General features: G+C 35.9%; 7 protein-coding genes and 1 pseudogene across 9 annotated transcripts in view; 4 read left to right on the forward strand and 4 right to left on the reverse strand.

The window, feature by feature from the left end:
- The window catches only part of LOC121426480 (C-X-C chemokine receptor type 2-like), a 17,580-nt gene extending 4,294 nt beyond the window's left edge, over window positions 1–13,286 (reverse strand). The window contains exon 1 of the mRNA XM_041622800.1: window positions 12,970–13,286. Coding sequence (XP_041478734.1) covers window positions 12,970–13,191 — 222 coding nt within the window. The 5' untranslated portion in view covers window positions 13,192–13,286. The remainder of the gene's footprint in view (window positions 1–12,969) is intronic.
- A 6,659-nt stretch (window positions 13,287–19,945) lies between these two features.
- Window positions 19,946–21,806, forward strand: LOC121426506. 2 transcript variants are annotated; one of them, XR_005971607.1, is made up of 3 exons: window positions 19,946–19,978; window positions 20,554–20,701; window positions 21,319–21,806. XR_005971607.1 is itself a non-coding variant. In XM_041622838.1 (2 exons), the coding sequence occupies exons 1-2, from the start codon at window positions 20,599–20,601 to the stop codon at window positions 21,540–21,542; spliced, it is 327 nt and encodes a 108-aa protein (XP_041478772.1). In that variant the 5' UTR covers window positions 20,130–20,598; the 3' UTR covers window positions 21,543–21,806. The 2 variants fall into 2 exon arrangements, 1 of the variants encoding a protein (XP_041478772.1); XM_041622838.1 differs by lacking the exon at window positions 19,946–19,978 and having other exon boundaries at window positions 20,130–20,701.
- Window positions 21,807–32,763: 10,957 nt separating this feature from the next.
- LOC121426141 (tRNA-dihydrouridine(47) synthase [NAD(P)(+)]-like) lies at window positions 32,764–52,606 on the reverse strand. 2 transcript variants are annotated; one of them, XM_041622315.1, is made up of 12 exons: window positions 52,569–52,606; window positions 44,386–44,550; window positions 43,133–43,961; window positions 41,846–41,998; window positions 40,782–40,898; window positions 39,502–39,567; window positions 38,696–38,806; window positions 37,999–38,095; window positions 36,564–36,690; window positions 34,987–35,074; window positions 34,021–34,202; window positions 32,764–32,897 (listed from the first exon to the last, which is right to left on the reverse strand). In XM_041622315.1, exons 2-12 carry the CDS (start codon window positions 44,547–44,549, stop codon window positions 32,825–32,827), a joined length of 2,007 nt encoding a protein of 668 aa, XP_041478249.1. In that variant the 5' UTR covers window position 44,550; window positions 52,569–52,606; the 3' UTR covers window positions 32,764–32,824. The 2 variants fall into 2 exon arrangements, with proteins under 2 accessions (XP_041478249.1, XP_041478247.1); XM_041622313.1 differs by having other exon boundaries at window positions 44,386–44,556; window positions 52,569–52,605.
- Window positions 52,607–59,513: 6,907 nt separating this feature from the next.
- LOC121426912 lies at window positions 59,514–66,008 on the forward strand (annotated as a pseudogene).
- A 1,783-nt stretch (window positions 66,009–67,791) lies between these two features.
- LOC121426843 lies at window positions 67,792–90,137 on the forward strand. The gene is made up of 8 exons (XM_041623239.1): window positions 67,792–68,061; window positions 76,060–76,153; window positions 76,694–76,821; window positions 80,603–80,690; window positions 81,930–82,042; window positions 84,751–84,877; window positions 89,331–89,423; window positions 89,939–90,137. The coding sequence occupies exons 1-7, from the start codon at window positions 67,865–67,867 to the stop codon at window positions 89,385–89,387; spliced, it is 804 nt and encodes a 267-aa protein (XP_041479173.1). The 5' UTR covers window positions 67,792–67,864; the 3' UTR covers window positions 89,388–89,423; window positions 89,939–90,137.
- Window positions 90,138–94,428: 4,291 nt separating this feature from the next.
- Window positions 94,429–99,274, forward strand: LOC121425855 (toll-like receptor 6). Its single transcript, XM_041621935.1, has one exon. The coding sequence runs from the start codon at window positions 95,306–95,308 to the stop codon at window positions 97,991–97,993; it is 2,688 nt and encodes an 895-aa protein (XP_041477869.1). The 5' UTR covers window positions 94,429–95,305; the 3' UTR covers window positions 97,994–99,274.
- A 7,042-nt stretch (window positions 99,275–106,316) lies between these two features.
- LOC121426570 (toll-like receptor Tollo) lies at window positions 106,317–108,885 on the reverse strand. Its single transcript, XM_041622922.1, has one exon. The coding sequence runs from the start codon at window positions 108,883–108,885 to the stop codon at window positions 107,068–107,070; it is 1,818 nt and encodes a 605-aa protein (XP_041478856.1). The 3' UTR covers window positions 106,317–107,067.
- Window positions 108,886–120,707: 11,822 nt separating this feature from the next.
- Window positions 120,708–121,724, reverse strand: LOC121426571 (trissin receptor-like). Its single transcript, XM_041622923.1, has one exon. It carries the CDS (start codon window positions 121,722–121,724, stop codon window positions 120,708–120,710), a length of 1,017 nt encoding a protein of 338 aa, XP_041478857.1.
- Between the last annotated feature and the right edge of the window lie 22,455 nt (window positions 121,725–144,179).

The raw sequence follows: 144,179 nt of genomic DNA on the forward strand, positions 1-144,179 counted from the left end.
AACGATTCAGAATACCAATATATTTGAAAAAATTCTCCATATGTTATCAATATGTTCATTCCAATCTAAAAATTCATCAAGAATTACTAAGAGAAATCTCAAAACTACAACGTTTGATTATTACAACGAGAAATTTCAAAGAATTACAACGTTTAATTATTTTATCAATAATTTTCAACTCACACATGTCATTTTTCTTAAAACTATTCTTTCAAAATTGAATATAATTTGTTTTATCTGCATTTAAAAATAATTTATTGCACTTAAACCATATTGCGACTTTTGAGATATTAAACTTCACATTTGCACATAGTTCATTAAAGTTAGTATTGGAGGCAAGAAGAGTAGTGTCATCAGCGTACAAAATAAAATAGCAATAGTGGCAAGAATTGACAATATCACTGATGTAAATTAAAAACAATAAGGGCCCTAAAATTGATCCCTGGGGTACACCAGTATTGATTGATTTAAAATCAGATAGGAATAAATCAAAAATAGTACACTGCTTTCTATTACAAAGATAAGACCTAAACCATTCAAAATACCTGTGATACCATAGTACTGTATTTTCTTTAAAAGAATGACACGAGAAAGTGAATCAAACGCCTTAGAAAGATCCATAAAGATCCCTATTACACTTTTATTTTCATTTATTTCAGAAATTATTCTATCCTGTATTTCAACAACTGCCATCTCAGTGGAGAAGGTTTTAAGGAATCCATATTGTCCCTGATACAACGCATCATTTACTAAAAAAAATGGTAAAAACGATTATACACTAATTTGTCTAGAATTTTGGAAAAACGTGGTAAAATTGACACTGGTCTATAGTTATTGAAATACTGAGGATTTCTCTGTTTAAATATTGGCACAACTTCGGCAATTTTCATCTGGGATGGCACTATACCACTGGCAAGAGATAGGTTAAATATATTGTATTGGTCCAACAATCAAGTATAAATTAATTTATTTTCTTCCATTTGACACATTTATATTTTTTTCGAACAATACAATACAGTAAACAATGCAAAGTATATAAGGACGAAAGGGCCAGAAAAGGGCAGAGAAAAGAAGACAAGAGGTGACCGAAAGAGGGAGACGTGAGCGGGGAGGCGTGCAAGAATTACTAGGAAAAATATGCATTTATAGATCAGAAGGCTGCCAAATCTGTCTCCATGTGAATTAAACGGTTGGTATGGCAGGTATAAAAGAACAATAAGAAAATAGAAATAAAGAGATCGAGTCAGTTATTGAGGTGGGTGAGAGAGAAAGACCTAGAGACAGAAAGACAGAGGGGTGGGGGCAGGGAGAGAGAGAGAAAGAGGGGGGGGGGGGTGAATGGGAGGGAGAGAAGGGAGGGAGAAAGGGGAGAGAGAAGGTTGGATGCGTAATACAAATTATCACTTCTAGTTACTTTTTATGAAGGCTTCAAAGGAAAATGGCGAGGTAAGAAACTAAATAAATTAAAGGTCACAGAAACTCGAGATAGAGTTCTATCTGAATCAACGTAGTCACATTCATTCCATCGACTCAATAGTAATACAATCTTGACACTTTGCTGTCATCGAATAAAAAATATACTTACACGAACAATGTTGAAATACCTGTAGGTTGTTTTCATCATTTGCATTAAGAAAAATTCATTGAAATAACAAATTCGAAAGCCGGGTTTATATTTTCTTTTTTTTGTTGACAATAAGAGCTAGAGGACGGGAGATTCAATTAAGCTGGTCTAGTATTCGAGGTCTCGCATCTCGGTAGAGGTCAATAAGGATCACATCACATAACGACAGGCTTCACAGAATATGGAAAAATAATATTAAGTTTCACCCTGGTTTGTAGACGCATTCCAACAAACAGTTGATTTGAATGATGAGAAAAAAAATCAGCATCATGCACAGAATTTCATCTAAATCGGATGTAGAATAAGTAAGTCCCTAATTTCAAAGTTTCGCTCATTTTCATCAAAAGAAAATGTTATAGACTCAAGGGAGTAATATATATATACGAATGAGGGGGTTGATGTAACTCTCTCATTATCGCTTTTGATTTTTTGTAAAATATGTAATATATTATAATATTTTTGCAGATCTTCCGAAAGTTAACAATATGTTGCTTATATAGTTACCTGACATATTCAATGAGGAATAAACCTTGTTACATAATATAATAAGGAAAATTATATATTTTACATTTTACATGAAAGAAGCATTCAGTGGTTAACGTTATTGGTTTCCTCAGCTTGTGTCATCTGAATCACTAGCGTACCTACGGGAGGGGGGGGGGAGGGGGCAGACTGCCTCCCCCCGACGAGTCACAACCCAAATTCAAATTCAAAAGTTTATTAATATAAAATCCTGACATTTAAGGATCATCATCAAAAACAAAGAAACATAAAAAATAATACAACATAAACATAACATAGTGACAACGAGGTATAAAAAAGGGACCTATCCCTGCCCCCCCCCCCTGACAAGATTTTTTTTCTTCTCAATTTTTTTTCTGCTGTGAAATGTCCTTTATATCCTTTTTAGGACTTTCATTTTTTTTGGCGTGTCAATATTTTTTCTTTTTGGTTGAATACCCTTTTCTTGGTCAATTTTTTTTTGCGGACGATCCCCCCCCCCTGTGGAAAATCCTAGGTACGCAACTGATTTGGAAGCTAATCACACAGAATAGTTTAAAGTATAGTTTAAGGGTGAACTGGGCCAACTAATCTAGTCATCTTACAATACCCTATATTGTAGGAAATGTTTTTGTTCTTGTCAAAACGAAAAGCTGTACGCAAATTAGTCATTCGTTCTGTCATTCTTATCTAGTTTGGTTCAAAACTTGTTTCCAAAAAATATTATCTATTTAGCAATTTCATTCATTCATTCCTTCATTCATCTATTCATTCATTCAATCAATCATCCATCCATCCATTCATTCATCTTTTCATCCATCTTTCTATCCATCCATTAATCAAATAATTAATTACTTAATTTAGACTTTCATTCAATCAATTATTTATTCATTCTTTCACTCATCTATCCATTAATTCATTCATTCTTTCATCGATTCATGTAATCAATCTTTCCGTCCATCCATCCATCCATTAAGCAATCAATTTAGTCACATTCACTCATTCATTTACTTTTCATTCGTTAATCCATCCATCCATCAATCCATCATTAATTCACCATTCATTCATTCATTTATTCATCTATACATGAATTAATTGATTAATGCAATTGATAAAAAGGAGTATACCGGTGCGGTGTTTGTCGATCTCAAAAAGGCCTTCGACACCGTAGACTGCATGGGGAATTCTTTTAACGAAGCTTATTGATATTGGGATACAGGGTACCAGGCGCGTACGCAAGGGGGGGGGTTTCGGGGGTTCAACCCCCCCCCCTTTCGTTTTTTTTTTTTTTTTTTTTTTTTTTTGCTTGTCTCCCCAGAGGTCGGTCTGGTCAAGGAGTTATCGGGCAAGAGCCTGATAACTCCTTGGTCTGGTTACGGACAATTCCCCTACCCAATAATGTATATGATAGCAATAATGAACAGAAGCTCATGTTTCCGACGAAAAACACAGAACATTTTATTATATCTTTTATTTCCGCATGTCGCCGACATGATCACGGTATCGCCATTAACAAGGCCATACATGATTATCATGATGTATACTTATGAATACAAGTGAACCAAGACAAAGACATACGTTTTCTTACAAAATATGTTTTACCAATATAAAAAAAAATAACGGAAAACGCTAAAATGTCGGTTAGCTCGCTCCGCTCGCTCGTAATAATTTATGAAATTCCATAAGTATCTAGTCTCCTTTTCAAGGCCGTATTATGAGGGTTACGAATAGAAGGACATGTAGCATCGACTAATACTTGATTTACTAACAAACTACTGACAAGAAATGTATGTTTTGACGGGAAAACGCGAAAATTTCGGCTCGCTCACTCCGCTCGCTCGTAATCATTTATGAAATTTCTTAAGTTTCTAGTCTCTTGATCAAGGCCATATCATGAGACTTACGAGCAGAAGGACATGTATCATCAACTAATATGTAATCATTACCAACAAGCTATTGAGAAGAATTGTATGTTTTGACGAAAAACGCAAACATTTCGGCTCGCTTGCTCCGCTCGCTCGTAATTATTCATGACATTTCTCAAGTTTCTAGTGTTCTGATCAAGGCCATATCCAGGCGCGTAGCCAGGGGGGGCGGTCGCCCCCCCAAACGTCCCCAAAAAGAAAAAAAAGAAGGGAAAAAAGGAGAGGAGAAAAGGAAAAGGGAAGGAAGGAAAGGGAAGAAAGGTAGCTTTGTGTTTTTCTATTTATTCTTTAATTTTTTCTCAAAAGAGAAACTCCTTCACTCTTCTTGCTTTAAATTCATATATGAATTTTGCTTCCGCGCTGCGCGCAGTTAAATGACAATATTGAAGTTCTCCATTGTTCCCCCACCTTTTCTCTAACCCTGTTTTTCCACCTCAGCTATGTGCATCTTGCCAGTTAAAGTTAAAATTGTATACATTAGGGCATGAATTTGAGTAAGGTTAGGCCGAAGTAAATGTATGAAGTTATCTTTTTTTTTTCAATTGATCGCGCAACTTCTGGTCTGGTCGGCTCCGAGCGGGTAAAATCTTTATATCAGTTTCTGCCGTCACCTCCATAAAGTCAGCTTCTCACGCTTTTCAGCTCATTACTTTAAACAACCATAATTTGGGGGCAAACAGGTTCCTAATTTAAAAAGAGGAAGGTATGGAATTCGTGTCGTATTAAATAAAAAAGTACAATATTTTTTTATCAAATTGTATTAAACTTCATGTCATTTCCCTGTATACATTCATCTCCTGTCCTGTTTTGCGCCCTCAGTTTGAAATTTTGAATGACACTTAAGTTTCTTTATATTCAAAATGAAGCGCTTCAGGATAAGTCAAAAAAATTAATCATCCTTTATTATATAGATAGATAATTTCAATAAATCACAGAAGTTTCAACTTTATGCGCACTATTTTCCTTGTAATGAAGTTCAATAATCTTAGAAAATCAACTGAATTAGAGACGATTGGGTATTAGAGATATCTACATTTGATGAAACGTCCGCCCTTTGAAATTTCAGAGTTTCATTGCTCATCGCGGGGAGGAATATCTTCCTCTACCAATCTTCTCTGTTTTGCGAGTTAAAAATATGCACTGATGCTAAATTGTTTGTAATCAAATCTGATCTTTCCAAAAAAGTTTCAATATATCTTTGAGAATACTCTTTTCTCGGGACCCTTTTTATGGCAAGAAAAATTGATAAATCACTTTAGCTTCCGCGCTTCGCGCGGAGTTATTATCATTTTAATTTCCTCCATTGTATACCTCTTTTGTGCGTTTACAATCACTTTTGAAAACAAGGTTCAAAATCGCAATATAGTCAACCGAATTGGAGGTACTAGAGACAAGAGAAACGGCTCCTTTTCATTTTAATTTATGAAACACTATTAAGCTCCGCGCTTTGCGCGGGAGGGGGAACTTCCCCTCCCTGCACCCACCCCCTAGGGAGCGCGCTTCGCGTGCATTTACCGCCCCCTCCAAAATGAAATCCTGGCTACGCGGTTGGCCATATCATGAGTGCTACGATCCGAAGGACATGTAGCATCGACTATGATACCAACAAACTATTGACAAAAGGTTATGTTTTCAACGCAAAAACGAGAACATTTCTGCTCGCTCGCGGGTCATGACCGCACTGTTACATACCCATCGCCACTTAAATGTTATTGTCTTATTTGCAGCGCTGAAAAAAAAGAAAAAAATCATCACCTCCCCCCGCTCATCACTTTTTAGAGACTGGGCGGGATATTTAAAAAAAAAAATCAGCTCGAAACCCCCCTTTCAAAAATCCTGCGTACGCGCCTGCAGGGTACTCTATCGCTATGGATGGAAAGTTACTTGACCGACAGAATTTGTAGGACGCTTGTCAACTCTGAGCTTTCTGCAGAATCTACCATTACCTGCGGAGTCCCGCAAGGTTCACTGCTAGGACCACTATTTTTCATCAAGTACATAAATGATCTCAAGGACTGTGTGAAACAATGTCAGGTTCAATTGTACGCCGATGACACGGTTCTTTACTTTTCTCACCCATCGATCCAAAACGTAGAGTCAGCTCTTAACTCCGACCTCGAGAATGTTCATAAGTGGATGAATAATAACAAACTGAGTGTCAATTGTAACAAAAACAGAATGCATCCTAATCGGAAGTAAACATATGCTTGCTAAACACAATGTCTTGAATGTAACATTAAACAACAACCGTATAAACCAAGTGCGTGAATTTAAGTACTTAGGACTGATTTGTGATGAAACTTTGACTTGGAATAAACATATCGAAAAACTAATCCAGAAAGTAAGTAAGATGGTTGGTTTTTTAGGACGATTAAGACGCTCGTTAAATGAATCAGTTGTAAACTCCATTCATAAGTCATTTTCTACTCCCATACTTTGATTATGGTGACGTAATATACAGCTGTAATAAATATAATAATAAATATATCGACCAACTTCATAAGGTACAGAACAGAGCAGCTCGTATCATATTAAGAGTAAAACCAGAATCACACATATCCGTCGCTGAGCTGCATAATTCTCTGGGCTGGCAATTTCTTAACAAAAGGAGTAATCAGCATTCTATTGTCTTTATGTACAAAGTAATGCACGAACTAACTCCTCAGTATTTACGTAAAGAATTCAAGGTCGCACCTCAATATTACTCTCCTCGCTATGGCGAAAAACTACTTTAAACTACGGACAGAATCCCTTAAGAAATCCTTTAAATATAAAGGTGCCAAGGTACTATATGCCCTACCTTTGGATTTAAAATTGTCTCCTACTGTAAACAATTTCAAAACTACATTATCATCTCACTCCGGTGACCTGCTTAACTTGTCATAAAGTCAATATCGTAGGTTTTTTTTCTTTCTACCCATTGTTTTTTTTTTTTTGTTTTTTTCCTTTTTTTTTTCTTTCTTCCCCATTTCCCCATTGTTCTCTTAAAAAACTTAAAATTAAAAACTGATTTTGAGCTTATCCGACTAAATAGTTCCACAAAGTGCATTCTCCTTTTACTTTTTATTTCTTACTTCTCATTTAAATCCAATCAGTGTATGTACATGTTTTATAATTTAGATGTTGTCTCAATGCAATCTGTACTTTTATCCTGAATTCCTTTCAATATTTTTACGCTCTGATATTGTAGTCCTCTTAAAAATCGTATGCGTGAACCAGAATTTTGTGTTAGTATGACAGTTTACAATCATTACATATTCATTTTTATTCATTGTACCATCATATTATTCATTTAATTATTCCTAGCTCCTTGTGAAAACCTTTTTTTTAATAACTTGACAGCAGCCTTATTCATTCATTTTATAAGATATTCAGTGTAAATTCTTGCCAAACTTTAATTTTATGACCTTTTCTTATAACAACATATATCATGTCACTTTTGTTATTCTGTTTGATTTACCGTATATGATATGCTCTTTCGTATGTGTTTACTTTTTACTTTGTATTTTATATAGACCCTATAGAAGAACAGTTTAGTCATGTCGACTAAACTGAAAATGGGCAATCCATCCGTTTTGCTTTCTTTTTGTTTTTTATGTGGAAAATAAATACTATACTATGCTATTAATTAATTAATTAACTAACTAATTCTTTCATTCACTCATTCTTTCTTTCATCCATCCATTCTTTTATCCATCCATTTTTTGTATCAGTCTTTTTCTTATGTTAAACTGAAACAGTTAAAAATTAATTGGCAAATGAGTCCTTCCCACCTGATCAACTTTTACACTTACTTGTTTGGCTTTGTCCTGCATGTTTCGTTGTGTTTTGCGTTCAATTTGTTGTCCAAGAGTGCGTGGTTGCCTATTGATTTTTCAGAACTTGTTAAAATCAATCAATCAGCATTAAACCCTTTACAATGTGACATTCTATTTAAAATCACCTGTTATGACAAGTCCATTTGTCACATAACAAAGTTTCCATGGCAACCAATTTGAAAGGGTACACGAGAAGGAGGACGAAGTGATAAGGAGTGCATTCCTTTACGGAAATAGATCAGAGATGGTGCTGCAATTTCACGCGCCAATTCTCTAATTTAAACAGTAAGTTGTGTAATTTGTTTTCACAGCTGAACCTTTAATACACAATTTCATGAAATCACAACAGCGGATTTTATGAAACGTTAATTCTTAATATATTTGTGTAGCTTCATTAAATTGTTGAATAAATAATCGATCAACCAATTAATTCGTGAGGACAAGTTGAAAATCGATAAAATTTCTTTATTCAATAGTTTAATGGACGGAAAAACGTATAAACAATTGATCTTCAAACTTCACCTGAAAGCAAAAATAACGAGTAGACCTAGGTGCACAGGAACATGTAGTACACCCTATCATCAGCTATTAAAGGGGGGGGATATAGCTACCCCTCGAGTGGGCTTGTCAGGATAACGTGCTTTATAGGGCAGGAGAGGTAGTCTTGCACGATTTCCTGTGAACTTTCCTTCCTTCTTTCCTCTTACTTTTCCTAACTGATGTTTAGACACAGTTTCAACAAAGACATCATCATGTTTTTGTAAAAAAAGGAAAGCAAATTAACAAGTCAACAATAGTCAAAAGTGACTAGTTTGCCTATTCAAAATAACAACAACAACATCACTCCAACTAATAATTCAAAATCATTTTAAGCAAATACTTGAATCCACTATAAATACCAATTTGGATCAGTTTTTCGAACTCAGATTAGGTGTTTGAACTAGAAGATGTAATCTCGATTGTGCTCCCAACACGAGCGTGAACCGCAACACCTAACTTGAAATACAAATATTATTTGGATAAATTTTGTAAATTCAGATTCTAGGTTTTTGAACGAGAGGTAATCTAAATTGCGTTTCTAGGCCCGACACTAGCACTAACATTAAGAAAAAAAGTTGAGTGACAATATATGTATACATGAATGAATATGATTTCTCTAATGGCGTTTATTTTTCTTGATTGAACAAATCTTCAAGCGTCTTATAAACCATTTATATTTGAGATGACAAAATGCTATTTACATAAACTATAATGTTTTTTTAAGGGACAGACAAAATATAGCCCTTCTTTCCAAATGTCAGGCAATTCCTGTGGTGGGGTTACCATTTATCTTCCTTTGATTTAATTGGAATTAAATCTATTAGGAAACATTGTGAACGTATTCAATTCTGGCTAAGAATGAATATGTACACTCAGCAAAAAAAGTTCTTGGACACTTAAAAAATTTAAAATATTCCATATAGATATTTGATTAAAGGCAAATTATTGTATGTCAACATGACCAGACAATATTCCTCTTCCAGTATGACATGACATTTTCACGTGAACAGTCATGCATGAGTGGTTAAATGCTTTAAACAATAGCAATGTCAGTAAAAGGAAATTGCAAGAAATGGACCATTCAAATGCTAATGATCATGACCATCCTGTAGGCATACATTCAGCCATTTCAACATGCGTTTATCATTTGAATTGAATGCTTAGGGATGCATCATGAGATGCATAATGAGATGGATCATTTGGACACTCACTTTCAAGATGAAGCTTTCCAACCAAGAGCATGCAAGAGCAATAGGAATGTTGCAGTCTGGGCAGTCATTTAGACAAGTGGCTCGATATTTCAAAGTTTCACCAACAACAATTTTAAAGTTGAACCAGTGGTCTTTGGCTACTAATGAAGTTAGAGATCGTCCTAGGAGTGGTCGACTTAGGGCCACCACCCCTGCAGTAGATAGGAGGATAAGGATAATTTTCCTTTAGCTTATGCCAAGATACTGAAATTTGACATTTTGTTCATCGACTAACTTTGACTTAAAATTCCAGTGGAATAGTGATGCATCCAAGGTGGATAACTTTCTCTTCACTATTAGAGTGGTATTTGACTTTAAGTTTGCTTTTATTGTTTAATGGATATTTATGCCACACAAACTTTCACAACTGAAAGAATGACTGATCGTTTGCAAGCAATTTTCTTTTACTGACATTGCTATTGTTAAATGCCTGTAACCAGCCATGCACTGACTGATCCATATCTTGCAATTTTCTTTTACTGACATTGCTATTGTGTAAAGCATTTAACCACCCATGCATGACTGTTCACATGAAAATGTCATGTCATACTGGAAGAGGAATATTGTCTGGTCATGTTGACATACAATAATTTGCCTTTAATCAAATATCTATATGGAATATTTTAACTTTTTTAAGTGTCCAAGAACTTTTTTTGCTGAGTGTATATGAATAGATCGATATTCACCCTCAACTTCTCCTGAAACTGACCAAGAAAAAATGAATGAAATTATTTATAAGTTACCAGGGTAACGGGATTCTGTGAATAAGTCCACTTTTTCGAGGAGAAAAATAAAAACGCTGAGTACAACCGTAAAATACTATTAGTACCCAGGTATCAGTATCATTTTCAAAGGTTTGCTTCGATTTTACAATATTGACTCTTAAATTACGATATCCATTCAGGGCTTTTACTATTGCTCGTGTGATGATGAACAGAAGATACATAAATAAAAATCAACAACAAAATACATTGTACAAAGTATTAAGATCAAATATATAAACACTTAAAAAGATACGGATGGATCACTCTATTCGGGGGTATTCCTGGACTCATTTTATCTTTATATTTACCAAAAATTGCATGCTTATCACACGATATCAAATGAAATGTTGATAAAGTGACCTGAAAAAGTGCATTTTAACTGTTTGTGTGAAATTATCAAGCGTATTTGTATCTCATTTATTCAATACAAGCGGTGAGAGCGAAGTGCTAAAAATATCTATTTTTAAGAGGGTAGTAATTTTACTTCTACATTTTATGTACTATCTCATATGACATAAATGAATTGTAGACATCCTGACTTGAGAAATGGCATTTCAAAAACCATTTGTACATGTTGTAAGAACTCAGTGAGATGATATTTATCACTACAATGCACGCCTGAAAAGTGAGTGGAAAGTACTACGAGATATTCAGACCTGAAAACGATAAATTTAAACATTTCTTTGTAATCACATGGCCCCGGGAAGCAGGCGTGCTGAAGCAAAATTTTCCTTGGGGGTGCTATGGCAGGCAGGGCAGCACTCCCATGTTTTCTGAAAAATGTCTAAAAATTGAAAAACATAAAAAGATTTGACCTTCATTTTAAAGATGAACATTTTCTTTCCTTTTCAAATTTGTCGAAACCAATTCCAATTTTGATCTTCATTTTAATGTTCTTTTTTCTTGATCTCTCAGGAGCAATTCAATCTCAATTTTGTAGTAAAATAATAATAATAATTAACAACATTTATATAGCGCTTATCACAAAGAATGTCTCTAAGCGCTTAAGGAAAATAAATAGGAAGACAAGAAATTTCAGCTAAAATTAAATTATACATGTTGACAGTTGAAAGTAGACAGTTGAAGCAGCAAATGCTAAGGACGATCTATTTAACAAAAAGGTGAGTTTTTAACATAGATTTGAATTTGTCAGTTGAGTCTGCTTGTTTTATGCTCTGAGGTAGGTTGTTCCAAAGTTGAGGGGATGCTGAACAAAAAGATCGGGAACCATAAGACTGGGTGTTGATTTCAGGAACTGCTAAGAGTGATTTTTTTTGCATGAGCGCAAATTGCGGGAGGGCGAGTATTCTGATATTAACTGTAATGAAGATAGACTGTAGCTTATTTTATCAACCATTGGAAAGTAAGCAAGAGGATCTTAAAATCAATTCGTTCACGAACCCTTAGCATATATGAAGCTCCCTTAGCAGTGGAGTGACAGACTTACGTGAATGACGTTTAGCAATAAGCCTAGCTGCTGAATTTTGTATTCTCTGCAGTTTGTTAATCTGTGTATCAGGTAGACCATACAGAAGACTGTTGCAGAAGTCAATGCGAGACATGACCAGTGCCTGAACAAGCCTCTGGTGGTCTTTTTTGTAAGAAATTGACGGATGCTACCAATTTTATGCAATGCAAACGAGGCAGATCTGCATACGTTGTTCACATGGGTCTTTAGAGACATATTATTATCAAACATGAACCCTATGTTTCTAGCAGCCGCAGAGCATTCTATATCAGTACCTTTTGCTTTTCAAATTTACATCAGCATCCCCAGTAAAAAAAAAAATCATCTGCCCAGAGCCCTGTGTAATCATGTACAGGATATACGCATCTCACTGAATAATTAACTAATCCGAGTGTGAAGCGCAATCAGAAATTGACATTCTAACCTCAAAAGTTCCGATTTAAGAATAGCTTGTATAAATTATAAAAGAAGGTAAGGCTCTTACTTTTTCTTTCATATTGACTTAACAGTTTTTTTTTTATTCCTTTTCAGTTATCTTCCCTTTCCCCATAACTAATTGAATAATGCGAGCACAAAGATCGAGCCGATTGTTTTTTAAATACCTTCTTTTTTGGCATATTTAGACCTGAAAGGGAACATTCATTTTTTCATCATGAGCACATAAAAAAATACCAGCGCGAAGTGCGAGCGGCAATGTCGAATCTTGAAGACATTTTACAGAAAATAGGTATTTGGTGTATGAAACCTTACACATTTCCTGTAATAAAACTTGTTTTTCCTTTTTTTTAACAGACATGCTCTCTTAAATGACAGGATTTTATGGGAGTATTGCAACTTACAAAATGAGTCTTTTTTTTATATAATACCCTCTGTTCTTTTTCCTGAAAAAACTTCTGTTTCCCAAATTTGTACATATAAATCTTTGCTTTAAACGAAAAAAAGAATTGCACATGCATATTAAGCAAGTCTGGATTTCACATTGCATAATAAGGGAGGGTAACATGAGAAAAAAAATGAAAGGCTACATGCAGTTGGTTGCCCTTTTACCATGGAGGTATAAACTGGAAATTCATACTTACCAGAGTTGCACGCAATATCTCGCAAGTGGCTGCCACAAAGTCAGCCAAAGCGAGATTGAATGTGAAAATGTTGCGCTGGTGTCGTAGCTTGGCGTTGTAGATGATGATGAACAGCGTAAAGGCGTTGACAGCAACACCTACAATAAGGGCAACGAGTCGCACATAAACATAACACAAGTATGCCGACATTTTTGAAAAATTGAGAAATTCTTTTCTGAGCATAAACAGATGAATGTCAAAAGCACTTGATGTTTGTCAAACCACAGATGAAAATTGATGAAGATAGAAATGTGTGTTGCTCAGATACCACTGACTCGTTCTCTGTGAGCAACGTTCGCCCATCGTCATGATTTTAAAGGAAATTCCTAACAAGTCACTGCGCCTTATTTTTTTTTATTACAACACGTTATGACGTATTGAATTTCTATTTTAATATTCATGCGATGCATTTATTTTTGTGAATTTGCGTTGTGAAAAGAGGAGAAGTTCGATATCCTGCTCTCTTGAAGTTAAGGGGATGCGTCAGGCTGAATATGTTTATATCTCAATGAATAGAGTAAAATACACAGAGCAAAGTACTAAAAATTTGATCAAAATTGGATGACAAATAACGAATGTTTTTGAATTTTAAATTCATTAGGTGGGCTGATGATCCCATATCCACACTTGTTCTTTTGTATTTTATTACATGAAAAAATGTTTGTTTTTTTAATTTTAATTTTTTTTCAGCGCGGTGCATCCCTTTAGAGTTTCCCATAATCAAAACTTGATAGCTTGCCAAAGGTTTGACTGGTATGGCAACATATAATGTAGCAGTATGACGTCATGCTGACGATGTCTAGATGTCGCACGCTTAAAAAAATTTAGTAGGCAAAACCCAGGGTATTGGTGAATAAGTCTATTCTACAGACAATAAATGGTCAAAATTAATTTATTGCTTAGAATTTACTAGAATTTGGTTGATGCTAACCAATTCTATTAGTCGGACACAATATATTCACCAACCGATTGGTTACTTTGACCAAGTCATTTTAAGAGTATAAGCGTACTTACATTTTCTCCTCGTTGTGATAAGATCTTTTAAAAGGGAGAAACAATTAGTTAAATTTCCTCATGATAATGATAATTATGATATTAATATAACAAAAAATAATAATAATAACAATGATGATGATGATAATGTTATTAATAATAGTAGTAATAAAAACAATAATAACAATACCCTATATTTCATACATTTTATGAGGATATTTTCTCAAATAGCACAAAAACCTTTCTATTTTAGTTTACTTAATTCTTACAAAACAAATACAGAATAAATTGAAGGCATGTTGCCTAGAACAATTAAAGTCTTTGGGGACGTCATACTTCATTTGAAATGTTTTAGGAGTTTGCCTTTCCCTCAACAAATTGAATAAATGGAATAAGATCTTCTTTGTGGAAAAATAAGACACGATGAAGAATAGAGGGGAGAAAGAAGGAATAAAGTACTGAAGGGGAGCGAGCGAGGAAGGGAGTGAGAGGGCAAAGATAGGTAGGGAGAGAGACTTAATTTTTTATCTATTTTTTTTAAAACAGGTGCATATAGTATAGCATTTTGATTTATTTGAATGCAGGATAAAAGAGGATTGCCTTGTTCACCATGCTCACGGGCATAGGGTGCCGCGGCCGGGGATCGAACCCCGGACTTTTCATGTACAGTCAGACGCCTTTGACCACTCGGCCACGGCACCTCCTTAGACGATACTAAAATATGCAAACTAATTAATTACTTTGGTAAGACAGAAACAGGATGGAGGGGGCCAGTTGAATATCTTAATGGAGGGAATTCCAAAATATTGGGCTGGTGAAAATAAGAGTATTTTGAGCAAAACGAGCCCTTAGCATAGGGAAATGGAAGTTATCGGCTTGTCTGGTAGGATACCTACCAGACAAGCTCTGTCTCTTGCGGTGTTCCGCAAGGGAGCTTATTAGGTCCACTTCTTTTCCTCATATATATTAATGACATTCGAAACTCTTCTAATTTCTTGGAATTCATCCTCTTCGCCGACGACTCTAATATTTTTTTCCCACCCTGATCCCACTGAATTGATCGACAAAGTAAATGAAGAACTTTCTCATGTTTTAGAGTGGATAAAGCCAATAAGCCATCCTTAAATTTGCAAAAAACAAAAAGTATGCTCTTTAGTAATACCCTGAATAATTTTCCCAAAACCTGTTATATTTGATGGTATTGTTATTGAAGAGGTTACATCGACCAAATTTCTTGGAGTTACAATAGATAACAAACTTTCCTGGAATATACATATTGATAATGTATGTAAAACAACTGCCCGTAACATAGGTGTTATTATGCAACTTAAACATGTCCTTCCACAAACCAATTTACTAATGCTCTATTTCACACTAATTTCACCTTACATCAATTACGGAATACTTGCTTGGGGCAACGCCTGCTCTTCGTTACTTAACAGATTATATTTACTTCAAAAAAAGATACTTAAAATAATATTTAATGCTGAACCCCGATCTCACACGAGTGACTTATTTCGAGGAAACAAACTCTTAAAGATATATGAGTTATATCAGTTACAACTAGGCCTCTTCATGTATAATTTACATACGAACAACCTTCCGTCCATATTTTCTCCTATGTTTGTTTCGAATAACTCGATCCATTCATATCCTACCCGACAGGCTAGCTGCATTCACTTGCCATTAAAGCGTACTCTTTTTGCTCAAAAGACATTTGTTTATACAGGACCCAAACTGTGGAACTCGCTACCGAACGAAATTAAAAAATCTCTCAGTGTTCTCTCATTTAAATGTAAATTGAAAAAGTTCTTACTTCAAAGATATTAAACTACTCACACATGCACAAGCTTACATGACAATTCTGATAATATACTGTCATCTCAAATGCTGTTGCTACTGTCAATAGATACACTGTATGCTGACCTCTTATTTCTTGTCTTATTTTACTAGCCCAATATGTGATTATATGTATTTGTATAGTTGTGTTTTTGTCTTCATGTTATGTCATGTCTGTTCTACTTGTCCCTCTCTCATGTATATCTCGTCTGTCTGTCTGTCTTTCTCTCTCTTCCTCCTTCTGTTCTGTTCTTAGTATCAGGTGCACTATTATCATTCTATTGCTATATAAGCAGATAAGTAGTAATATATATATTGTTTACTTTTTCCTTTTTCAAACTGTATACGTATTTCCTATAGCAAGAATGTCCGTTCTTATTGATTTATTTCCTGTTTAAGGATAACTTATGATTATTACATACTGTTATTTTAGGGAACTTGCCTTGTAACAAGCTTTGCTTTTTTGCATGTTCCCCCCATATCCAAATTTGTTCATTATTATTATATGCTTTATTGTTCAGTAATAACATAAATTGTGTAATTTGTATGTCTGAGTTATATTATATACTTTGTGTGATATCATGGATATGGAAATAAATGAAATGATATGCAATAATGTATTTTGAAAAAAAAACACATGACGTGCAGAAGCAACCAAATTGTTCTTACATGTACATAAACTGTCCTAGCTGAAATTGATATACAGTGTCAGTCTCGATTTCTTTTTTATAAGCAAGGAAAAGCTGACCAGTGGCAGAGCGAGAACGGGGATATGAGAATGAAACAATACGAAGGACTTTCTTTTGTATTAATATTTTGGTGTGTATTGCCCCAAACAAGCTTGCATATATGGTAATATAAGAGAAGAAAGCAGAAAATAACAATATAAAGTGTTTATAACCTAATGCTGCTGATAAATTATCAATTAACCTACAAAAAAATAAATACATCATTAAGTATATAGATTCGTTTACTGTAAAAAAAATATTTGGTAATATTTTAACCAGCACGAGGGTAATTATGTGTCCAACTAATTTAGGGCAGTATTTTACCCAATGCGGGAAGCATATTGTCCAGTAAGGTTAAAAACTGGATTGTGACATTTCATGAAAATATAAAAGAGATACGTTTTCCCAGATTTTTAAAGATATTGGTTGTTCCAAAGATGATAAAGAGGCACCTTTTATAAATATATCTCCTTTATTATAGAGTGTAATATTGATATACACCGTTAAAGTCAAGTCGACTTTAACGGGTGCTATCATTGAGACAACATCTGATTAATGCTATTTCAGCTAAACACAAAAATAGTAAATTTTAATTTTTATCTTAAAACGGCCTGCCTGGATATTATGATTCAAGTAATCAAATAATGTTTTGTGTGCTTCTGATTGCACGCATGCATTCGTAATTCCGAAGGTTCGGGTATATAGTCCGAAGGTTCGTTATTCCGAAGGTTCGTACTTCCGAAAGTTCGTATTTCCGATTGTTCGTTAGCCCCAAAACGAAATGAGGTTCATAATTCCGAAGGTTCGTTAGTCCGAAAACAAAGTGAGGTTCGTAATTCCGAAGGTTCATTAATCCGAAAACGAAATTTGGTACGTAATTCCGAAGGTTCGTTAACCCGAAAACTTAATGATTGACGAACCTAATTTCGTTTCGGATTAACGAACCTTCGGAACAACGAACCTTATTTCGTTTTCGGATTATCGAACCTTCGGAACAACGAACCTCATTTCGTTTTCGGAATTACGCCACAAATGTTCGGATTAACGAACCCTTTTACGTTTTCGGGTTAACGAACATCGAGGTATAGGCAATTTACGTGTTTCGGAATTACGAACCTTCGGAATTATGAACCTTCGGAATTACGAAGTGTAACCCTGATTTCATTGTATCAAAATGAAATAGAACGAAAGAATGAAATAAAGAAGGAAATAAAGATACTCATAAAAAGAATGATAATGATAATAATAACTCAATATTTATAGCGCCTATATTCTCTAACCGCTTTTCATCACAAAACCTTACTACTTAACTTAATAAACTAAACTCACTTAAGGCCCGTTTACATAGCATCCGGTACGGCGACCGTGCACGGCACTTCGGCAATCCGGCACGGCAAAAAAAATCGATCACCACTAAATCCTATGAAACTGTTTCCACTTCAACGGTGCCGTGCCGTGTTGTACAACACGGCGTAATTTGCCGGATTTGCAGATCGATCAGCAAGCCATTTTCAGAGCACGGCACACGGTTTTTTCACTTCTGGCCAATCACCGTCCAGATAAATTACGTCATTGCCCACATATTTTCTGATCAAGCGACAAATGGCCTGCGGTGAGAGTCTATGGGAGTTTACGTGTTAAATGCAAAATCGCACGTACACGTAGGTCTACGTGTATAACCTGCTGAAGAGAGGTGAAGGAAAACTTGATCTTGCCATTCTTGGTCTGGTAAGCAACTAATTAAGAACAAGTGTCATTTCGCATACTGTATAACTGAGCCCCAGAAAGTAGAGCACAAGAAAATAAGGCCAAATAATATAAGACCGGAAATAATAATGTGGGATAGGGCCTAACGACAACGTTAGAACTTAGATGTAGGCCTAGGCCCCTAATACTAGGCCTAAGTTAAATCTAATTGTAAGAAGATAGACTCGGTCTAACGTTAATTAGATCTACTAAGCCTACGGTACGTCTCTAACGTTAGAAATGTTAAAAGTCAGGCCTACCTTAACATCTAACTTAGGCTAGATATTTATCCTATAGCCTAAGTCACATCTAGAGTCTAGGTCTAACGTTATGCTTTAGCCTATGTTACTGTTTTGTGTTAGTCTTAGACTCGATAATCCAGGTGACTGGCCTAACTTCGTTAGATTAGATCTAGGCCTACTAAAGAAAGTAAGACTTAGATTAGACTAGAGCAGGGGACTAGTGACTAGTAGTCGAGTCTAACTAACGTTAGGCTTAACTAGATCCTAACGTTAGTTAGATCTAAAAGTAAAAGTAAAATTCTAACGTTAGACCAATAACGTCCACAAAACTGGCCTAGCCTAGTACTAGGCCCTATAGTATAGGGTCTATTTGAGAGAGGCACTGGGTCGTTTTTTGTCAGCAGCAAGAGTGGCACTGCAGATAGGAGGGTGGCAATGAATTAATAATAAGACAAAGAGGGGATCAGGAGTGGTGAAAGTAAAATGATCGCCCTTTCCTTTAATTTATCCAGGGGCCGCTCAATCGGGGGCGATGGATCATGGGAAGGGGTTTGGGTTGGCACTGCACTGTAAAAAACGAGCACTACGAGTGCTAATTTTCTAGTTTAAATTTGAACTAAAATATCAGCACTAGTGCAGTCACTATTAGTGACTATACAAGCACTGTATTCTGTAAGTGCTAAATTAGCACTTCATTTTTTAAAGTGTGGCTTGCCGAAAAAATCCCCAGAACAAAAGTGACCCTTTTTCAATATGAAATATATCCTTTGTGTGCTGGCATAACTTATTAATCTGCACATTTCTGTCCCCAAATTTGATTGCTTTATTTGTGTAATTTCTTTTGTTTTTTCATTGGTTTATTTTTTATTTAGTATTTTTTTTTTGGGGGGGGGTGGGGCTGAAGTGATTGGGTATGTATACCGTACAGAGAAGACATAATTTGTTGACATTTTATTCAATAAACATTATATGCCAAAAAAAATCATTATATTGCTTAGAATATAGGGCAATATAGGGGCAAAATCTTTTTTTTCTTAGCATGACCCTATGTTTTACATGTACTTTTCAAATGATAAAATGTATTATTTCAACCTCTTAAAAAAAATTCTAGACGATCACTTTTCTCTACAACAAATGAAATCATTTTGTTTAGGAGAATTTCTATTTGTGCATTAAAAATGCTGATTGGACACTGGCCTTTCCCGAAACGCTTTTGCAATTCTTCCTTAAAACCTTTGTTATTATTTGCTAATAACATTTATATGGAATGTGTTGCATGACAGATAACCGACATGGAGGAAGCCCTTATCCTAGAAGTGTGGGAAAATCCAAACCTGTATGACAAGAGATTGGAGATGATTAAGGACACAGAAGTAAAAAGCGATGCATGACATGACATTGGGCGTCAGCTTGTAATCTCAGGTTGGTATTGTTTAACGTCATATTATTTTTTTCAAACTTTACGATTTTTTTCACTATCAATATGAAGAAATATATTCAATATACATCTTTAGAAAAGAGTATGTGGATGTTTGAAAGCAAATCAAGTTCACAATCTTACAACTGCAGCTACCTCCCAGTTATAATTCAATGAATATCAATGGTAAGTTTTGGTCTTTATGGCCATTTTAAAAATTGTTTCCACATGTGTAAAATAGTCTATAGTGTTTTGAATTTAAAAAATAACGGAAAGTAAATAAGAAATAAGAGCAAGGGTATGTAAATGTAGAAAGAGACCTTGCTTTGTGATGTGGACCAGAAACTTTATACCAACCCCTCACAAATACGTAATATAAATATCACGTCACTTTTACAAGCTAAAAAAATGAAGGAGGCAAAATTCTTTACTTTCAAAAGCACATTGTTAATTTTCGCATTTAAATATTTCGGGGGTAGGCGGGTTGGGTAGGGGTAGGACTTGAGATGAGTCATAAACAGAAATGAAAATTTTCAGAGGTTACAGGAATTAGATTTTGTGTTTTTTTTATCATCTTAAGGTGACGTAGCGAGGTGAGGGACAACTACCTAAAAAAAGACAGAAAATGGAGTGGAAGATTGGTGACGGAGTTCTCTCAAACAAAGCACGTAAATACAAGTACAGAGAGGCAATGGAATTCCTAGTTCTCTATACATACATAGTCGAGAGTAAGTTATTCATTATTTTGTTTTTTGTCCCAGGGATGAGAGAATATGTATACCAATTTGAATTCATGCGAAGAAATTTATTTTGTAGATATGAATTCTGATATTATGCTGCACTTGACCCAGGTTTAGTTTTGGGGTTCTGACAGGAATTCCTTGCACCAGGAAACGGTCAGGCAACAGCTATGGTATTAATTTGCACTTTGTGCACTCTGCAGGGTGGATATGAGAGCTCTCGTACAAACTATACGAATCAATTTAGATTATACATTGATGGTTGGCTCATTCTCTCATGTTTACATCAACCCGTTTCCTGTAATTATTATATACATCCACATTTTCATTTAATATGATTGATCATATTTGTACCTGACTACCTGTGCAAAGTAGTACAGGTTATTAGGTGTTCCATTTCCTTGAAGTGAAAGCCATTTGCCTTCTGAAAAGTAACCCGCCCCTTAAAAAAGTAATATAAAATAAAACTACAGACGATAAGAATATTAATGAATTGAAGAAAAGAAGACTGTATCGACTTGGTACCTGAGAGTCGATTTTTAGTATTCAGTATTCTGTGTAAAACATATGAAGTAAATTTGAACATATGATTTTTTTGTCAACAGAAGAAGTTCAATCTTGGATCCTGTTTTTGATGTGGACACACCAGGAGAAGCCTGTACCAAGCAGGAAGAAACTGAGCAGGAGAATGGTGACATATGTCCACAACGTGGGTCAGACTTCCTCGTCATCATCCTCAGGCACGTCCGCAACATCAGTCCAGTCTTCGAGTCCCAACTTCACTTCAAATCGAGGACACAATGTTGCAGTAATTTCAAAGCACCGATAGTCATGGTGACAACATAACTGTAGATCAATTTTTCTCCAGTTTGTCCCCCATTGTCCCACACTGTAAAAGTTACCTCAATGCCAGCTCCATTGCCATGATTGCTATGAGATTAATTTCGGTCTTCTGAACATTGAACATACTACTATAGGAATTAAAGGTTTCGTGTCATCTAAATCCAAGTCGATTCCTATTGATGTGATAAACATCTCACAATTTAAGAATCCAAATATGTTTCGTAGATTTAAAAAAAGGTAACGGAAAATATTCAAACTTGATATGCTTCACCGCTAAAAAGAGAGCTGATATCTTATTCCCTCTGACATTACTCAATACTCATCCAATTGTTAGCTAACAAAGTGACAGTGGTTTGTAGTTTGCCAGAGCTAACAACCTGTCAATAGTCTCACAATAAAAGATGCAATGTCAGACATGCAGCATCACCAACAAATGAAAAGCAGTGTATATATGATTACATCTGAATGACTTATGATAAATCCATATGAAATAAATCATTTGCAGGAAATCTACAACTTTAATGACTGATATCGTATTATAAACAACTACACCATAAAATGTGTTATTCTAATTTCCACTTGAATTTTTCACTTTATTATCTCCCATTGTTGCAGTTGCAAGTCAGTCTCAATTTACAGAAATTACGATTTTGAAGGATAATGATCTTTCTCTTTTGTAGATCTGGAAAATATCGTCTGAGCATGTTCACCATTTATTAACAAAAAAAATATTTATTTCTTAAATTGTACTTGAAGTTAAAATCAGGATTTGTTCACAGATAAGAGAAGTTGCACATCACAGAAATTTGGTTCATGCAAATATTAACATGATAACTAGTAATGTACTATCAAATATCAACACATGAAACCAGTTACTGTGAAAATAAAAATGATGGGTACTGGACGGAACGTTTCTGGACTAATGTTTTATTTTGGAATCAGAGATCTAGGATTGTTTGAAATATGTTAAAATGTTAGAAACAAAATTTCATCTCTAAACAGAATGGCAATGACACTCCTGGGGCCTGCTTCATAGAGAGGTACAACTATCATAACTTTGTCTTTAATGGTGATATGGCGCAACATCCAATTATAATTGTGGTTTCCATGGAAGTTGCCATAATGTTAAAGTACTTTTGAAATGGGCCCTTGGACATGAAAAATACTGACAAAAGAAAGTTGATGGTGAAATAAAAAGAATACATTCATCCTTAAGAAAATTGTTGACGCCCCAGGCATTTTTTTTGTTTATATATCTCTTATGATTATTTTCTGTAATAAATTAATGAGCATCACTTTTGTTTCAACAACAAATATAATGTAGATTGCTGAAGAACCTAAAATATATTTGGAGCTGAACTAAACTAAAATTAAAGATGTCGACAAAATGAAGTCCAGTGTTGCTCTTATTTATTGGGCCAGACCTCACTTGGCATTGCTTTTAAAGAACAAGTCCATCCCAACAAAAAAAGTTGATTTGAATAAAAGAGAAATATTCAACAAGCACAACACTGAAAATATCAAAGTCGGATGTAAAATAAGAGAGTTATGACATTTCAAAGTTATGCTTAATTTTCACAAAACAGTTGTACATACACATCCTGATCGGTATGCAAATTAGGAGACTGATGACATCATTCGCTCACTATTTCTTTTGTATTTTATTATGTGAAATATGAAATGTAATTTTCTTCTCATTGTCAAGAGAACAACGATCAATTCCTCCCTAAACATGTAGAATTAGCATTGGTTCAGTCAAGTTGGTCCTTGTTGTCAAATGAAATATTGTATTTTTCCAAAAATAAAAACAAAGAAATAGTAAGGGACATCAACTGTTTCATTTGCATGTCACTGATGTGTGCATATCACTCTTTTGTGAAAATAAGCAAAACTTTAAAATTTCATAACTTTCTTATTTTACATCCGATTCTGCATGAATTATGCTAGTTTGATTTTTTTTAATTTATTCAAATCAACAGTTTTCTTGGGTAGAATTGACCTTTAACAAATAATATACCGTATTCAAATACGTTCAGAAATTATTTGGTATAACCAATTTAACTAATAGAAACAGAGAGAATATAGTAGAAGAGTCGAGAAAAGTGAAGAACTAAGGGTGAAAGGTGAACTAATGAGCACGATCGAGGTCATGAATGAAGAAGAATGTTCTGAATATAAACATGATAAATGAGAAAACAATAGAAACAAGTGAAGTTGGAATGGCAATAAAATGTGATGTAACTAAGAAATGAGATGAACAGGTGACAATGGCATAGAAATGGGAAGTGAAGTATGGAAAGCAAAGTGTAAAATAAAAAGATTAATCATGACAAAATTCAATTACATTTAAATAGAACGATCTAATCCCGTATAGATGAGTGAATAACAGAAATAATATTGTGTCTGTCAAATGAGCAGTCCATCAGATTGAGGCTTCTTGGTGGAATTTAATACAAGATTTATGTATACATAGATACACGAAACCATTAAAAATTACTTCTTGCCACGCCTGAAGCAGGCTTCTTTGCCTTGGGTTTTCATGGGTACATCGGACGGTTTTTGCCTGCCGGACGGGATCCGAGCACGGCTTTTTTGCCGTGCCGTGGGGCAGTGGAAACTGGAAATCGGCACGACTAGCCGTATGCCGTGCCGGAATGCCGTGCACGGTCGCCGTACCGGATGCTGTGTAAACGGGCCTTTACAGTGGCGGACCGTGACCCGGTGATGGAGACAAAGCAAAATGGGGGGGGGGGGGGGGGGGGCACAGCATTGTTCACAAACAATGCAGTGCCCCCCATGCTTTGTCTCCGCCGGGTCACGGTCCGCTACTGCTCACTTATCAACTTACATAACTTAAGAAAAGGTAATTGCAATAAGAATCTCTTTTAATTTTAAGAAGTAATTCTGTGACAAACCCGACATTTTTTGTTTCGTAATTATCTTTATCATTCATTTACTTCACATAAAATTCATACATAAATATCATATAAAACGGAAAATATCATACAAAATAATAATAATTGCAGGTGTGAATACTTAAATCAAATGACACTGTAGACAGTTGGAAATAAACATAGCAGATAAAATGTATCGGGACAGAGACAAAGTCCAAAATCCTGCATTTCCAACTACTAAAGTATGCAGCTAAAGAAATAAAATAAGAAGACATAATGTAACAGCTACACAAACTGACTAAATAAATGTATTAATCACATGAAATTGGAGATACCGAGTACCATAATTTTGTCATAGTTAGAAATAAGAAAAAAGTTATTTCTTTTATAAAGGCCAAGCGCCTGACCGTTTTTCTTTCCATGTTATTCTGTTTTGTATGTTAGACATGTTATTTAATATGTCTGCGTCATTTTAATCTTACTGATGTTTTATTATGCATGCTTACTATGAATGAAAAGGATCAATAAAACCTGAATTTAAAAAAATCTCAAAATACCATGACAACGCCCCATTACGCGCAGGTTTATTGATCGTAATTGCCTCAATTATATAAGTTTTCTATCATTAAGCCTAATCAACATATCTGAACAAGAAGTAATTATGTTATGTAACTCAATGTGATGATATACAAATAATGCACAATTATGAGTGTGTTATGACGATGCAGCACACTCGAGGGTATTTACAATTATGCGAAAGCAAGAGGCGCTTGCGCCGAGTGCTTTTGCATAATATTGTGAATGCCCGAGAGTTGCTCGCATCGTCACTAACATCACGAATCTTAAAATGTGCATTAATTGTTTTATAAAACGGGTCGGCAAAATGAATTTTTCATGGAAATCTTGTTCAAATCCCTCCAACTTGTGTACGATCGCACAGACGAAGAGATCACAAGACTGTCAATTATGACATCACAGGCGTATCTACTATGCGCGCCTAAGTAAGCGCATCAAAATCCTAGCCAGCCTCTTTTACTGAACACGTATCAGTTTATTTTATGCTGCACAAAAATTGCACAGTGCTGCACAAAAAATGCACAGTGCTGCACGAAAAATGCACGACTGGAAGGTTGCGCATAATTAAAGCATGAACACGTGACTTGAATACGCACTCACCATTGGCTACATCCTTGAACCCGTTTTATAATAAATCTTAATCCGTGTACAATTTATATAACCCATTTTCATATTTTTTATCCGTTCCGCCAAGATATTTACTTAACGTCATTAGCAATTTTCTCTTTCAGTATGTCATATTGACCTCAGAATGTCCTTTGTTGCCTTTAAATACGGAAATCGTGTTCGGATGTTCTTTAAGTGTTACTTAATGCTAAATTTCGAGATGAAATTAACTTCTTAACCTCAACTAAAGACAAAATAACTAAAAAACATATACAGGTGATATTTTTACATAAAGTAACTTCTTTCAAATGCGGACTGAACGAGACATTCAGTCTAAGATTATTAGTGTTCTCGGCATATTCAATTCAATTCAATTCATTTTATTTCCACAATTCAATAAAAAATTACATCAAAATTGCACAAAGTGATTCAAAAAACAATGAATAATACAATACATAGACTTACTTGGTACAAAAACAAAAGGATAAACAAGTACGGAACATTAACAGAATATTAAAAAGTGGAGGGACAAACAAAGGCCTGGGGCCTATCAAAGGCTTGTCCCCAACATATAAAGATAACATATGACTGATCATAAACAAACATAAAAAGCAATAAAGTTATTCAAAAATTAAAAATAGAAGTAAAATCAGGGAGTATAAGAATTAATTAGATTATTTATGTACATCTTCTTAAACCTAGACAATGTAGGGCAACTCTTCATATCAGAATCTAAACAGTTCCATAGCTTTGGACCAGTGAAAATGATTGTGGACCGAGAAAACTCATATTTTGAACACGGATGTGATATTTTGTAAATATGTATATTGAACTATCATTGTAAATGTAAAAAGATTGAAAGAGAACATAAACGAATTGAATTGAATTGAATTGAGGACCACACCCAATCAATCATCTAGACTTCAACTTTCTACACAGCATAAACTGTGGTGTTAACCGGTGTACATAGAGGACTTCACCAGCTATTTTACACCGATGTAAAATCGACGGTGTTAGTTTAGCATATACAGGTGTTATTACAACACCTTTGGTTGCTACATGTATACTCTTTGGCATTATGTACATTCAATCTCTAGGGTGTAATTTTAACACCTCTGGGTGTGGTCCTCTATTCACTCAATTAGATTCAATTCAATTCATTTATTTTCTCTTTCAATCTTTTTACATTTACAATGATAGTTCAATATACATATTTACAAAATATAAAACATATAGATCCTTTCTATAAAAAAATAATACTATTAAATCGAAAGAGGAGACCAACTAAAAAGCAGAGCTTGTAGTGTGAAGGCCCCCTTTCATAAGTACATTTTATGAATAAAAAATAAAATAAAATAAAGAAATAAACAATAATATAATGAATTAAAAATAAACAAAAAAATAAAAATAAATATTACATGAACTGGTGTAAGTTTTAACACCACAGTTTTTACAGTGTATCTTGACATTTCTGATTGTCTTCTTCTCTCCCTCCCTCTCCTTCTCACATTCTGTCTCTCAGTGACTCTCTCCCTCTCTCGTTTGTATTGCCCTTCTGAATCGGCGCCCATACCCTTTCATGGGGGGGGGGGGTAACTTTCCATGCACTGTATTTTGGTAACGGTGACAGCATCACAGCATCAAACCAAACTAACACAATTCGGTCAATTTCAAGAGCAATTTATTTTTCTTGACCACGTAATTTTTCAAAACTACTACAGTAGTACATCGAGAAAACTATTTTTGTACCTATTTTCATTCAAAATGATAACTTTACAAAAAACGATACATTTATGTATTTACCGTGAGCAGGTAAAGTCCTTGACCTACAATATGCCTGCTTCATTACATATATTGCAGTTTCAATTCTATGCTTTGATGTAAGCTTTGAACTAAGATGATATCTACAAATACAGTGCGTCCCAGAAAGAACGAAACCGAGATTAAGCGATGATTTATCATCACTTAATCACAAATAGAATAGACTGACCCACCATTGTAAAGCGTAGAATCTCCTCTTTCGTCTGATATTACTTAGATGTTTCCCCATTCACGCATGAGTAAGCAAAACAATTTGAAGAAAGGATATCAAAAACTCATTTGGCGGGGGTATCTGAATTTCAAAAGAAAATCACACGCCTAAAAAGTTTAATATCTGCTCTTTTATTTGATACCTTAATAAAAAAAAATGGTCAAGACGTAATGAAGTTATGCTCCCTCGAAACGATGCTTGTATTTCCATAATTTCATTAAATAAACGTATTTTTACCGGTTTCCAACAGAAGCTATCTCACGGTAACAAAAGACATAATGCATGGCTGATCGTCGATAAAACGGAGTGTCAAGTGAGCTTGAACGCTAGCCTGTAGAACCTCTTAATTTTATGAAATTATTGCAATTCAAGCCTTATTTCAAATAACCAATACTTTGTTATTTCTTGACTATTTTCTGTAATTGAGGTATCAAATTAAAGAGCAGATATTGAACTTTTTGAAAATATGTTTTTCGTTTTGAATCCCAGATACAGCCCGCCAAATGACTATTGGTATCCCCTCGTCAAATTGTTTTTGCTCACTCATGCATGAATGAGAAATGATCTAAGTAATTTCAGATGAAAGAAGAGATTCTAAGCTTTACAGTGGTAGGTCAAATTTCTATTGTATTTGTGATTAAGTTATTATAAATCATCGATAAATCTCGGTTTCGTTTTTTCTGGGACGCACTGTAGATTAACTTATTGTAGAGCGACAAAGGGTGATGGTTCGGTAAAAAGTGTGATTTTCCTATTCCATATAGGACTTAAATAAAATTGCTAATATAATCAAGTGCTGTTAACGTGGGCATCAACGGGGGACAAACGCTATATCTGCATCAGCGATTAAAAAAAAGGGTTCTTTTTTTAACTGATTATTTTCGACGTGTAATAAATAAAATTTCTGTTATTAAAAAAGGATGGGTACTACAATGGAAAATGAGTCCTCCCCCTCCCCAAAATTACGTTGATGCACAACATGGTACTTGTGTGGCCAGGGGCGGATCCAGGAATTTCCAAGGGGGGGGGGCACATTTCCTAGAGGAAATTTGACAAGCAAAAAAAAAAAGGTTTTCATTCCAAATGTACGGTCATTTTGTCCACGAAAAAAATGACAAGCCCCCCCCCCCCACAAAAAGAAAGGTCCTCGCTTTCAAAGGGGATGGGTACACTTTGGTTATAACGACATATTTACATTACAATATTTGATTGTGCCTCTCAAGGGGGGGGGGGGCGGTCACGGGTCGGCTGTGCCCCCCCCCTGGATCCGCCAGTGCTTGTGGAAAAATTCGTAAGTTCGGAGTGAGCGAACCTAGCAAGCCAAAATTGTTACCCTTTTAAAAATGAAAATCAAACTTCAGGGTTGATTTCGATATGGTATTTAGAGCACAACGTCATATCATACCCTTTTTCATTTTCTTTTCTTTTTCTCCTGTTTCTTTTTCATGGGACCTTCATTTAAAGGGGGACATGTACTCCAAGCTCAATCTGTCCGTCAGTGACGTACTTTGATTAGTACTAAAATTGTCTTGATATTAACTTCATGTATTTTTCCATAAAGCAAAAAAAATCATTGAGAACACTCAGAATGGATATTTAACTATTTCAAACGGAGCCCATCAGTTGTGAATAGCTGGTGTAGAACGTTTTTAATCCATTCATCTATCCATTTAGTCTGTCATTATTCATTTATTTCATTTTCATTCATGTATCCATATCATATTCCAGTTATTGATTCCTGGATTCATTCATTCATCTAGTCCTTCATCAGTTAAGTGATTGATTCATTAGACCATCCGTTCGATTCATTCAATCATACATGTATCATTGATCGACCGATTCTTTCATACATTCATTCATCCATCCATCCATTTATTCATTCATCCATCCATCAATTCATTCGCTCATTCACTCATTCATTCATTCATTCGTTCGTTCACTCACTCATTCATTCACTCATTCATTCATTCATTCACTCATTCATTCACTCATTCATTCATTCGTTCGTTCATTCATTCACTCATTCATTAATTCACTCACTCACTCACTCATTCATTCACTCATTCATTCATTCATTCATTCATTCATTCATTCATCCATTCATTCTAGCAGAAATGCAGATGCCATTACCTTTGAACAATATCACACAACTACACATTGTTTATCATAATTATATAAATTTCCTTTTACTACACTAGTTCACGATTCTAAAGGATGTCTCATGAAAGTAATCAATGCAAATATTGACGTTGTATGAAGGAAAAATGCACATACAGTATATTTTAGTACTTTAAAACAACGTTGCTTCAGGGAATAGTACAAAAGCTTGCCCAAGCAACTAATAACAAAAAATTAACATTTGTATAGTGCTCATCAAAAAGAATGTCTCTTAGCACGATGATTAGGACAATGCATGATGCTGATGACTAACATATCAAATACTACTCCAAAAATGATGTAATAAAAATTGCATAAAAGTATTAATATTTTACCCTAGCTTCAGAACAAGTAAAGGATAATAAGTTATAGATTAGGATTTAATCTGAAAGAGGTTAGAAAGGAAGAGTATTAATTCTCTTCCCCCTGTCTACTTACACCTTTCAGTAACAATAATACGTAGGACATATTTTTCTTTGGATTTACATCACAAGTGTCCCCTCCAGTCATAAATCCTGTCTAGCAAAAATTTTTGTTTGATCCTATCAATCTCTGCTAAGAAAATCCCATAATGTCAAAATGAGAAGTAAATTTATTCAGGGCCCTTAACACAAATGCTTGTGATTAAGCACTAAATGGAATAGCCTTTCAAGACCAACATTCCATACATATTTTGTTCAGTAGACTGACAAAGAATTTTGCTTCATATTAGAGATTATTCATTAGTGATTGATCACTAGCCTTTGTGTAATGGCAATTGTATGAATAATTTCTAACATATTGGGGAGCTGGCACTTTTGAATGTTTTACAGATGACACCATACAAATGCCTTTCATCATCATCATCACCCTTTAGAAAGAAAATTTACACATGTCCCTTTAAAAAATGAAGAGGAAGTGCTACGATTTTTGTCATGAGAATGACGCATACATTATCTGAGAAAAGTCTGTGAATGGAGGTATACATTCTACACGTTGGCGTTACTTGCTAATTGATTTACAACTCATGAAATAACTTTTTGAAAATATCAATGCTTCATCAAAATTGTGTTAAAAGTAAGATAATCAATAATAGTAACAAAGGAAAAAGACTGGGGTTTACATTTGCAAGAGCTCTAGATTTCTGAAAATTAAGAACCCTTTTTTCTAAATATTGCATTCACTCACTATGAAAAAGAAGAATAAATATATAAAAGTGTTTTCATTACATAAAAGTATTTGAAATTCCTCTGAACAATAAACATAAATCTAAAAATTCAAATATTTTGATGTAAAAATATACTAAAAAACTCCTGTATATAACTTGGAATTAGAGTCAGAATCTATGCCAATTAAAATAACAAGAATAAAATTGGAGATAAATAAAGTAGCCATGATTATACATCTGTTCGGAATAAAAAAAAAATCATCAGGCCTTAGATTAATTGCGAAGTTTAGATACCCCCTCGCTGTGTTGAAAGACATTCTAAAAAGTAATGAATGACCCTCAATATCAGAGAGTTTCATAGTAAAATAATGGCAATTAAAGGTGACTGTGGATCTTCACAGATTTTCGCTACAATAAATGCACAATGTATTGTCTTCTCACAATTATGCCACTAGCAATAAGGGGGAAAACATGCCCCTGGCAATGACAAAACTTGCGCTATTCTTGTTCTGAACCATAGGGTTGTTTCACCAAGAGACAAGTGTGTCTTATTAAGCCATGCTCACACACCAATGATATTTGAAATGTAATCTCACTGTTGAATTCAATAGCACATTCACTTGGAGAATGATCTGACCTACATGACAATACATTGCATACTGCACGGAACAGGAAATATAAGTTTGATTTAAGCTTATTTTAGCTCTTTGTGAAACATCCTCTCAGGACAGTTTCACTTTCAGGAGCTGGCTTTGTGCACAGAAAAAGATGTAAGTTTCATTAAGTCCATCTTAGCTTTTTAACCCTAAATAGACTGGGCTATTTCCACGCCTAAGAAGACGGGGGGGGGGGGCTGATTCAGCCCCCCCTTATGATCTCGGCCGTCGATCGCGCGATCGCGACGAAAATTGGCACACGCGTTACCCATGGCATTATCTACAAAACTATAACATCAAATTCTGCAAAAAATCTCATGTTTCATTAATTATGCTAATTTATGCGTAAAATCATAAGTTTGCTCTAATTAATAAAATAATGCCCCTGAAATGCTGATTTTTGTTTCACATACTCTAGATAGGCACCTGATCAAATTTATTTAAAAAAAATTTAAACATATTTATTTTCTTATGTATTCTATTGTTTTCTAAATTTCTTATGTATTTCTTTGTTTTTTATTGTTTTTTCAATGGAAATTGTCGGGGACTTCATTTTGACCATAAAAAAGATAAAATTAATTGAATTTAAGCAGTAAAAGGAAAAATAATGATACATTTATGAATTTTGGCTAAAAACACTATTTGCATTGGATTTGTACACAAATTCACATTTTTGAGTAATTTTGGGTCTGCATGCACTTACGAAATGTTGCGTAATTTCCGAACCGCGTACCCGGGGGTCACAATTTTGGTCTCAAAAGTTGCGCGAGACTTGAAAGTGAAAAGTCAGCGAGCGACGCGGTCAAAAAAATTTGCGCGGCAGATTTATTGCGAAAAATGTTGAGGGGGGGTGAATCAGCCCCCCCAGTCTTTCTAGGGTTAAGAAACACCCCCTGTCAGGACAGTTTCCCTTGTAGGAGCTGGTCTTGTGCACAGAACAAGACATGCAAGTTTGACTTAAGTCTAACTTAGCTCTTTGTGAAATTCCCCCCTTCTCAGGATATTTTCATTTGTAGGAGCTGGCTTTGTGCACAGAACTAAACATGTAAGTTTTATTGAGGTATAACTGAACTCTACATGAAACAAAGCCCTCTTGAGACAGTTTCACCTAAAGGAGCTGGATTTTTGAACAGAACTGGAACTGAACTCTTTAGTAAGTGCGACTTTACTCTTTGTTTAAACATCTCTCTCAGGACAGTTTCACTTGTAGGAGCTGGCTTTGTGTTTTGGTAAGAACAGGAAGTCATCAGGTACAGGACCAAGGAACATTTCACTGAAAATAAAGAGAAGAGATCCCCACATAATTTTTAGTTTTCATTACAATGCACAATGAAATATACTCCCAAAATTTGGAGGAGAGACAATCAAAACCTTCCATTTACTTCAATTGAAAGAATGATATAACGCAAACTTAATAAAGATCATCAAGCCCTTTTTAAGAGGATAACACCTCCTCTGACCTTGACGTTCTCATCAGACCCGTATGGATCAAATGGGTGCGTTATCACGGACAATCTGGCCCATATTCTGAAGTCGGGTTTAACTTAAACTCAGGTTTAAAGTTGTGGTTTAAGTATAGACAGCCAATTGTTACATTAATCACTAATGGTAGAGATATCATATTTCAGCTCATTTGGCTCTCAAATCATTAATAATTGTCCAGGAAGTATATATAGATTATTGTCTTCACCATCTATGAATCAAGAAAGAGCACAGTAAACATATTAAGAAACGTACAACTTAATTTAAAAATTTGATACTTTTGGCTTCCCATACTTGAACCACAACTTTAAACCCGAGTTCAGAACACGGGCCTCTGTGATTTGATATCATCCTGACCCCCAAAGTGTGGAAGTCTTTTAGAGACTTACTTGAGGATAGATTAAGAACAAACACATTCATCATTGGACAATCCTGCCACATCCTTGAAGAGTTAATACCTGATTTTCACCAAGATAGCACAGTAAGCACTGGCCATCAAGGTTTTAAAAACCATCCCAACCAACAGAGTATTGAGGTCTTCGTTAGCACCAGTCATCAATGTTTCCTGATCATTCCGAACAAGACAAGGAGGTCTTTGAACGAGAGTGCCTTCATGCTTCATGCTACAATTGCTCTTTAGCCTTTGATGTAGAGCTTTGAAGGATTCTTACTTGAGGGATGATTGAAGATTGCAAGACAACCACAATCACATTGTCAAATTATACGCCAATCCTTCACCTGGGGCCTGTTGCAAAAAGAGTTGTGTTTAAACACAAGTCAAATTATCAATCGCAAGTCCCGAATACGGGTGCTTCAATGGCTGAAAATCAAGTCACGCAAGATTTTTTGAGCTGCCTTTGATTGCAACTCTTTCTGCAACGGGCCCACGAGCTTTGATTTTGATCTAATCTCACCTGATCTTAACCCAGTCGGCGCAGTTAGCACTCGCCATCAGGGTTTCCAGGTCATTCCGACCGACAAAGTAAGGAGGTCTTTCGTTGATCTTCTGAGGTGGTCTTTCCAAGACTCCTACCGGGATGTATCGATGGAGGAACGAGAGCCACTCTAACAGGAATCTCCTTGTCTTCCGCACTCCCTGCATCAAGGAAATCACAAATTCAATCTTAAAGCTTTCTTCGAGTTCTAGTATAGAAATGTCATTTTGAGAGGAAATGGTTGGAAGCAATCCTAAAGTGTTTATCATACACTACAATGCCTATTTTGAAATAATTCAGGCATGCTGGCATTTTTTCAGTAATTTTTCTGTTCATCATTTGCTCAGTACTCTATTATCATATATTTTCTTGAAAACTTGTCAGTCAGATTTCAGTTTTGTTTCTGTTTATATTTTGTTCAGTTCCAAGAGCATTGTATTTCCTATTTTTACCGATACCAGAGTTTATCATTAAGGGGGTGAGCAAATCAACACAGGTGGTTTGGGAATGTTTTTACCCCTGATCATGTTAAAATTAATTTTGCAGTAATTTCTTTTTCTATTCAAGAAAAAATTGTGTGTCTTCTGTACTCCCTCCATCAAGGAAACCACAAACTCAATCTTAAGCGGTTAACATTTTTATTTGGTGATGTTTTCTCAAACTTCTCTTCATGCTAACTGAACTGCTTAGCTAGCCAGCTGCGTTCTGAAGGCAGCAGTATTTCTATGATCAGATATTTAGACATATATTTTAACATTAGATTTGTACATACAAAAATGACTGTAATTACTTGGGCCTGATGGAAAAATTCACAATGATAATAAGATTGTATATCCATACAAGCAACATTCATGAATAATAAACATTTATTTTCATCTCGTAAGATACAATTTTGGTTAATTCGCCAATGCTTGTATGGAACAAATTGACTATTTAGTGACTTACCGGAGTGTCTGAACCCCAATGTAAGAGCCCTAAGTTGACATAATCCTGTAGTATGTCAAAGCGTTCACTGGATGAGATATCCCAATGTCTATAAGATAAAGAGAAGAGAGAAGAAATGATAGGTTGAAGGGATATGGGTTTTGAGGAATGTGCCCAAAATAATGGTGTCTTGCAAATAATAATAATAATAATAGTGTATATTTGTAGAGCGCACACACCGTCAGCAGACGCTCATGGCGCTAGCCGAGCAACAGTTCTCTTTTACAATGTAAAAATTATATTTTATGGAAATTTATATAAATACTACACAAGAACAATTAACAAGTACGATAAAGAATAATAATAATAATAATTTCACATCTGGTTCATTCACCCCAACCCATCCATCAGCCAATCATCATGCGGAACCCAGTGCCCTCTAGCTGCCCCGTTCACTGACAATTTAAGGGGTAAACCCAGTCAGTACATAACTCACAGGAGCTCTAGCAATCTGAGGACACCGGGTCCCACATGAACAGCCAGCGAACGGGAAGGGATGAATTATCTTTCTTTTAATCATAAATGGAATACAACAAAATACAATATACATTTAAAATCAATTACAATTGAAATAGGTATGTCTTAAGGTGATCTTTGAAAGTAGTATATGTCTTGATGGAGCGAAGTGAGAGAGGAAGCATATTCCATAACCTGGCTGCTGCATTCGAGAAAGCATGGTCTCCCCAGGAATGATAGGTACGGGGAGTTTGAAGCAGCTTACAATCTGTAGATCGTAAAGTGCGGATAGGATTGTATGGCCTAAGGGAATCCTGGATATATTGCGGTGACAATCCATTGAGGGCTCGATATACAAATAATAAAAGTTTAAACTGAACTCGTTTGTGGACAGGAAGCCAATGTAGAGAATGTAAAACTGGTGTGATTGGGGCCATTCTCGGTGTAAAGGTGAGGAGTCTGGCACTTGAATTTTGAAGAGATTGCAGTCTATTAAGTTGTTGTTTTGTGAGTCCATAGAAAAGAGAATTACAAAAATTAAGCCGAGATGTGATTAAAGCATGAATTAATTGTTCACATGCTTGTTTGTTTAAGAATTTTCGAATATTAGAAGTAGTGAATAGATGATGATAACAAAATCAAAAGATTCTATGAAATGATGATGCACCGGTAATAAAAATGATGATGATGGTGAATAATAATAATATGCAACATTTATATAGTGCTTAATACAAATGTTTTTAAGTGCTGCATACTATCACCACAGCTTTAGCATGGCTATCCTGATTGGACGCTCCAGCATTCAAGGAATTCCTTCCTATCGGGTTGCCCATGGAATTGACAATGATCCTATAAGGTAACTATTAAACACCTGGATGGAGAGTAGCAAACATGCAAATTGACATTTTTTTTAATGGATGCTGGTGCCTCTGTGGGATGAACACACATTCCTCAGATTCAAGACAAATGTCAGAACAACAGCTACACTGCAGCACTTCCATAACATAACCCGTATCAACTTCTAAGGTTGAAAAGCTTCATAGTATAGAAAACACAAAACTTTGAGAAAATCTGAGTCCCACCTCTGTTCTTTGATCTCAGTGAATATCCATGGTTTGATGAGGGCACCTCTGGCTATCATCTGACCTGCCGATCCACTCTTCTCACGGAAGAAGTTTGCATCTTCAAACGACAGGATGTCTCCGTTTCCTGTGTAGAACAAGGAGTATATATATAATGCACATCATATGTTCATAGAGTTCATTTTCTATATTCATACATAAAACATGTCTTTGAACTAAGTGAAACTCTTAAAAGAATCTCATCATGAATTAAAAGAGACGATCAAAAAAAAAAAAGAATGTATGCAAAGGAAGCAACAAAGGTCAAAGACCTATCAAGGCTTCTCCCAGAGCAATATGGTTGCAAATTAGATATAAAAATAACAAAACAATCACAAATATGTACATTAACATGGAACCCCTCCCCTAACCCCTGAATTGTCGAGGGAATGAGTAAGATTTACAGACACACGGTACCTTTGGAACAGTTCAATTCAAATGATAGTGATGTGGATCCTTGTCAAACCAGTTTCAACCCAAAACCACGACCTGTCACTAGGCACCAGTAATTCGCACATTTTCCTGTTAGCTCAAATACATGACTGGTCATGTGACAGATTTCAGCCAACCATTTGATAAAGGTCTCTATCACGTGAAACCAACATTTTATTCAGTTGCAGTTAATTTGCCAAGGCGACTCTAATCCAATCTTTAAACATGTAAGCCAGGTGAGAATTTCATGAAGCTGTTTGTAAAGCATGTTTGCTTTGTTGCAAGTTTTTTTTGGCATGTTTGCAAAGCACTTAAAAACTGTATTGTATTAAGCGCTATAAGCTCCATATTATTATTGTTATAATTATTATTGTAAGTTGTGAGTGACTTTACGAAAACTGGTGATCTTTCCTTGGGAACTAAATCCAAACCAATGAAAATTTAGCATGCATAATAAGAAAGGATTACCAGTAGTTTGTAAAGTTGATTGTTACAAACAGCTTTATCATACACCCACCAGGGGGGGGGGGGATTTGTAAAGCTGTTCCTAAGTTAAGAGTGACTTTAAGAAGGCCTGGTGATCCTTCCTTGTGGTTTTCTTATGATTCATTGGTGATTATTTAGCACGTATTCACCAGTTGCTCTTGAACTTACGAACAGCTTTATGAAACACCCACCAGGGGCCATCTTACAAAGAGTTATGATTGATAAATCAACCACAACTAGAGAAAGCCAGCAACATCAACATCTAATATACATGTTAGTTTGAAATATTTTCTAGATATGATGTCTATTCATACATTCATATTTTTCTTGAAAATTCAGTGTGCTTCTCTTTGTTTACAAAGGACATTGTACAAATTTCATGAAGAAAAAATTATGACATTAATGGATTTCCAAATGCTTGAGGTTGATCGAATCAATCATAACTCTTTGTAAGATGGGGCCCCAGTTTCGAACTCACCAATGAATGGATAGGGGTCCGCAGCCTCTGTACACTGCCTCAGATAATCCCAATCGGCAAGCTTAGAATAACGCTGCTCTCTCGTACGTCCATGAACCTAGCACAGAAAAATAAATCAATTTTAGGAATACCACTGGCAATCGATCAAAATGGGTCTGTAAATCATTTAGAATGACCTCTTTCCTCCATAAAAGAGCCATGTTCTGTCACTTCTGTGGGTAAAATATTTTAATAAGGGTCTGAATTCAGAGTCAAGTCTGAAAAGTGGCATCTCTGAGAAATGTATATGAAATGAAATATTTATATATTATGTAGAGTTGGGGATCCAATGTCTAAACACCAATGATCATATAAAAATATAATCTTTTGCTCCGAATTATCTCTACCTGTTTTCTTGCACATATTCAGTTCCTGAAGATGATCTAAATTAAAGATCAAAAATTTAAAAAACATGGCTCTACCGTGAGTTTTATTTATATCATTTTATTCAAAATCATGTGGTGATAATGAATTAGGTACAGATTATTATGAAGGTTTGTGCTTTTGTTATATTGTCTGATATTACTTTCAAACAATTTACAAAATATCACTTTCAACATTATTTTCATTGTGCATAGCTGTAAAAATTACCAAGAGTTTGCCAGGACAGCTTTATAGAAATATAACAAAACTTTCAAAAATTACAGGTTATAATTACCGTGACGACGGAGGCTCCCCATTCATAGACGCGAGGTATGATCTTGTGTGCAATTCGACTTTCGTTATGGACGCCAGTTCTCATTTTTACGGTTAAAGGAACATCTAGGACCTGTATTGATTACAAAAATAATAATAATAAATAAATACATCATTTATAATGAGCAATTACTGAAATGATGGAGACAGATAGAAAAAAATAGTTATAGGAGTAAAAGCTCCCACAATAAGAAACAAGTGGAACATTTCTGGACGTCTCGCCTGCATAATGCGATTCAACATAGCAGCCGTACTGACTTTGAAAACAACTATGAAATGATCATTCACAAAAAAAACCACCATTCCTATAATAATATAATACAATGATCATTGACCTTAAATGACATCTGGCCTTGATCAAGTGACCTAAGACTTCTGTAAGATGAGCAATGATACTGGATTACCCCTATGTCCACATTTCATTAACTCTATTCATAACTTTCAAAGTTATGATGGTAATTTAATAAATAACCGTAACATGGCCAAAGTTAATTGACCCTACTTGATGACATTATGCATGTGCATGTGTACATGCAGTTATCTCACAATATTTAGTTTAAGTAATATGACAACAAAAAGAATTTTAGACACTTTTTTAAATGCTTTAAGAGATTCTGCTAATCAGATTCTTAGAGGAGTGTTCAAGAAAAGTAAAAATATTTTAAATACATAAAGGAAACAATGACTTATGGATTAGCTGATGTAAATGCACAATTTTCAACATTACAAACAAAACACACCCAACACCGAGAAGTGCATCATTCTTACCGAACTCATCCCCCTGACAATTTCTTGGAACTTGCCCATCCTGTTCATCAAACCAGACCCAGCTCCCTGTAAATAATAATATTTAAAAAATATGAATAATGGATCAGAATGTTTCCCTTTTCTAAATACTGTTTGAATTTATTCATATCACACACAATGGTCTCATCAAATTAATCAGTTTTACAACACACAAAATAGCTACATGAAATAAATATTTAAAGGTTTTGTGGAGGTCAACTATTTTTCTTTCAATATTACCTTCTTATCACACTTTACATGTAAGTGACTTGATAACGGTATTGTATAACCATGGAGCTATTAACACAAGGAGATCTGGCTCACTAGAACGCTTTGCCCCATACGCGGCACCGCTAATCCCCTCACAGCGGGGTGGTCCATCATGGCACTTTATACAGGCACAGGCCGCTCGTAAATCAGCCCTAAATCAGATAAGGAAAGTTGATCGAATGCAATTTAAAATGGCAAGGCATTTATCTACATTTGCCACTCTCCACCCAGGTGTAGTAAATGGGCATCCAGTAGGAAGAAATTCCTTGAATGCTTGAGCGCCCGATAAGAGTGGATGTGCTGAAGCCGGGTAATAGCAAGCAGTGCTTAGAAACATTGTATGAAGCCAGAGCTGCCAACCTGAACAAGAACATTTCAGTATTTTTAAAGCTGAAAATCAGTATTTTGGCGAGGAAATCAGTATTTTCAAAGAAATACCATAGGAAAATACATAAAACTGAAACTTGAAAAATCAGTATTTTGCATGAAACCATCAGTATTCTTATCATTTTTCAGTACTAAATACTGAAAATCTGTACTACTTGGCAGCTCTGTGAAGCGCTTTATACATGTAAATGTTGCATATTTTTATCATTATTTGGAACATAAATGTCCAATGTTATTTTGAGAAAACAAAGATATAAAAACATTTTTTTTTGTTCTTTACGTTGTTTTGAAATTTCCTTTGGAAGAATTTTGCATATATCCGATGTGTAAAAAGATAATTTTCTGACATGTAATACACTCAATCACAATTAATACCATATTTTATTCATTCAGTTACAATAAATCATATTGATTGTGTCTCTTATGGTATCCTGCAAAGGTACCCAATATGAAAACAATAAAAAACAATTCCATGATATGCAAGAACATTGCATGTCCACACATTACAGCAAAATAAGATGAATTCTTAAATTAAGATATTTGGAAAAAAAAACACCTAACTATAAATATTAAAATAAACTGGAATAAAGAGTCTGAGAACATACCTTGTGGTACACCATATCAATTGGACAGCCAACATTGACATCAATGAAATCAATGTCTATTGTATTGTTCAACAACTCAGCACACTTGGTCATTGTGTCTGGGAAAGCGCCACAAAGCTGGAATAAGAGATCAACAAAAGGGTACATAAATGTAAAGCCACCAAATATGAATTACAATAGAACTTGATTAATTTTTCATAAATGGAGTTGTAACTTTGATTGTAACGGATTCCCATGATTTTCCTATTACTCAACTTTTATCATACCTCTGTCAATCCTGTCACCAAATAATACAAACTTTTTATACAGAAATGCGATAGCCCAGTAAACGTTGTTAGAGCAGTGATCTTGTAATTAGGTGACCCTCGTCCAATACCAAGTTGATGTAGTAGTGCCCTTTGGTAAGGCATTCATCTTTATTACCAGGTCCTTCGGATAAGACCTTAAGCCATCGTTCCTCAAGTTCTAAGTTTGAATTAAACTACATTTTGCGAAACAGTGAAATCTCAAGGAATAGTGAGTCGGCTGAAAGTTCCCAACACAGATAAGGAAAATGAAACAATGTTACTTGGAAAAGGACCCATTTACTGACATGCATGTTTTGCTTTTACAGAGTAATTTACACTCATTTTCATTTTATTTTAATATTGAATTCTGTTTGAATAAATTTCATGATTCCTACAACAGATGGAAGTTATCATTCCTTTGGGTTTTTATTTTCAAGCCTTATTTCAAGTGAACATGTAATAAACAAAATCATTCACTCCAAGGATGCATGCTTTTTCGAGAGAATATAGGGAAAATATAACCACATGAAAATGTAATTCAATCATATGGAATAACATAGGCATATGAAATGGCAGCATACAAAAGAAATCAAAGTACATTGTATATCATTGTCATAAAAATCTTTTATTTATAGGAGCATTCATTCTTCATCTGACAACCTTAGTTAATCTAGTTTGGCTGAGAAGCACTGTTACTATGGCAACTGTCGGGAAAAACGTCTGACAAGACCTTTCATGAAACACTCCCCTGATGTGATCACGGGAGATGATACTTACTTGGACACCAAAGACATCTTCAGAAGGATGTCGCTTCAGTAGCGCCCATTCAGACGTCTGACCTTGGAGTAAGTTAGTACACATTGCCATCTCACCGCAGGTGATGTCTGCACCAAGCTTCTTACATACAGCCCGGAATGGAAGGTTACCAACCTGTATTGATGATAAGCATAATTATAATATATGTAAAATGGAATAAAAGTTTGCGGGAGGCATGATAGCTCAGTCGTTAGAGCGGGTTTCAGATTCTGGTGACCTGGGTTCGATTCCCACTTGGTGCGGTAGTGCACTTTTGTAAGGCATTAATCTTCATTACCAAATGACCTTAAGTCGATAGAGTCCTCTGGTTGCTTGCTAACAAGCATTCTTGTTTAGCAATCACGTTAAAAATCACCAACACCACCAATTCTTGTTCAGGTACAAGTAAGCATCTTTATATTTATAAAATTTAAGAATTTAATGAATTTCAAAGAATACCTCATTCCTAGTATTCAACCACTCTATGCAATAAACATTATTTGTTGGTTCAATCGGTAGTTGTTTGGTTGCATTTTGTATGACCGAGTATTAAGGCTGCACGATATGGATGTGCAATTTTAGTAGGCAAGCACCTTTTCAATTTCATAACTTTCAAAGATCTGATCAAACAACTTGGGATAACAAATATCTTGGTATGAAATACATGTATGCATTGAGAAAATACGCTTTGAACCACAAAATGTGAGCAAAGAGAGTAGTGTAAATTACTACATCGAATACCATGTTGACGAAAACTCAGGCTGGGATCAATGGAAAATGGGTATTACTGGCAATTCCAGAAAATTATCAATTTTATTTTGTACCCTTCAACCCTTTCTTTTACCCTACGATATGACATTACGTAGTCTTTGGTCCAGTTTTGAGTTTTCCTCGGTTGTTGTGGAAGAACTTGACATGTGAGTATATTCCTTCGGTTTCTCAATTTTTACTTCACTTCACTAAATTTACAAGCTAAAATTTTAGACCATTACACTTTTTCAAATGAAGCGTGAAGCAAAGATAAACCATTTCCGGAAAGTCCTAAATATACATTGGAAAGGGTAGGAAGTTTTTTGGAGTTGAAAAATATTGAAATATTGAATCAAATCATCTGTAACAGATTAAGCATTTAAATTTCAAAGCAATAGGGTACAATTGAATAGAAGCCAAACATAATCAAAGGAAGTACAGAAGCTTCCTTGGAACAAAATGCATAATGCTATTTTTTCCTATCTTGTTTATTCTTGCTTTGAATGCAGTTGCACTTACTGTTGTCAGGGGCGCAAGAAGGAGTTTATCCTTAACATCTAGCTTCCTCTTCTCCTCTGGTCTAAGCCTGATGACATCACTATCCGTTACAGTCCCTGCTGCATGGCTGCCAACATCTTCACTGGTTGGCACTGCAGCAGAAGGGCTCTGAGTTCCGTTGCCATCTTGAATTGCATCCCCACCAACCTTGGTTGATCCTTCAAGAGTCCCATTCTCACCGGTGCTTGCAGTACTTGTGGTATTGCTTGCGATATTGTCCTTTCCGGCAGGTCCTCCATGCTTTTTAAACCCCTTCTTTTTGCCTCCCAAAGTTCTCAAGTACTGATCAGATTTGCTGAAACCAAAGTTCCTCTTCCTCAACTTACTCTGCAAGTCTTTGCTCATAATATTCCTGACGTCAAACTTACCACCCGTTTCCTTGACCTTCTCGTCATTGACAACGCTCTTTAGGTTATCGTCTATGTGGGCACCTCCAAAGCGGCAGAGAAGACCATACGGACAGGTACCGAATCTCTCAAAACTGATACATCTCGGACCGATGTCGGGTGCCTTACTCTCCATCAGCTTTTGGATCTCATGACTGAATTTGCAATTTTCCCCGAACCTGCAGGTTTTGCCGCTCAAGAAATCGAGACAAGGACGCTCTGCATGCGGCATAAATTGGTGGTCCCTGGGTCGGTTCTTGTTCATACCCTTGATCTTTTTCTGCTTTTTGCCTCCAGGTTGAGGGTCTTCAGGTTCTTTGCGCTTCTCCTTGGTCACTTCGGAGGCATCCTTGCGATCTTGTTTACTAGTGATTCCTTCTGCAACACGTGCAAAATCAATGTATCTAGACAGAGATTAGAGAATGACATTTATGGTAGTATATTAGAGGTGGGTACACCATATGTTATGAAGCACAGTAAAATGAAAGTGAATGTTATCAAATGAATCACATTCTCACATAACAGTATGAAAAAAAAATCAATATTCAATTAATGTGAAATAACTGCACAATAGGGGCAGCCCAGGGTATTTTGGTAGAGGGGGGGGGGTGAGATGCCCCAGACATAACGTCATCTTCTTTCCACAATTCGATAATGGGGGATTACAGAAGATAAATATACAAATGATTGTAACAGAAGTAATACGAATTCAATTTTATTAATATTTTTTACAATCCTTTCACCAGACAGTTTGTGACTAAACTCTTGACATAGGCCAGCATCATTTAATTCACCCCCCCTCGTAATTAGAAAACTGAAATTCCTTACTTTGCTTTCACCAGTGCAGTTCCAGGCTGAGCTCTGACGTGGGCCAGCATCTCTTCCTCAGAAGGTCCTTGGACCTTGTCCTGGGCCAGGTCTTCATTACTTTCTGTGCCTTTAGTCTCTGAATCCACAGCTGGAATTCCAGCTTCTGCTTGGACATCAGCCATGCTGGTTCTATATGTTATTATAAAGAAAGCAAAAGAACAGAGGAAAATGATACTAATATTGCGTTTTAAGTCTTTTGGGATTAGCATGGAGATTGACAGGTGAGAGGGGGGGATAAAATGGGCATTATTACGAAATTAGGAACCAGTTCCAATATTCTACATTTAGAGCTTTTGATCATGTCGATTGATTGATAGAAAAATCAGTCTATTTTAGTCAGGATATACTGTGCCGAGACTTTGTGGCATCCCCTCCCATCCATAGATCATTTGAAGTAACCCATACGCAACGCAGTCGCAGTAATAGTAGGGATCATACAATGGCACAAGAATGTTTTCCCTGATTGGATGGCGCATTTGTATGTTCTATCTTAGCTGCATTAAAAACATGATGATAAAGCGAAATCTGCCAGTTTAGAAATCAGAATTTTGTGTTTTAAATCTCATCTGTCGAGAAAATGGTGAGATGATAAAAGTTACTATTCATTCACATGCTTTGTTTCCCGCATCAACATTGTGATTTAAGCAGCAATCAAATAGGGTGAAGCAACATTATATTGGTTGTTCTGCTGAACTCCGTTGGCTCCATTCACAAATTGCAGAGACCGAAGTTCTAACTCGATCCTCCTTGGGTAGTTCCTGATATGGGACATTGAGGAGTAAAGTCAAGAAGATCTGTACAGGGACTCAATGGCCATATGCTTATAAATTTGGATGAACGCGGGAAACAAAGCTTGGCGACAGCACGCAAATCGCGCGATTTGCGTTTTGTCGCCAAGCGGAAGACAAAGCAGTAGAGGCGCACAGCCAATATTGGAGACTGTCTCCCATGAAAGAGATTATCTCCAATATCAGAGACTTTTATAAAGAATTTGGGTATCCAATTTTAGAGACAGTCTCCAGTTTGGGAGACCAATTTTCTTTGTTTACATTTGCTTAACCCTAATTCTCACGGGGGGGGGGGGGGGGTGGCCATAATGGCCCCCCCTCAACAATTTTCGCGATATATCTGCTGCGCGAATTTTTTTTCACCTCGCAGCTCACTGACTTTTTACATTCAAGTCTCGCGCAAATTTTGAGACCAAAGTTGTGACGCCCGGGTACGCGGTTACGACATTACGCAACATTATGCAAGTGCATGTCAGACCCAAAATTGCTCATAAACGTGATTTCATGTACAAATCCAATGCAAATTGCGTATTTAGCCAAAATTCATAAATGTATCATTATTTCTACTTTTACTGATTAAACTTAATTAATTTTGCCTTGTTTATGATCAGAATTATGTCTGGAACAATTTCTATTGAAAAAACAATAAAAAACAAAAAGTAAAAAAACAAAGAAATACATAAGAAATTCATAAAACAATAAAATACATAAGAAATTTATTTCCAAACCAAAGTTTTTTTGAATTAAGATTGTTAAGAATGCTACAAAGAAAATTTTTACCAAAAATTAGCATTCTAGGAGCTTTATTTAGTGAATTAGAGCAAAAAGTATGATTTATGCATAAATTAGCATAATTAATTCATATAAAATAAAATCTCATTATTTTGGAAAGTTTTACCATACAGCCTTGTAGATTACATCGCACACTACCAGCGTGCAAATTTTTGCCCCCCCCCCCCGGGAATGACAAGAATCAAAATACCCCAGGAGATTTAGGGTTAAAAAGGATTACCTTGGCGGCAAATAAAAATGTGATAAGCAGATTCCTCATGAAATATTACGCCTTTTCACCGTCTACTTTAAAAATTCACTGTCTACTTTTGTTTTTAAGGTAAGTAAAGTAAGGCCATGTCTCATTGAATGGGTGATCAGCTTCTTAGAATCTCGAAAACAATGTGTGAAATACCAGTCTATCCTATCCGAATATATGACCAGTAATGCCGGGGTACCCCAAGGTACTAAACTCGGACCAATTTTATTCCTTGTCATGGCAAATGATGCCTGTATGAATGTAGCGTTACCATATTTTAAGTATGTGGATGACCTAACCTTGTTGGATTGCCGTAAACATTCAGATCCTTCATTGTTGCAAGTTGTACTGGATGATCTTCAGAACTGGTCAACTCAAAACCACATGAGTCTAAATCCAACAAAATGTCTCACCATGGATGTTCAGTTCCTCAAAACTCCCAATCCTTCTACAATTCTCTCTATCAATGACTCAGTCCTTAAGAATGTCCAGTCAATGAAGATCCTTGGTGTTACAATACAATCTAGTCTTAAGTGGGATTTGCATATATCAGAAATTCTCAAAAAGTGTAACCAGAAATTGTACATGTTTAGGATGGTAAAACAATATGGCCTTTGTTTATCTGATATGAAAACAGTTTATGTGGGGTATATTCGCCCAATCATGGAATACTGTGTACCCGTTTTTAATGGATCTCTCACTAAAAAACAAGTCACTGACCTCGAACGAATTCAAAAACGAGTCTGTAGAATTATGCTTGGATCATTGTATACTACATATGCCGATGCTTGCCGAATTTGTAACCTTGATACCTTGGAATCTAGAAGAAAAAAATTATGCGCCGAATTTGCCAAATCTCTGGTAGAAAACCCCCATTGTCGCACTTGGTTACCACCTAAAAAGAAAGTTTACATGATGTTAAGAAACACCCCCAAAGTCCAACAATTTAAATGCAAAACAAACCGCTATCGTAATAGTTCCCTGCCCTATCTTATCGATCTACTAAATGAAACTTAAGCAAAACATTTTTTAAATATAATAAAGTAATAATGTACTTCAATTTTAGCTTACCATATGCCGAGATAAAAACACAATATCAATATATGGTTTGTTACTTTTGTTTTGTATGATACTGTATTTAATTTCCTTCCCTGGAATTAAATGATTTTTTTTTTCTTCCTTGACCGAATCAATTTACTAGACTTAGTTTTATACTTCTCATGATCCTTTTACCTTACAATCTTATGTTTGCATGATTTACAATATTTATTTGTGTACCTTCATATGTTTTCCAGTTAGACGAGCAGGCCATTAAATTCCAAGTCCACTTTTGTTTCTTGATTTATAATTGTATTCTTATGCTTTGTCCTTTTCTCTCTCTGTCTCTCCCCCCTCTCTCTCTCTCAATCTCTTTATCTTTACACTCATTTTTTATCTGTAACTGTTCTCCATTATATTATCTGTGCTTCTAATGTTACTTTGCGAGACATTATGTTATTTCGATATTGTGAATTCGAATTATAACGCAAACGTTTTACATATATGAATTGCAATTATTACATTTTTCGGTATATTTCGTTTTCCTACATATACACATGTATGATTCAGTTTCTTCTTCGTTTCTTTCTTTCATTTCCCTTACCTTCTGCCAACTCATTCAAGCCTTTTCATTCCCACTTCTCCACCCCATGATTTATCCTTTTCTAAACATCTCTCCCTCTCTCCCAATTTTCCTTTCTCTTATCCCATATGTCATCCTCTCCTTCCTTTCTATGTTTCTTTCTCTCTTGTTCTCTTTCTCTATGCCATCCTTTTAAACTTTAGTCTGTTAAAAGTTGTATTTAGTCTTAAGATGTAGTTATTTCATATTATTATGTAATTGAATTGTGAAAATGATGTGTAATCAAATTTTTTAACATTACAATTGTAAACTTCATGTAATTCAGCCTTTGGGCTGCGATATGTTGTTTTTGCCAATAAATACCATTTTACTACTACTATTACTACTACTTTTGTTTTTATAAGGATTTTTGTTGTCATCCACACACAAAAGAAATAGGCTTCTGACCTCAGTGGGACAAAAGTTTGGGTGGAAAAAATCATGCTTTTGTTGGTGTTGTTTCTTTTGTTCTTTGCAAAGCAAGTCGCCAAGATGGGAGATTGTCTCCCTTATTGGAGAGTCTCCCATATTGGCCATGCGCCTCTACTGCAAAGAAATCAAGATGGCGACGTAAACACGGCCGTAAGCTCTTCCCATCTTTTCATAATAAATTTCTTGTTTTTTTCAATGAATTCTTCTTTAAAAATAAAATCAATATCGCAGCAATGTTGGAAATGAAGTTGGACCCCATGGCATGAGTCATACCCATTAGGGCTAGATCTTTTAGAGGGAAAGTAGAATTCTCGGGGGCGAAAGTTTCTGGTTTTGTACCGGTACGTGGGTGAATAGGTTGTGATCCCAGGCGTCAGTGGGGAGTGACCATACGTAGAGTATATGACTTTTTAGACAAAAAGCTTCAGTCTCTGTATTTTGGTTGTTCCGCTGAACTATGTTGGCTCCACTCACCATACATAGAATGAAAAGCTCAGGGGCCCGTGGATACAGACAATGTATAGTGAACTAGCGTTTTATAGATCGCGATTTAAAATTTTTTTTTGGAGCGAAATTTACAGTTTCATGGTTTCCATTATCAGGGAAATATAAATAACTTAAAGTAATTGCATACCTTGGACCGGAGTTATTGGAAAAAAATCCACTGGATGATTGAGAAATCTGTCATCTAAGACATTTTCTCCTGACCTGACGGTTTTTCTTGCAAGTTGCCATCTTGAATGACATCATTATCGTTATTAACTTAATGTCTCGATATATTGCGATTATAACTGGTATCGTTTGTCTTCGTGTAGTGTATCGTATCGTATTATTGTATTCGTATATTGCCTTGTAGGTGTGCTGGTGGAATGCAATATCGTTATCACATTCGTAAATTGTTGACGCCCTCTCCGTTCGTTTGTAAATATTTCATAGTTTGGCTGCCATTTTGATCGTTTTTGCTGTGTTCTTCCCAACTAAACATCGGTAAAGACAAAGTATAATTTTCATGCATTTTCATCTATATCATTTAAAGTATTTTAAAAATGAATAATTAAATATTTTTAGTTTGTAGTTTATATTAGTAGCTATGTGCGAGTACGGGGCATCGCGAGCGCTGGTTTTGGTGGCACGGTTTTCGCGCGGTTTCGCTACGAGTGGCATCGCCTCTGTCTGGGCGGCTCATTGAAAATGGGGTTTAATGCGCATGCGCACATAGTAGGTGCAATCTCGTGCCTTTTAACAGACAGCTGAAGATGTGCTCTTTCTGTACATACGGTATAAGTTTCAATGTGGATACTCGCCTGTAAAGTGTGGATATCGGAGCTTGAAAGTTCATCAAATTTTTGGACGCGTAAATGTTCGAAATTTTTTTATGGTAAGTAAAACAAGAATCCGATTAGGTATACAATTTGACTGGAAATATATTTGAATTATCAAAAAATCCAAACTTACGCGATTCTGACGTTGCGCAGTCCAGGGGAGCGTTTCATGAAAGGACTTGTCAGACGTTTTATCCGACAAGCCCCATTTTATCCGACAGTTACTATAGTAACAGTGCCTCTCAGCCAATCAGAATCAAGGAAAGATGTCAGATCTGACAACTTGTCAGACAGAAATGTTGATGAAACGGTCCCCAGATATAAGAGATGCCAGCTACCCTTGTCACAGCCGGTCTCTCGGCAGTCGAGCTGCCCGATGCGCCTGCGGTTGGCAGGGCGATGCTACCCTTGTCACAGCCGGTCTCTCGGCAGTCGAGCTGCCCGATGCGCCTGCGGTTGGCAGGGTGATGGGAGCGGTCGATAGTGAGTCGTTCATGCTGGATTGAACTAGATCGTAAATTGCTTACTTGATGATTATGTTGTGCCTTTTTTGGGAAATCTCTGTCATTATACCGTAGATAATTATTCTGATATTGATTTTAATACATACATTTGTCACAGAAAGATTTTATCATCCCAAGGTTATGTGACTCAAGAGTCTAGGTGGTTGATTATCGTTTCATTTGGAAACTGGATTTGCTTTTGACAGTGGAATATCAATGTTGACTTTTCTAAAATTAAATTCATGGGTGGAAATCCCAGGGGGACACGTCCCCCTACCCAAAATAATAGGGGGACATGTAACAATAATACATTTTTTTTCTTTCTTTTTTTCTTTTTTGGTCAAACTTTTGGGGTGAAAATGACCTTACAACAGTTTGGGGATAAACTTTTTTTTTAACTTGTCAGAGTTGCCAGCATCCATAGGCGGCGAAAGCTGGGGGAAGTATACCCCCCCGCCCTTAATTTTTTTTTTTTTCTTTTCTTTTTTTTTTGCTTGTCAAATTTAGTTTTCTGCGTCCCCCTATAATTTTTGGTTGATAACCTTTGGTGTATTTTTTTGATTATCAAAATAATTTGGTGGTCCCCCCTAAAACTGTTGGCTTTCGCCGCCGATGCCAGCGTCCCCCTACCTTTGGGGCCAATTTCCGCCCATGATTAAAATGCAAAAAATTTGTTGTTTAATTTTTCACTCTCAGAGGAAATATTTCACTTCCACATGGCTCTATTGTCTATTTTTTTTCTATGTTATTCATTTTTTTTCTATTTTATTAGAATTTTTTTTTTTTTCAAGAAGGGTGCGGGGAGGGGGGGGGGGGGAGGGTTGTGTTCATAAGTTGAAATGGGAATGGGATTTGTATAAGTTTTTGTGTCACTTTTGTTCTCTTGTTTTGAGTGTTGGAGCTTTGATGCCTGTTTTTGTTGCTGTTCAGAGCTTTATTTATGTGCAGTGATTTCACGCTAGAATATGAACTTATTTTTCATTAAAAAAGGAGTGCTCAAACATGGCCTTTGTTGTAATCATACATATCCAAGAAATGCATATATTAAAGCTTAATTTTCATGTTTCCTTCTTGATACTTGAATTACATGCAATGCTACATATTTACACCCTCAGACTCTGCTGCTCATCCTTCCTAAAAAAAATTGTAATCGAATGCCCACGGTCTCCAAAATGAAAGCTACATTATCCATCTATAAACAAATTGTTGAAACAATAAAATACATAAAGAATTGGTGAAACAATCAAATACATCAGAAAAGCACACTTGTATTTTTATACCATACAAAGTACATGTACAAAAGGAATGATATTTTTCATTTGTAAAAAAAAGACCCCATACATACATGTACACAATACTAAAGTTGAAAAAGAGCTAATTGTAATTTATATCAGAAAAAACAAAGAAATACATTAGAAATTACAAAAACAATACTTTAAACAAATTCATTTAGGAAATTATCTACATGATGCTGTTTTGATGCCAACTAAATTATATACAAATTATCTCTCATTATCACCTTCATTTGGCAAAAAAAAAGAGGCGAGTAATTGTAATTTGCATAATTAATTAGAATTAATTAAAAGAAATTATTTTACACATAATAAGAAGAAAAATTACCAAGTGAAATGATTACACATCAATTGAGTTTTCTTTCACCTTTCTATTGATACCTAAATTACTTCAAAGGGCTCAAAAACAAAGAAGTTAGAGCCCGTTGAAGACTTGGGTTCAAAATGGTCACAAAATGGTCACAAAAATCGGTTATGCACTCCATTGACTTTACATTAAGACAATGACCACAAATTTGGATAAATATGCGCGACTTAAACTGGAATAACTTTATAATTTCTTGATGAAAATTTGAGTTCTTGGTATCATTTGAAAGCCCTTAAAAAGACCTTTCAAATGATACCAAATTCATTGAGATTTGAGGATTTTCATTTTTTTTGTCACATACCTAATATTAGTCCAAAGTTTGGACTCTGAATTGACAAAAGTGCGGGTGTTATAACAAATGCGAGCCCACACGGACACTTTACCGTCGGTGAATGGAGATTACAGTAAAATGTCAGAAATTGTTGAATTTATATCCCCAGAAACGACGGTTATTCCTGTCTAATGACTTTTACTCCCCAGACGCCTCCGGCCAGGCTAGCCGGCGCGTGAACTTCGAGTCGCACACCGAATGCTTGCAACCATCACAATATGTAGCATGTGGGACTACATTACGAACTCTGTTGTTCTCTCATTCTCAAAATATACACATAATTTTAGTAAATTTCATGAATAGAACAGTCAGTAATTCCGCACACAATCATGGACAACATATCTTATCATTAAACTGGACAATTAATGTTCGACTTAAGATGATTACAAACTACTAAAGCGAAGGATTATACTCACGTGTCAATTATCCCAGAATGACGTAACGTAAAGTAAAATGAAGAAAAGAAAAAGAAAATATGGTTGGAAGAAGAGGAGGCCGAGGGGCAGGGGTTTTAGGAGCAAGAGGAGCCATGAAGAAGAAGAATGATGTTAATTCCAATCAATAAATGGAATATCTGGAAAGTTTATAGGCCCCGTTTCATAAAATTTTCTTTTCCGCATTACTTTCATGATCAAAATCAACATATAACTCATGAATATAATATGGCACTACAAAAAAAAAACATTACAGGGTGACAAATTTATACTAGATCGATACAGACTCAAGGCATAACATGAAGAGTTTTGTTGCAAAAGGGGTTAGGTTCACTTTAAACCATTCCGAGAAAAATAAATCATGTTTTTTATTCTCACTTATTGTAATATTCATATATGAGAAGCGTCTTACCTCATCATGTGAACAGGAATCTACATGTCTTCATTTTTTCCTATATATTTTGTTCAAAAATTATCATTGTGGACCTAACCCCTTTGCAAGCAAACTGAAATGAATCCAATCTCTTTTGAATAAAACAGTGATTTTTCTTTGCCACTTATACACGTCAGTTTTAATGTGAATTTCAAATTTTATTTGGTAACATCAAAGCAAATAAAAATCTATAGGTTTTGAGACAGAAAACAATAAAATTTATGAAAAAACTGATCTAACCCTTTTTGACAAATGAGCTCTTCAGAAGAGTTTGGTTGCAAAAGGGGTTAGGTCAACTCTAAGAAAACAATTTTTTAAATTCGCCCATATTGAAATATTTTTATGCGAAACTAAATTTAATACCTTTCCATGTGAACATAACTTTTTGGGTAACTGTCTTCGCATTTTTTTTTAAATATTCTTTTCCAAAAAAAAACCTTTAACCCCTTTTGCAACCAAACTGAAATGGACCCAACCCCTTTTTGAAAAAAAGTGTGTTTTCTTTGCCACTTCCAACTTTTAATTGGAAATTCAACTTTTCTTTGGTATCATCTTCTAGAGCTACTAAAAGTCTATACAGGCCCCCAATAATCAGATTTGATGAAAATGGATCTATTACCCCATTTGCAACTGAGCTCTCCATATGTGATATTTTAAGTACAAGTTATAGAAATCAAGTACAACTAATATTGCAGAGGGTAAAGGAGAGTACTTGAATCGAAGTCAGCCAAAAAAAGTTATCGGGCGGTTGCAACGGTGAATTTCACAGAAGGATATCTCTCGAATTCATTTTCTTTGACACCTAGATAAAGGAAAATGAAAGAGGAATATTAAAGGTTTGTTGCTAATTTCATTACTTCATAAAAAGACCTCCGCTTTGACTTGTTTTTTTTTGCCTTTATCATGCTTATATATAGGCCAATGTACGTTAGCATCAAACATATCAAACATAGTTGCGAAAGCATGGAAAGTGACTTACATAATGGCTGACTGAAAGGAATGGCTAAATGGTGACCGAAAATGATATCTTACCTTTGTTTTTATGGCAGGCTCCCAGACCGTTAACACGCCTTGTTAATTCTAAGTGTAGAATTTGAAATACATTATTGGCCCAGTGGATAAGTCTTCTGACTTTGAAACAGAGGGTCGTGGGTTCGAATCCCAGCCATGGCGTAATTTCCTTCAGCAAAAGCAAGCAACTTATCCACATTGTGCTGCACTCGACCCAGGTGAGGTGACTGGGTACCCGGCAGGATTAATTCCTTGAATGCACGAGCGCTGAAAGGCAGCTCGAGCTAAAGCCGGGGTAATAATAATAACAATGCGCCTCGGAATAGAATATTTTTAGATAGATGGCGCTATACAAATGCCTATTATTATTATTACACGCTGTATTATACGTCCTCTTTTTCGGAGGGTAGTATGAACATATGGTCTAAGGTAAACTATGAGTGAATAAATTCAGAAACAACCTGCCAAATCACATTTTTTACTGCTCTTTCATATCTGTTTTCATTTTTTTTTGCATCATCTCAGTTCTGTGAGCTGTATTGCTATCAAGAAAGTTTTAACAAAAATAAGGGGAGGGGAGAGAAAAATGGTATATGCATGAGGCCAACGCACTTTGTGCTTCATGCGCGTGCGCAACTCTACCACCCGTTACTGAATTGTTGCGTCACAAACGTAACGAAGCACTATATTGGGAACGCACAACGCGTTTCATTTCAAGTCATATACTGGAAAACCTGCCAAAATAAGAAAAATGATGTTGGAAATTGTAACATTTCGATAGCCCTTGTTGAACATGTTGAATAACCACTAGCCGTAATAAAAATAAGGGTAAGTTGATACTCACTTGTTATATTTTGATGCACAAACACTAATATCTGATGTTTCCGAGGGGGTTGGGAAGTTCCCCTCCCCGGTTCCGCGGTTGAAATACAACAATTTGTTATTATTATGTCCTTTTTTTCGTGGGGTAGTATAATCATGGTATAAGGTAAACTTATGAGTGAATAAATTCAGAAACATCTGCCAAATCACAATTTTACTACTCTTTTATATATGTTTTCATTTTTTTTTTGCATCACTTCAGTTCTATCTATGAGCTGTAATTACTATCAAACAAAAATAAGGTGGGGGGGGGGGTGAAAGAGAGAAAATGGTATTTATATATGCGCGAGGCCAACGCACTTTGTGCTTCAAGCGCGTGCGCATGCACCTCTGAGAACCTATTGTTGCGTCACAAACGCTTGTAAACGTAACGAAGCGCTAGACTGTCGTCATGCACCCAATGCATGCCAAGCGAATGATGTTTACAATATTTCCCAATGACACTTAACTTTGGGACGGGTTTATTTCAGGTCACTTTGCTAGAAACCTGTGAAAATAAACAAAATTATGTTGGGAATTCTTCCAACATTTCCATAAGCTTCGTTGAATAACAACGGGCCGTAATAAAAAAAGGGTAAGTTACATAATATTCTTATATTCACTATCTGAAGTAAATAAAATGGGCGATTTGCTTTAATATCTAAGTTATTGCATTGATTCCTATATTTCAAATAGCTCATTTTTCACTGATTAAAACAAAATGAGAATAGATAGTGCAATTAATATTATTCTTCAATGTTTAAAATAATGGTACCGGTACTCATAATCATGTCATTAAGCAAATGAGCCGCGGAAACCGGGGGTGTGGGTAGGGCCTAGGGGTGCCCCCCATTATTTTCGGTATAGCTATCCATGTATATAAATAAACATAGACATTTTGATTTTCATGTTCAACACCCACCCTCTTTTCATATTTGTACCGATCTTATAGCCTATGATTACATGCCTCGTTTCGTACGTACTGCATGGAACCTAATGCGGATACAGGCCTATAATATTTAGCGTTTCATACTGCATTTTTATTTCTAAATTACATTTCTAAATTGCAGCTGGATTCATTCAAGTAACTTGCAATAGGGAAATCGGCAATATAAAACAAAAAATTGACACAATGGACCAATCAAATGCAAGAGCCACTGTTTCACAGGCCATCGGGTCGCTGGAAGAGCAAGACGAAAACTTCGAGCTACTTCGCAACAGCGACAAACTTTCGGCCAATCAGAGCGCAGCTGAGGAGCGGCGCTTGTTGAGAGGGGGAAGAAAGTGCAATTCCCTCGATAGGGCCGCAGCGGGTGCGAAGCAGCACGGTGTTTGGTGTCGGGTGAAGGCATTCTCCCTGACGAGATCCTCTGGGCGGGGCAGAGAGACGGTGTTAGAGGACCAGGTAGGTAACCATTGTCGTAATTCACACGAGGTGGAAATACATTACTCGGTATTGTCACTTTTTCACCTTTCATCATGGGGTACAGATGGGGAGAGGGCTGGGGGGGGGGGGGCTCTTGCCCCGTCCTTTCCACATTTTTCACGACCAAGAAAAAATGAGAAAAGAAAATAAAAGGAAATGGATTAGGGTGGAATATGATAGTATTTTCCAAATATTTTGTCACAATCTATCACAAACTTGGATTTTTGTTAATAAAAATGTCGAAAATTTTCCTCGCTTGCTCGCTCGCAACGCGATGCGCCATGTCGAGCCCCCTCAATTTTTTGGGCTCATTACGCCACTGCCTTTCATCAACATACTGGCCATGCTGGCTATATAAGTTTCTATACAGATGACGTAACATCTATTACCTTTTCGGAAAATGGTTGTAACATATGCCATGGTATTGTGCTGAAAACCGTGCTAATATTAGTCTTCGACTGCGACCCAGCATGCATTGATCAACGTCTTGAACAATGATCTCTGGTTTTAAGCTATAAATAAAAAAGAGATAATATATGCATGATATTTTTTGTTATCTCTCAAATAGAAGTTATTAAAGAAACAGTAAACACTGCCTGAAGTCCCGCATCCAAGTACCAACTAAATGGCGTATTAATGATCGCAAAAATTCAAATAACAACAACAAATAACTGAAATAATGGCCACAGAAACTAAAATCGTAGATGTAGAGTAAAGCGCAGTCACTCGAGTTTCACCATGATCACATATCAATTTTCTCTAGAATGGCGAGGATACAGTAGAAAATTCAAGATTATCAAGATTACAAAGATTTCGGAAGGGGAATAAGGAACGAGATGTGTGAGTATATATGTTACCATGGTTACTAATCGTTAAGATTGATTGCCATTTTAATTGTTACAATGAGTTGTCATTTTTCCGAATTTGCTAGCGATTTTTACGACTTTTTTGCGATCCTCTGGTCACAGCGTTAAATTTACGACCAAAGTCGCTGATCACCGAGCGACAAAGCATTGTCCAGCGGGGGGGGGGGGGGTGAAAGTTTTCAGCTCCGACAGTTTCAGTATATCCTTGGTTTTTATTGGTTGATAAGAACTCGCCTTTGATTGTAAATGTTTAGTAATGTCAGAAAATGATAAATTGTTAATGCTGACAATTTTCGTGAAAGGGCGCCTTTTCTATATGCCAGTGTAATCGAGCACACTTCAGGACCATCATACATGCTTATAGTCAGATGCCAATTAATGATTATGGATACAAACAAAATATCATTCAAACATGAAAATAAACAATATTCCAGCGATTAAAAACAATGCCTATAAAGCGCTTTATAAATGTTTATTATTATTATACATTTAGGAAAACGGAATTTGTTTTCATAAAATTCAATCCATTGGGGATATGTAATTCTATATTCATTCTAAAAATATATACTTATTAACTCTTTTTGCATGAGCAGTGTAGGCCTTATCCACAAACTAGGATATGAGTCTGAAACGAAATTCTATTTGAACAGTAATTTTTTTTTTTGAACAGGGATTTCGGTCCCCTTTGTATATCGACACGGCATGAAGTTATTTTCCCATATCTTATAGGAGAGGAATGCACTTCATGAAAGCTGAGGAGGAGTTTAGGAAAGAAACCTCTGAGTTGGAGAATCAAATCGATCGTCTCAACGTGATCAACCAGCAACTAACGGAATATGCAAGAAAACAAGAAACAGATGCTGAAGATCTCCAAAGAAAACTAAGTAAATACACTCTAAAACGGATAGTTGACGAAATATTTACCCAGTATTGGTTAAAAAAAGGCGCATACTTATTTATTTGGTGCATGAAATGAAAAAAACATGTTTCGAAGCCGGGAAAACATGATAAATTTTCAAATATTTTGTAAAATCTACACATTTTTGTCATACTCAACAAAAATGTAGGCCCTGCTCTAGCCCTTATCCCAAATCTGACCGGACCTTTCTTTTCTTAGGCATGTTAGGTTACACTTCGTAATTCTGAAGGTTGGTAATTCCGAAACACGTAAATTGCCAATACCTCGATGTTCGTTAATCCGAAAACGAAAAAGGGTTCGTTAATCCGAATATTTGTGGCGTAATTCCGAAGGTTCGTAAGTCCGAAAACGAAAGGAAGAACGAACCTCATTTCGTTTTCGGATTAACGAACCTCATTTCGATTTCGGATTGTCGAGCCTTCGGAACAACGAACCTTATTTCGCCCTCGGATTAACGAACCTTCGGAATTACGAATGTATACGCTTTTGGTTATAGTAGCCTTGCATTTTCTGACCAATAGCGGACCCAAAATCTCTTGGGATGGGTGCAAAAAGGGGTTAATTTTGTTTCCATAAATAATGTTTTGACAAAAAAAAACAATAGTTGACCACATTTTCGATTTTCTCGTCGTTATGTTTTTTGACAACCCTAAAAAAGAGGGGAAAAATAAATGGGATGGGTGTCATCATTAATATCACCTTCATCACTCACCTTCTTTGCCCTGCCCCCTCTTTTCAAAGAAATCAATCGCCCATGGATATATCCCCTCTTCAACCACGAACCACCTCCTCTAAATATATTTTCTTCTTAATATATTATAGACATTGCTGAGAGAAGACTGATTTCCAGCCAACGAGAGTCCGCCAAATTGAAGGGAATCTTGGAACTAGCAAAACTCCAAGGAAACGCCCAGCAGCAGGTGCTTGATGTAAAACAGGATGACGTCATTAAACTGGCCGTCAAACAAGCCGAGCTCTACGACCAGATCCGAAAGTTGAAACTGACGATCGAAACATTAAGAAACAAGGTGAAATCGTAGATTTGGATAGAAAAGTAAAATTAATCTATATTCTATTCGTTAAGACCACGATCATGCACCAAAAGCTCTTTTTTAGTTTGATATTGTTGAAGAAAAAATATCTTAAAACGTGTCTTAAAAGTCACCTTTAATATCTGGAAATATATTAATTTGATTATGAAGGGTGGGCTCATTATTTCAATTTTGCCAATTGCCAAGACAGTTTTATGATAATAATGCTAAAAAAAACTATTAAAGGAGTCTCTCGGAGTTCCCATCGGGATACGTTTATTACATTTCTCATTATGGTTAAGATATAGGTCATAACGTTGGATTATTATACATCATAACAAAATGCAAAATGTCAACGATTTAATAACACAGCTTGAAAAGTATGAAGCTGAACGAGGCGGTAGCGACCACCATCCCGGGGACGAAGGCGCTGAGCACCCCTCAAACATGCCTCTACCGACATCAGCATCCCAAACAACCAATCCAAGACAGAATCAAGCCAACGTTCGCCGGTCGGTGGATAGAAGCGATGGAAACAGTGAAAGAGCGCCTGTAAGTTTGCCAAACATTTTTTGGTTTATTAAACATTATACCCAAACCTGTGCAGAACATATTGCGAGCGAATCAACACTATTAACACAAAATGTCTGTTCTGTATATACTGTAAATTCAAGGCGCGCCTCACTAAGCAGAGAAAACACATTTGAACATTTTCACCTTTTCAACAAAAGTGAATCTTCTTAGTTCTCCCAAATGAACCCCTTCTATATAAAAAATAAAAATATAAAAAATATAAATATATAAGTCATGATGGTCGTGCGGATTATTCTGTGAATGATTTATCAAGACACTCAATGATACACAAAACAGACAGTACCCGTTTTTTCTTTTTCTTCTATAGGAAGATGTATTGGACCATCAAGACATCACCATCAGAGAATCAATGGAAGAAAGCAGACGAAGCCCCCGGAGGACTTACAAATTGCTGCTCGCCAGGAGAACCATCGCCCGAGCTAACCTTCGCATCAAATACCATCGCGCAATTAATAACTCATTGAAAGTGAAAGCAAAACACAAGGACAATAGGTAAGGCAAAATACTGTGATGATTAAATGTGTCATCGGATCAGAGTTACTGAATTGACAGAAAGAAATAAATATTATACGCTTATTGTCCCATTAACTTACATTTCAAATAAATTTACTTGCTTAATAATTCTTTGCAGAATTCGAAATCTACTTCTCGACAAGGACCGTATCCTTAAAGTTCTGGAACGAGTGAGGCAGCTGGCCCAGGCCAAGATGGAAGTCATCTACAAGAACCTCCTGTCCCTCCCTGATGACATAGCCACGATGACATCACCTTTGAATGCCAGAGAGACGGTGAGGGCTTACCTGAAAGAGGTGGATAGCTCGGCATCGGCGGAGGAAGCCGAGAGGATCATTCTAAGGCTGAGGGAGTTTGGCCGCTTCCTGGGCAGCGACGAGTCTTTCGATGACTTCATGAAGGTATACGGTGACTCTTGTAATGATTGTCTGAATGGGTTTATATTAATCTTTTTTGGTCTATTAGCATGGTAACCATTGACCATGTTTGGAAAAAATGGCTTGCATAATCCTACCAGACGACATTATCGATAATCACTTCGGTCTTTGTCATTAAACGACACTATAATTACCGTTATATATCGAAATTAAAAGAAATACAGTAATACTAATAACGATCGTTTTCAAACGAATTTGTTTTAGTCTCAGTTTCATTCTGGCAGGCTTATTAAACAAGTTGTCAAATTTTCTTTTCAGAACCGGGGGAAGCAGCTTGTTGAGGTACCTACACCGACCAAAGAGATTGGAAAACAAAGTTCTGAGGAGCAGTTGCAACGACCTGACAACGTCACGCGTCGTCGAACACCGAGGCGACAGAAGATGAACAAAGCCTGTCTGGATGCTAGACGTCGAGCAACAGATGCGAGGAAGATGACCTGCAGGAAGGATCACTTCCAGGTGAAAGATTGTAGGAACCTGGGAAGAGGCGGGAAGCACTGCAGATCTTGTTGCCATGATGCCCAGATGCAGAAGATGACCTCTCTAGCTCTGCAAGCAGTGGCTGGTTGGGACGAGGGCATGCCATCTGCTTCAGCGACGAATGAGGGCTCAAACGAAATCCCGGTGTCGGGATTAAGCCAAGGAAAGGTGATAGAGATGGTTGATGGTTCCTGTCAAGTTCTACCGGAAGATATCGATACCAAATCCGAAATAGATGACGTCAGTGGTGCCCATGTATCAAACCAGCATCCCGATCATTCATTGGAAAAAAGCCAAAATGAAAATTCAGAAGATCCAGCTCAACAGATTATTCCAGCAAAAGGGGAGGACTTAGATAGACAGGACGAGCTCCTCGAGGAAAGAGGGAACATTCAATCTGGACAGAGTGCAACTTTTGAAGAAAACGCCTCTGAGGTGTCTGCATCCGGTGTCAATCTGAACGAAAAATTGTGCTCCGAAGACAATCTTGAGAAGCAAAAGGAACTAATGAATAGGGTATCCGACCTACTGGTAGATAAATGGTGCTTGGAAGGACAAGTTAAGGTAAAAGTTAACCCATTGTACAGTCAGCAATCCTCAGTTATTTTTGTTAAAGACATATTCTATCATACGATTCAGGTTTGATGCGTCAAATTTAATTTCAATTCATAAAAAGTTGCATCAACATGTATCCGAGTACATTGTTTATATCGGAGGCTGGGGGATTGCCGATGTCCTGCTTTTGGTAGGCTCCTTTAAAATGTAATTATCTATTCCTGTACTTTTCAGTCACAGAAACCAAGACTTCAACCCTCTTCATTTTTATGCAGTGTTACCAGGTGCTTATACCTGCATGTTTTTTTTTTCTTATTCGAATAACAAAGAATGTCTAACAGCAACGAAGTATACTCTAGATCAGTATGGTTTTAATATCATCGATTTCCATCATAAAAGTTTACGGAGTCTCGTTTCTATCTATAGTGCATCAGACATTTTCATGCAAAGTGAACAGCGCGAACAATTTGTATATAGTTACATAAAGCTTAAATGTGCCACGTTCACACTGCCAGGCCCTAGAAGACAACGAGCGGGTCCTGACTGAAGCCAAGAGCGAGATGTCCATACAGCTGGATGCTGCCCATCGTCAGCTAGCTAGATCCTGCAGTGATACAGGGCGCCCTCACCCCAGTCACAACGTGTTGGCTCTACAAGAGAGGCTCGACGCGATGCAGAGGCGAATGAAGGAGATGGATGATGAGAGAGTCTTCGAGAAGAAAGTGACAACTGCACTGAAGGTTTAAAAAATATTCCCTTTCCTTGTCTTTCTTCATAGTGATAGCCTATATGTTGCAAGATCATTCAGCAATTGCTTGGTTGGTATCCAATTTGTCTGCGTTGACTAGTTGGGTCGTTTCAAAACACCAAAGGTCATTTTCCCAATCGTTACACCAAAAACACTTAGTTGCCATAATAGCAGAATTTCAACAATTGTAAATTTTTATGAACAGGCCTCAAATCTTTCTCAAAATTTGTAATAATCTGAATATATGCAGCCTATTATAGCGCTTAACATGCTTGTTTCTCCTGCGAGCTATTACCCCGGCTTTAGTACCTACTCTGTTCAGGTACTCGAGCATTCTAGTAATTTCGAATTTAATAGACATGGTTGGAGAGCGGCAAATGAAGATCAACGCCTTGCCATAAGACCTGGGATTTGAACCACAGACCCTGTCGCTCAAAGTCCGAAGACTTATCCATTGATCCATTTTTCATATGTTCCTTAATAGTCTGAGCTCGAAGACAGTAAGAAGAAGGTAACTGACCTAGAGGCAGTGAAGAAGAGATTGGAAGGCGAGGGTGGAAGGATGGATGGAGACAGTGATGGAGGTGAGAAAGGGCCGAATCAGTCTACTCAACCATATGGATAACATCGCACACAAGGTATGCTTATCATTATTCAAACTATTTTTCAGTTTGGTTCCGTTTCAGTTGGTTTATTTTCATATCTCATTAAATATCAATGCAATGTAACGTCCATCGAAAATACATCACCATTAAATAAGACAAAATAAGTTCAGATTGAAGACAGATATATCTATAAGATGAAGATATGAAGGGCAAACTATTAAAAAACAGAGCTTGAAATTCATAGTTTCCCTATTCATAAAATTATAAATAATTGTCAACTTGTTTTGATATCAATATGTTGCAAGAAAGGAAAGAGAAAGCGAAAAAATATTTCCTAAAAAACGAGAGAAAGAAGGAGAAAATAAAAACAGAGAGAGGTGGACTTACAAGAGTTATGAGACTTCAACATGAAACAATCATTTCCGAGATGATTGTTAGTTCTGTTACAGTTTTCTAAAATTAACTATATTTTAATTTAATAAAGTTATATAGCCACGTGAACCTTTTTTTGGATTGAGTGATATCCATGAGGGTGTATAAGTCAGTGCTAGAAGACCATATAGGATATTCAAGTCTATCGGTCGCATACTCACTGTCGAGGGCTTTAGACTCCATATTCAGACAAGTTTCCTCGAGTGAAGGGCTTGCATTTTCAAAAAAATAAAATAAAAAAATAAAAACAAGAGGTAGAGAACGAAGGAGGTCTTGGCCCTTGTTTCTAAAGGCACTTATCAAAATGTAAAAGGAACAAAGAAATTTGCCCCCCTCCCCACAACAAAAAACAATGCCATGAGAAAGAAGCAGAAGATGAGATTGTCGAGAGTCGAAATTGAGAAAAGGTTAGACTGCCTTCATTTGATTCAACATATTCCAAAGTTCTATTGAAATAAAAACAGTCTGAAATAGCACATAACATATGCATAATTGTTAAGAACACGATAGTTCTCTATAATTTAGTAAAAGTTAAAATAATCAATTAAATTTCAATAATCACACCATCACGTTTTCATTTATCGCTTGTAACTACAGGTCGGGAGGATAAACACAAGTGAACGATTTGTCAAATGCAATGACGGAGATCCCGCCAGAAAATCATTGGTAATTTTGTTTATAACCAGCCCTTGCCTGATAATCTTTGAATAGATCAATATTTAGGCTACTTTAAAGCTTAAAAAGAAAATTAAGTTTTATCCTTTGCCGATAATTAGCTTTCGTTTTCCCCTTTCATGTAACAGTTGTTGTGATTATAACATATCCTGTATTAATGCCATGTACAACTAGTAACCCGAAATTAGACCCTATTCATTGTAGCCATTCTGGAATAAAATTTTTGGAAATGGTTTTTCAATTGTTTGAGTAGGTATGGGTGTCAACATTAAGAAAAAAAACCCAGACTTTAGTGATCTATGAGGTAATTACGAATTGCTGATATTTCGTCATGTATATTCATTTATCGTAAGGTAATTGCAACTTTCATCACCATGGATGCGTTACCTCTTAAGTTTAAGAAATATTTTCCTGTTCTTACTTATATATTTGTTTCTGCTTATAATTGTCCGGAAATATATTTGAGAATTCGGCAACCCAAGTTTGGAACCTCGTCGGCGCGCTCATATACCAGGTGCCTTTGAGAGGACCATGAAGTCGTTGGCCCTCTGGTCAGGTCTATTATTCTTTATTAGCAGTCAGGTAAAGATCCTCATCACTGTAAAATGTCTTTAAAATATTTTATTTTCAGGATGAAGAGGGTAATCATCGTCATGTGGGAGTAACGTGTGGGTGTTCGAGTCACGATGTGATGAGGGTGAATGAACTCGAGGCTGACATCGAGACTCTAGCAGAACAACGGAAACTACAGGACGCCCAAATCGAACAACTCTCTGAGCTGGTAAGTCTTTGATGCTGTATCAGCGATGGTAGTGGTGGTGGTAATGATGATGGTGACGATGATGAGGATGTGGAGATGACGGTGATGAAGATGATGATTACAATGACAATGATGACAGTAATCACATGGTGAACAGATGCAAGAAAAAAAGAGAAAAGGAAAAGGTTAAGGGTAAAATATGATATATTCTTTTATACATATTATGTCAAAAAATATCTAAACTTGGACTTTCGTAATAAATATATCAAAAAAGAATTCTCCGCTCCCATCGTTTTATTAATTTTACGCGATACGCCATATCGAGCCCCCTCAAAATTTTTGGCTCATTATGCCACTGACGGTAACAATGATGATGGGGCTGGTGGTGGTGATGATGATGATGACGATGATGATGGTAATGATGATGATAATGACCGATGGTTATGATTATGATATACTAATAACGATAATGGCGTTGTTGATGATTACGAATTATGGTCATGATCATGATAATAATTTTGATACTGATGACGATAATGATGATCATAGCGATTATGATAACAGTGATACACAATAATAACGTCTTTATGAAGCATGCCGGTATTAGTATTCTAGTGTAATAGGTGCTATTTTGTTGGTTTAATATTCATACTAAAAACATAAATATTTCAAACATAAAGAATTCAAGTCATTATGCTAGAAAAAACATATTAAGTTATAAGAAACGTTGTCTTGCTATAAATCTATTTTCTAAAATATAAAGTCTGATTTAAAAACATACACATCAGCGAAACGTTGCATCATCGTCATGATTGTATGATTAAAATGTGTACAATGTTTTGTTTTCTTGCCAGGTGGTATTCAGTACCGCACTATAGAATTTATATGAAAAGGCTCTCTTATTTTGCTTAATATTTCAAACCTTGTTCCAATTTGCTCTCCACAGCTTCAAAGAGCAAACGACGAAAAGCACGAATTGATGAACCATCTCACAGAAGTACAACAAGAAAAGAGACATCTCCAATCCGATTTTGATTCCATTCTTGCTTGCGAATAATTCATAAACTTACAAAGAAATAGACTACAAAACCAAAGCCTTTTTATTATTATGTAAATGAATGGTATGGAATTAGACTTCCAAAGCTGAAGTATCTTGGAGCATGAATCATTCCGAATTTACCTTGGTGATATGTTCGTTCTCCTGAGTAAACATGTCGAATTAACAAATTCTAGGTCCTACATGGATTTTTATAACGCCGTAAAGTACACTTTACAATTTAGATTCGTATGTATTTTGGAGACTTGAATTAAACATTATTTATCTAACGAAGACATTTTAAAGTGGTTTAATAAGGCTTCCCCATCGTAATAGAGAAAACTTAATGGGAATTATGGAACTTGTACGCTGCGTTCGGAAGAGGAAACAGATGACTGTATTATTCATGTCTTTCACGTGATAGGGTATTTCGCATAATTCAATCATTTTGTATATTGTGTCCAAGTCATACGGGCATAATGTCAAAAGGTGGTTTTAATTTAAAGCTGTATAAGATAGAGTCGCAATAAATCAAATGTTATGAATATTATAAAAAAAATATTTATTCTGCTGCACAGAAAATACTTTGAGAATATTTTTCATGATTGTCTCCTGATTTATTCAGATGTACTTATCGAAGTCAAAATATTCGTTTATCTTTTGCTAAAACATGTAGAGAGACTTTCATTTACATGTATATAGGCCCAGCATTCGTCTTTCGAATATCTCAAGAAAGTAGGCTATTAGACAGCAGACGCTGATGGCTGTATCGGTTTCTATAAAAATGAAATGACAAATAAAAATGATAAAAGTGAAATGTATAAAACAGTGGGACATTGTTTTGTTGATGTTTTTTAGGTTGTACGCGCCTGTGGGGGTGTGTATGCGTGTGTGCGAAGGGGGGGGTCAGCGAAAGGCCTGGCGATTGCCATGGTTGAGACAAGCCAATTGTCGAAAAAAAAAACTTTTGCCGATCTAAAAAGAACCATAAAAGGAGAACGGTGATGAACAAAGATCATCAAGCGAAAGCTTGGTTTTATCGATTTGCAATTTATTTTTACTTCATAAAGTTAATTTTTCAATTGATAATCTTAATTAGTTCTACGGTCGATCACATACTTTTTCATCAACTTAATATTTTCACTCGAAAATCTGATCAAAAAGTATGAGTTATATATTTACAAGTTCATCCAGCGAAACTACAATGATGAATAAACTTAGTTTATCTATATTTTAAACTAAGCTTTTTCGAAAGAAACTTTACTCTGCATGTTAATTATTTGGGGGAAAAAGGATAGTCTAACTCGCCAAAAACTTTTATAGCTTGAAAAAATGAGTAGGCGGGTAAAATCACCAAAGTTTGTTTATTTATGTGTCATCTGGCTTACCATACATGGAAGAAAAAAATAATCACGTGGCGATATTTACTGGCATTGAGGAAACGCCTTCTTTTGCAATATTGATGTCTCCGGGGTCAAAGTTCGAATACCACATCACGTGTAAGAGGATTTCACCGCTTCATTTTTGTGTTCATACACTCATTAAAAGCCAGTTGTAATTTTTCAAGAGTAACAAACGTCAGAATTCACCTCAAATTGCCAAGCAAAACATCACATGAGTTGATATTCATTTTTATTCATATTGATTTAATACAATGAGTAATGTTTTGTATACATCAATAATTAACGATTTAGGCCATGTGTATTCAAAACAAAGTAAACACTAATATTCAACGAAGAGAAAGAAATAACGACGATTTTTTTTTAGAATGTAGCTAAATCAACATTCGTATGGTCACGATTCTACTTTGACCTTAAATCAAGATAAGACATATACCAAATCAAGCAATTTGATCTAGTTGACACTATCCGAGAGTTCCAAAGTCTAATATAAGACATGGTTTCGGCGATCAAAATGGCGCTCTCGGTAATGCAGACGTCCAGTATCATACTATTGTTCGTTTGTATTCTTCTTAAAGGCTGCAAATCACAGATCCAATGCGCACAGACGGGAAGGTGCACATGTACATTTAACGATCAACAGAAAACAGAAGTTAATTTTGGCGTGATTGGATTAAGGAATGGAAAACCAAAGTAAGTATAATAATCTTGTACTATAGAATTACTGTGTATAGTTATTGTATTTGTAAAAAATTAAGCTATTTTGTGGATCTGCCCTCACTGCACTTTATGACCGTGATGTAAAGAAGTTAGTGTTTTGATCCACCTCCATTTTACACCAAAATTATTTGAAGGGTTTAGAACAAAACGCCCCAACAACAAAGACATTCAAAAGATAGAATAAATAAATGGAGTACTAAATAGGAAAATGACGAATCGGTTCCATGATGACGACAATTGCTCCGGTGAAAAACCTCAAGCCAAACATAAAATATAACCTCCAAAACTAAACATTGAACTCTATTTCTTATCTTAACATTATTCTGAACCATAAATTCTAATACTTTTTTTTTAAACAGCTAACACCTAGTTACCAATAATGCACATAAGCATTTCCATTTATTTGAAAGCAGGATAAAAGAGCATTTTAGGATAAATGCCTTGCTCACGGGCATCGCGGCCGGGGATCGAACCCCGGACTTTTTCATGTATAGCCAGGCGCCTTAGACCACTCGGCCACGGCACCTCCACTAATACAATCCCTACTCTAACCTGACTGATGCCCTCTAGTCCAGGATAGGCCCCATAGAAACTTGACCAAACCTTTATATATATATATATATATATATGTGAAGCTGTATTTTCATATCTAAAATAGCCGCCACTGGCCCAAACAGTATTGCGTACAATGGCAATGGGGGCCAAACAATTCACAAGAGTGATCACTAAAATGCATATTATTATGGTTAAACGAGTGGAATACTGACTGAAAACATAATTGTTAACGAAATACATTCACAGCAAAAACTGTTGTGTTAACCGGTGTACATGGAGGACCACATCAGTTATTTTACACCGGTGTTAAGTTGATAGTGTTAGTTTTACACCTATAGGTATTATTACAACACATTTTGTTGTTACATTTACACTCTTTGGTGTTATGTTTAATTTCTAGGGTGTAATGTTAACACCTCAGGGTGTGGTCCTCTATTAACACCAATTAGTGTCAGTTTTAACACCGCAGTTTACAGTGTTATTAATATGCCATGTATGTGATAAATGTTTCATTTTGATATTCAAAATCGCCGTCAAAGGCCCTAAAAGTACATGTATAATGCACAATGAGAAAGAGGAGCAAAGAAATCACAAGAAAGAGCACTACTATGCTTATAGATGTATATGTGATAACTTAATGGGATACTGTCTAAAAACATATTTTCTAATGAAATATATCGTTAAGGTTTCAAATTTGTGTTAAATACTGTATTTTGACTTTCAAAATGTCCGTACTGTTCACATAACCTAAATTGCATGCTTTCCGTATGTTGGCGATAAGATTTGTCGCGTCTGCCTGAAGCGAGTAATTAGTATCCCTAAATTAGACCCTAAAGTAACCAATCTGGAATAAAATTATTGGAAATGGTTTTTCAACTGATTTGAGTAGGTATGGGTGTCAACATTTACCAAAAAAAAGTTCGGAGAAATGCGGGTTGGGGAAAGTGCCTTTTTTTCAAGGTCAAAAGTCAATGACCTTTTCATATATACTGTATAATGGTATCTCTGAGATGGAAAGGCGCAGGTTGGTGATAATGGTGTCAAAATGCACTGATTCTTACCAGAAGATCAAATGAAGAAAATTAAGTACCTAGAATGCACATTCGCCGATAAAATTCAAGGTCAAAGCCTTTCAAAGGTCAATGACCTTTTTACATTATATACCATACTGTATAATAGTATCTATAAGATAAAACGGCAAAGGTTGGTGTTCTTGGTGTCAAAATACACAGATTCTTACTTGCAGGAAGATCAAATAACATAAATGCATCAAGAATTCACATTCACATTTAGAATTCAAGACAAAGGTCAATGTCCTTTTTGTCTCACCTGCATAGCAGAGTGAGACTATAGGCGCCACTTTTCCGACGGCGGCGGCGGCGTCAACATCAAATCTTAACCTGAGGTTAAGTTTTTTGAAATGACATCATAACTTAGAAAGTATATGGACCTAGTTCATGAAATTTGGCCAAAGGCCATAAGGTTAATCAAGTATTACTGAACATCCTATTAGAGTTTCATGTCACATGACCAAGGTCAAAGGTCATTTAGGGTCAATGAACTTAGACCATGTTGGGGGAATCAGAATCTTAACCTGAGGTTGAAATGTCATCATAACTTAGAAAATATATGGACCTAGTTCATTAAACTTGGACATAAGATTAATGAAGTATCACCAAACATCCTGCATGAGTTTCAATCAAAATCTTAAACTGAGGTTGAAATGTCATCATAACTTAGAAAATATATGGACCTAGTTCATTAAACTTGGACATAAGATTAATCAAGTATCACCAAACATCCTGCATGAGTTTCACGTCACATGACCAAGGTCAAAGGTCATTTAGGGTCAATGAACTTTGGCCGATTTGGGGGTGTCTCTTGAATTACAATCAAAACTTTAAAAGTTTTTTGGATCTGATTCATGAAACTTGGACATAATAGTAATCAAGTATCACTGAACATCCTGTGCAAGTTTCAGGTCACATGATCAAGGTCAAAGGTCATTTAGGGTCAATGAACTTTGGCCGAATCGGGGGTATTTGTTGAATTACCATCTTAACTTTAAAAGTTTTTTGGATCTGATTCATGAAACTTGGACATAAGAGTAATCAAGTATCACTGAACATCTCGTGCGCATTTTAGGTCACATGACCAAGGTCAAAGGTCAATGAAATTTGGCCATAATGGGGGTATCTGTTGAATTACCATCATAACTTCGCAAGTTTATTGATCTGACTTTTGAAACTTGGACATAAGAGTAATCAAGTATCACTGAATATCATGTGCGAGTTATAGTAGTTTTCAAGGTCAGCACTGCTGCTACGTTGAATCGCGTGATGCAGGTGAGACGACCAGAGGCATTCCACTTGTTAACATAAGATCATGATTTTGGTATCTCTGAAATGAAATACCGCAGGTTGGTGATCTTGGTGCCAAAATGCAAAGATTAATATTGTACAAGTAGATTAAACAATACTAAAATCAGTATAAAGAATAAAGTTTCACCCTTGAATTCCAAGATCAAAGGAAATGTTATATATCTGTATGACATAAAAATAACACTTATTCTAATTTTATTTGTGATAATGTAAATATAGATGGTTAATTTGTAATGAAAACATGGAGGTTTCATAAATTCAGTCTGAAGTAATGAAGGTCATGGAGAATGTATTTAGGGGTCAGAAGTCAATGAACTCTTTCCAAAATATCAGTCGAAATTAAGTAAAAAAGGTTGATAACCAAGTAACACTTCTTCATATACTGCGACGCATTGCCAAAAGCATTGAACAAAAATAAATGAAATGGAGTATATAATTTGAAATGATATTTATCTTAAGTAGCAGCATTTAATGCATCATAATATCTAAATCAAGGTGGTCGTGTCTTTTTTCTCTCCAGCGATAGTCCACTCACCTCAATATGATAAACTATTAGCTCAATCTTATGAAAATGGATAGGATAGGTCTAACTCTCATGTCACAGCTAGCATCAGCTGAGAGCATTTCCAAACAGCAGAGGGATGATGATGAAGATGAAATGAAGGCCATCATTAGAGCTGCAGCTTTTAACATAGTAAATGGCATGTATCTCAACTTCAATAAAGATGAATTCCCATATTATTATTAATTAGCTCTCATTGCGAGCTGCCAGAATCTCTTGAGATGCTAATGCTGCAGGACAAAACTTCATATCTGCTCTCTAGCCATGCTAGCTGCCGTACGTCACCCACGATGCTATTTCTACAAGGTATCAAATTGTACAAGGATCGTGTATTTGGTCCAGAACAACTGATTGTTATCATGCACAAATTAGGCATATAATAATGAAATTCAAAAGGAGATAATAGCTTACAAGTACACATCCATCGACCTAACAAAACTCCTACAGCACCACTTCCAGTTCTTGAGGATCAAGCTGTGCAACATATCAGTAATAATATAGATCCTGGTCTGATATCCCTTGACAGAGCATAAGGCTTTCAATGAATGGGCCAGATCAAAGTCCTGAAAATGTCAGAAGGTATTCAAGAGTTTGATTACTCTTTGCCGTAGTTGAGACACTGAACTTCATTTACTATGACCAAAGCTGCAGCTCTAATGATTGCCTTATTTTAATTCTTCATCATTGTCCCTGGCTAGATGAAAATGTTCTTGGATGGTGCCTATCCTTACCATTTACAGATTAATTCATAGTTTATAGAATTGATTGTAGCATTTGAGGTTTAATAGTGACCTATTGCTACAGAGAAATTAGTACCTTGATTTAGATTGATAAAATGCATATCTAAATGCTGCTACTTTAGACAACTTCACCATTTCAGATAATATCATACATGATTTTTTTTTACACTTTTGGCAATGCATTATACTACAAAATGTATTAAAAAGTGCTATTTGATCTAAATTTCACCTCGAACTTGTATTTTGACATCATCATTGGTCAAGGAATTAACTATTAAATTTCTGTTCATATTCCAAGCAGGTCAGTCTTTTCCCCATCAGAATCACTATATACCTACATGCTACAATCAAGTTATCGACCTATTTACTTAAATGCCCTGCCGTTATTGACATAGTTGATTGACCTCTAACCCCTAAATATATATTTTTATGGCCATTATTTATCCTCATTTCAGAGTAAAATTCTTAAACAAGCAAGTTTTCATTACAAATAGCTATCTTTCTTTCTACTATTCACAAATAAAATGTGAATATAATGGAGGGGGGGGGGGGTCATGTATGGATATATAAATGTTTATTAACTTTTGACCTTTGACTTTGGATACCAGAGGCAAAGGAGAATTCCTTATTATTTTGTGCCTTTTTATCTTCTTGCAAAAATTGCTTTTTGACAATAATATCACTAACATGCAGCGTTTTATCTCAGAGATACCATTATACGATATATAGCCTATGTAAAAAGTCATTGACCTTTGACCTTGAACTTTATGAATTAATATGCATTCTGGGTACTTAATTTCATTTTATTTGATCTTTCTGTAAGAACCTTTGCATTTTGACACCAAGATCACTAACCCCCGCCTTTTCATACCATTATACCATTATACCGTATATGGAATGTAATGTAAAAAAGGTCATTGACCTTTGAAACGCTTTGACCTTGAATTGAATTGGTGAATGAGCATTGCATGTACTTGATTTGATTTGATCTTCTTGTAAGAATCTGTGCATTTTGACACCAAGATCACCAACCTGTGCCTTTTCATCTTAGAGATACCATTATACCGTATATGGTATATCATGTAAAAAAGGTCAATGACCTTTGAAAGGCTTAGACCTTAAACGTTTTTGTTTAATGTGCATTCTGGGTACTTGATTTTATTTTATTTGATATTCTGGTAAGAATCTGTGCATTTTGACACCATTATCACTAACCTGCGCCTTTCCATCTCAGAGATACCATTATACAGTATATGGAATATAATGTAAAAAAAGGTCATTGACCTTTGAAACGCTTTGACCTTGAATTGAATTGGTGAATGAGCATTGCATGTACTTGATTTGATTTGATCTTCTTGTAAGAATCTGTGCATTTTGACACCAAGATCACCAACCTGTGCCTTTTCATCTTAGAGATACCATTATACCGTATATGGTTTATAATGTAAAAAAGGTCAATGACCTTTGAAAGGCTTTGACCTTGAAAGTTTTTGTTTAATGTGCATTCTGGGCACTTGATTTTATTCTATTTGATATTCTGGTAAGAATCTGTGCATTTTGAAACCATTATCACCAACCTGCGCCTTTCCATCTCAGAGATACCATTATACAGTATATATGAAAAGGTCATTGACCTTTGACCTTGAAAAAAAGCACTTTCCCCAACCCGTATTCATGGTATTCCTCCTAACTTTTTGGGGGTAAATTTTGACGCCCATACCTACTAAAATCACTCAAAAAACTTTTTCCAATAATTTTATTCCAGATGGTTACTAATTACGGGATACTAAATCTGACATAAAGATGTAAAAAAATACTATAAACATTATACATTATGCAGCGTAAGCAATTCATTTTATGCAAAATGATATTTTGTTCCACTACTAGCTTTTACAATTTTGTAATAGGGAAGTTCGTAAAATAGGGTTGGTGCTGAGAAAAACGATTCTGCACGCCATGAGTCGGAATTTTCTTTCATGAAAATCTGGCAAACATAATAACAAAAAGTGATTTTGAATGCCTTACACTAAGAGGGGAGGGGCCAAAGAAATCATGCATCCAAAAAAGATATTAGAACTGTACGACAATTAACTACACAGTAAATTACAATGTCGAACATGACAGTCTGTAACGTTCAAAAGTAGCTCACAGTTTTTAAAGTAGACACACGAAGAAAATTCACGAAAGTGATGATTATAGACAAATTATATATGGATGGAAAGGTATTGTCTTTTTATACACAAATATGTCACTAAAAAGTCTTATAGATGTCGTGGAAATGCAAGAAATGAAATTATTAGACACCCTTCTCAGCCCCCCAGACCAACAACCACGCAGCCGAAAACGGTCGAGAATAATGACGTCCGATCGACGTGCTCATCATCTCTCTGTGCATCATGCACTGAATCACCTTACTGACCTGTTCAATATCTTCCGAATTTACTGTTTTCTTCATGTAATGTGATATTCAATTTCTGTTTTCGACAACTTCAGACCAAACGTGAATCAGAACTGTGTTCCTTTGCCCGTTTTTATTGAATTGTGGACTGTAAAGACCAATTTTGTCCACTGCAGTCGTCATTGTGTTGCTCCACTCCAGTCAGTGAGTGAGTGAGTCGCTGCATGCCCAAATAATATAAGTAGAGAATCAAATCAAGAACTTGAAAATCAAAAGTAGCAATTAAGAAGTAAGATTTAATAAATACAGGACTGAATAGAATCTCACATGAAAATAAAAAGAGAAAAAAGAGCTGATAGGAACGGGGAAGGAATATAATTTTAAAAAAAAATCCCGAACAAAAAAAATCATAGAGTTTCGAACCAGGATCCCCGCACTCATAAAAAAACTTCGTGCGTACAGATATGTCCACAGACCATATCTTTATATGAGCCGATTTCATAACGATATATGAACAAAGTGCGTTCGCCGCTGTTGCCTCGCAATGCTTCGGCAATCCAACTGCAATTATTCCAATCATTTCGCGATCATATATTGCCGTGTTTTTTTGTGGTTCCTGAACTTGCTACGTAATTAAATTTCATAATTTTTATTCAGTTGTGAAGACGAATGTCTATGCTTTATATTGATAATAAAATCAATGTGGTGCAAGCATGATTTCTAAGTGAAAATATGCTTTGTTTATTCACGTATATTTCTTGAAAACAAATAATTTTTTCTAAGCTAAATATCGGTTACCAAAATATGTTAAATGTGCATTTCATTTTACTGTTGAGAAAATTCAAAGTTTTATCTATGTAATAAGACCAATCTTGAGAGGAATAAACTATTATAAGAGCAAAAAACGCTGATTGGAAAGATCGTCTTCAATGGGCTGCTGTCAGCTCAGCTGCTCACTGCTCGTGGTGTGACGTCACTCAGCTGGAGCTCGCCAGAGGACGGACGGAGGCAGAAATATGCCATGAAAATAAGTCATTTTTGAGAGCTGATTTCTGCAAAGTCTAATCACTATTTTAAAAGGTGAAGTTATATATCTGATAAGTAATACTTCCCCTTTACAATGATGACCAAAAAAGGTCATTATAAAATACTTTTGATTCTTCGGTTGTCAACTTTAAGCTAAGAATCTTCTGTTTCGTAAGCGCAAAAAATGACCCCCTTTTAATTTTGTCATCTCTGTGGTCCCAGGTCATACCTACCTGCCCTGTTTAAATTGAACTGAATTAAGTAAAGGAACATGGAGGGCATTTACTTTATTTTACCTCTGATTTATAGGTTTGACTTCGACTCCTATGGACAGCAAGGAGCGTTCGTCTATGCTTTCAACCCATGTTATCCTTTCTCGGCTGGGTCTTGCAAAGACGTCGTCGTAAGTACGCCATCTACTGGCAAAAAAAGAATCATGTCAATCAAATATTTTACATATAGTATGCACTGAAAATTATGAGGTTTAAATCGCAATCACACACAAAACCCATCTCGAAACAAACCGACCGAAAGTGAATATTCCTGTTATTTGATTTTAAGAATGCAAACTCTTATGTAGTCACTGTCAGTCGTGAACAGGTTGGGGTGGGGTGGGATGTCTTAAAACAAAATGACAAAAGCGTTTGTTTTTTTTATAGCTAGGGGTGGGGTCAGCGAGAATGGGGATCTTTGAAGACAATGTGGACCTATTTTGGAGCCCCCCCTTAGAATTCTTGGACCCCACTGCCTAGTGTTCCATCACAATGCATGTACTCTTTTGTACAAATAAAATTTTGTTTTTGTTTATCTCCTTATATTCCTTGCATTGTATATTTTGTTTTGTATCATTTTGCACTTCTTGTTTTGAACAGAATGTTGGCAGTTGCCAGTGACGTTCTTTAATAAATTCAATTCATGTAGTATGTCCTCTTTTTCATTACAGTCGTGTCAAACGGAGGCGTCGGGAACTACATACTGGGACCTCGGCAACCCCGACCCGGTTTCATGGGAAACGAAATCTGATGGGACTATTCAAGTTACCTACACTGCTACCAAGGAAGAAGAGGAAAGGTAATCAAGTGATTGGCTAAGAACTATCACGTGATCAGTCAAATATCTTTAATAGCTAACCGGAAAATTTGCCATTGACTGGTGCTAATGACTAGTTCTATTGACCAGTCATACTCAGCAAAAACTGAGGTGTTAACCGATGTACATAGAGGACCACACCAGTCATTTTACACTGGTGTTAAATTAGTGGTGTTAGTTTTACACCTATAGGTGTTATTACAACACCTTTTATTGTTACATTTGCACTCTTTGGTGTTAGTTTTAATCTCTAGGGTGTCATTTTAACACATCAGGGTGTGTTCCTCTATTAACAACAACAACAATGGGCCGAGGAAACTGCCCTGGGGAATTGTCTTAAAGTCTGACACACACGATTTGTATTTAGTACATTGTAAACGATTATTAAGATAGCTGGTGAACCAATTATAAGCAATACCACGTATGCCGTAACGATATAATTTAGATAGTAATATGTTATGGTTAATTGTATCAAAGGCTTTGGATAAGTCGATGAAAACTCCAATTGCAAACTCATTATTTTCAAAAGCATCTATTATTTTACCAGAGAGACTTGTAAGAGCCATGCTTGTGGAATAATCTTTACGAAACCCAAATAATATTACAATACTGTATATATTGTAATACAATATTACAATATATTCATAAAGAATAGAACATTTATCAAGAATGAATGCAAGTCTTGTACATGTATTTGAATGGTTTGAAGCTAACAAATTATCTTTAAATATCAAGAAATGTAACTACATGGTTTTTCAGAATAGAAAGAATGTCGATTTGAATGATGCATGTGTAATACTCGACAATGTAATATTACCACGGGTAGACAAAGCCAAGTTCCTTGGAATTCATTTAGATAGTTTTATGACATGGAAAGATCATATACATGAGGTCGAAAGTAAAGTATCCAAAAACATTGGTATTATATCTAGAATTAAATATCTCTTGCCAAGTCACATTCTACGTATGTTATTTTGTGCTCTGATACTTCCATATTTCTCGTATTGTAATATTATTTGGGCCAACTCCTGTAAGTCTAGCATCCTAAAGCTTATAATACTGCAAAAGAGGATTGTTCGTATTATATCTGGATTACATTTTCAATCTCACACAAATCCTGTATTCAAAGAGTTAAAATTATTGAAATTTAGCGATATTAATTTGCATCAGCAAAGTATTTTTATGTACAAAAGCACAAACAATATTTTCCCCTCTCAATTTAGTAATCTCTGTGTCATTTTAACTGCAATTCAGTTATTCACAACTCAAGTATAGTACGAGAAGCGCTACCCAAATTCATTTACCAAAACATAGAACCCGAAGATTTCAATACGATATTCGCTACTCTGGGCCAAAACTTTGGAACAGTTTACCAGCCCGCTTACAAAACTCTCGTTCTTTGCAATCTTTCTCTTATAAAATTAAACTTTATTTAAATGCAGATCATTGACATGTTGACATGTTTGAACTACCTTCCATTTCTATTGTTAATTAATGCACATGCCTTACCTGTTGCTATGCTAGACAAATGTCAGTCAAGCTCTTTATACATGTACCAATGTTACGTAATTGCGACCAGTTTACTCTTTTATTCAAATGAACTTATCTTCTAATGCCTACATTTCTTCTCCCTCTTATCCATCTACTGTATGTTTCTTTTATACTCTTAACTTTCTTATTTATATGCAATTACATATGATGTCATTACAGTACGTAACTTGTTATTTATTTGTATCTGGCGACCCCAACTCATGCTTTACTTTTCGGGTTTTCGCCTCCTTCAAAATTGTGTTGAAATATACACAACAAAAAAAGTAAGTCCCCCCTTAAACAAACATCAATCATTTCCGAACCAATGCGAGTTTTTAGTATATTTTTACATGAGCGTGTAGGTAATTTTATAAGCTACCCTCTGACTAAATGTTGTGGACTTATTTTGCGTCATGCTTCAGTGAGCACCGTCAGAAGGCAAAAATGTCACTTTTCAAAAGTCACAAGCCAAATATCATGACTTTGATTCCATTTTACTGGAACTAATTCCACATTCTTATCATGAAAAATAGTCAGAAGGCTTGTAAAAGATACTTTCTAAAGTACGATACAACTTTTTTGACTAAATTTCACGGTTGAATAAACACAAGTCCAAATTTGCAATAATTGGATTTTTTACACATTTATATCAATAAGAATGAAAGAATATGATGACAGTTATTTTTGGGAAGAGTATCTTCAACAATATTCATCGTTTCACGGTTCAATGAACATTTATCAAAAACAAAAAATACGATTTTCAAATATCATAGGCAATTATTGTTTCATTTTGGTAACTGAAAATGATCTTTTCTCAACTTTTTCATCATGTTCACGACCATTTAACATGCTTCAATGATTCAAAGGCGTTTAATTAAACATTCACGCTTGAATGAACATGTGGAATGTGATGCTCTCTTTTTTACGTTATTGGAAAAAATGCAATTCGTAACTATGGATATCTGTTAAAAACCTCCTTGCATAGTTCATTTGATTTGATTTTCATAAAAATCCCGATGTTTAATGCATCAGTGAGCACACAATATTCGAAAATTATGCAAATGAGAAGAAATTTCAAAGCCTTGGCCCCACTCTGTGCCGTGTTGAATGGTTATTTTGGTGTGCGCGCCTTTTGGATAGTGTTACTCTGAAGCCATGTGCGAAGTTTCATGAAAAAACTGTTGGCAGAAGTAGCAAAAACCGTCCATGAAACAAACCCTCATTTCATATTTGTGAAAATTTTAACTTCTCTCATAGACTTGTGTACATTTTTTTCAAGGCTGTCTTTAGCAGTGGCAGTAATGTTTATCAACCTATGGGCAGAATTCTGTGCAAAAATGAAATCGATATGTTTATTCATGGATGAGTGAGCACGCATCAAAGTGGGAAAATTTGTATTTTCAATGTCACAGACTCATTTTAAAGGGTAATAAAGTGAATATTGAGGGCAAATTCGGTTTCAAATGTTTTTGTTTTATCATCCATCATTTCTATCACCACACACTTTCCGAACTTAACACATTTTCATGGTTGAGCGAGCACATTCGAAAACTTAGGAATGAATACTCTTTATACGGCATAAATGTATTTTTTCGTAACAATTTCTCATGATCAGTTTAATTTATGGGCAAATTAGTGGTGGACCCAGAATTTTAAAATGGGGGAGGGGCCTATAATTGGGGGAGCCACCAACATTTTCAAATTTTAACATGATCTAACAAGTTGTAAAGGATACTACCATAACCCCATATGATGATACGTCACAATTGATACAGGGGCCGCGGAACGTATTTCAAAGTGGGGGGAGCTGAGCCAAAAGTGGAAGGGTGGGGGCTGACCAGGCAAAAAATCACAATCGTATGGTCATTTTTACATTTTTGTACATGCTTTTTGAAAAAAAGTGGGGGGGATGAACCCCCTCCCCCCGCTTCCGCGGCCCCTGCAATACAATGTGCTCACTCAACCATGAACATACGATATCAAAATTATGTGTGGAGTGGCTAAATGATAGTAAACCAGTATAAAACCATAAAATTCACCTAAAAACCAAGGTTACGTTGGAATCTCATATTCGCATAGTCCTCGGTGTGAACACTCGGACTTAGATATATCCGCAGTTTTCATTGTGAAGCACGTTTTTTTCACGTAGGCGACTATATAACTGAACACACTGGGAACACAATTTTTAAAGTGAATTAAAGAATCGATTTTCTCTTCATTTCGCTACTTTTAGGAAAAGTGTGGTTAATTACGTATGCGATACAACTGCTATCAATGAACCAACATTTGCAGTAACTTCAGAATCACCATTAAAGACTTACGTAAGTTTTATTCGGATTTTATATTGTTAATATTGTTAATATCTCATTAAAAATAAACTTTGTTAAGAACTGCAATGAAAGTCGAGAAAAAATCAAGAATTTTGTTCGGGAACACACATTATCGAACAATGTATTACTTTTCTAATTATTAATTTCGTCGATAAACCAGATCTTGTCCGAGTTTTTCCCAGGATAAGATATTTATTCGTCAAGTGTTCTTTCTATACATCCATGTTTGTTAAAAATGTGTTTTTTTTTTCTTAAATTCAGGTATAAAATCTATTGGGTAATCATAATGCATCATAGAAAGATAGATAAAAATTAACACAGCAAATTATGGAAGTATTGAAAAAAGAGGATAAGGAGAACCCCTAAACAAGCAGGGCTTGCAAGGCTGGGCTCCCCTTAGATGCATGAACCGGTAGTCAATATTTATTTTGTGTAAAAAACAAGTTCCGGAACAATGGAAATAGAATTAGTGGGATAATTTTTAATGTAACTCGGCATGTTTTTTTAATCGAATGTTTTTTTTTGTATTCGTGGTACCGTGTGAACAAGGTATGTTCAACGCGAGGCACGTTCAGTTCTTTAAATTTTTACCGTCCTGGTTAATTTTCAATAGAGGATTTTCGCAATAGCTTGGCAGATGCTTTCTAGATCATATATAATCTATTGCAAAATAGCCTTCATGACGAAGCTGTCTTTTTCGAGGGTCGGTAAACCGAAACAGTTATTTCGCCCTTGACTCTGTATACAAACAACATATTTGTGATTTTTTGTCACCTCTGAAACGTTGCACGAAACTGCTTTTCCAATTCATCGACCCTCGACAAAGACGTCATTGAGATCTGACTTGCATTTTCTATGCATTTGCTGCGTTTCAGGATTCATTCCGCGTCGTTAAGTGAAGCCTCCACCCAGTGGCGGACCGTGACCAGGAGGAGACAAGGATGGGAGGGGCACTGTATTGTTTGTGAACAATGTTGTGCCCCTCCAGTGCTTTGTCTCCTCTGGGTCACGGTCTGCTACAGCCTCCACCTTTGTATAGTAGACAAGGGTTTTTTTTTATACTGGACGTCATTAGTTTGAATGTTCTTATTCATAGATAACTTATTGTGAATTGTTTTGTAATATACTTTGAAATAGACAGGATCGATAAAGCATAAATTACCCCGACCTCCCCCCAAAAAATGATAGGGAAATAAGGTGAAACCCCCATCATTTCTTATTTCTCCGCAGAATATGGAGGTAAAAACATGCGCTGCCTGCAGTCCTGCCGTCCAAGGATGCCCTACGAAAGTTCCACCCGCGCCATCAAGTGGGCTAACAGGAGGAGGGATTGTTTGTATCATGTAAGTAGAAGAAACCGGATGTCCGATTAGAGAGGATAAAGATGATGAAAAGGAGGATGATGACGGTGATGATGATAATGATGATTGTGGTGGTGGTGATGATGATGATGATGGTAATGATGACGACGATGATTAGGATGGTGATACTAATGGTGATGATGATGATTATGAAAGTGATGATGAAGATGTTGGTGATGATGATAAGGATAGTGGTGGGGGCGGTGGTGGTGGTGATGATGATGATAATGACGACGACGATTATGATAATGATGGTGCACTGTTAAAACAACCCTGATTTTACAGAAAAATAAAAGAAGATTTTGCAGAAAGCAATACCAGAATCATTCTTTAAATTCATGAAACAGGAATTTTTCTGCAATTTAACAGAACATGTCTGTTAGAAAAAGGGGAAAAGAGTGTTTTATTTAAGGAAATTTGTAAGATTACACACACCAAATACCAATTTCCTGTAAGATTACGCAATCTGGTAAGATTACAGGTGTTCTCGAGACTCTGCTGCAGGAACTTCTTTTAGTTTAAGGATAAATTTTCTAACAGTGTGGTGGTGGTGGTGATAGTGTTGTTGATGATGATGATGATGACGACGCTGGTTACATCATTGATCTTCATGATAATGATGAATATACTGGTTATGGTGTTGATGATGATGATGATTTTGATAGTGGAGTTGTGAACGTCGTGCATAACGATGATGGTGGCGATGCGTTAGGGTGGTGGTAATCATTGATGCGTGTGAAGAAATACGTAACGATGACGATTGACGACGATGGTGATGACCACTCCGTGGAAAATGGTGGTGGTGATTATGATGATGTACGTGATTTCCATAACGATGTTGATGATGGTACACACCACCCCAAACCTAAAACTCAGACATGGTGGCTTATTACAAACACTCGCGTCGCGGGCGGGTTCGTAATCACTCGGGTTTTAGATTTTTGGCCATTTTTTTTATTTCGGTGCTTCTGCGAATTTTTTTCTAATGGTGTCTTCAATGGAACAAACATGCTGGGAAAATAAAATGAAATTGAAATTCGAGTTTCGTTTTAAGCCGGCAATTGAGTGTCTCAAATGAAATGTACTCGACTACTATAAGGAACAATTTGGTTGGTCCTCAGGACTTATTTATAACCAGAGTGCACTTTACACCCCCTTCTTCTTCTCTTTCTTCTCAGTCGTCTTTTCTTCCCCCATTATTGTGTCATTTTATTATACTTTTTCTTCTTCTCCTTCTCCCTGTTCTTCTTCGACTTTCCATTTTTTTACCTTTTCTTCTACTTCTCCATTTCTTCCCTTTCTTATCCTTTTTCGTCTCCCTCTTCCCCCTTCTCACCCCCTTCCTTTTCTCTTTCTTCTCAGTCTTCCCCCTTATTTTATCCGTCTCTTTCTCTTATTCTTCGACACCCTCCCCTCAATTTTCTCTTCTCAGTTTCATTTTTACTCCCCTTATATCCCCCTCCATCTTCTTTTTTTTCTTCTTCTACTTCTCCTCCTTCTCCTTCCTTATTGCTTTTCTTCTTCAGCACTCCCCCCATTTTTACGTTAGTGTAGAATAATTCACAAAGAAAGTGAGAAGCAAGATAAATAATGATATTATGAAATTGTAGCACCTCACTATGCTTTATAAAGGATACAACAGATTTCAGGAGAAATCCTCCAAAGCAAAATCGACAGGAGCCTTTCCTCCTTTTTCTTGCTTCTTCATTATTTTTCTCCTTTCTTTCTTTCTTTCTTTCTTTATTGATTTCTTTCCCCTTTTCTCCCTCTCTCCCTTCCTTTCTTCCCCCCCTCTCTCTCTTTAGAGGGAGCCCCCCCCCTCCGCCGCCTATGGCTCTGGCCTTATTTACGTGTAGGAATCATTTCACCTAATGAAATAATGAATGCTTCCAGAGCGTTCCGTATTCCAGCAACAGTATTATCATCTTTGGCTTCAATCATGAATATTTAAAACATGTATGTCATTGAAACCCTTGTCCTCTCTATGGTTTGTGACCAATAACTTCAGTTCAGTACCGGCACCAAATTGAGTGTGTGGAGAGAGAAGTACATGTTGGAACAAATGGGAGATAACGATGTGGGATGTAAACAAAAATCAACAGAAATCAGGTCAGATATGTGGAATGTGATTATGTTAAAACAGTAGTCGAGTACATTTTATTTAAGGCACTTAATTGCCGGCTTAAAACGAAACACGAATTTCAATTTCATTTTATTTTCCCAGCATGTTTGTCCCATTGAAGACACCGTAAGAAAAAAAAATCGCACCGAAATAAAAAAAAATCGTCAAAAATCCAAAACCCGATTGATTTCGATCGCGAACCGAGTGTTTATAATAAGCTGACCTGGTGGGTGTTTCATAAAGCTGTTCATAAGTTAAGAGCGACTTTAAGAACAACTGATGATCCTTTCTTGTGGCAAATGGCACATTCATTGGCGATGGTTAAGCGCGTAAGAAAGGTTCACCAGTCGTTCTCAAAGTCGCTCTTTAATTATGAACAACTCTATGAAACGACCCCAGGTCCTATTCGCTTGTTTTCTCTCTCTTCATAATCCATTTTTCTTCCTTTTTCACTCTTTCCTTCTTTGTTTTTTTCTTCACTTTTTGTATGATAGTAGAGGTGTTCGCACTTCCTGACCCCGTAGAGCCGCCCCTGCCTTAAATACGTACAATTTTTTTGTTCCCACAGATTTACAGTTCTTGTAGTGGTGTATATCACTGGTGGTATCCTATTCCAGGTCTTCGCAAAGGGAGCCACGGGGAAAGAGATTATCCCTAACGTCAATTTTTGGTCGGACTTCCCTGGCCTTGTTAAGGTACGAACACTTTTTTGGAAAAAGAAAGATTTCAAATGAATGTTATTAGGTAAATTATAAAGGGGGAGGGGCAATACTACATTTGGGTCAATTACTACAATGTGCAATTTACCTACATATGACATACAATTAGATTAATGATTTTTTTTAACTCCGACACACTTTTGTATCAATATTGCCTAGGTCTTTTGATCATTCATTAATGATAATAATAATAGCAATAAAAATAATAATAGTAATAATGATAATAATGATAATAATGATAATACTAATAGCCAATTTCTATATCGCGCTTTTCCAAGAATGTATTCATTTCAATTCATGCACAATTTCCACTCCTTGGGAGCGTTCCTTGCATTCATCGCAGCCACATAATGGCGCTGGCAAAATCAAACATACAATATCTTTCGCATCCTACCGGGTAGAATCATTAGATCATGATTTGATGTAAAGGCGCTGTCACACCTTGGCGTTTTAGACAGCGTATGCCCGACGTATGAGGAATTTGGCGAATACGCTGGCGTACGTCGAATACGTTACGGGTAAGTTTTGCATACGTTAAGAGTACGCTAAAACACGCTGGTATACGTCGTCATACGGCGAGGTCGTCGAAAAATTTTGTGCTTGCACAAAATTTTTCGACGTATGCCAGCGTATGGCTCATACGTCCCGCATACGCGGGCCATAAGTTGTAGGCAAGTTACGCGATCGTTGATACACGTTGACACACGTTACTCGTAAGTTACTCATAAGTCGATGTACGTCGAGATAATGTCCAGCGTACCCTAAAACTTACTTCTAACCTATGAGTAACGTGATTTGAACGTATGTGTAACTTAACTCCAACGTATATTGACGTTTGAAGACGTGCTCCGGACGACCACAAAACTTACTGAACGTGTTTATAACTTACAGCTACCGTATAATGGCGTATTGGCAACGTTTATCATGTTTATAGGAATTGGTATATAAAGGTGGGGTTCACAGGAGTTTTCTTCGGCATGGCGGTGGTGTTGATAGGTGATGTATCGTGCGGTTATGATTTGAATAGTCGAGCGGCAGCCTTTTTATAGGCTACGACACGTGTTCGTCAGCAATACGCTGCCGCGCGCTATGCGTAAGTTAGGCTATCGTAGGGCATAAGTTGTGTACGCCAGCAATACGCTAAGCATTCGTTGGAATACGTTACTTATAAGTTAACGAAGCGTTCGATATAAGTTACTAATACGTTATGTATACGTCCAACTCGTTATGAATACGCTAAGTATACGCCCAGAGTTGAAAAAAAATCAAAGTTCAGCGTGTGCCGACGTTTTAGAGAAATTTTGATACGTCGGGCATACGCTGTCTAAAACGCCAAGGTGTGACACCGCCTTTAGATGAAAAGAACCATGAAGACATGCAGAATGCCTTGCTCAAGGAGCGTGATGGGAATCGGACCTCCAAGGTGTAATCGGGTGCTTTTGACCAATCGGCCACGGTACCTTGCCGTAACAGTTAAAGGTCAAGTCCACCCCAGAAAAAAAAAATGTTTATTTGAATAAATAGGGACCAATTTTAAAAAGCACAAATGTTACACTGAAAATTTCATCAAAATCGGATTCAAAATGAGAAATTTACGACATTTTAAAGATATATGCACAATTCAGTGATATACAAATGAGAGAGTCGATGATGTCCCCCACTCACTGTTTCTTTTGTTTTTTATTGTTTAAATTATACAACATTTCTTTATTTAACAGATTTGGCAATAATGACCAAATTGACTGAAGCAAAATAATAATGTTAAGATAATGGTAATCCACATGTTCAGGGAGGATTTTTTTTCACATGACAATGATGAAGAAATTGAAGTATTTCATAATTCATATAATGACGTACAAAAGAAATAGTGAGCGGGTGACGTCATCGGTCCTCTCATTTGCATACTAACCAGGATGTGCATATTATAGCTGTTTAGGGAAATTAAGCAAATCTTTAAAATGTCATAATTGTCTTACTTTACATCCGATTTTTATGAAATTTTCAGTGTTATGCTCATTAGATTTCTCCTTATATTCAAGCCAACTTTCTGTTGGGATGGACTTGTCCTTTAATATCATAATAATTCAGTATCGTTACTATCATAACGATAGCACTAACAAGCGAGAACTACATGTGTAAATGGCTCTGGAATAGGAATTATTTTAGCGCCATCTATCGAGATGTACAGTATCTTCCGAAGACATGGCGTGCCCAAGGTGTCACGCGCGTAAAACATTCCCCATAGACTTGTGTGTTAAAATGGCACTTTTGAAAAATTCATAAAAAAATAAATGTGAAATTAGAGGGTGGAATGTTTACTACCATTGGATAGGATATATATCTGGCATTCCATATCTGACCAGGAAAGGGTAGCGTAGCCAGCTCATTTTAAAAATAAATTGCCATTTATGAAGATAACTATGAATGGATCAAATTCATCGACTCAAACAGTAAAATAGCCCTAATTAGTCCGCCAGTCAAAAAAATAGTTCCAAGTCACTTTTTTATCTTCCCAATTTGGGCGAAGGAAGTTCAGTAGTTACCATTTCTAGAATCAGTGTTAGATTTTGAATCATATTCATACAGTTTTGTCAAAAAAAAATTCGAATGGGTTGGGTCGAACGAATATCTTGAGCCCTCCTGGTGTAATTAGGCTCATGGCACCTATATTATATGACCTATGAATTTAATTTTTTTGTAATAGCTACTTTGCTATTCTTTCATATCTGTACACTCACACTTGTACAAAGAAATGCATTGAAAATGCCTATTTTCTATGAAATTACCCATTTTAATGTATTACTCATACATGTTATATTCACTATATGGATGCATACATATCCTACCTGCATACAGCCCAGCAGTGAATGTAATGACAATAGGTCCCTATTAATTGTGATATAAAGGTGTATGTTAATTTTGTGTAGATATCAGGATATCAGAACTGCCTCAAACAAAATTACCAGATATACATGAGATTGAATGAGGAAACAGTAAAAGTATAAGAACATACCACTTTAGTACATTTGCATTTGACCTATTATATCAAAATCTTCCTAGGGCTATTGCCTCTCAGATGTAAGAAGGAAGAGATACATAAAAATAGATAGAAGAGAGAGAGAGAAAAAAGAGAGATAGAAAGAGAGAGAGAAACAAAGATAATTTCATAGATGGCATGGCTTATAAAGAGGGGGGGGGGTAGACTAAGATTGGAGCACACAGCCACCCCCCCCCCATCCCTCCTTAGTTGAGCACTATTAGCCCTTAGATACCTTACCTTACTCTGTGCCTTTTTCTAAATACCTTCTTGAAGGTACCACTCTAGTCCTCTTCAGTAAAGTTCTCAAAGCTCCTCTCTACCCCCTTCCTTTTACATGAGCAATTTTCAAAGGTCTTTCTAATATTAAGTATGTGATGTACACTAACACAAACCAATGATGAATCAGAACAAAAAGAGGCATAGACGCTCTATACATTGACCAGTCTACATATAGGCTTACATATACACAGACCTACTAACTTTAGCTGATATTGCCTTGCTAGCCATTAAATCAATTCTTTGCACCTCTTGATGACTAAATATATTGATATCAGTGAGAAATTGTTTGCTACTGAAGAGTTTGGCCAGGAATTCCATCCACTACTAGGGATATCCCATAGTACTTATAGGTGTCACGCGCGTAAAACATTCCCCATAGACTTGTGTGTTAAAATGGCACTTTTGAAAAATTCATAAAAAATAAATGTGAAATTAGAGGGTGGAATGTTTACTACCATTGGATAGGATATATATCTGGCATTCCATATCTGACCAGGAAAGGGTAGCGTAGCCAGCTCATTTTAAAAATAAATTGCCATTTATGAAGATAACTATGAATGGATCAAATTCATCGAATCAAACAGTAAAATAGCCCTAATTAGTCCGCCAGTCAAAAAAATAGTTCCAAGTCACTTTTTTATCTTCCCAATTTGGGCGAAGGAAGTTCAGTAGTTACCATTTCTAGAATCAGTGTTAGATTTTGAATCATATTCATACAGTTTTGTCAATCAGCAACATCAAATTGAAAAAAAATTCGAATGGGTTGGGTCGAACGAATATCTTGAGCCCTCCTGATGTAATTAGGCTCATGGCACCGGAAGAGCACTATTTTTTTTTTTACACCGGCTTTAGTGGCTCGAGCTGCCTCGCACGGAATAAATATTCGTGCTGGGTACCCATTTAGCCCACACGTATCGAATGCAGCGCCATGTTGGTAAATTCCTTGCTGTGGGTAAACACGTCATGGTTATAATTCATTGAACTTGATTTATTTAACAATATTCGATGATCTGTGTAGGTTTTCATGGTGGAGATTATAACGTGGAGTAGGTTTACATAAACTTTCCACTTACTTACTACTAATACATCTTGGTTTCGTTTGTTTTACAGGATGGGTTTCTCTTCATGATATCTCCGTGTAGACGAGGGGGATATTCTGAAATGTAGAAAATAATACTAGACCTTACACAAGGCTTGGCTCTGGTAAGATGAAAAAAACTTCTATTTTTTAATGAAAATATTGTGAAAATAGTGATTTAAGTAGAGATGATATAACGACATTAACAACAATGAGAATAATGATAGTAATGATATTGACGATGAGGATGATTAAGATGATGATGATGATAAAAAAAATACGATGATGATGACAGTGATTAAACAATTTATTTATCTATTTATTAATTTATTTGTTTTTTACTCCTATATTTAAAAAAAAACATAGGGCTTTGTCAAGTTATGTCAAATTTATTAGATTGCGTCAAAATAATCCATCATAATGCGCGTATTGAAGAAAAGCACACAACATGACAAAATGACATTTGACTATATATATCTATATTGTTATCCTCGTTCTTTTTATATACAAAAAAAATGTTAAAAAGCAACATGGTCGATAGAATATCAGAAATTAAAAAGGAGGTCAACTAGAAATATAATGACTTAATAACATTAACTTATTCTTGCGCTTTCCCTTTCTTTTTCTTTTCACAAACTAGGTTGTGCATATCGAGGAATGTATTGTTCATCAACAGATCGATTACGAAGTTTAATAACGACCGTGACATTGAAAGTTCTATTAAAAATGATTTGAAGATTGTAATTATGAAATACAAGAAGCCAACGGAAAAATAATATGGAATGACTAAAAATTGTGGTGGGGGAAGAAAGCGATTAGGAGGGAAGTGAACCCGTTGTCAACACGATCAAACGAAACATAGCTTGGATAGATAGAGAGATGGATAGATAGATGAATAGGTATGTAGGTAGATAGATAGACAGATAAGTAAGTGGATTGATATATTCGTATAGCCACACTTAAATATGGAAAAGGTTTCCTTATTTATTTTCAGATTCAAATCGAATTGGAGTGACACTTTTTAAACTTAAGGATGTTGGTATATTAAATAAACGCTTTAGTCATGTTAGTGTAATATCGTCCGGGACGTGCGAGTCAATTTAACACGTTAGAAAAAAGGTTAAAATATACACTCGACTCCGGCGATTTTTTGAATTTTCAACTTTCAAAACTGCAGCATGGTATAAAATAACCCCCCCCAAAAAAAAACAATAACGGTATACGTTAGATTATTATACATGTTTGATTTTGCTGTGTTTGCTGGAGAAAATTTGTAAGCCTAAAGAGTTTGTCAAATATACAATGCCTACAAATTTTGCAAACCCCACTTTGTAATGTATTCTTTAAAAGCTGTAGTATACTTATCAAACTAGCCATGACTTCTGAATACACTTCAAATCAACATACTTATGTTAGAGTATATTCATGTCTAATTTTGTTTTGTTTTTGTTACTAGTTTATTTTCTATCCGTTTTGTATTTTAATCATTATGTACATGTATGTGTAAAATTTTATTTTCTTGAAGCGCTATTAACGCCGGAAGATGAACCTGTGTGTTATGTGGCCACTGCTATTATTATTACTATTATCATTATTGTTGTTGTTAGTAGTAGTAGGAGTAGTAGTAGTAGTAGTAGTAGTAGTAGTACTAGTAGTATCATTTTCATTGTTATTATATTATTATGATTATCATTGATATAATTGTTACATTTGCAATACAAATGATAATTTTCAGTTTGATATACTTGGTCACTCACTATAAACAAAGAAAAACTAACGACTACAGAAAACTGGTCATTTGGGTGCAACTGACACGTCTCGTCATGCACACACACATACGCACCCTCACACACACACATATATATGTATTTGCTGAATAATATCCACTGTCAAATGAGAATAGAATGAGTCACCAATAACCGTCTCATAATCATTTTTTCTATATAATAATATAATAATGTAACTTCATTGCTTCTAAACAAGGGCTGCAGAAATATATAATTTTTTTTTTTTTGGGGGGGTCTGACCATAGAGAAAATCACAAACAGAAGGTTATGTTTTTCCAGTTATGTTTTTGTATACGTTCAATGATAAACTGCTTGCCCCCCCCCCTCGTTCCGCGACCCCTGCTGTATTAGCTGGAAAATATGGCTGCTATAGTATTTGTGTATCTCTACCTTTAATATTCTCGTTTACATACTTGTATAAAAATTTGTGCAATCGGGCAATGCAGTCAAGAAAATTGCTTTCAGTAATAAGCTTTTATAATAGAAGTGATATGCTAGCAGAATGTGCTATGACGTCCTGTTTTATACACAACAATTTACTGAAATGTAAGATTGATATGATTATTGTCAATGAGTGAGTGTTTCTCTTTTTGAAATATATGTGTTTACTATAATCTCTTGAATTATACGTCTTACTTAATTTGAAAAGCGGTACATAGAACAAACCATGGATGATGGTGACGATGATGATGATGACGATGATGATGGTGATACAAAGACGACGATGATTATGAAGCTGATCGATGGTGCTGCTATTGCTGATGACGATAATGATGATGGCGATATGATGATGATGACGACGATGATGATAATGACCATGATAATGATGAAGATGATGACGTGGTAGAAATTCTGTATTTGTTCGTTGGGTTTTCGCTTTTTATTCAAATAAACTTGTGGTTGAAGCGGAATTTGGCGTTTGGATTAGAAAAAAAATAGGTTTAGAGGAAAAGGAAGTGAATCATTCTTGTGGGATTGTGTGTGTTGAGGTTGAAATGCCGTCATGTGGGTGTTCCTGAAGAGTAGTTACATTAATTTCAAAAGGATGATCGGGTCGATCATGTGTACAGCTAGTGACCAGAATAAGAGGAAATAAATATAAACACGCACTCATGCACATTTACACAAACACACCCACTCACCATCGCCACCCTCTCTCACATACACAAAAGAAGCTTTTTTAGAAATCTTAAAATAATGAAAATTGCTAATGATGACAATTATGAAAGATCATTGCTATTTGAATATCACGATGTGAGACCAGCTTGGGAATGATACACATATACCAACAAACATGCATCTTGATTCAGAAAAAAAGGCCATGGTTATCGAAAATGACTATATGATTTTGCTGGAAAAATGCGGGACACCCCGTCCCAACCACCCTCGACATTATTCTACAATCACAGGGGAGGGGGGGGGGCTGAGTTCCTTTGACATATGCTACATATTCAACATAACACAAATAAACTCCTAAAAAAGTTTGGAAATCTGACTTTGATTGACAATCCCTCTTTGGTTTTAGTGAATATCAATAAGTAATTGACATCAATGAATAGATCATTTATTTCTCTTTAAAATGATACACTATACATGATATGATTATGTTTCACATGGAGGTGCAGTGCCTTGAAATGTGGGGCAAGGTCAAAATTCAAAAAGTTTTTCCGTAATGAACTTTTGAATGATATTAAATATGCATAGTGTAAAATTGGGAGAAATTAATTGCCAAACTCAGATTTCCAAACTTTTTATGAGGGGCTTACGTTGATGGGTCCTCGGTGAGTCCTTTCGGTGGGACACGAGCATAAGAGTGTTAACTTATGCCTGGCAGTCTATACATTTCTTCGAGGTTAATTCAGTGTGACCTTTCCAATAAACATGATTGGATCTGAGGGTTAATAGCGTTTTGGAACTTTACCAAGCGCGGATAGAGGGGGTTGCAGAAGCCGGTGCGGGCGCATCCCACGATGTCTTCAGTGCGCACATTTTTTTTAAATATTAATTTTCATATATTTTTGTTTCACTTGTCAAGGGAGACGAAATGACCTTCATTTCGGACCGATGTCCCTCTTTTTGCTTGGGATTTTTGTCTGACAAATTCGCACCGAATTAAAGGACAAGCCCACCCCAACAAAAAGTTTATTTGAATAAAAGGAAAAAAGATCAACAAGCAAAACACTGAAAATTTCATCAAAATCGGATGTAAAATAAGAAAGTTAAGACATTTTAAAGTTTCGCTTAATTTCACAAAACTATTTCTTTTGTATTTTATTATATGAAATACGAAATATTCTAATTGTTTTACTCCTTGTCAAGTGCAACAAAGTTCCATTTCTCCCTGAATATGTGGAATTACCATTGTTTTAACAGTTTATAGTTAAGTTAAGTTGGTCCTTCTTGTCAAATCTGTAAAATTTGAAATATTGTATTATTCAAACAATAAAAAAGAAGAAGTAGTAAGTGATGGACATAATCGACTCTCTCATTTGCATGTCACCGAATTGTGCATTTAACTGTTCTGTGAAAAATAAGCAAAACTTAAAAATGTCATAACTTTCTTATTTTACATCCGATTTCGATGAAATTTGCAGCGTTATGATTGTTTGATTTTTATTTATCGATTCAAATCAACAGTTTTCTGGGGTGGACTTGACTTTTCAAGTTCAAATCTGGATCCGTGTCGGATTTACAAAACTCTTTAATATATAACCACCACCACCACCAACAACAACAACGCTAACATGTATAGCATTTGGAGAGGAAGTACAACGATGCAGAGGAGATCAGAGATCACTCAATTTCCTTTAAATCAGACCGCAAGAGGTCTTCATGGAAAAAAAAAATAGTTTCCCAGTGTCTAAACTATCTTTATATCAAACAGCCCACGCATGAGCATGCCAAGTGGGGGCAAATTCATGTTTTGATGAAGGAAATTGAATCCGATAAGTTTGGAGACCCTGGAGTGTACCAGTATCTTTCTTTGCGTAAATGTTTATGACTGTATCATCATACATTACATGGTCAAGGGCAAGATTCGACTTTATCGTTCACTATTGCCAACATTTGTTGTTTGCTTTGTATTTCAAAACAATATTCACATTGACAAGAAATAGTGTTACATTTGCAAATAATGATAGGCACTTATTACCAGAAACAAAACGTTTTTGGAAGGGCAAAGTCCCTTCAATAACATCGAATGAAAGTCGTTCGTTGAAGTAAAACATGGCTCGAAATAAAGCGTTCATAATCATATTAACATTAAAAAAATAATCACGTCGCATTTTTTCTTTTAATTTAACAGCTGATGCAGGTAAAGAAATATATTGTAAACAGAACGTTATTTGTCAAAGCATTGACGGCCCTCCACAAAAAGCAAGCCAGGCATAACTTTTGTTACACTGTTTAAACAAGAATACATTATGGAATTTATACATTTCAGATTATTTTTTCATCGACCAGTGTGAACACACCTTCTGCTTATGACCTTCACCTTACGTGTCACCAATATCGGGAAGTGATCTTCACAACTCTCTCTGTTTGACGGAGATGATGACGTCCTGGTATCCGTTTCATAAAAACATTGGAAGCTTTGGTGACTTTGCCATGATAACATCTACCACGGTAACAGGGCTCAGCAGCCAATAAAAATCAAGGTTTACATGGTATTGGCCAGAATTGCGAAGTTATGATAGCTGCAAACCCTGATGAAACGAGCTTCTCGTTGACCCTCCTGAAATTGTGGAAATGGTTGGCCTGTTACCAAGGAAGTGCAGACATTTGGACTTATCAGCTTATGAAGGAATGGTATCATATTTCACAGGCATTATTTTTTTTTAATCGCGGATTGTATTACAACATTTGAAGAGAATGAGTCACCATTGGTTTAACAAGAAAGGAAGAGGTTAAGCGAAACTTCCAGCTGGCATATCGTGACGGCATTCATTTTGTCAACCAGTTCAATAAACTTCGGACTTCTATTTCAATTTGTCAGACGAAATACATGTGATCAACACGGACTGGGGCAAAGCTGCATTTTACGAAAACACATTTTATCGGATTATTGTAGAAAATGGCCGGAGGTTCTTGAGCAATAACTTTGCAGACTCATTCTTATATATGTCAGCCTCTTTTGATTTGGATTTATATTTGATTATGTTTCAATTAAGGTGAATATTATTTTCTTGAATTCCATCTTGCTGTCGAAGAAATTTGTCATTATGGGAGTCTACGTGGAAATTAAGTTCTCTTCGATGATGTTCAGTATGTTACTATGCTTCTGCGAAGCACTCGTAAACTCATCGGTATTCACCCCATACGTTGTCGACTGTCCAATTGTACCTCTACCGGAAGGAAATTCATTTTGCCAGTGTGACCCTCCAAACATCACAGTTACATCTGTCGACTTGCTTCCCAAATTCGATTACGTCACTTGCAAACTGACACAGGATTTGATCAGCGAAACAAATCCAAACCCATTCTATTTTCCACGATCCAGGAAGGTATACGTTGACTGCTCCTGGAACAACTCTCTCAGCTATCACGACCTCTTAAAGAGTGTGGAAAAAGAAAGTGGCGACATTGCGGAGGAAGTTCAAGCCGTTGGCGATATCGATTGCTTTACGCCATTTGCCCTGACTGCAGACACATATGAACATTTACCGGGTCTTCAGAAATTAAACTTCTTTTTCGAGGATGTGACGATCGGGCCTAATGCCTTTTATCCCATCTCGAACCTTGAGGTACTTTCACTGATTCATCTTGATTTGAAGTCACTGCACCCGGAAGTGTTCAGAGGTTTGACACATCTTCGGCAACTAAGTCTCTGGGACAATGACCTTAGAGAACTCCCTGATGGGATCTTTAACGACCTTCAGGACTTGCAGGATCTGTCCCTCACGAGCAATAACATTGTGCACATTTCTCGTAACCTGCTAAGACCCCTTGAATTCTTAAACAATTTGTTTCTGAATAACAACAACATTTCCTCCATACATCCCGATGCGTTTAGGCCTTTAAGGTCTCTTGAAGAAGTTGATCTGTCGTTTAACAATCTGGATGGAAAGTTGCGACTAAGCTTCCTTTCGACTAGGAAGCTTTCCCTTTCACACAATTCACTGACTTCATTTACAGAGGATACTATTGTAGGTGGCCGGGGACACACTGCCTCATTAGACTTGTCATATAACTTGATAACGTCCATTACCGAAAAAGTGTTTCATACGAATTATTTGCTTTCACCGCTTTTGTCAGTGCACCTTAATAACAACCGTCTCGAGTCATTGCCAAAGAATATCCTACGATGGGGAAGGAGGTTAACAGTAATCGACTTAAGTAACAACTCTTTGGAAACTCTCCCCAACGGATTATTTGATATTCGGTCGAACCCTCTTGGCGAGCAGAGGCTGGCTGGAAATCAGTTGGTGATTAAGCTAAGTGGTAACCCTTTCACCTGCGACTGTCGTCTATCTTGGTTTCGTCTATACGACGGTCAGGATGTGTGGATAAGTGATCGTGATGACATCGAATGCTTTTCTCCACCAAACCTGCAAGGATTATCTTTATTTTCAGTAAACCCAAATCAGTTCGAGTGCCCTTTGGCGGATTCGGTGTGTCCAAAACCATGTAAATGTTACGAAACTGTGAGTATTAAAGGAATCGATCGTACACCACACAAGATGATTTTTGTCGACTGCAAATATGCAAATTTATCTCATATCCCCCTTGGTGTACCAATGAATACCACATCATTAGAGTTCACTGGAAATACCTTGAAAACTCTTCGTGAAACAATGCTGAATACTCGTTTGTCAATGTTAAAAAACTTGACGTTTTCAATGTGTAACATTGAGAAAATAGAAGGTGGATCATTTAGGTCCATGGATTCAGTCTTGTCATTAAAACTTGATGGAAATAATTTCAATGTCACAAAAGGGATATTCCAAGGATTGACACAGCTTAATACATTATATTTAAATCATAGTTCCATCAGAACAATCGCTGAAGGAGTCTTTCTGGATACGCCAAGTTTAACCCAGGTTTACCTTCACGGGAATCTTTTAACCGTTCTTCCTGCCTTCCATTCTCTCCCCAAAAGCCTCGAAATAATGAGCCTCCAGCATAACCCTCTTGTTTGTAGCTGTAACTTGATTGCATATCAGGGGTTGACCAGGTACACTCCGGGAGTTGTTGGTAACGCTACATGTAAGCAGAAGGGTAACGCATTCGTGACATTAGGACAGGTCAACTCATCTTACTGCAGGAAAGGCGGAATAAATCCAATCCACAACGTTCTCATATCACTTGGAGCAATAACCGGCGTGATCGCAGTGGTGTTCATGTGTTTTGTAATCTACAAAAAGAACGAAACACTGATCAAGCTCATGTTACTAGAATACTTTCCCGAAGACATGTCGGAGGAGGATGCAAATAAACCCTTCGATGTATTTATATCTTACAGCCAACTTGACGATGAATTTGTGCTTCGTTACCTGGTGCCTCTATTGGAGAACGAAGAAGAGGCTTCATATTCGATCTGCCTCCACCATCGTCATTTTATCCCAGGAGACACAATCGCAAACAATATTGTCAGCGCCGTGGCACAAAGTCGTCGTGTCATCTTGGTACTGTCCAAAAACTTCCTTGAGAGTGATTGGTGCATGTACGAGTTCCGCATGGCTCATCTTCAAGCGTTGCAGGATCGTCGTAACGCGTTGCTCATCATCACTCTGGGAGATATCTGCGAAGACAGCCTCGATCCGGACCTGAAGGCACACTTAAGAACTACAACCTATCTCGAGTCATCTGATTCAAAATTCAAATACAAACTCTATTTAGCTCTTAAACGAGGACGTTTAAGACGAAGAACATCAAATGACATGAAACTAGCAGATCTACATGCTGAGTGACTTCGTCTCTTTCATGGATCTCATCGCTTAAACAATATCATAAACAACATTGGTGATATACTTATTGCAGCGTTTAAGAGGTGTTGGTATGTAAGAATTAAATTTTTACTTTGTATCTCAATGCATTCGTGCTGTATAAGACTGTTATCTAAATCCGTCCATGGTTGTCTAAAGAGTAGGTTATTCTGAAAGTCAGTTCACGACAGGTCGTTTCTTGTTCAATATTCTGGGGTTTTTTCAGTTCGTCATGGAAAAAACATGGCTCAAAGATACCCCGGTCAAATGCTAAATTTATCTTTAAAATACAAATACGTTTTCCAAATACAGAATAAGACTTTGTCCGAAAGAGTCCATAAATACAGGTAAAACATAGGTGAAGAGAACTTTATTGCCGTGTGTATTCTGGTATTAGAGGAATCATTGTGATGGAAGAGACGACTTTGCCCTACATCAATGGCATCAGGTACGTGGGCAATTTGAATTCCTTAAGTGATTACAATTTGGGGCACATCAGATTATAATTGATAAATTCTACATTGTCAGATTTTATTAGAATCTGTTTCTGTTATCTTCCCCTGTAACTCCATCAAGAACTAAGTGTTGTTCTATCGTTTTCAAACGTCTCCAAAATGTGTTTTTTTTCACATCCCGTTTTGTACGCTTTTATAACATGAATTAATATAACATGATTGTGTTGTACTGTATTGTATTCATTTTCCGTCAATCAAAAATAATAACAATGATATATATTTATTTACAATAACAAATAAATTATCAGTAAAAAGACGTTGGGATCGCCTTACTCAGCGTTGATAACATATCAATGGTGTTTTACAGACGTGACACATACATAGATATATATGAAACATATAAAGCAGGAAAGGAAAAGCTTAGTTGACTTACGATGACAAAATTAAAGAAATGTAAAAAAAAAAGAAGGAACATATTTATAATATATTCACAGAATAAATCGTAAGAACTGGGGATCTGAACTAAACGTTACATAAAGTCTGTAATTACATAAAGTGTGGAAAAAAATTAAGGCTTTTTTTAATGCATCGATATTTTCAAATGATCTAATGTTATGTGAAAGTATAATATAATGAGATGTACCTCTGAATTTGATAGCGCGACAAGAATATTCTGTTTTGGGTATGAGGATATTTCCAATGCAACATTTTCATAATGTTATGTCTAACATGTTCACATATTTTTGTAAAATCTGAACTTTATGCTTTTCATAAATATATGATAACATTTTCAAGATGGGAATTAAAACATTTAATAAGTTATTAAATGTTTTATGTTATCAAAATGTTTCATGTTAAACATGAAACATTTTGATAACATAAAAAAACATAATTTTAAATGTTATATGTATGGATTTTTTTAATTATATCCAGGCTATACATTTTAATGCTTAGAAGGGTTTTCTGTTGCTTTTTGCATGTTAGGACTGATATGACTCATATTTTTTTTTTAAACTACCTTGCTTAAAATTTGATTCTTGGGAAGCATGTTTTACCTACATGAAACTTTTTATCCCCACACTGAAAGATTCTGCTACCTTTTAAAACAGAAGATGTCAAATGGCTCAACTTACCCCACCAATGGGGTAAGTTGAGCCACTTTCTAGGGTTAATTAGAGCCACAAAAACTATGAACAAAATCTGTGTGGCAAGAACCAGCGTGACAATGTTTTATTTAATAGTCTTTTCACTTGTTGAATTCTCTATAGATAGATGCTAACGTCCTCTAAAAGTAAAACAACTGTCTTGTTAATTTGACCCCTTCTGTTTTGTTTTGTATAAACATTACCAAATGAATTACCAAGGCTCAACTTGCCCCATATTGGCTGGCCCAACCTACATGTACCTCAGTCCGAACTTTATGGGATAATTTCACATCCACACATTCTTTTTATGCACCCATCATGTAAAAGACCATGACAAGAAAGAGGATCCATACCTGGACTAACAATATTGTCATTTTATATACTTGTTTTATTCAAAGATGGATGTGGGTTAAATGCGCTTACCTATTTATAACTTTCTTAGTGTTTTGGCTGAAATTTTTAATTTTCTCTGAAAAATACATTATGTGTCAATGTTGAAAACAATGTGGTGGGGATAGGGGTTATGCAGTGGGCCATCAATATACACCTCCACAATGTCTGACTCATTCATAATTGGCATGGGGTGGTGGCTCAACTTATCCTGCCTTCCGCTACTGTTTTTATAAACATTGGCTTACATTATTTGTTTTATGTTAGCTGTGAAAATAATCTCTCAATTTGGTCAGATTTCCCTCCAACAAATCTAGTTTTAATCATGCCTTGAAAGTGTCAATGATGTTGGCAATGTTTAAGTTAAAATGCATATGCAAATGCAGCACGAACAGATTCAGAAGAGCGTCTCTCACTAGTGTAAATGGGGGGGGGGCAGACTGCCCACCTTGACGAGTCACAACTCATGCAAGAGACGTACCCCTGCCCCCCTGACGAGTCACAACTGATTGAAAACCTTTTATTTTATTTTTGCTTGTCAATTCTTTTTTTAGGTACGAAATCCTTTATTGGTGGTTGAAGACCATTTTTTGTTGCTTGTTAATTTTTTTTTCTGACACGAAATCCTTTATTTGTGGTTGAAGACCTTTTTTTTTGCTTGTCAATTTTTTTGGCGGGCGACTTTGCCCCCCCCCCCCGCAAAATCCTGGGTACGCCACTGGTGTCCCTTCAAATTTGTACGTACGTGTGCTCATTAAATATCATAAACTACAACTGTAATGATTTGAATTTTTATGCTTTTACTTCTTTATTTATTGCTCAATCTGTTTCCACAAGCCTATGAATGTATCTTAATATTTAAAGAGTTTGTCATGAATAATGATTTTAGGAATGCTTGTGTCTTATTCATGTATAGCAGATCGCATTTTTTTAATATTTAAATGGGAGAAAATATGGAAAGGATTAAAATAATATCAAGCGGGCGCTATTACAATTAAGCCCATGGGATGTTTTAGTTTGTGATTGCTTGGTCATGTGTTATGAATGAATGGGAGAGGTCAATCTCGGAAACTCGAAATGTTCTGATTAGTGAAGGGCTCTATTGTTTGGGCAAAGTAATTTGCAATACAATTGGACGTATACGAAATTTGGTAATGCAAGAATTCATGATCTTAACATGTGGAAGTGTGCGTTCTAATTAAACTCACATTTTTTGTAGGGTCTCAAGCTCCGCCCATTTTGAGCCCGAAAAGTCACGCATCGGGCGTGGTTTGGGAATGGTACTATGATATTATTGGTTGGGCATGAACGGGGTGAAAAATCAGTTCAGTTTATAGGCCAAGTCCACCCCCAGAAAAATGTTGAATAAATAGAGAAAAATCAAATTAGCATAATGCTGAACTTTTCATCAAAATCGGATATAAAATAAGAAAGTTATGACATTTTAAAGTTTCGCTTATTTTTCACCTATATGCACAACTCAGTGAAACACAAATAAGACAGTCGCGACGATGACACTCACTCACTTTTTTATTTGTTTATTGTTTGTATACAATATTTTTTTTTTTTTTTTTTACAGATTTGACAATCAGGACCAACTTGACTGAACTATTCAGTATCAAACAATGCCTATTCCACATGTTCAGGGATGAATAAATCGTTGTTTCACTTGACAATGAGGAGAAAATTAGAATAATTCATATAATAAAATATAAAAGAAACAGCGAGATGGCCTTATTAGTCTCCTCATTTGCATTTCGACCAGGATGCGAATATAATTGTTTTGTGAAATTAAGCGAAACTTTGAAATGTCATAACTTTATTGTTTTAGATCGGATTTTGATGATTTTTTTTGGTTATGCTTTTTTGATTTCGCTCTGTTTATTCAAATTAACGTATTTGATTTTATTTATTTTTATTTCTTTATTTTATTCATTCATTTATCATTTTATTTTATTTCATTTATTTATTTATTCATTTTTTTTGGGGGGGGGTCCTTTAGTTCTGATTTTATTTTGGTGGACATGTAGGCTACTTACCGTATGCTCTCGCCCGACCTTCAGTACAAGTATGTCGAGTCAAGTGTGACATTTACTCTGTGATGTCACAACTCGGCGATTTCAAGATTTCAACCAAATTTGATTTAATAAAGAACTGAAGACATTTGAACGTATTTTACTCTCTATATTTTCATTTTGTTGTTCATATTGTGGTATACGGAGATTTTTTCTATGTGTCATTGTTTAGTATCTATGGCTATCCAAAGGAATATAATTAATTTTGTATGATTATCTTGGGATTCATTTAAATAAAGAACCATGGGGAAGGGGTTAAACAAAATAATAAAAACCAAAAACAAGTAAAACAAACATAAATTCACCTTTTCTAAATCGGAAATTCCATGCACATGCAGCAAGAGGACTCACACGGTTGAGCTGTTTCAAAGAGAAATTACCTTTCACCATGAACTTTGCAACACAATTCAGGAAAAAGGGGATTCCCAACCGTATGCGAACAGAACTAGCTTATTAAAGAATTTTAGATTTTTGTTTGCATTATCTTCACATTTATTGTTAGAGAGTGGGCTTTCAAATGGTCAAACAATTATTATGGCGTCCTTGTTCAGCGGTTAGAAAGCAAATAAGTGAATGCCATGGAAGCTTTGTCAATACTAGAAATGGTGAAATGATTGAAAGAATAACATATTCCTGATATAGGAAATATCGAAGGCGTAATGATGCTATTACAGTTGGTCTATTCCAACTACTTTTGTAGTTTTTCTCTATTTGTTTGTGTTCTATTATTCTATTATTGTGTCCCGGCGCATACAGCACGGCACTATTTTGCTGCCTACCTGTTTTAAGGAAAGAAGTAACGTCGATCTGGCCCTGCTCATTGGCTGCCACATTGTTAAAAAAACCCTGAAATGAATAAGATTTTGCAGAAAGCAATAACAGAATCATTCTGTAAATTCATAAAACAGGAATTTTTCTACAATTTAACAGAACAGGTCTGTTTAAAAAGGGGAAAAGGGTGTTACATTAAAGGAAATTTGTAAGGTTCCATACACCAAAATACCCTTTTCCTGTAAGATCACACAATCTGGTTAGATTACAGGTGTTCTCGAGACTCTGCTGCAGGAACTTCTTTTGTTTTAAGGATAAATTTTCTAACAGTGCGGATCCACGATCGATTTGGTAAAATGAATTTTAAGGCATTTCAATTTCTGATTTGACATCCCAATTCTATTTTTATAATGGATTATCAGTATGTCATTTTATATAAACAATTGAAAATGGAAATGTTATCCAGTCAAGTTAGGTCTTGGTTCTTGTACCCACTGTGGTGCAACTTGAGGCTCCGACCATCAATCATGGGAGCATGATTATATTTTTCATGTCAAAAACATGCAAGGTGTTTTTCAAAATTTTCCGTATGATACCGCACACCAAACAGGCTGGGGTACCGCTATGGCGCGCCAGGTCATAGGAGGTGCACTGTTAGAAAAAACCCAGAAGATTTTACAGAAGAAATAACCAAATTGTTATAACAGGAAATATTTTTTTTACAATTTTTCTACAATTTTACAGAACAGGGCGCCGTTTCATAAAGATGTTCATAAGTTAAGAGCGACTTTAAAAACGACTGATGAACCTTTCTTACGCTGATGATGTCACATCTCCACTTTCCGTTTTCTTATGTTATTACATAAAATCATAATTTTTACATTATTTCATACTTGTGTGAATAATATGTCTCCCTTGTAATGAAATAAGTTGCAGCATCCAATATCTAATGCACTAAATTAGTTGCCAATCCAATATTTCTAGTTCTTGGAGGAAAAAAAATGAATAAACCTAATTTCATATGATAAAATACAAAAGAACAAGAGGAGATGTGACATCATCAGCTCACCTAATAAATATTCATGACGGCTGTTTGCACAAAATATTGCTAAACTTTAAAAAATTCAATAACTTTGTTATTTGTTATCCGATTTTGATGAAATTTTCGGCATTTTGCTCAGTGAATTCTACTCTATTTATTTAGCTATACATGCTTTAAGCCCGGACCAACAGTTTCTCGTCGAATGCATTTATATTTTATTTGTTTGATGTTCAGTATTTTATTTTTAAGCTGTGGTGCTTATTGTGAACATGTTCAGTTTGGTCCTTGTACCTTTGTATCATGTACATTTGTTTCAGTTTGAACCGGATAAATAAAATGAATAATGAAATAAATATTCATTATTTGCAGGTCTAGCAATGAGAGAAAAAAACATGAACTAGCCTCATAAGCCTATATGATCATCCCTTTGAGAGAATTCTGCTTACGTAATCGCCCCTGGTAACGATACATCAGCTCCTTCCTACAGGGGTGGGGAAAATAAATAAAAAATCCTCGTAGGAACGAAATACTATTTTTCCAAAATAGCTAATTCCCTTGTATTTTTTTCAAAATGAAATGTGCCGTTTTCGAAATGAAGTATCCTTTGCAAAGTATACATTTTAGATGGGAATATACCATTTGGGGGGTTATTGTTATCAGTTATTGTTTAATAAGGTACTCACCGTTTGTGGTTATAAATATGCTTAGAATGTCCATTTTTTCAGGCTGGAATATCTTTTTAGCTCGCGCTTCGCACTCGCATTATTCGATGTATCCTATTCATGAGTCACTAAACGCAGTCCTTATCATATTCCTTTTCTGGTCAATTTATTTCAGCTCGCACTTTGCGCTCGTGATAATTCTTCAGTTAGATGCACTTCTTTTTAATGATTAAAAAAAATATTGCTCAGAATGTTTTATTTTCATTTCTTATTCAAATGTTTAAAGGTTTGAGCTTCCGATTCACGCTCGCAACACCGCCCAAGGATGCCCTCATAACACTAATTAACCCCCGAAAACGAGTTTTACAACATCAGCTACTCTCTCGCGAAAAATAAAGCCTAGATATATATCTTACCATAATCAGAAATCACTTCAAAAAGAAAGGCTTTGCTCCGCCGTCCTTCTTTTTGCATCCCCATCTTCATAAAAAATTAATAGCAACAGTGCCCCCCCCCCCGGCCTCCACCACGCTCACCCTTCCGGTTTTCCCGGCTTCGCCACCGATTATTTCATTTTCCGCATTACTGAACCTTCGGAACAAAGAACCTTATTTTGTTTTCGGACTAACAAACCTTCGGAAAAACGCCGCAAATGTTGGGATTAACGAACCCTTTTTCGTTTTCGGATTAACGAACATCAAGGTATAGGCAATTTACGTGTTTCGGATTTACCAGCCTTCGGAGTAGTAATTCATCACTTTATTAACATTCAAATCGTTCTAAAAAAGGAATAAAATATATACAAACATAGAAGAAACGAACGCCCAGGACATATCTGAGTAACAGAACAAGCAGGGCATACATAAATAACATAGATTATATTAACACAATAACATATACAATACATTACTATAATTACCCCGAATCAAAATATTAAAACACGCGTGAAATTATTATAAAGAATCACAGTATGCAGAAGAAAAACGAGAACTAAAGCAGTTAAGAAAAGAGAGGTGGAAATAAAAGAAGGGAGAGATAGTAAATACAAAGGTGAATAAAAAATAGAAGTGAGAGAAGGAATGAGAAAGGAGGAGAGTAAAAGAGAGAGGAGAGAGAGATGGAGGGTGGGGGCTGGTGGCAGAGAAAGAGAGGGGGTGTGAGAGAGAAAGAGACATGTGACTTCCAGGGCATTACATAAATTCAAATGATTTCACATATACTCCGACACCGACAAATTACCAGATTACAACGTTTCTTCTTTCCTTGAATACATATAAATGGGTATGTGTATAACGAATCTTCGGAATTACGAAGTGTAACCGGGAGGAATATAGGCTGGGAACATGATTTTTTTCAAGGTCAGAGGTCAATGACCTTTTTAAATAATGTATAATGGTAGTTCCGAGAAAGAAATATATTGCAGGTTGTTGATCTTGGTGCCAAAATGCACCGATTCTTCTAAAAAGATAAGATTAAGCACTTAAAATGCACAGTCACCCATTCAAGGTCAAAAGTAAATGACCCTTTTGTATACTATATTAGGTAATCTTCGAGACTAACTATCGCAGGTTTGTGATCTTGGTGTCAAAATGCAAAGATTCTTACAGGAAAATAAAATAGAATGAAATAAAGCACCTCGAACCAAACGCACAGTCACTTACAAAATTCAAGGTCAAAAGTAATTTACATTCTTATATACTGTATAAAGGTATCGACGCAGCAGGTTGGCGATTTTGGCGTGAAATGTGTAAATTATTATTACGTAGAATGCACATTCACCCTTCAAGGCAAAAAAAGAAAGATTCCCCTCTTTATATTCACATTTAATTGGTGAATGATATATAAAATCACCTTCGACGGCAAATTCACGAAACCTTGAGATTCAATAATTTTACTCTGAAATAAGGACGAATGAAGATAATTGAAATTTATTTAGGAGCCAGAGGTCAATAAACTGATGCAAAATCCTTCAATAAGGTCACTCGAATTTAAGTAGATTGGTTGATAACTTGATTGTGGCATGAAGGTATTGTGAATTTTGGTGGTATGGAAACGACTTAACCGCCTAAAAAATGGAACAAAACATTGAAAAATAAAATTGAATACTTGATCAATTAAGATGTCAAAATACAAGTTCGGGATTAAATTCAGATCAAATATCACTTTCTTATATATTTCAATGCGTTGCCAAAAGTTTGAAAAATGCAATAGTATTTATTTTAGCAGTTCAGGTGAATCTATTGCTGCAGAGAAAAAAAAATACATAACTATCTAAATGATTTAGATTTATATTATGCATATTTATATGCTGCTTCTTGAGATAACTTCACCATTTCAAAATACATACATGATGAAGATTACAAGAACCTTAAACGACAACCGATTAAACGTCGAGTAGGCCTAACCATATTTCAGATAAGCATCAACAGAATAGAGTATAAAGTACAAAGACATTCATGGATCCTCCTAAATATTGCTCTCCACTCACAAACATGATGAGCATTGCGATACAATGGAAATCATAAACCTTCTAGATCAATTAGTCCCATTTGGTTGTTTGATGTTACTCGCTTTGAGCGCCTCCGTTTAAGAGCTAAGAAGAGTTTGTGTTTGAATTTTGAATCAGATGACTCGAGATACGTTGTAGTTCTTAAGTGTGCCTTCAGGTCCGGATCAAGGTTGTCTTCGCAGATATCTCCCAGAGTGATGATGAGCAACGTGTTACGACGATCCTGCAACGCTTGAAGATGAGCCATGCGGAACTCGTACATGCACCAATCACTCTCAAGGAAGTTTTTGGACAGTACCAAGATGACACGACGACTTTGTGCCACGGCGCTGACAATATTGTTTGCGATTGCGTCTCCTGGGATGAAATGACGATGGTGGAGGCAGATCGAATAGGAAGCCTCTTCTTCGTTCTCCAATAGAGGCACCAAGTAACGAAGCACATATTCATCGTCAAGTTGGCTGTAAGATATGAATACATCGAAGGGTTTATTTGCATCCTCATCCGACATGTCTTCGGGAAAGTATTCTAGTAACATGAGCTTGATCAGTGTTTCGTTCTTTTTGTAGATTACAAAACACATGAACACCACTGCGATCACACCAGTTACAGTTCCAAGTGATATGAGAACGGTGTGGATTGGATTTATTCCGCCTTTCCTGCAGTAAGATGAGTTGACCTGTCCTAATGTCACGAATGCGTTACCCTTCTGCTTACATGTAGCGTTACCGTCAACCCCAGGAGTGTACCTAGTCAACCCCTGATATGAAATCAAGTTACAGCTACAAACAAGTGGGTTATGCTGGAGGCTCATTATTTCGAGGCTTTTGGGAAGAGAATGGAAGGAAGGAATAACGGTTAGAAGATTCCCGTGAAGGTAAACCTGGGTTAAATTTGGCGTATCCAGAAAGATTGTTTCGGCAATGGACGTTATCAGGTTATATGACAAGTCTAATGAGCCAGTGTATTCCCGGACACCTGCGAAAGTATCCTCTGTAACTCTAGTTAGTGAATTGTGTGAAAGTGAAAGCTTCCGAGTCTCGATGAAGCTTAGCAGGAACGTCTCATCGAGATTATTGTACGACAGATTCACTTCTTCCAGAGACCTGAGCGGCCTGAATGCATCTTTATGTATAAAAGATATATTATTGCCATTCAGGTACAAAATGTTTAAGAATTCAAGTGGCATTAACAGATCACGGGAAATGTGTACAAGGCTATTGTTCGCTATTGACAAGCTCTGCAAATCCTGAAGATCATGAAAGATCCCATCGGGGAGTTCTCTTAGGTCATTGTCCCAAAGGGAGAGTACCCGGAGGTGGGTCAGACCTCTGAAGACTTCGGAGTGCAGATACTTTAAATGAAGGTGGGTCAGTGATAGGAGCTCAAGTCTCTCGAGGGGCAAAAAAGAATTAGAACTGATATCTACACTCTCGTCATGGAAGCTCAATTTCTGCAGACGAGGTAGCATTATGTACGTGGCGGCAGTGATGGTAAATGGCATAAAGCAATTGGTATAACCGACTGTATCAATTTCATTCGCGATATCACCACTTTCCTTTGCCACACTCTTCAGGAAGTTGTGATAGCCGAGAGAGTTGTTCCATGTGCAGTCGATGTGCACCTGCCTGGATCGTGGAAAAAAGAATGAATCTGGATTCGTTTCCTGTATCAAATCCTGTGTCAGTTGGCAAGTAATGAGTTGAAATTCTGCAGGAACATCGGGAGATGTGACTGCAATGGTCGGGGGTTCACATTGGCAGGTGGCATTTCCTTCGGGTAAAGTAGTCCGGCAGCCAAGGGGGGTAAGGTTGCATTGGAATGTCATAGTTTTTTTTTACTGATTTTGACTGGTGAGACCTTCTATTTGAAGAATCTACATGCTGGAGCTCTGTCAGCATTGAGCAATTTGAGATATACGCGAAAATCCAAAATGGCCGCTGGCAGCCATCTTGGATTTTCTGTTTACTGACTTTAGCATACCTAGAAGTTTAGAAACTTGGGATTTACAGGTTTTAGGGGGCGGAGAATCCAAATCTGAAGTTATTTTTGGGAAAAAACAATGCATTGATGTCAAAATATACAGATAGCGGCCATTTTCCAAGATGGCTGCCATATAACATGTATTATATTGTTTATTTCCTGTATAGGGTACTTAGAATTTTCAAAACATGTAATATACTGGTTTTAGGGGATGGAGAGTCCAAATCTGAGGTTTATTTGAGGATATAACCATGCTTCGATGTCGAAATATACAAGTAGCGGCCATTTTCCAAGATGGCCGCCATATAACATGTATTATATTGTTTATTTCCTGTATAGGGTACTTAGAATTTTCAAAACATGTAATATACTGGTTTTAGGGGATGGAGAGTCCAAATCTGAGGTTTATTTGAGGATATAACCATGCTTCGATGTCGAAATATACAAGTAGCGGCCATTTTCCAAGATGGCCGCCATATAACATGCATTATGTTGTTTATTTCCTGTAGGGTACCTAGAATTCTCAAAACATGGAATATACTGGTTTTAGGGGATGGAGAGTCCAAATCTGAGGTTTGTTTGGGGATATGACCATGCTTTGGTGTCGAAACATACAAATAGCGGCCATTTTCCAAGATGGCTGCCATAGAACATGCATTATATTGTTCACTTACTTTAGCATACGTGCAATTTTCAAGCCTTGGAATATGAAGATTTCGGGGGATGGAAAATCCAAACATGTTTTGCTCTCAAAATATAAATAGCGGCCATTTTCCAAGATTTCCGCCTTGGAATATGCACTATTTCGTTTACTTACGAACCTATAATTTTCAAAACATGGAATATAATAGTTTTAGGGGCCAGAGAGTAAAAATCTGTGGTTATTTTGAGGATAGGACCATGCGTTGATGTCAAAATGTACAAATATATGAAGAAGATGGCCACCATAGAACAAGTATTACAGTAGGCCTACCGTAATTATATACAAGCAGATTCCTTATTTATCAGTCATTTTCTTTTTTCTTTTTGGACTAGGTGGAAGGATTAGGATAATGAACAATATTTAGACTTCAATTGAATGAGGCAGTAATTGAAATATCAAGATTAAGTGCAAAAAGTAGGATATCTTAGTTGTTATCGCTACATGTATGATGAGGCATATTAATCATCTGAATCATTTCCAAATTATATCTCTTGAATGACTATTTTGATGGTTGTATGGTTTTTACATATATCACTGTGATGATGCAATATAATTACTCCTTAAGATAACTTAGAGTAACCTAAAGTATATGGGAAGAGGTGGGCTGTTTATCCTCTTCTGAAGTAATGGCTTGACCTTGACAAAACAATCTTTTAATCCTCCTGAAGTGATTACCACATTGCCAAATTTGCTGTAAAATAAATTTAGTTTCAAATGCTTGATTATTTTGCATATCACTGCAACTATACAGTTAAATATTACATATGCATTGCACAGACACTGTTGTCGAAACAGGATTAGACTTGTATGCTGAAAGAAAATGCTTGAAACAACTGACTGTCTTCATTTGAGAATATAAAAAAGGAAAAATCATGTTTCAATATTAATCTCCATTTACGGGACCACTGAAAACATCTCTGATTTGGCCACTAGCAATGAGCCAATTGAAAGCTCTAGTTTACTCAGTTCACGTATGGCATCATCACGTCAGCAACTCTGATTCCTATCGACTGCAGCCCTGAATTATTTCTTAGGACTTTCAACACCAATAATGAAAAACACCCAAACTGTTTATCTAGTCAATTACTTGGTACCATCAGGCTGTATTGCACTATGAAGAGCATGAAGCGTTCTCCTGTAGCTCTTTTCCAGACAGTAGCCTAAACACAACGGCTTACCATATCTAGCACTCAACTGATTCCTTTATGTAGGCAAGATATCTTTACCTCTCGAACTTCTTTGTTAATTGAGGAACTATGTAATGAGCACAGACAGAGCAAGCAATCACCACACAGCCCCTAACATGATGTCTCTCAGCCGGTGGAAAATCTGAAGTCCTGGGATATTGACCCCGCTGCTGAATGGCCAGCAAAAACAGACAAATTACTTAAGGTGACACCTGCATCAAGATGAGACCTACAGAGTGTTATCCAGTACAAGGAAGTATGAGGTTGGCATGCCATGGAAAAGAGTGGTGCAATGTCAAAAGGCTGATGGTCAACAGATCGCAAAGTGGGGCCTCCTGACAGAACCTTAGCGCTTCTTTAGCTGAATTGGATATTAAAGTGGGAAAAGGAGAATGTTGAGCCAAGTTTCCACCAGGGCCTGCAAAGGTCGGGACCCTGCTAGTAATTTTGTGGCTGAATCATAATTACACATCGGGAGCAGTTAAGTAAAAAAATCTCCTTGCCCAGAATGGCGATGAGGAATATTTACAAGTATGTTTCGACATCAAAGCATGGTCATATCCCCAAACAAACCTTAGATTTGGACTCTCCATCCCCTAAAATCAGTATATTCCATGTTTTGAAAATTCTAGGTACCCTATACAGGAAATAAACAATATAATGCATGTACGTATATGGCGGCCATCTTCAAAAATGGCCGCTACTTGTATATTTTGATATCGAAGCATGGTTAAAACCCCAAATAAACCTCAGATTTGGACTCTCCATCCCCTAAAACCAGTATATTCCATGTTTTCAAAATTCTATAGGAACCCTATGCAGGAAATTAACAATATAATGCATGTACGTATATGGCGGCCATCTTGGAAAATGGACGTTGTTTGTATATTTCGACATCGAAGCATGATTACATCCCCCAAAATAACCTCAGATTTGGACTCTCCATCCCCTAAAACCAGTATATTCCATGTTTTGAAAATTCTAGGTACCCTATACAAGAAATAAACAATATAATTCATGTAATATGGCGGCCATCTTGGAAAATGGCCACTATTTGTATATTTCGACATCGAAGCATGGTTATCTCCCAAAATTAACCTCAGATATGGACTCTCCATCCCCTTTAACCAGTATATTCCATGTTTTGAAAATTCTAGGTATCCTATACAGGAAATAAACAATATAATGCATGTTATATGGCGGCCATCTTGAAAAATGGCCGCTATCTGTATATTTTGACATCAATGCATGGTTTTTTCCTCAAAATAACTTCAGATTTGAATTCTCCGCCCCCTAAAACCTTTAACTCCCAAGTTTTTAAAAATCTTGGTATGCTAAAGTGAGTAAACAGAAAATCCAAGATGGCTGCCGGCGGCCATTTTGGATTTTCGCGTATATCTCAAATTGCTCAATGCTGACAGAGCTCCAGCGTGTAGATTCTTCAAATAGAAGGTCTCACCAGTCAAAATCAGTCAAAAAAAAAACTATGACATTCCAATGCAACCTTACCCCCCAAATCAGGGTTTGGCTGCCGGACTAAAGGTATACAATGGGACACTCGATGACGTAAGGGGTGAATACTGTTGAGTTCACGAGTGCTTCACTGACGCAAATCAAATTTAAAAGGATAAATAAAGGAATTCTTCCAATAGAGACTCCCATCGTGCGAAGTTTCAAAGAACAATACGACATCAAATCTGATCCTTGCCAATAATAGCCGAATTGTCTGTAGATTGGACAGATTGGAAGGCCTGTACTGCTATCCTTGGGCGTATAGCTTGCTGATTATCAAAATAAATTTCCCCAAATACAGAGTTCGGTGCCCAAGTACATACTTTTATTTGGATTGATCACTGATCTGGAAAACTATGCGCCAAATAATCAGTAGAACTACAGGTTGGGGTGTTTCATATAGCTGTTCGTAGAGTTACGCACGACATGATATGCGTACTGGAACATGTTCTTAGGTAGTAAGTCAGCTGTGGTTTGAGTACCACATTTAGCAAAGAAATGGTCACCAATCGTGCATAAAGTCAATTGCAACTAACAAACAGCTTTATGAAACACCCTCCTGGACATGCAAGAGAAAGAGAGAGAGAGAGAGTAAACAAAATGACGTCATAATCTCAGTCATGTACTCAAACAAAGTCAACATAGTGAAGGTAGCCATCACAAAGGATGTCCAAATTTACCAGCGTATTCAATCTTTTTCTGTCATTGAAACATATTACACCCGATTTAAAAAAAGCATTAAAATGGTTATTTGCTCACGTTCTATTTATTCACAAATATTGATCTAATTTTGGGGACAAGAAGAGTAAGGGCATGAAGGGATCACGTCATTTTCGTATTATAGACTGACATAACCTCTTTTTTTATAATAGAGATTTGGGCCCCGTTGGATATAACGTTACCATTATGGTAACTTTGCCATCCAACGGTAACTTGTCTGGAATCCTTGATCTGTCGATATTGATTGATTAGTAATTAGCGTTGGCATTGAGGGTGAAGTTACCATAACAGTAACTTTTAAAGTTTTATACAAATGGGCCAGGGTCTCAGCATAGTGCTATTCTCTATGGTCTCATTTCTTTCTTCTTTTTTTAAAGGACAAGTCCACCCCAACAAAAAGTTGATTTGAATAAAAAGAGAAAAATCGAACGAGCATTTCACTGGTGTGATCGCATTTCATCAAAATCGGATGTAAAATAAGAAAGTTACGATATTTTTAAATTTCGCTTAATTTCACATAATAGTTATATGCACATCCTGGTCGGTATGCAAATGAGGGAACTGATGACATCACTCACTTTTTCTTTTGTATTTTATTATTTGAAATATGATATATTCTAATTTTCTCCTCATTGCCATGTGAAACAAATTTTTATTTCTCACTGAACATGTGGAGTTACCATTGCTTAAATGGTTCAGTCAAGTTGGTCCTTATTGTCAAATCTATAAAGATTGAAATATTGTATAATTCAAAGAATAAAAAAACAAAAGAAATAGTGAGTTAGGGACATCATCGATTCTCTCATATGCATGTGACTAAATTGTGCATATAACTACTTTGCTACAAATAAGCGAAATTTCAAAATGCCATAAGTTTCTTATTTTTCATTCGATTTTGATGAAATTTTCAGCATTACGCTTCAATCTAAAAACAAATCATTAAAAATGACTAGCTAATAGGGTCAGCTGGGTGCAACTGTTATTCTAGTCATATTTGACTATTTTCTAGTCGTATTTTACGAGAACAGAGTTATTTCTGACTAGAATATATGTCAGAAATGTGTTATCAGTGATTGCCATTATCAGTTGCAACCAGCTGACTACTGGTATAGCCAGTTTGACTGATTTGTTTTAAAGTACACACCCGAAGAATCAAAAGTATTTCATAATGATTTTTTGTTGTCATCATTGTAAAGGGGAAGTATTACTAATCAGATATATAACTTAACTTTTTTTAAATAGTGATTAGAGTTTGCAGAAATCAGCTCTCAAAAATGACTTATTTTCATGGCATATTTCTGCCTTCGTCCGTCCTCTGGCGAGCTCCAGCTGAGTGACATCACACCAAGAGCAGTGAGCAGCTGAGCTGACAGCAGCCCATATTGAAGACGATCTTTCCAATCAGCGATTTTTACTCTTAGAATTGTTTATTACTCTTAGAATTGTTTATTCCTCTCAAGATTGGTCTTATTACATAGATAAACGTTTGAATTTTCTGAACAGTAAAATGAAATGCACATTTAACATATTTTGGCAACCGATATTTAGCTTAGAAAAATTTATTTATTTTCAAGAAATATACGTGAATAAACAAAGCATATTTTCACTTAGAAATCACGCTTGCACCACATTGATATTATTGTCAATATAAAGCATAGACATTCTTCTTCACGACTGAACAAAACTTATGAAATTTAGTTACGTAGCAAATTCAGGAACCACAAAAAAACACAGCAATATCCATCGCGAAATGATTGGAATTGCAGTTGGATTTGCCGAATCATTGCGAGGCAACAGCAGCGAACGCACTTTGTTTAATATACTTAAAACCACGAAAGAGGAAGCGAGCATGGTCTGGGGACAAATCAGTAAGCACGTTGTGTTTTTTTATGAGTGCGGGGATCCTGGTTCGAAACTGTCGATTTTTTTTCTGGTTCGGGATTTTTTTTTGGAATTGTATTCCTTCCCCGTTTCTACCAGCTCTTTTTTCTCTCTTTATTTTCATTTGAGATGCTATTCAGTCCTGTATTTATTAATCTTACCTCTTAATTGCTGCTTTTGATTTTCAAGTTCTTGATTAGATTCTATACTTATTTGGGCAGGGACGACTCTCTCACTCACTGACTGGAGTGGAGCGACACAACGACTGCAGTGGACAAAATCGGTCTTTACAGTTCACAATTCAATAAAAACGGGCAAAGGAACACAGTTCTGATTCACTTTTGGTCTGAAATTGTCGAAAACAGAAATCAAATATCACATTACATGAAGAAAACGGTAAATTCGGAAGATATTGAACAAGTCAGTAAGGTGATTCAGTGCATGATGCACAGAGATATGATGAGCTCGTCGATTGTGTGACGTCATTCTCGACTGTACGGCTGCGTGATTGTCGTCTTGGGGCTGAGAAGGGTGTCTAATAATTTCATTTCTTGCATTTCCACGACATCGATAAGACTTTTTAGTGACATATTTGTGTATAAAAAGACAATACCTTTCCATCCATATATAATTTGTCTATAGTACTTTAAGAGTTTTGTCTGATCTTTCTCTGTTAATTCAAAACAACTGTTTTCTGAGGTGACTTGACCTTTAAGTAGTGATCGCTTGCCCCCTATAAGAAAGGGTTAACGTGAAATTTCGTTTTAAGAGGAATGAAGATAGTGAAGTTATATCCTTATCCAAAACTTAAAGGGATGCTCCGGGCTGAGAATATTTATACCTATATAAATAGAGGGTAAAATTCACGAAGCATGCCTAGAACTGTTTCACTGGAATAATGCAAATCTTTATAATTCAATAGTTTCGTTATTTGTATTCCGAATTTGATCAAAATTTCTGCATTTTTTTTTCTCTGTGAATTTTACTCTATTGATTAATCTTCCGCCTGGAGCATCCCTTTAAAAGGCAAAACAAAGTGCCGAACAAGAAGAAGAGGAAATACAATGATATAATCTTATTGTTACGAAAAATAATGTGAGATTTGCCCATATTTATATTGAATTAATTTTTAGCTCTTTCTTTCTTCCCCGTTCTCGCAATAATCACGCTCATCTTGCTCTGTCTCTCTCTCTCTCTCTCTTAGTTTTTGTTACCAATACCTGACTTTTGTTTACAATATCGGGTTGTAAGAATAAGGAAGAAAGGCAATGGGAAATACATGTTATAAGCCAAATCATACACAAGAATATTTTTTTCTCTCTCTCCCTCTCTCTCTGTCCCTTTCTTTCAATATCTCGTTTTCGCGATTATGCTACTCTCTACTCTTTTTTCTCTTCCACAGCCTCTCAATCTCTTTTGAGCTGTATAGGCCTACATAAATAGTCACCCCCCCCCCCCTCTTTCGCGATTAGCCTACCAGCTCATCTGTCTCTCTCTCTCCCTCTCTCTGCCAAATGAAAGTGAGCGGTTGCTTTTTTATTTTTTTTTTCTTCTCCGTTCCCCTTCTTTCTTTCCATGTTCAATTTCATTTCTATATATATTCTACTCTCTCTCTCTTTCCCCTCCCTCCCTCGCACACATACACCAACCCAAACGCACTCCCACACACAAACAAAATTTTACACCGACATTCAGGAAGACGCCATTTTTGAAGTTGATTTTTCTGTCAAAATAATAGAAACGAATGGAGAGAAAAAAAAATCGGCGATGTCATTTGGAGGTTCTTCCTCCCCGATATCCTCTCCACAAGTTCGTTCCGGAAAACGCAAACAAATTCATATTTCTTCCTGTTCTCTTTTTTTATGATCGCTTTCAATTTAATCGCTTTTTTAATAATCAGAACAGGCTGGAAACCACAAAATAATAATCTTACTATCTCAATATGATTCTACTTCTTCCTTGTTCCAAATCAAGCTCACACACATATATGTTTAGGGTCGTGACCTCAAAACTAGGAAAAGACATTTTCAGCTGATATGTGTGCCCTAATATTCGTAGTATATGCATGCAATTTTCAAAAATTAATATAATTTACCATTGTCTACACTGCAAATACACTGTTATTGAAATAGGATCACAACGAGCGTTTCATACGAGTTTAAAATTCATGGGTTTAACATCCATTAATGTATTGTTTTATACTATGAAAATAATAATGATGATCATACTACTACTACAGTGCGTATCAAAAAAAGTTTACACTTTGAAAAAGCCCTGGGAATTTAAAAATATACAACATGTGGGTAATATTTTCACATACAATCCTGAGTTTGGGTCTCATCTATCCAATGAAAGTAAAAGTTTTGACAGAATGTTACACTTGAGCGAGCACTGTCCACTGAGTTTTGTAAAGCTCGCAGAAATCTGTTTGCGCAGAAATGATCGTTTGTACGCTGTGTCAAGGGGAAAGGGTGAAATCAAACTTACCCTGCGAAACATTTCTCATACATTTCCCTTGCACTTTTAGTCAATTGAAATAAAACGGATACATTCAAACATTTTCTAACAATTTTGCCACTCAAATTGCAATTTTAACACTTACTATACACAACTTTTACACTTTTTGTGCCTGCTGGATCTGAGGACATAACTGAATCTGAACCAAAGTTTGTATCAGACATCTCTAGCATTTTTTCACTAAGTTTTTGTCATTTTAAGTGGGTTTATATTTAATTTTTTTATTTAATACTTGTTTCTCCACACTTTTCCCAAGCTTGACAATGATTGACAAAATGAAAATCAAGCCTAAGCCATGTCATGTAAATCACAGCTCAGTGTAAAGCAAATATCGTCCCGATGGCCTTGGTGTGTGGGGGAGTGGGGTGGGGCGCAATGCACTCCTCGAAGTGGTTTGGGCAAAGAAACAAGTTAAATAGGTAAAAGATATCTTCAAATCAATTTTACTAGCTAATTTGCACGTGTTATTCATGATTAAGGTCTACTTTTATTCACATAACTATTTCAAAGTTCTGCGCAAATCATTTTTCACTAACTTTTCAAAAGTAAGTGGTGCTCACTCAAGCGGAAATATTTTTCGACAGTTTTATCGTCATTTGCTTAAATGGACCTGTACCGATGTTAAAATGTGGAAAAATCTTCAGGATATTATAAATGTATAATTTTACAGGATTTTTTCTAAGTGTAAACTTTTTTTTCATACGCACTGTATACTAATATTATGGACCCCTACGAAAAACAGCATTTGCTGATAGGGTGTTCAATCCCACGAGTGGTAAATAAATAGATAAATGAATAAATGAAATAAATAATAATATTAAATAACAACAATAATAATAATATGTTACTATTTCTGCATTATATTCTACTCCGCTTGATATACTTGGTGCCATAACTACACCGGCTGTAGCTGAGCCGCATACAGGCGCTGAAGCGTTCAAGGAATACATTTACTGGGCACACATTCACGTGGGTGGGGTGCAGCACAGTGTGGATCAATTTCTTGCTGAATGAAAATGTGCAATGGCTGTAATTCGAACCTACAACCATTCAAAGCCCGTTGTCTTAAAGGCCAAGTCCACCCCAGAATTTTTTTTATTTTCATCGATAGAGAAAAATACAACAAACATAACGCTGCAAATTTCATCAAAATCGGATGTAAAATAAGAAAGTTATGGCATTTTTAAATTTCGCTTATTTTTCACTAAACAGTTAAACGCGCAACTCAGCGATATGCAAATGAAAGAGTCGATGATGTCCATCACTTACTATTTATTTTGTTTTTTATTGTTTGAATAATACAATATTTCAATTTGACTTTACCATAAACTGTTAAAATAATGGTAATTCCACATGTTGAGGGAGTAATAAAATTTTGTTTCATATGACAATGGGGAGGAAATTAGAATTTTTCATATTTCATATAATAAACAAAAAAGAAATAGTGAGTGCATGACGTCATCAGTCTGCCAATTTGCATACTGTCCAGGATGTATATACAACTGTTTTTGTGAAATTAAGCGAAATTTCAAATGTCATTACTTTCTTATTTTACATCTGATTTTAATGAAATTTTCGGTGTTTTGCTTGTTTGATTTTTTCCTTTTATTCAAATTAACTTTTGGAGGTGTGGACTTGTCCTTTCACTACCATGACTACTGAGCCACAACGCCAACAGTAATTTTACACCAGTGTTAAATTGTTGCGCATACGTTGAACATCCACTGGTGTAATTATAACTATTATAATTATAATTATTATTATGTTTATTATTTCAACATCACTTTGTGTTGTGTTCATGGTGTATTTAACACTTGAAGGTCAAGTACACCCAGAAAAATGTTGATTTTAATAACAAAGAAAAGCATAACGCTGAAAATTTCATCAAAATCGGATGTAAAATAAGAAGGTTTTTATCATTATAAAATTTCGCTTATTTTTCACAAAACAGTGATATCCACAACTCAGTGACATGCAAATGAGACAGTCGATTATGTCCTTCACCATACAGATATTATCAGTATATATCTCTATGTCCTTCACTTACTATTTATTTTGTTTTTATTGTTTGAATTATACAATATCTATATTTTTACATCTCGGATAATATAAGGACCAACTTCACTGAGTACTAAACAATGCTAATTCCTCAGGTTCAGGGAGGAATTAATCGTTGTTTTACTTGACATGGAGGAGAAAATAATAATATTTTGAATAATAAAATAGGAAAGAAATAGTGAGTGGATGACGTCATCTGTCTCAATATTTGCATTACGACCAGGATGTGCATATATCTGTTTTGTGAAATTAAGAAAAAAAAATAAGTGTCATAACTTTATTTTACAACCGATTTTGATGAAATTTTCAGTTTTATGCTTGCTGATTTTTTTACTCTCCATTCAATTCAACTTTATGTTTGGCTGGACTTATCCTTTAAGTGTGTAGTTCATCGACCGGTGTTATACTAATACAATACTTTTTTTTACAATATATATTTAAGCAATGAGTAAAGCTTGCATGTACGGATTTTTTTTATCCCGTCATAGGCTACTCTCTTGAGTCAAAAGAGACGTAGTTTATACAATAAAAAAAACTGAACCCAATCTTCTGTAATTCTGTACAGTTTCTCGTTTTCCTATAAATAAAAAAAAATGTACAATTCGTTTATTACAATTTATATTCTTAAATATACAGTGCGCTCCACAAAAAACGAAACCGAGATGATTTTTCATAACTTAATCACAAATACAATGAAAAGTTTACAATCTTCTATTTCATCTGAAATTACTTAGATTTTTCTCATTCACGCATGAGTGAGCAAAAACAAGAGGGGATACCGAAAGGTCACTTGGCGGGCTGTATCTGGATTTCAAAAAGAAAAAAAAAACATCTTTAAAAAGTTCAATATCTGCTATTTAATTTGATACATCAACTGTAGAAAATGTGCAAGAAATAACAAAGTTCTTGTTTGAAATAGGACTTGAATTTCAATAATTTCATAAAATGAACAAACTGTCAAGGCGAATCCACTTTATTCAGAGGCATTTTCGCCTGTCCAAATTCTTCTTTCCAGTCTAACTTCTTCATTTCCGTCCAAAAGGAAGAGATTCTTTGTGTCACGAAAAGGATGATGGACTTCCATTCTCATCAGATCCGTATTACGTCATTACTCATCTGTACGGTAGTAATCGATGACGAAGATTCAGATCCTCGCACCAACCTGAAGAGTGTCTTCAGTCCTTCCCTGAAGCGCCGATACTTGAAGGTGTAAATGAAAGGATTGATACACATGTTAAAGAAAGCAAGATACACCGTGAAATCGTACACAGGACCGGTGATCCAGGTAATTCCTTTACTCAGGTTGAAGCACAGGTACATGATATGGTTAGGTGCCCAACAGATCGCGAAGGTCACGCTAACCGTGATTAGTGTCTTGATGACGTTTATCCTTGCTCTTTCACGATGGTTGACTTGACGGGGTTTCAGTGTGTCTTTTGCCGTCAGGGCTAGTTGTACCCTTTTCGAAGCAGCGACACTTCTGTCAACCCGTTGACGAAGTGCATTTGCGATACTGATATAGGCAAAAGCCATGATGACCATCGGGATAACATATACTAGAAGGAACACTAGGATACCAACAACAATCTGCGACTGGCGACTGGTATGCTTAATGATGCATTGGCCATCAGAATACTGATTCGCGACAGCCCAATAGATCTGAAACACCAGACCGACCAACCAAGGTAGAGCGGCCAGAAACGGAACGCGACGGTTGCTGAAATGGACGTGGTACACGACCGGAAACACAACCGCAAAGTACCGCTCCAACGTCAGGAGAATCAAATTGAACGTCGAGGCGATAGACATTCCCCAAAATATGTACTTGGAGTTCCAGACGGCGCAGATGAGCTTGGCAACGGGTTCGCTTTCCGGTAGAGGAAGGGGAGGGGCGATGAACATCAGAAAGAGAAGGATTGACGTCACCAAATCGATGATGGATTGGTTGACGATGAAGCTGTTGGTGGTCGTCCGTAGCTCTTTGACGGTGGTCATGACAACGAGAACGAGACCATTTCCAAGGATTCCCAAAGATCCAAGAAGGGCGTAGATGGTCACTGACGTCACGTCCAATTCATGGGAGGTACTTTCCCCCGTGGAATTCATTGTAAATCCTTTGGCAGAGCTTGAAGTTCCAAAACGAAGTTTCACCACGATGTTTTAAATTGCAATTTCATAACTGATTCTTATGAACATGTATCTAACTTTTCAGTCTAAACATTCAGAAGATGCAAATGCCTTTAATGTCTTCAACAACAGAGGGGAAAATCCTTCTGTCAAAGTATCAAAATGGCAAAGGCGATAAATTCGCAAAGAATCGCTTTGATGACAGGTCGTGGTCATATATGCATGTCATGGCGAATCCTATCACGATCTTCCAATCTCATCGCCTGTGGAATTAATATTTAAGGTGCCTTAACAATCGTTGCGGAAATAGAGAGCTATACGATCCACTTGAAAGACATTCAGAAAATGCCACATTTTATAGCATAAACAGTAAAAACTAATATTCCATGGTCGCGAATGTGATTTGATATTATACAGCGCATGCGCACTTTTTCCTCGTGCGTTTCACGGGTTTAATATTTGTGAGGAAATAGTTACTAGGCATGCTGGGATATGTGTGCATGGGCAGGTCCACTCAACATTGTCGAATGGGGGCTGGGTTGGGTAACAAGTTTAACAAGATAACAACCGCACTTCCCCCGATCGGCTGCTCGGAAAGCTAACAGCTAGTTTGTTTAATTATTTTTTTTTTTGGCTTTTGGGGTGTTTTTTCTTAATTATAAGATAATAAGGGTTGCATATAATTGATTAAATAGAAGTCCCAAGAGCTGGTCTTCATTTGTAACATATAGTTTTGTTGTCAAAATTGAAGAAAAAAATCTCCGCCTAGAATCCGAATTGAGGGGCCCGTAACATAAAGCTAAACAATCAACGTAAAACATGTTTTTAGGATTGATTGCATTGACTGCAATGTAAATTTATTCGTGAAAATAAATTCGTGTAACGGGACCCAGATTTGGGGGCTTTTAACACCAGAACACGGAAAATGATCAGTGGTTTCAGTGACTACACCCTTCCCCCCTCCCCCGTGGTTTCGGCGACTGCCTTGTCCCCAGCCTCCCCTCCCCTTTCTCTGGTACACTGTTTCTTGATATGTTGCGAAATAATACAATCAACTTTTGGGTGAATGTACTTATCACTCGAAGTCTGAATCAAAAGTAAATTTTGAATTATTATCTTATCTTCACATAATTAGGCCAACCATTTTCACAAACTTCAAATTCATGCAAGGCCCGTTTTTTTTCCTTTTCAAAGAAATGAATCGGACATGCCATCTTATGCTGAAGTGCTCTTGTGTTTGCGGTATGAAACAGATAATAAAGCATTTTTTTCCCCGATATCATTTTTTTAATTTAAAATGTATTCGAATCAGTTGACCTTGCAAATGATAGAAAACAAAACACCCTTCATTCATCTCAATAGCCTGAAGTGCCCTGATCTTCGAAAGAAGAAATAACATAAAGAATCGAAACACCTTTAGCACTTTCGAAACATTTAATATTCCCAGGAAAAACAAAATTTGAAGAAAAAAATTATCTACAGGCCACTGTCACACCAGTAAAACAAAATTGAGATCGACGGAAAGGACAAGTCCACTCCAACAACAAGTTGTTTTGAATAAAAAGATTTAAAAAAATCCAACAAGCAGAGCAATGAACATTTTATCAACATCAAACATAAAACAACAAATTTATGACATTTTTAAGTTTCACTTAATTTCATTTAACAGTTATATTCACATCATGGTCGGTATGTAAATGAGGGGACTAATGACATCACCCACTCACTATTTCTCTTGTATTTTATTATATGAAATATGGTCTAATTTGCTCTTCATTTTCCTTGGAAGCATAGTTTTCTCCTCACTCCTGAATATGTGGAATTACCATTGTTTTAACTTTTTATGGTTCAGTCAATTTGGCCCTCATTGTAAAAAAACACGAAATATAGTATAATTCAATCAATAAAAAAAACCCAAAGGAAATAGTGAGGGGCATCATCGACACTCTCATTTGCATAGCACTGAGTTATCCATATAAGTTATCCAAGTAGAATTTGTGTAAATTGAGTTGTTTTTTGTTTGATATTGATTGTATTTTTATGTAGATGATTGTAAAGGGTAATGGAATTCGACTTTTCAGCCGCTATAGACACCCTTGTTGAATTAAACCGTTTTAAATGAACAAATAAATAAACAACTGTTTTGGGAAAAATAATCGAAACTTTGAAATGCCATAAATTTCTTACTTTATATCCGATTTTGATGAAATTTTCACCATGATTGTGCTTGTTTGATTTTCCTATATTTATGCAACCATCGGTCAGTTTGGGAACCGGTACTGTTGCTTTGACTAGCACGCCGGTGAAACCGACACCTGTCCTAACCAAACCCTTTTTTATGTCATTACGATTTGAATTAATTAAAAGGATATCAGAGTTTTCCTTCTTCCCTTCTCCTACTTTCACCCTGCCTTTGTTCTTAATTCTTTACTTTGAAAAATCTAGAGGGGGGGGGGGGGGATGTGGCGCAGTATACCCCCATACACACACTCTCTTGTAAATACTATCTATCGCAGACCCAGACCAGAGTGACCCAAAATGAAATTGACAAATCATATAACAATCGAAATCTAATAAACTACCTTATACAGAAATGTAAGCTTCATGCATTTTCATCGCTTAACAGATGAGAATATTGCTTAAAGGTCGAGTCCACCTCATAAAGATGTTGATATAGATCAACGGAGAGAAATTAGACAAGCATAATCCTAAGAAATTCATCAAAATCGGATGTAAAATAAGAAAGTTATGACATTTTAAAGTTTCGCTTATTTTTCTCAAAATAGTTATATGCACAATTTAGTCACATGCAAATGAAAGAATCGATGATGAACCTCACTCACTATTTCTTTTGTTTTTTTTTTATTGTTTGAATTATACAATATTTCAATTTTTACAGATTTGACAATAATGACCAACTTGACTGAACAGTTTAATGTTAAATAATGGCAATTCCACATGTTCAACGAGAAATCAAAATTTGTTTCACAGGACGAGGAGAAAATTTGAATATTTCATATAATAGAATACAAAAGAAAAAGGGAGTGAGTGATGTCATCATTTCCATCATTTGCATACGAACCGGGATGTGCGAAAGTTTAAAATGTCATAACCTTCTTATTTTACCTCCGACTTTGATGAATTTACAGTGTTATGCTCGTTGGATTTTTCTCTTTTTATTTAAATCGATATTTTTTTCTGATGGACTTATCAAGAATTATTGGGCATCAGAAATAAACTTCCTTGTAACATGTGTAAATGCTTTCATCGGCCTCGAGACCTAACGTCCTCGAGACCTAACGTCTCGTTGTGTTAGAATCGGTGTAATTCCATAGAAATGTACACAGAAAAAGTGGGTGATTTTCCCCCCTTTCAGATTTCGCTTTTTTTTCTTCAATATCACACAGAAATATCATAAACATCTTTTTCTGAAAGCTTGAATTGATGAGATCTACGACTTTAGACTAGTTTTAGCCATATTTCATTTCCTGCTTATTTGGCACAGGAAATTATGTCTGCATTCATATTATGTATAACAGGTTTTCCTGACATATCAATTTAGGTCTAATAAGAGCTAAGAAAAGAAATCCCCCAAATCTAGTGATGATTTTTTCTCTCCGCTCCACGACCGCTCCAACAACGCTCGGGCGGTGTGACCAGGCCTTTACATATTTCCTACTTGTCGATTGCACTATTAGCTCCGTAGTAGACTTGTTAGAGGTTGAACGCTGTATTTTTTAGTAAAAATGTCCCACTTGGCACAAATGTTGCTTGAGTCAAACGAAAAAGATTCATCCAAAGAGACACGCTGTATCTATACAAATAAGCAAGTTATTTGCATAATTTTGCATATTATGTCGATATAGTGAAAACAATATTTTCGAATATATTTTCACAAAGGAGCCTGCCTGTCTAAAGTATCACCTCTCATTCCGCATTTGACTGTATGTTTCAACTGGCGTCCTTTTGGAACTCTCAATTGGGACAACATGTCATTTTTTTTCTACATGGAAAAGTCACTTTCATTTTTTTATTGATTTCTTAAAAAAAACATAGATGGAACACTCTGTCTGTCTACAAGTTACAGGTAGAGGAAATCAGGCACATTGAAGCACATCCAACATTGTGTGCCTGTCGAAGTACCCCCCACACACACACACAAAATTCTACGTATTATTACATATTAGATAAACCATTCTTGGAAAAGATGTGTAGGAGGAGGCATTATTTCACATGTAGAATGCAAGGTACAAAGCGTACCTTCATAGTTCCCCATTCATTTCCATACTACACTTTTTAAACCCCCTTTGGCGCAAAAAGCACCCCTCTTACTTTTAAAGTTACCATGGCCAGCTAATGTATAGTAAAGGCACCTTTACCAATGAAACCTCTTAATTTTTGTATTACATTACAAGAAGATAGTGGAAAATGTACCAATACCCATCTAAATGAAAGAATACATGTCTATGTCACGAACACTAATATATTTTGATGTGTGCCCGCGTGTACTAGCCTTTCACATTGGGAAGGGCTAATGCTACCAATAGAGTTACTGTGGGGTCTCCTTTTTCTTATCCAAGAGTACAATAAGTATGAAGTGGTTTTACAGTGTAGCAGAATTTGCAGAAATGTAATTAATAATATAATTAGTCGTGTAACTTCTTATAGGTTTCGATGGGGATAGGATTTAATTTATCAGGATTTCTCTTCATTTAATCTTCATGCCTCCTTTATCTTATAGGACGTTAATGAAAATAGAATCTGATTTGATATTCAGAAGGAGCGTTAGTAAAATGATATTTTAAATAGACTAATAGAGTCAAAGAAATGTGATGGGGCTACTTTGACAAGCAATGTAAAGGACGTTTTTTAACGAAAACTTTAGAACAATGATTCCTCTGTCTTTTTTCGAAAAATCAGTGGAAATGATAACGATAATTAATATATATATATATATATATATATATATATATATATATATATATATATATAACTCTTGATATTGAGAAAGCGATGGGGAGTACCTTTGAGAGGTTCCCAATGGGGTTAGGCTTTGGTTACCAGAACGTCATTGCATGTAACATGCAAATCGGTTTTAAGACTTTTACACAATTTAAAAGAGTATTGAAACAACACTTAAAAAATGTCCCCACTCTGTAATGTTAAATATTCTTTCTAATTTCATGTGTATCATATAGTCTTATATATAACTATTTAGTTATGATTTATTGTAATAATCAACTTGTTTTACATTTTATCATCATCTTTTGTTGTTTGCGTGAAAGTTTGATGTCAAACTTATTTGTACTTTTTCATATCTTAGGTTTTACGATTCATGAATCTTGTATTAGTTACGATGCATTTAGCGCTATTTAAAAACTGATTATAGTATAATTTTCATATGTAACCTAGAAGTAATGATCGTTTACTCAACCTGTTTTACAATTATTTTAATCATATTTTGCGTAAATGGTTTTCATGGCAAACTTATTTGTTTTTGTCTTTTTATATATTAAGTTTTACAATTCTTCGTGTAATTTTAGTGGTCTAGACTTAATTGATGTAGTTTGTAGATTTCTATAGGTGTTTTTCATATATGTACATTGTTGTCAATTACTGATGTAAGGACCCCATTGGAAATAAGCCATCTCGGCTTTCATGGGCAATCCTGTCAAGGTATACACTACTGTTCATATTTTCATGTACTTGTTCACAGTTACCTGACAAATAAAATCAATCAATCAATCAATAGCAATGTTTTGATTTTCTCCTTGCATAACAAGACATAACTTTACAGAATATAATGTTACACTGATAATACTAACAATAATACAAAGTAGGAACTAAGCATAAACAAGGAAATGTTTGAAGCGCAGAGTTCCTTAAATAACATCGTATGTAAGTAATTCGTTTGATTAAAACATGACTCAAATTAAGTATTCACAGAAACCAGAACAAAAAGTAGATCAATACTAAAAATACAATAAGGTCCTTTTCTGTCTTTGTCTAATTTTTCCAAGAGCAGATGAGGTTTCAACAAAAGTTGTTTTGCAAACTTTGGCATCGCAGCGTTTAGGAAACTCTAAAATTTTCAGACTGTGAACTCTAAAACTCTCATAGTTTCTTTAACTGTGGGACCAACGTTTTTAAATATATTTAGTTTATCCAAGCAATTAAATAATACTGTCTTGAATATAATTATACCAATTGTAATTCACATAATATGAAAAGTTGTATAGTTCTACACCCAAGAAACTATTCTATCTGTATTTACTTTCTTCTTCATGCCATAATGAACGTGAGTTATAATTGTGCCGCAATTTTAATTGGAAATCAGGTATAAACTGCGAAAACTAGCCATTTGATGTTTGAATTTGCGTAATGTATGATAATAATTATGCATAATTTATCCATAATCTATATAAATTCGACGACAATATGGATGGATAAACAGCTCGTTGGTAAATGCCTAATTTTGGTGATTAAAGTTTTTTTGCACTACTCATGGAATTAGTAAAGGTTAACTCATTATTATGTATTTATGGTAATAAGTGATCATTTGCATCGATATAATGAATTCCTTGTGCCCGAATGCTTTCTAATAACCATAACAATTTAACACATGTATCATCATTTATCAAGTTTAGATCATTCAAAATCACACAAAAGCTTAATATATTACTAATTTGCATAATTTATGCACATTATGCTCAGAATATCACCAAAAAAATGAATTTTACTCAAATATTGAATATTACAATGAAAAAGATTTCTCATGTACAGTTCCTTTTCCTTTCATCATCATTAGATTGTCTTTTAAAGCGTTTTTTTCTAATGTTCAGAGCATTTTGCATTTTTATGCATAAATTATGGTAATTAGGGATTATTTACATATTTCAAAAAGTTTGTCCAATGTCTTTTCCAAACCCGAAGACACATTTCTAAGATTTATTATTTACATACCATATTTATTGATACTTTTATTCAATTTAAATTATCCAGAATCATTTGGAAAAGAGGCACTTTTATTGAAAATGTGTATAATTTATGCAAATTAGGTAAAGAAATGAATGGTTGGCGCATTCTTTTGTAAATACTTTTCTTTTTCAAACGCTTTGCATTAAATTTGACATTTCGATGAAGTAGCTTTACATTTTTACAAGTGTTTTTAGTAAATTACTCATTTTTAGAGGCTAATTTACATAATTTATGCTAATTAGGGTTAATTTGCATAGATACAGAGTGTCTCTTTGGATACAAATTTTCCAATGAGTTCAAGGAATATAAATTTTGCAGTTAACAAGTCTACTACCGGTCTGGGTCTTAAAAATTTATCTGAAGTAATTCTAACGCCAAACGTGGACTTGACGTGTAACACTGCTAAACGTGGACACTTTCTCAGGTGTGTGAAATGTAACTAACTAATCGTGGACTTACCCTTGCAATGTTATTTCTTGCGCTTTGGCCCCACTAGAATATTACATGTATATTATTTCACATATTTCTGTCAGTTTTGCCGGATAGTCGCAATGAGGGTGAGAGGGGGGCTTCAACCCCTTACGATATTTCAAGTAGTGGGGGGAAAAAGAGGAGGAAAGGGAAAGAAAAATAAAGAAGAGAATAAAGAAAGAAGAGCGCAGATAAGAGAAGGGTGTAACTATATTATTATCCCTCTATAGTTCAAATGAGAAAACAAAAAAAATGATCATCTTGTCCACCCCTCATCCCCCTTCCTACAAAATAATCTGGTACCCCCCACCCTCAAACATCATGTCCACGTAGATGTAGCTTTATGAATGTCTTCTCTGTCAACTAAAAAGGAAATTCAACAGCGCCATCTACTGTTGACAATGTAGATTAAGGGAAATTGTTTTTCTTTTTATTGGGTAGTTCCACTCAATCTCGACATTGCAATGCAATGTGTAAAGCGCCATCTATCATACCAAAATCTGTGATAGTTTTACGTATTTATCATGATATCATGAACCTGCTTTTCTTATGTCTTCGTCATGGTCTTGGGAACGTAAATTATTATTTCAATGTTCTGACAACCATTTCTTTCGAAAGTTGTTTATTGGTTTCTGTAAAGAAGGTAAGGATTATATGATAGACTATTATCCTTACTATCAAACTTTCAAACGTATAGTGATGTATACAGATGGGGGCGTGGGGCTCCCCGAGTTTCATGACCAAGGAAAAGGGAAAAGAATGTGCAAAAAAGGAAATAAACAGTGGTAACATAATTTCTTATAGAATCAGTGTTGTGTCAGAAGTTAATCACAAAATTAAATGTTCACTCTAAGAATGACAATCATTTTCGCTCGCTCGATCGTCACTTTTACCCCCCCCCCCCACACACAAACATACGCCGTGTTTGACTCAACTTGTTGAATTATAACGTCGCTGACATTTATCTGTCTATACATTAGCAATAATAAATTCTGATCCTAGTTCTTATACAATAATCTCGTCTACTCACACTTTGGGCTAATTGTCATTTGACCCATTTACCACTTTGTTTATAACGAGTATAATTTGCAGATAGGCTATACCCATTTGGTCTAACATCACTTAGTATTTATACATACGAGTAAAAAAAAAGAATGATAATTTCGTTTCTTAAAGTCTGAACACGTGGGTATACGGAGTGGAAATTAGAACCTTTATGGCATAAGATTGAATAAAAATTAGCCCAAGTAGAGATTAGACCAAATTATGGTTGGACCAGATTAATCGTAGACCAAGTGCATTTAGCTTCGATTTTTTTTCACACTCAGTTACCAAGAATGCGTCTAGCATTTCTTTTTATTTTAATGTAGGATAACAGAGAACTGTTGATTAAATACCTTGCTCGCGGCATGTAGGTCCATGCTCACGGGCATACTATAAGTGCCCTGGCAGGGGATCGAACCCCTGACTCTATTGTGACTGGTCAGGCTCCTTGAACCACTCGTCCAGGGCACCTCCACATAATGGACCATTTTAACATTATTACTATAGATTAAATGACATTTACCCCAGTTGTGATTAGTTTGGGCTTGGACCAATTAGCAATTGGACTAAATCGATAGTATACCAGGTTGATATAATCATGGTAGTGATAACGATGGAGCTACTGTACCATGTACAAAATTTGACCATCTGCTGGTATACCAACTGAATATATAAATCGGTAGTTTTTACCAAAATGAAAGAAAAATCATAAATATTGAGACTCTTATCACATGGACCATGCTCCATTTTCGAATGACCTGAAGTCCCCTTTTCAAATCAGCTATTTTTCTCTTTATGTAACGTATTGTCACTTCCAGTTTTTTGGCGCCACTTTACGCTCGGAGAGGATTTAGTAGTAGATGGTTGCCATGGTGACGTCGTTCTCGTCTGCCGATTAGTGGGGTATCAAAAGCAATCTCTGGATGAGTGCTCAAGCATTTACGCAGTAATTTAGGAAGACCTCATCTGTGTCTTTCCAACAGCTGTGATCCAAACATATCTACCATCTTTTCTCTGAACTTTGTCTTGATATTTATTAAATGAGATGTGACATGATTACAAGAAGAAACACAGCAAAATATTAACAAGGATTCAAGAATTCATTCTCTTTTGTTTAATACTTACAGCGATAGTAAAACATTGGGTGATTTCAAGTTCAGTGTTGATCTTTTGGTGTTGGTGTTAGGTCAATTTTTACACGGTTATAACACCAAACATCAAATGATGATGTTCCCGAAAAGTCACTCACTGGCTGTTGAGATGTCAATAATGTGATCTGGATCAGTTTTACAAACTCCGAATAAGTTTTGGGGCTAGGGGAGGCAATCCAAATTTCAACACCAACACCATCGAGGCCAACGCCGGACTTGAAATCACCCAATGAGTAGGAGATATTAGGCGTAATCCTCTTGTTACTAATGTTACATCAGCTGCTGCTCCTGCTACTATACTACATGTAGGGTATACCCATGATAACTATTCAGCGACGATGACGGCGAGGACGGCGGCAACTGTAACACTACTACTAATGTTGGCTCTGTTGCTGATGCTGCTACTGCTACAAGAGTTACTACTACTACTACTACTACTACTACTACTTCAACTACTACTACTACTACTTCTTCTTTTTTCGTCTCGATCCTCCTCCTTCTTTTCATCATCTTCTTCTTCCCCCTCCTTCTCCTCTCCTAGTACCACTTCTACTTCTACAACATCAACTACTACTACTAGTAGTAGTACTACAGTCTACTACTACTACTACTACTACTACTACTACTACTACTACTACTACTACTACTACTACTACTACTACTACTACTACTACTACTACTACTACTACTACTACTACTACTACTACTACCACCACCACCACCACCACTACTACTAATACTACTACTACTTCTTCTTCTTCTTCTTCTTCTTCTTGCTCTCCTTCTTCTTCTTCTTCTTCTATTTCTCCTATTACATCTAATACTATTGCTACCGTGACCACCGGTAATCCCACTAAATTTTGACATAGCTTTTTATAACAAAAAACTGTATTTCAAAATTTAAAACTTTGAAGAGAAGACGAATTCGATATTCAATTTTCAATTCAATTCAATTCTTAATTCATTTCCATTCAAAACATGATACAAAGTAGTATAAATCAGATATAATTTTACAGAGGAACATTCTTACTTCGTAAAAAAAAGTGAAATTGAGCATAAATGGAAATAAGGGGGGGGGGGGCCACTAACTAAGAGCAAAGCTTGCAAAGTGTGGATCCCCTTGAAAGGAAAACAAAATATTCATATAATGTAACAATCCGGTATTCCACGTCTTGTTGATTAATATCATTCTTCGAAAGTACATGGAGAGGGGGGGGGGGGGGTAACTGTAATCCTTTAGAGGTCATTCTCAACGCTATTCTTTCCGGCTAAGTTCAAAACAGGTGTATGTGACTTCTATTGGTGATGATGGATCCAAAGTAACGGAGTGCTTATGTTGAAAAAGAAACAGAACAGAAAACTTTCAATATCATTGTATTAACAAAGCAGGATACATGTATATACATACACACACATACACCAGCTGGTTTAGCAAGTTTAGAGGGGAGAAGTTTTCCTGAGGCTTGGTTTTATCAGGGTTTTATTAAATTTTCTCGTCACGTAGGCCTATTATTCCCACTGAAGCTTGGTTTTCATGAATTATAAAAAAAAATCATGAAATAATTCATTTCATTTCGATTGCAACGATTTTGCCCGAGATATTTCATCATCATTTTTATTTCTAATGTATTTTCATCTGCAAGTTTACGACTATAATTCAGTCTTCCTTATTTTGATTATTATTGCAATTAATTGTATTAATTTGAAAGAAAGGTTGGCCTATGTGCCATGTGTGTGGCTGTCGGACTGACGACAACACAAATGGGCGGATACAATGACGAATAAATAAATAAATGAATTCCTAAATGAAGGAATGGAGTAATGAAAATATACGGAGAAATAGAAAGGATGAATCGATATGTATGTAGTAATAGATAAACATAGGCTTATATGATTCGATGAATGGACGAATGTATAGGCCCCTAACAGCGAATAGGCAGCTAACAGCGAAGGAAAAGTAGGAAATAATATCAAACAGCATGAACAGTACAGTTAAAGACAGTGCCGAGGAAACCGCCCCCCCCCCCTCTTCTTTCCAAAACCGTGTACAAAAACGTGTGTAAAAATGACCATCTGATCGTGATTTTTTGTATGGTCAGTCCCCCCCCCCCCACTTTCAAAACTGTTCCGCGTCCCTGAAAGAGAAAGGGTTTCCAAACATACAATGAAACGTTGCGCAAAGATAGGAAATGACGATGAAATGATTATGATGTCATTATCGATCTTGGCAGGATCAAGGGGCGTCCGTTCCGAAAAATTTGTTGAAATAGAATCAATTGGGTATTCATTGTTTACCAGGCTATAGGTACACCTGATATATCCGATTTAAAAAAAATGTATTTTTACACCTCAACTGCAGAAGCTGTAATCTTATAAAGGACCCTCCCCCTCAAAAGAGAGAGAGAGAGAAACACCAGTGATTTGACTGATACTCATTGGAAAAGGGGCGTTTACTTCTTTTTCAGCAGGGGCGTCTATTCAAGAAATCAAACTGCATTGAAAAAAAAACAACTTCCGGTCGGTTAAACAAACAGCATCAACTGGGTTTCGGTAATCAAAATTTGGATAACTTAAGTTCAACAATGTTTGCTTTTAACAAATAAAAGTGCCTGTGTCTTTCAAGGGCGGGGGCTTCAAGTTCGAAATTATCGTGAGAAAAGGGCCCTGCCAGCGGCAAACCAGCCTCTATCACGTGACCCGGCTTCAAAGGCGGGTCTTGTCTGGTTGAATTTCTGGAGAATCGTTTGGTGAGCCACCGTGTCAAGAACGGGACAGGAAAACCCATCAGGCGGGACCGTGGCGTAAACTGGTAGTGACAGTTTTTGCACCGAGATCTCGGGGTAGCGAATCCTCTTCGAAATCATAAAGGGGCGACGCCTGGTGAATTTCACAAAGGGAGTGGGAGTGCAGATGATGTGACTGGTAACATTTGGGACCACATCAGACATTTTACTCCGATGTTTAAGGGATGATCCGGGCTGAAGGTATTTATATTTTAATAAATAATGTAAAATTCACAAAAAAATATACATATATAAATTATATATACATCCTTTCTGTAATTCCAACTAAAAATATCCCCCAAACTTAAATATCCCCCCCCAAAAAAAAAAATCGCTAATTTTTACAGGGTAATTGTGTATATTGGTATCACGGAAATGTTTTTTATGTTAAAAAAACACGTCCATGCTAGAATATGTACATGTATACCAGTATATTGTAGTATATACAATGTTGACATTTACTTAAAGCACACAAAGACGCTGAACTAGATTCTTCCTTACAATTGCCTTAGTGTATTTATAGATATACATGTATACTTGTTAAACAAAATCAATCAGGAAAAGATTGTCGTGAATTTAGCTTAAAATACTCATCTGAAAAAGATGTAAAAGATGTAAAAGAACCAGAGAAGATATGAATAGTGATGAGCAGTATCCCAACCTATCAACGCGTCTGATATGTGTGCGGTAATTTTTTTTTCTTTTTGAATGCCTCATTTGATTTGAATATGTCATATTTTGATTTTCTTGTTTTGCCTATGTAATGGGATTTTGAATGTTGAAACAGGACTAATAATAAATACCCACACATGATTAAAAAAAAGTTATAAGGAGACAGGTCATAAATTAGAGCTTTATACCCAATTATTGCATTCTATTAGGGCCTGTATCATATTTCGTAATCCGTCAAGAGTATATCGAAATGTTTAATAGCCTATTTAGATTTAGTAACACCCACCATCTCCATGACCTCCTCCTCCTGCCCTAAAATAGCAATCATGTTGATAATATGAAATTGATAACTTGTTTAGCCGATGCATTTTGCGATTTGTTTTTCATTACCACCTAGTTTGGTTGGGATCCCGACCAGATACAATTTTTTTATTTAGCTGTTTATATCTACAACAATTCTGCAACTGTGGATTGGTCTGAATTTCGAGGATGTTTAGCTCTCATCAATATCACAAATGAACTCGGCCCATAATGTACACTTATTTTTTGGACGTTATACACCAACAATAAAATTATTTTCAATTTCCAGATTATTGTAACGTCTCAAAAGGGTGTCACCACCTCATCCCATTCCGCCGCCCTTGGAAGACCACAATGATGTCATGGATTTGTCAGAGATATGGAGCTCGGCCTCAGTCTGATGGGGACAAAAGTGCAGCAGCTCTGAAGTCATGTGGCATATTCAACTACGGAAGGCAGTTTAAACCTGGGCCCCCATAAATAAGAAATGCACAATATATGTAGCAAGTTTACTACCAGCAAATCAAATTGAATGATTTCAGTATCATAAAAATATCATTGCAAATTAATGTTGCTATCATAAAACGTTTTATGAAACGGAAGACGAGCGCCACACACAAAGAGAGAAAACAGAAAGTTAATTTAGTTATTACTTGTCATGCATTTTTTAATTAGCACTTCTTACAAAAACTAAATGGATGTGTTCCACGGTGTTGCATTTTTATTTTGTTTTTGTACCACAGTAATTCTAAACCAAAATTGATGTAAAAGGGGCAAAAGCATTGAAAAGGAGAGAAAATATTCTTCGGAAACATCCCATACTTTAATCAAATCAACAACGTGACAACAAAGTTAAAACCAAAATCGAATAAAAAGGTAGAATATTATCTAATATTAAACCATGATGACACCCATGGTTATCCACAAGCCCCCCCCCCCCCACCTCTTCTCTTTCTTTTCTCTATGTCCTGGATGTTCAGAGGGGCAGCTTCTCCTGTAACCCCACCTTTATGAAAGAAAAAGGAAAGAGAGAAAGAAAGGGGTGAGAGTGGCCTAGCCGATATAAAGAGAAATAGGGGAGAAAGAGAATGGAGATAGCGAGGGAGAGAGGGAAAGAGATTCGTACACAGGAGGGGGGGGGGGGCTTGAAATTGATACAACTGTATGGGTTTTCCATCTGGTTTTGTCGATGGCTCATTTGGCGTGTCAAGAGATGCGAAATTGGTTCTGTGAAAGACATCCATGCATGGGCCAAGTCACCAGACTACTACATAAAACGCATTGACATCACAGAAGAAGAATATGAGTTACTATAATATCAGAAGTCCATGATATGAGTAATATATGATGAGTAAGGCTAAAGCTTTGTTTAGTCATCTTGCATGAATAAGAGGATATAGGCCTGATGAATTCTTCGAATAAAACAAGGAGCATTCTGTTGAATAAATGTAATATTTATTACATTTTACACCAGCAAATACTTCCTGTTTCATTGTGTTTTTTTAACGCATGTACGTACATAAATATATTTCTGTATTATACACAATTTCTGTTTTGCGATATAGGCCTACTTTTAGTCACTCGAACACAAATATAATATAGATTTATATGAAATCGTGATTACTGGAAGTGTGATCATTGGAATTTCTAATCGTATTGAAATTTTTATATTGATCCCAATTTCTACAGATATTTGTATGTGCCTTTTTTAATGTATTCATTGTACTATATTTCATATTTATAAATCATATTGATATTTTATAAATTACAATTGCCTTATATGTACCAAGGTAGGCCTACATCTATTGCGTTGTGAATTTATACCATGTTAATGCCTTCGCATTTTCTGTTTAGAGGAATATGAATTTTAATCTTAGTACGAAATAGACAGTCCTAACTATATCACCATGTGGTGCATTGAAACAAAAACTAACACCAGACTTAATCCAGGTATGAAAGTAGACCTTATAAGAAAAGGTTCATTTTATTTTCAGTAGTGTTGGTACTTAGTAATTGTTTTTATTTCTACATCTATCCATGGAGCTAATGATCTATCTGTGTAATTGCTTTAAATGTGATGTAAATTCCACTCCAAGGCAGGCAATTGTAACATTAACGTATAGGACGCGTCTCTCCATTCGGAGAAGGATACTTGTACTCTAGACACGATGGAGCTATACCTCTATGCTTGCACCATGGACCCATTTGTGCGTACTTACATATCGGTTATATTTTATGAGCTCAATCTCGCTCTTCTACTTCTTGCACGTGCCTTGTACCGCTCGGGCAGCCAGCGGGTCGCTGAAATATCTTGCGCCGAGATCGGCGGTGACAAGAAGACCAGGTGCATCGTAAAGTGACGAAGGTTGGAGGTTAGGGAAATAAAAAGCAAAATGGGGGGCTTAATTTGTGTCGATTATTTCACGTGTCCAGTTTTTCATATTTGCTGAAGGAAAGAAACGTGTAACTGGAAGGTCGAACTAGGGAACTGATCCTGGTCGGACAGATGCGAGCTCACGAAAGATAACATCGCTGGATGCAATGTGAATTTACGAGATCGGTTTAAAGAGATGTTTTAGCTAATCATATTCAAGGGCACTTATCGAACGCATGTTATCACCGAATTACACCCGTTTAGCCAGTTTGGGTCTGTAAAATATTTCAAGGAAAGAATGAACCAGGTTGGGCGAATGCAAACCAAAGAATTAACATTATTCTGTATGTACAGAAAGTGTTGTGAAAACTTTATAATGTCATAAAATGTGCCTAAATTGTCAAGTTTCTTGGAAGGAATTTGTGATTGTTTGCCTTAATAGTAAAATATGCCTACATTCTAGACGGATATAGGCCTGTTAAAAACCCTTTTTTGCTTATTGTGGAATTGTCAGTCTGCCGTAGGTCCATGGTTTTATGTAAATCCTACCCTTTCAATGATATCTTATTGTCAGTAATCTTGTAAAGGTCTACACAAGAAACAAACACAACACAATGTTTTTTTTTTCCAATTTTAATTCATAAAACACTGCATTTATTTCCATCTATTCATACTGTACTTTCATCTGCGAAATATTTACAAAACTTTTACAAATAAAGTACTAGAGAGCATAGATACTTATTCATTGAGTACAATCTAGTAGTACATATCGAATATGTTTCATACGTCGTTAATAATAATAAAATGATAATAAATAGTGATAATAACAATAATAATAATAAAATAATGAGTATTATAACGATACTTCTACTGCTAACGCAAATAATGACAAGATAAACATCGTGTCATAAAAAAAAAAATCGTTTTCATACAGTCCCCTGAAATAATTTCTGCTGCAAATCAATAAATGTAAGCAATTCCACCGCCAAAACAATATATTATCAACCCCAAAGCATTCACAAGAAAACTGCGTATTTCATTCAAATATTTTATAAGAACCATCAGTGATTTTTAGTACAATCTCAGCTTTTATATTACGATAATTGTCACAAGATTTTATGACAAACCGATTCGGTGTCAGCAACCATGGGAGCTGTCATGAGATTACCAATAACCTAGCCGATTGTGAAAACGGTCACTCCTGCATCTGCATTGTCAATTTTGACTCGGAATAGCGCCAAATGGGAGTCCAATCTCTTCCGGGTCAAAGCGACTCGTCTATCGAGTTACTTTGACTTGGTATTGAGTGATGTTTCAACTGATACCACACCATTCCTAGTCACATTTATTCGGATTCCGAATTACTTAACTCGGAATTGAGTTGACTATGATTAAGCACCATTCGGAGTCAAATTTGACTCTGTATATTATGTAGAAGAGTGATGCATGAATACATTAATTGATGACTGGAGGTATCTTTGAAAACGAATAGAATACGGAGGTTATTGAAATGAGATCAAATATTCTCCGATTGATAACTAATCTACCCTGCCTTGCTCCGAATTTGTTAACTTTCCGCCACAAAAATATGGTTTAATGATAAATAATCAATATACCATTAAGAGTTGTCCAGAATTAGAATATACGATATGCAATTGGACGACTGAGTATATATTTTGTAAGCCTTTAAAAACTAAATAATGATAACCAATTTTTTTTATAAATGAGAATTAATTATATGTATTTGATATGGGTCCTGCATCAGCATTTTAACAGAATTGAATAAAATCCGTCCGATTGATATTTCTTTTACAGCTTCAAGATCTCTTTAACAAAATATTATAAACTTAATTATAGAAAAATCATGCCGTATCAAATACGTAGCAACATATCGAGACGATGAGTAAAACAAAATTTAAAGATCATGTATGAATATGTTGTAATCATGGGTGCGAAAGTGTTTTTTCCTTTCCCAAAAATATTCGCAGAAACGATTGAAAATAAAAATGAATAATCCTATTGGTTTAGTCCCTTCCGTCACAAAATGTGGATTCTTCAGGACAAATCAGGAGGGACCACTGAAAAAATGGAATTGGAAAAGATAACAATTCAATTAAAATATAAAGATATGAAAATCTGGCTCTAACTATCGCTATTACGTTAGCAACGATGTTGGCCTAAACATTTTATCAGACTGAACCTTGCTTGAATCTGCAGTCAGATAGTAATCATTTCAAGTTGGATACATTCAAGTAGGCCTATGTCGTCTATTTACATTAAGTACAATCAGTCAATAGTCATCATGATCTTATTCTTTCTACATGTAAGAGTAATTCCATAGAAATTTTCATTTTTATCAGAGTTTTAATAGACCAATAATAGGAAGCAAAATCTTGAGACGAAGGGAAGAAAGAACTCTCCAAATCTTGGACAGAATCCCTTTTGTCTGTTGACTACTAAACTCTTAAATTCAAGGCTTATGATCAGGGGGACACTAACTGATTACAGTAGACTAGACAGCGGGTTAATCAAGAACCAAATTAGGAAATCAAGATGATTATTACAAAATGGTCTTTTCTTCAGAAGGTTGTGGTTCGTGAATACAAAAAATGACGGTGACAAATCGCATGAAATCATTTACCTTTGTAATTGACAATAGCAGTTTCAATAACCAAGCCCCGCAAATCCTTTAAAATCATTCGAAAATATCAATTAACACTAAATCATAATTCTACTGGTTTGAAGAAAAAACATGAGATTCAATTTTTTCCTCAAAGGAAACACGACATCATTATCCATTTTCGTCACCCTTTGCAAGCAAAAAAAAGAAGATAGATCATTGTTACTTTTACAATCACGACAATAATGCATATTGTTGTGTTGGGATCGTTTATATCTTAGTTGGGAGCATCAATGACCACGCAGGAACGTTCGATGTACATTTCAATCAAGAAACTTTATTAATCATCAATCTTCAGCAATATTACATGTAGAGTTGAAAAGCATATCACAACGTACGACGATGTAGATCTTAACTCTGTGATGATCTTAACTTATCTCCTCTCAACCCTTGGGTGTACACTCAATATATACATGTACCCAAATTATAATCCAAGGGTTTGGATATAGGACTAAAGGGGGTTTAATTATTGGGAAGGGGAAGGCAGTTCTTTGTTCTCTGATTGGAGTTTGTTTGACTATGAACAATAAGGGTTTTAATGGCTTGGATTAAATTAATGATAAGGGTTCTGAGAAGGGGGTTTAAAAAGGATGGTTCTGAGAAGGGGGCATATACATTATGAAGTCTAGACTGTGTATATGTAGTGATTCATACAATCACTACATTACATCCCCTTTCTTTGGAAAATTGAGGCTCCCCTCCTTGTGGAAAAAAAAAATTCAAAGTTAGCAAATTCAGAGGAATAGATACCATGGGGTCAATGAACTATATACATTATAAAGTCAATACAAAGAAATAGAAATGTAAATATATACAACATAGAGTAAATACAGAAAAATAGAAAAGAAAACGATAAGTGAAACATTGACCATTGTTCCGTGTTCTCTTACGCTCATTCTCTCTCCCAAACGAATACTTCAAACCTATATACATATTTACAGTAAATTCATAGTAAATAATTAGCATAAATCTTTCCATTATTGTGGTAACGATAAACCTTACTCAAAAATTCACAACATAAATTTCATTTTTCAGAAACCAGTGCAGGTTTATGCACTTAAACTAAACAAAATAAATCACAAATTGTGCAGACTTATGCACTTAAAAGACAAAGTAAAATGTAGAGAAAAAGAAAAATTAGAATAACAATCAAGTATCAATAACATAATGTACATGTATCAAATATCCTTATTACTAGCTAAGGAAATTCAGTAATGGATAACAAATGTTTTTATAATGTAAGTGAAACAAATCTGGTACAGTTGTAGGTTGAAGATATGTAGATACCAATGTCCTGTATATGTAATAATTTACAATCAATATATAAGCCAAGTTTGCTAGTGTGTCTCTCTTCACACCGCTATCGACCATGAATTAATAAATTCCCATCATACTCTGATGATAAACAAAACCAAAGATACAAATGTGATATTCCAACATGATTATATATAAGAAAAACAGGTGCGCTCTAGGTATTGAGAGTGTGTCTATGTCCAAATAGGCCATATTATACTTCATACGAAGCATCAACATAGAAACCTGAGTCACTAACAACCTAACCTGTCAAATATCTCTTTTTACAATCATATTTAATGAAAAAAAAAGTTTAACAAGTAATTCAAACTTGTTCAGTATCACTAACAAGAGTATGTTTAAACCTTGTTATGTCATTAAAATGATGATCTATGATATATAACTTTGTTCATGAACAAATTGCATTCTAACACGTGTTCAATTCAACACAACAACAAACATACCGTCATCAAGATTTTGACTACAAATTGCTTGCAGGTCTTATTCAAACCATTGTGACTTAAAACATTATCTAGGAAGTAAACTCTTCCAGGATTAAGAAAGGTACAATATATCTATAAAATTACAATAGGGTATACACTATTATAAAGAGATTAAAGCTTACGCATACAAAGACTTGTAAAATCTTGCTGGGGACCCTGTTATTGGTATTTGTCTATTAGTCAATATGTCATTAATTAAATCGTCCGTGCCCCTATACAAATCGACATTCCACCAAAATCTTACTTGTTTGGTGGTGTTATTAAAGCTTTGGTCGAATGAGGTCAGTAATTGTAAATGTCCATTCTTAAAACGTCCTCTATGTAGAGTCATGTTCTTATCAATGGGGGCATTTACAAGCATTTCAAACTGTTTTTCCAGGTCGGTCTTTGTCAAAGGTCTGGGGGCAGCTATACCATTGTTGTCCGCTAATGCATGCAAGTAATCTGAATCATGGATTGGGTCTGATAATTGGGTACACATAATTTGCTCAGCATTGAACTCTGGAAGTTTCTCATCATTCTCATTGATGAAGTTCACTGATGGTTTTTCAGTGTTTTGTTTCCCTTGTTCTTGAGCAGTTGTGTTCTTCCCTAAAGCTTCCTTCAGCTTTTGTATGTGTGTAATATGTTTCCTCTCATCAGATGCTTTCATGAAGCAAGGTTTTAATCTATTGAAATTAAACACATCTCGCAAGACTTCTCCTTTTAATGTAGCCAAAATGTAATGTGTTCGATCTAACACATCATGAACAACTAATGGCCCAACCCATTCAGCTGCAATCTTTTTAGAGTTTGCAGTCAATGAAGATGAGGTAGGCTTATACAAATAGACTAATTGTCCTCTGGAGTAAATGGGTGATTTTCCCAGTTTGTTTCCTATTTCTGCATTTTGTTTATCTTGCTGCTTTCTCTGTAAAGAGAGCATTGTCTTCGAGATATGGTCAAATTTCTTTTTCAAATGGTCAACATATTCACTGTATGACCGTGATAGACCAGACATAGGATTGAAAGACAAAGCAGTTAGATTTGGGGGCTCCCTACCAAAAACAAGCTGATATGGACTGTGGTCACCGAGGTGTGGGGAAGAAAATGAATTGTAGGCATATGATGTAGTAGAAATGTATCGAACCCAATCGGTGCCAAACTGATTTAAGTTCACCTTGAGGAAATTCGAAAGGGTGCGAATGTGCCGTTCTACATGCAAACTCCCGTGATTCTCTACACTAATGACCTTCTGGTCAATATTCAAAGCTGAACACAAAGTCGTCAGTAGTTTGCTAGTCAGTGAGGATGCTGCGTCAGTCACTAGACATGATGGTGGTCCAAAAATGCAAACCACTTTCTGGATCAATGCCTCACATATCGTCTCTGCGTCAAGAGATTTCAGAGGCGCACAGATGACAAAGCGAGATATTTCATCGCATATCACCATCAGATGTCTAAATCCAGTCCCAGAAGTCGGCATAGTCTTAAAGTCGAGACTAATGCGGTCAAATGGTCTGTACGAGTCTGGTACCCTTGCATGAAATGGTCTAGTTTTATCAGGCTTGCCGCGGAATTGTTGGCAACGTAGGCATGCCTTAACGTAGTTATTAATTCGTTCGAACATATTTGGCATAAAGAAGTTGCGTCTTATTGTCAAGTATGTACGTTGGGTCCCTTGGTGATTACTTAGTAGGTTGTCATGGTATTGAGATATAATAGTGTCAGTCAAAGTCTCAGGTATTGCAAGTTGCAGTCTAAAGTCCTCATCCTTAACAAAGAATAACCTAAAAAGAACACCATCACAAAGGATATATTCTTCTGCCTTTAATTTTATAGCCTTTGCTGCCTTCTTGTCATTAGGCAGAATATCATGGGCTAAGAAATCATATACAGGCTTGAAGAATGGTGATGACTGCTGTTCTGTTTTAAGTTCTCTCAAGTCAATGGGAAGGTTGTAATCTCTGATTATCTTTCGTTTTATGATGTCAGTAATCCTATCTAGCTCCTGTTGTTTAGGAATATGTCCAGCTATTATGTTTTCTACCTTTGTGGTCAGTGGCTTAGGTGGGGTGTAAAGATTAGGAGGTACATCTCTGTAGTGGTCGTTATTGTCTTTCTTAGTCTCATTATGCCTGTCAACTAGTCTAGGCTCATGTGTAGTGTTGGAAAAGGGGGGAATTTGTCTAGAATGTGAACTTGC

The sequence above is a fragment of the Lytechinus variegatus genome, chromosome 13 (assembly GCF_018143015.1).
Source record: "Lytechinus variegatus isolate NC3 chromosome 13, Lvar_3.0, whole genome shotgun sequence".
Lineage (NCBI taxonomy): Eukaryota > Metazoa > Echinodermata > Echinoidea > Temnopleuroida > Toxopneustidae > Lytechinus > Lytechinus variegatus.

Excerpts from the sequence above, each read along its gene's own strand:
- LOC121426506 (XM_041622838.1), top strand. The coding sequence starts at position 20,599 with ATGGAGTGGAAGATTGGTGACGGAGTTCTCTCAAACAAAGCACGTAAA. Across the intron at positions 20,702-21,318 it reads CTATACATACATAGTCGAGA|AAGAAGTTCAATCTTGGATC; the intron begins GTAAGTTATTCA and ends TTTTGTCAACAG.
- LOC121426141 (XM_041622315.1), bottom strand. The coding sequence starts at position 44,549 with ATGGCTGATGTCCAAGCAGAAGCTGGAATTCCAGCTGTGGATTCAGAG. Across the intron at positions 43,962-44,385 it reads ACTGCACTGGTGAAAGCAAA|ATACATTGATTTTGCACGTG; the intron begins GTAAGGAATTTC and ends ATCTCTGTCTAG. Across the intron at positions 36,691-37,998 it reads GGACCCCTATCCATTCATTG|GAAACGGAGACATCCTGTCG; the intron begins GTGAGTTCGAAA and ends TGTTCTACACAG.
- LOC121426843 (XM_041623239.1), top strand. The coding sequence starts at position 67,865 with ATGGTTTCGGCGATCAAAATGGCGCTCTCGGTAATGCAGACGTCCAGT. Across the intron at positions 76,822-80,602 it reads ACCAAGGAAGAAGAGGAAAG|GAAAAGTGTGGTTAATTACG; the intron begins GTAATCAAGTGA and ends CGCTACTTTTAG. Across the intron at positions 84,878-89,330 it reads ACTTCCCTGGCCTTGTTAAG|GATGGGTTTCTCTTCATGAT; the intron begins GTACGAACACTT and ends TTTGTTTTACAG.
- LOC121425855 (XM_041621935.1), top strand. The coding sequence starts at position 95,306 with ATGGGAGTCTACGTGGAAATTAAGTTCTCTTCGATGATGTTCAGTATG.
- LOC121426570 (XM_041622922.1), bottom strand. The coding sequence starts at position 108,885 with ATGACATTCCAATGCAACCTTACCCCCCTTGGCTGCCGGACTACTTTA.
- LOC121426571 (XM_041622923.1), bottom strand. The coding sequence starts at position 121,724 with ATGAATTCCACGGGGGAAAGTACCTCCCATGAATTGGACGTGACGTCA.